Source organism: Eleutherodactylus coqui, chromosome 5, assembly GCF_035609145.1.
Source record: "Eleutherodactylus coqui strain aEleCoq1 chromosome 5, aEleCoq1.hap1, whole genome shotgun sequence".
NCBI classification, from domain to species: Eukaryota; Metazoa; Chordata; class Amphibia; order Anura; family Eleutherodactylidae; genus Eleutherodactylus; species Eleutherodactylus coqui.
In genome coordinates, this window is record NC_089841.1 from 141,912,845 (window position 1) to 142,030,925 (window position 118,081).

General features: G+C 44.0%; 3 protein-coding genes across 3 annotated transcripts; 1 reads left to right on the plus strand and 2 right to left on the minus strand.

The window, feature by feature from the left end:
* Positions 1-1,557: 1,557 nt before the first annotated feature.
* LOC136627855 (uncharacterized) lies at positions 1,558-8,124 on the minus strand. The gene is made up of 2 exons (XM_066603290.1): positions 8,012-8,124; positions 1,558-2,440 (listed from the first exon to the last, which is right to left on the minus strand). Exon 2 carries the CDS (start codon positions 2,427-2,429, stop codon positions 1,707-1,709), a length of 723 nt encoding a protein of 240 aa, XP_066459387.1. The 5' UTR covers positions 2,430-2,440; positions 8,012-8,124; the 3' UTR covers positions 1,558-1,706.
* Positions 8,125-8,406: 282 nt separating this feature from the next.
* On the plus strand, positions 8,407-52,882 carry TMEM120B (transmembrane protein 120B). The gene is made up of 12 exons (XM_066603288.1): positions 8,407-8,553; positions 25,987-26,105; positions 29,523-29,639; positions 31,716-31,775; positions 33,336-33,431; positions 36,129-36,218; positions 37,528-37,593; positions 37,719-37,780; positions 40,701-40,793; positions 41,897-41,961; positions 47,231-47,299; positions 52,239-52,882. Exons 1-12 carry the CDS (start codon positions 8,491-8,493, stop codon positions 52,344-52,346), a joined length of 1,008 nt encoding a protein of 335 aa, XP_066459385.1. The 5' UTR covers positions 8,407-8,490; the 3' UTR covers positions 52,347-52,882.
* Positions 52,883-57,249: 4,367 nt separating this feature from the next.
* Positions 57,250-90,605, minus strand: RHOF (ras homolog family member F, filopodia associated). Its single transcript, XM_066603289.1, has 5 exons — positions 90,388-90,605; positions 74,512-74,599; positions 63,351-63,460; positions 61,214-61,348; positions 57,250-57,840 (listed from the first exon to the last, which is right to left on the minus strand). The coding sequence occupies exons 1-5, from the start codon at positions 90,544-90,546 to the stop codon at positions 57,673-57,675; spliced, it is 660 nt and encodes a 219-aa protein (XP_066459386.1). The 5' UTR covers positions 90,547-90,605; the 3' UTR covers positions 57,250-57,672.
* Between the last annotated feature and the right edge of the window lie 27,476 nt (positions 90,606-118,081).

Consider the following 118,081-nt stretch of genomic DNA (forward strand, 5'->3'; position numbering starts at 1 on the left):
TTCAGGAAGCAGCATCACTGACACTTAAACAAAAATGCATTATTTCTGCGATTTTCTTGCAGCAATATCGCTCATGCCAGTGTGACGAAGCCTTAGGGGGCTTACTCACAGGGGTGTATGAGGGTTGCATACTACACAGTCCTAAAAGGCCATTGACTTACATTGTGCCATTCAGACATGCGTCTTTATTACACGTGACCCCCGCCCCCCCCCCCCCCCCCAAAAAAAGCATGTCCTATTTTGGCGCATGTATTACGTGCACTATAGGCTAAAATACACAGTAAGGCCAGTTTCACGCAGCAATAATAAAAAAATTTAAATAAATCACACGATGCCATAGCGCATGAAAAAGCAAAATTATGAAACCCATGCTTTTCAATGGTTTCCTTCACATTTGCGATGTTTTCATTCATGCAATGCTGCATGACACACAAAAAAAAAAATACAGGATGTCCTATCTTTATGTATTTTACTCTTTTGTAATCACCCCCGTTTCACTATGGAGCCTTTGTTTTATTGCAACGCACGAACATCTGAACGACACCACTGAATGGCTGTGATTGGCTGATCGAGCCATGGCGCTTGTGAGCCAATCACAGCACGTGCTTGCTGGAGGTAGAGTATTCAAAGCCCCGTCACCAGAAGGAGAGTTCTGTGTGAATGCCGAGGACACTGCAGCCTGCCGCATTGTCGCCCGTGATCAGCAGCCCCAGGGACTCAGACGCCGCAGACAAGGTGAGTGTCTTTTGGGGATTAATATAAGCCAGTGTCTTATTTTCAGGAAAACACGGTAGATTCAGTGCAGTGGGAATGCATGCCACATTTTTAAAAAATCTAACACCAGCTTCACACTGACGAGGGCGAGAATACCCTCCCAATCCTTCTGAAAACCCCTGGATGCAAGTTTTCACATAGAAACAGCCTTGCATCCCTGCACCGCTAGAGGAAATTCCCTGCGCAGCTGTCACAGCAGTGCCAGGAGATCGCCCTGTACTCAAGGAGGCTGGCGCTGCTGCCGCCAGCCCCATTGAAAACAATGGGCTAAGTCACCAATTTTATCGGAACATGGCTCAAGTGAAAACATTGCAAATGAGAAAGTAACGACTGGTTTCATAAACATGTGTTTTCACTCACTGTCGCATCATGCGATTTTATCGCCATTGTCAAACCAGCCTAAGGCCGCTTTCACATGACCGTTTTTGTGTTCGTTTTTTTGGGAGCCAAAACCAGGAGTGGGTCCAAAATACGGAAGGACTGCAAATCTTCCCATTATACTTTCTCTCCCTTCCTGATTTTGGCTTACAAAACAACTGAACACAAAAACAGCCGTGTGAAAGCGCCCTAAAGCACAGAAAAAAAATAATTGAAATGTCAATTCTTATCATTGCACCCATAGCATCTTCAAATGCAAATCCACGGCAGAAATGCAAGGCTCAATCCTGAATTTCAGCTGCAAATTAAGAATTGGACCCCTATCAGAATCTCCTAACTCCCCCCCCCCAGAGTCTGACAATGTCAAAGAGGCCTTCTGATAGTGAAAGGCTAATACTGGACAGGTAAGGGATACGGAAAATATGCATTTCATCATTTGGTGTAACAGATTATAGAATTTCTACAAAACTTGAACACAAGGTAACCAATCTGAACAGTTAAGTACACAATAACATAGTCCTTATGTGGCAGTACAAGAGTCTACTAGAGTTCTTCTAAGATGGTCTACCACCGCCATTAATAAAACAGTTTAGTGCCATAATCGGGTTCTGGAGAGTGAGGTATGGTGGATTACACGGATCGATGGCAGGAATGCCTTTCAACAAATCGCTGTCCAGTAAGTAAATGATTGAGTTTTTAAAAGTGAATTCAGTTTGAGTTTCGGCATCCTGATAAGATTTTGCCTTTTCCACTTTGTTGCTAATACTGCAGCTTACGACTGAACTCTCAGTTGATGGAGTGTATAATGGATAATCGTCAAGAACCTCTGATTTAATTGACTTAGGAGATATTTGGGGTGATGGATTTTGTGACGGCGCCACGAAAGGTAAAGTAGCTTCATTTGGTATTTTCTCTTCTCGCTTCCTTTTGAAAGTTTTTCTTAGTGATAAGTTTTCATGTATCTTTTCTGAAGTATGTGATGCATCTTCAAAAATGGTGGGCAGAGCGTTTGGACGTAGCGTTCGACCGCCAGCATTTACAATGAAACTGACATCAGAAAAATGTCGCGAACAAAGGCGAAACTTGTTGGATTTTCTTAGCTTGCTATCGTAAACTTGTTTGGCAATGTTGTCAATGTCATTGAAGGTTTGTCCCAGCTGCAGAAGCCATTCTTTTATTCTTTCCAGTGAATTTGGAAATGAGTGCAGCTTGATTTCATGGCCATTTTGAAACCGTCCTGGGATAAATTTACAGCCATTAATCCAACAGACCGGCATGTTGGTAGAGCCTGAAAAAGAGAGAAATTTAGTTTTTAGATGGAACAAATCAGGAAAAAAAAAAAGTGTACAAATATGCTGCGAGGTTAACAAGCCTAGGACAATTAGCTAACTGCTTATGGGGAATCATTAAGAGCACAGGTGGACTGCTTAATGCCCTGGGCAATCGCTTAAAGGGTTATCCAGAGCATTGTTTTCTAAGCAGGGCACTGGTACCAAAACAGAAAAAAAGCAACTTTTTTGCTTACATGTTGTCTGGATCAGTTATATACATGTTTAAGCTGGTTTCATAAAACTCGCATATATATGAACTCCATTCTTTTGGTTAGAGTCATGCACACAAGCAATGTTTTACGTCACAGCGATGCTGCGAGGAAAAAAGAAAATCATGGTATGTCCTATTTTTTTTGCGTTACTCGGAACCCATCGCCCATTATTTTCAATCGGACCCCTTAAATACATTGCATGGCTCTCGCATGCCATGCAAGTGCAATGCGAGGTTTCCCATTGAAATCAATGGGAAACACGTCTGATCCTCTATTGCGCGCGATACTCACGCGAGAGGATCGGAATTTCACAGAAGTGATGCGGCGCGTTTTTGCCTGGAAAAACAAAATAAATAATTATATATTATAACCTTGTATCCGCAAGTATAAAGCACATTGACTAGCGCGACTTCGGGCTTGAGTTTCTCGGCCCGACATTGTACTCACCTGTGTGCAGTTAGCCTTAGGCTGCTTTTACACGGTATATGGGGTCATATACATGAACTATTTTTTCAGCCATCATTGCATGGCTGGGATTGGCTTAGGACTGTAGCCTCGGCAAATCGCAGCAATTTTTTGCTGGAGGCGGGGTATTCAACATACGTTATCAGAAAGAGAATGTTCTTTCAGCGCTAAGGACGATTAGGAAGACTGACGAAGCGACTGGAGAGCAGCTAAAGGGACCGTGATGGCGCCTGTGAGGCATTTTTTTTTGTCATGTAGTGTAGCGAGGGCTTATTTTTGCGGGAGGGCTTATATTTCAAGCCTCCCTATACGCACACCTCCTCCCCTGAAAAGGGTAGGGCCTATTATCGGGGTAGGTCTTACTTTCAGGGACGCACGGTAATTATGTACAGACAGACTGCATGCCCTTAACTATATTAAACTCAGCCACTATAGATGTATACATCCACTATATGTGAACATTTAGCATCCTAGTCATTCACAGTCCATTAGTGTGTGCATTGGAAGGAAGGGTGGGGAGAGTTAGGAAGATATTTCTACCTTTTTTTCCCACACCAGACCCTGCTCATTTCATACATAGTCTGCAATTCTGTAACCAAGATCAGTTAGGGGGTCCTTCACACTGCAAGAAAACTGCTGCATGCACTGTTTGAGCGTCAGCGATGCTTTTTCTGGAAAAACATTGCGTAACGCTGTTGCCTGCGATTTTCTCGTATGAAAGACAAACGGGTGTTGCAAGTGTTAAAAACGCGTCGCACAAACATCACAAGTTGGTGGTGCGGTAAAACGGAGGCTCCATTTCCAAATAAGGGTGAGAAAAAAAAAATTAAAAATAGCAAAACGCAGAAAGATAGGACATGATGCAATTTCCGAATCTCACAACATGGCATGATAGAAAACATCACAGATGGGAATGAAGTCATTGAAAGGCATGGGTTTCATAATTCTGCGTTTTCTCACACTGCTCAAAAATCATGCGATTTTCTCCTAGTGTGAAGGCGGCCTTAAGCAGATTATTCCAAGAGAAACACTTATCTATCCACAGGTCATAACAAGTATGATCATTAGGGGCCGCACCAATGGGACCACTAGGAGTCCTGTGCCCCGTTCTGGAGAAGCATGAATGCAAAAATTGTTAGTCACACAGCTGCTCCAGTCAAAGGTTACGGGACTAAGAGGGAAATCCAAGTACAGAGCCAAACTCACATATCAGCGGGGCTTTGGTGGCAATATGGCCACACCGTGGCTGCAATTTGTTAACCCAGCCTTAGGCCTCATGTCCACTGGCAGGTCGGATTCCGTGGGCGGGAATGAGGACAATACTTACCAGTCCAGATGCGTTCGGGTCGTCCATCATCTCTGTGTATGTGGGCCGGCACGTCTCCCCCCTCCGCACGTGCGCAGTGGAGATTTTTCCTTTTTTTAAAAAAATCTCCTGCTTTCCCGCAGCACACCCGGAACAACAGTTCTAGGTGTACCGCAGATCGGATTGCTTCCATTGACTTCAATGGAAGTCGTCCCCACGAGATCCGCGGCAAAATGGAGCATGCTGCAATTTGTTTTCCGGACCGCTTTTATAAAGCTGAAGGTGCTCATGATTTTCTATGGGTGGCTTCAACTCTGGATTATCCGCGTGGGTGCCCGACGCAGACTCCGGAATTCAAACCCACCCGTGGACATGAGCCCTTATTGGTTGCGCTGTATGGCTAGTGCCATAGACATTCTTAGTAAATTAGGTTATGCAGAATATATAAACACGAGAAAAACCATACAGCATTCAGTCTTTTTGGGTAGGTATCTCAGCGGGGCACATCTTGACTTGGCAATCTTTGCCCACAGTTCCTTGCAGAAGTACTCCAAATATGTCAGATTGTGAGGCATCCTGTGTGTAGCGCCCGCTTCAGGTCACCCACAGATCCTCAATAGGATTCAGGTCTGGGTCATTCCAAAATATTTATCTTCTTTTGGCAGATTTGCAGATATGCTTTGGATCGTTGTCATGCTAAACAGGGAGAGTCATCTTCATCTTTTTAGCAGAGGCCTGAAGGTTTTGTGCCAAAATGGGCTGATATTTGAAACAGTTCATAATTCCCTCCACCTTGACTAAAGCCCCAGTTCCAGCAGCAGAAAAACAGCCCCAAAGCCTAATGCTGCCTCCACCATCTTCACTGTGTGTATGGTGGTCTTTTGGTGATGCACGGTCTTAGCTTTGCACCAAACATACCTTTTGGAATTATGGCCAAAAAGTCCAACCTTGATCTCATCAGGCCATAACACGTTCTCCCACATACTTCTGGCAGACTTGATGTAGGTTGTGGCAAAACGTAGCCGGGTTTGAACGTTTATCTTAGTTAGAAAAGGCTTCGGTCTTGCCACTCTACCCAACAGCCCAGACATATGAAGAATACGGGAGATGGTTGTCACATGCGCTACACAACTAGTACTTGCCAGAAATTCCTGCAGCTGCTTTAATGTTGCTGTAGGCCTCTTGGCCGCCTCCGGGACCAATTTTCTTCTGGTCTTTTCATCCATTTTTGAGGGACGTCCAGTTCTTGGTAATGTCACTGTTGTGAAAAATTTAATCCACTTCCTGATGACAGTCTTCCATGTGTTCCATGGTATATGTAACAACTTGGAAATGTGTTGGTCCCCTTCTCCTGACTGATACAACACATCAAAGGGATCTGATTCGCGGAAGGTGGGCACTTTATGGCTTTTGCTGAAAACTGCAACTAAGAAAACGTCAGAAAAGTCCAACTAGAAGAGCTGAACTTTATATGGGGTCAATCAGAATCCCTGCAAATAATGGCAGCCGTATACCGACTACTATTTACCATGAGTTTATATGTGATTGGCTACTTCTAAACACACCCACATCCCTAAATATAAGGGGGCGCTCACACTTATGCAGCCATATTATATGAGTTTTGTTATTTTTCCACCATAAATGATTGCAGTTAGTTTTCCAGTGGAATTGTACAGATAACGGGGGACATAAGGTGGAAATAAATCTGAAGTTCTTAATCTCTGTTGGCTTTAACATGACCAACACCTGGCATTTTAACAGGGGTGTAGACTTTATATCTGCTGTGTTTGTAGAACTCCATTGGAAACAATGTGGTTCTGCATAAATTGCTCGTTTACAGTAATTTTGCACAAATCATCGTAAATATGTTAAGATACGCAGCGGGTGTCTTCTCATTAATCTGCTGCCCCCTGCAGGCAGGGGAGAACGCCATCTGAGTCGAACAGCTCAACTCTTCTCATGGACAATGTACCCCAGCAAGTGCCGGACGGGCACCGGTGGGAAAAGAGCAACTGAGGATAGGGAGAGATCAGTAAAGATAGTTAGGCCGGCTGCACACAGGTGGATCAGATCCCGCATGCGGAATCCAACTCTGTGCCCGGCCAGCGACCCCTGCATACCTGTCCGGTATCTTCTACTCTGCGGATGTGCCGGCTGCATGCCAGCAGACAAGGGTGGTGTACAATAGGCCGCGCCATTGCTTGGCGATGATGCGGATCTTGCGACCTTTCCACAATGAGAATTGCAGAAGGGCCGTGGGACAGACGGCTTCCATTGACTTCAATTTGCTTCCTGTCTTTTCTCGGCCTCCAAAGGAGCAGGAAAAAAAAAATGCAATTGATTTCCGCTTGTGGACATGAAATTGCGTATTGCAACAGCATGCTTTGGGCGGTATTTGCTGTGGAATGCTGAGGCGGATGCCCGGTCTGGATTCCGCAATGCAAATCTGCCCGTGTGCAGCCGGCCTTAGGCCTCATGTCCACGGGGAAAATCAGATCCGCTGCAGATTCTCCATGGAGAATCTGCAGCGGGTCCCTCCTGCCCCGCGGACATGAGCGCTGAAAATAGTAATTTAAAAGCATTTACCTATCCGGTGCGGGCGACGAAGGTCAGCTGTTCCTCACGGCCGGATCTTCATTTTCGGCCGGCGGATGAATTCCTGACGCCGGCGGCACGTCGCCGGCACGTCGTCGACGTGCCGCGCGCATGCGCCGGGCACATCCGCCGAGCCGAAGCAAGGGAGATGCGGCCGTGAGGAAGAGAAGAGCTTCGCGGTCCGCTGCGGGTGAGTAAATGCTTTAAATTCCTATTTTAGGTCTCCGGACGGCTTCCATAGGCTTCAATAGAAGCCCGCGGGAGCCGTCCCCGCGGGAGACCCGCATGAAAATGGAGCATGGTCCAGATTTTTTCATGCTCCATTTTTTTTAAAATCACTTTTATTGACGATCCGCGGGTATTTATGTACCCGCGGGTGGTCAATGCATCCCTATGGGGTGCGGATCCGCACGCGGGAAATCCGCTGCGGATCCTAAATCCTATTTTCCCCGTGGACATGAGCCCTTAATGTTTTGCCACCATAGTAACCTGCCTTGAAATTTGTTTTTTTTCTCTCCCTAGATAACCCCCGCAATGCCTAGAGGAACCGCGCAGTCCCACCCCCGCAGTGCCCAAAGGGAACCGCGCAGTCCCACCCCCGCAGTGCCCAGAGGAACCGCGCAGTCCCACCCCCGCAGTGCCCAGAGGAACCGCGCAGTCCCACCCCCGCAATGCCCCTAGGAACCACGCAGTCCCACCCCCGCAATGCCCCTAGGAACCACGTAGTCCCACCCCTGCAATGCCCCTAGGAACCACATAGTCCCACCCCTGTGATGCCCCAAGGCACCATGCAATGCCCCGAGGGAATACATATTCCACAGGGAAGCCACTTCCTGCACAATAACAGCATATTGTCTGGGTAACGGCTCTTCCCTACGGTGCGACCGCTTGTCGCCCAACAGGAAGAGAACTGATAGCGCTGCTCCTCGGCAGGCGTTCCCACTAGTCACCTGTACGCAGCGTGGACCGCACAGTCCGCTCCCTCAGGCCCCGGGTCTCTGCTCTGCGGCGGCGATGTGAACACAACGTGATCTCGGGAGCTAATGGAAGTCTCGCGAGATGACGTTCTCAGCGCTGATTGGTTAGAGTGAGACCGGCTCACGTCCACGCCCCTTTTCTTCCCCTATTTGCGTTTCAGATACGAAAATGAATAAGTACGTAGTTCTAGTTGCGTGCGGCCACTGAGCGCGGCACAGAGCTATATGGTATACTCGTGTTTATAGACGTCAGGCAGGACCGGGACAGCGTGAATCCCACACTCCCTGAACATAGTAAATACGGCGGCTCGCTCAGCCTCTCGCGCCTCCCTGTGAGCAGCCGGCGAGGGTCTAGTGCGCATGCGCAGGCTCCGCCTCTCTGTGTAGGCTGCCGAGAGCTGACGTCAGCAGGAGCGTGGCTGTGGAGGCCGGGACGCCGCTCGTCTCCCAACATGTCCTTACACAAGTGCCAGGAAGAATGGGGAGAGCTGGAGAGGGAGTTCAAGCAGCTGCAGGTGAGAGGCGGGGAGGGTGCCGGCAGAGTGGTGGGGGTGCCATTGTCCTGCTGCAGGGGACATGACTGTTCCCTTCTGATGCTGCCCTAATGTCCTCCTCAGCCTGTCGCTCTATTGCGCCCCCTCACTGATGAGACCCCATACTGCTGGACTGCCACTGTTGGAATGGTGGTCGCCATCCCACCTGTCCCAGCAAGTCTTAATGCAATGATTGTAATATCTACTATTTGCCTAGGAATGGCGTGTGGGGCGATGGACCCGCACAATATCTCGCGCAGTGCCGGCAAACGTTTGTCCGTCCATTGTTATATCTAACTATATGTTTCCAAATGAAAAAAAAGGAAGCTTGTCTGTCTAAAACAATAACTGTTGCTCACAGCAGCCAATCACATCGCAGCTATAGCCTTCGCAGTGGAAGCAGCACTCTGATTGGTTGAAGGGGACAGCGAAGACAGATTTTTGTTTAAACTGCTTTGCATAGTCGGCGTCCACCATGATGGTGCCCATTGGTGGCATCACGCCAGCTTTGTAACCTACCCGGACTAAAGTTGGAACGAAACGTTATGACCATTAATGAGGGGCGTTATTTATTTATTTATTTATTTTTGTTCCGCTGATTGCGATAATCTGAGACTGCAGTATGAAGCCGGATTCACGTGGACATATTTGCGCGTGTGATATGCAGAAAATAGAACCCATTGTATTCTCCCCAGGATTTATGCCACGTTTGTCAGCTACTGTGCAGTAAGAGATCAAATCCATCTGTTCGTTCAGCACAAGAGAAAAGAAAGGGCAGGTTAATCCGACCCTGCGCCCGCCTGCCATCCGCACATACCTTTATTTTCTGTACAGTGGATGGTCCGCACGGCTCGCCGTCTTACATGCGCAGTACAGATGTTTTTCTAAACTACTGCTTTTCCCGCAGTCATTGTGGACGGCGCTGTGGGTCGGACGGCTTCCGTTGATTTCCGCTCGTATCATGAAGAATCTTTTTTGCATTGCATGCTATGGGCGGTATGTGCTGCGGAATCCAGAGGCGGTCGCCCGCTCCGGATTCCATAATTCATCTCCCCCGTGTGCAGCCGGCCTTACTTTCACCTATTAGAATAAACCAGTATGACAGACAATAGGTTTTTTTTTTTTTTCTGTTAAAGTGATGGTAAAACCCAAATGTGAGTCAGGGTGATTCTGCGCTGCAGTCTGCAGTGGCCATGGGAGGAATATGTCAGGAGGATTACCCGACAACGGATGCTGCCAGTGTAGGCATAGAGTGGCATCCATCACTAGGGCTCCTGTGGTTAAGATACGTGCACCACGTGGTCTTTGTTTTTACCGGATGTCTCTGCAGCAGACTGTAGTTTCATATAGCAGAAAGAGAGGTATGCCAGTGCAATGGAGGTCACAAGGGCACTTGTTTTGACTTCCACCAAGAAGATGGGGACTGTGCTTTCCTGGCACCTTATGTCAAACAGACAATGCAAACAGTTGTTTCCTGCAAAGCTAGTGCGTGTTCACACGAATGATATTCTCACGCAAGGAAAAACAATTGCAGCATGTCTTATCCCTGGGCGTTCCCTCTGAACGTCTTGGCCATTACTTTCAATAGGACCATCAAAGATATTGCATGGCACTCACATGCCGTGCGATGTGCTTGCAAATGGGATGTTTCCCGTTGAAGTCAATGGGAAACGCCTGCGATGCTTTTACTTGTGTGAGGATCGCAATTTCACAGAGAAAATGTGGTTGTTTTTTTTTTAAATCTGATTTTTTAATTTATTTTTTAAAATCAGAAAATCTTCGCATCGCTGTGAAATCTAAGGTTGGCAAGTGTGATATTACCCCAATATTGCCCTAAGCCCATGTGAATATAGCATTACAAAAAGAGAAATCCACTGGCCGCTGCTGTGTCGTACAGCATGTATATACTGCTTATCGGCTCCTTGTAGTTCACAGCTCTCTGCTAAGGCTACTTTTAGATGGAACGAGCAAAAGTGAATCGTTTGGTCTAAACGTAAGCCAACGACTGAACAAGAATTGTTCGCTTTTCGCTTGCCGTTCAGTTTAGGTAGGCATGAAAATCATCGTTGGCTCGTTCAGTTTAGGCAACATTCGTTCAGACTTTCACATTCGTTCAAAGGAACAATGCCAACAATGTATCTGCCTAAACGGGCTCACGAGAGAGGGAGCGGTGACGGTACTCGCTCGGTCAAACGAGAATCAGCTCATCTAAAGAGACTCTAAACTACCAGTCCTTTGGGAGATCAGCCCCTGCTGTAATGGGACTGGAACAGGCAGGGTCTATGCCTCCTGACCGGTGGGCCAGAAGTGGAGGCTCTGACCCCAGAGGCTCAGGTAAGCATTTCTCCTCCCATGCCCTGGCTAGAAGTGCTCTTGTGCATATTTAAGTATCAGTGTTGCAGCAACCACATCTCTTCTTTTGTTTTCAACCCTGTTCTAGAAGAAAGACCGCTGGACTTTGCTGCAAAACCGGCTCTTTTTCTGCGGTCTTCAGTAAAGTTGCTGAACCAGGAAATACCAGAAACTGGACAACTCCATTGCCTCCTGTAGGGCATAGATCAAAATTCGGCTAAGTCATAGGATATGCAGCCCTTTTTGCTTTAGAGTATAACTTTTATTAAATACTATAAATATAAAATACCAAGAAATGTATGAAATGACCACAAACCAAAGGAGAGCAAGTACAGAAATGACCTATTCTGTCCCTAATCCTCACTCTAAAAAGTCCCTTGTTTATACAGGTCATCCTGCTTTCTGATAAGGGTGACTTTGGCCACCAACCTTGCCCTAGGAACCCATATATAAGTATTGTAAACAAGAAAGGTAATGGGCATGGATTTGGCATGAGTTGGTAAGTAGCTATCAGTAAAAACAACCTGATTACCAAACGAGATTAGGATTCATTATTGCAATGGAGCACAACTCTTGATGTGATCCGTGTGTGCTCCAGGTCTATTTAACAAAGTATTTCGAGAAAAGCACAATATTGCTGATTAATGGCAAAATTAAATAAAGGCAGTTTTTATAATCTAGATTTCTAACCTCAGTGTACAAGAGGATCTCTTAGGTTCATCAAGAGAATAATAACACTGTAGTAAGGTTTCATTTCCACAGCACTTTTCCCAATTCTGTGGGATTCCATCTGGAGCTTCTGTCACAAGTGCTGAAAATGGCATTTAGAAGGAACCCCTGAATGGGAACCATTCACTGTGGTGTCTTTTTGACTAATGACAATTAATGGTTTCATTCGGGGGTTCTATCTCAACGCAATTTCCAACACTTGTGACGGAACTCTTAGACTGAATCCCACGGCATGGGCAAAAAACGCTGTGAAAACAAAACCTGATTCCGCAATAAATACACTCAAAACATCAGACGGAAAACTTAGCAATAGACTAGTGAGTAGAAAGCATCAGATGGATATTGCCTGCTCCATTATATCAATGAAAAAGGGAAGCAGCGGTTCAAAATCAAATCCACATTAGCGGAAGCATGCCTAGGTGGGGACAATGGGCTATATGTGTATGAGGGTGGATAGGGTTTTTTTCCCCTCCCCTAATTCAGCTCCATATCTACCATGCAATGCAACCAGCATCTCAAATTCTATTAATAAGAGTGTGACATAATTAATGTCATTTACCATGATTCAAGAGGTTAAAATAAATGTGTGGAATGGGTGCTGGCGGGGTATAGGAGATAAAACTAAAAGATGTGCTGTTTTTTCATCTATTCAGCAATTTCAACCAGCTGTCTGTCTGTTTACTAGAAACTCATTTAACAAAAGATACTGTTGACTTGCTCCAGCATTCCTTATGGGCAAATTCCTTTCCTTCTTTGTACTTGAGCTAATTGCGTGGAATAAATGTACCGATTCATAAAAACATCCCTTTCAGATGTGATGTCATCCGTTACAGATTCAAAGGGGAGATTTATTTGTCTCAGATGTACTATTGCTCAGAAGAATTATATTTTAGTGGGGAATGTATTAGGAAGGTGATGGAATTTATGGCTAGATCTCCTGCTGCTCCCACATTGATGGTGGGCGATTTTAATAACTGCTTGGATCCCTGTATGGACTGATTTAATAAAGGCCCTATAGTGGCTTCTCCTTCCCCAAACTGCTTTCGCACATTTATTAATTGGACTAAGTTTATGTGATCTTTGGAGGCTGAGAAACTCAGAAGTTTGACAATACTCTTGCTATTCCAGTTCACATAATACCCTTTCTAGAATAGATCTTCCGATGGGTACTCCATCTATGCTTTCTCAAGTTCATAAAGTGGAATATCTGCCAGAAAATGTGTCTGAGCACTCTCCACTTTTTGTTGACAACAAATAGGGGATTTGCTTTGGAGAGAATTTGGAACTTCCATTTTAGGATTTAGAAATCCCTTCTGGTTACATTTGCTTAGTGGTAATGCTAGAACGGAGGAGGCTCTATTGGAATTCCTTCAGGAGACTATTGGTTCCTCGGTGTCCGTCGTGTGGGATGCTATGAAGGCATTTATATGGAGTTGTTATATACAGGAGATTAGTTTACATAGGTCTAACTCCCAGGATTCTGTTATGGCCCTTCAGCGATGAGCTTTAGAAGCACTGCAGGTGTATATACATTCTCCCACTAATCAAACGGAAATTAATGGGAAAGAGGAACAGGCGTGCCTTGCAGATCGTGTGAGAGGTATTGCAAGAGTAGATGTCTTTTTATGAAGCGGAAGACTTTGGAGGGGGAAGCAGTGGGTTGTTTTTTGGCCTCTATAACTAACAGGGATTATCATCTTATGTGGCAGCATTGAGAAGGCCTAATAGTTCTCTGGTTGTAGGGAGGATGACGTTTTGGAGACGTTTTCCCTCCCTTTTAAAAGTTTGTATGCGGAGTGTAGATTGTGAAGATCTTTATGAATATTTAGCTCGAGTGCAACTACCACTTGTCTGATGATCAAAGAGTAATATTAGAGGCTCCTTTTGACATTAAATGAATTAACCCCTTTCTTGCCACAAGGCATAACTGTATATCCTGGCTCCCTGGTACTTAACGCAACAGGACGTACAGTTATGCCCTGTGGATAGCGTGAGCTCACAAGAGATCTTGTGCTATCTGGCACCGATAGCCGGCCTCTCGCTGCATCGGGACAGCTGTTAACCTCTTCCCTGCTGCGATCTATGTGACTTTATCGGACCCCCGCGTTGTAATCGTGGGGGGGCATCCTGCATTGCCAGTGATCGCCAATACAAGCGATAAGGCATTGCAGGACAAAATATATATTTTGTTGATCTTGGTTTTAATCCCAGATTATGTATACTAGGATAGATTTAGGGATATACAGTGTTTTGAGAATTCAGAAAACTTTATATCCAGCGCAGGATCTGATTACTGCTGGATGGATGCAGCCCCCCAACCCCACCCCCTTCCCCCACCAATGGGAGATTTGGTTGCAAAGCTAAGAGAAGAGATTAAGTTTGAGGAAACTTGGGAAGAGATGGTCTTATATAAATGGATAGCTAATACTGAAGGCTGGTTGCACAGAGAGACTGTAGTAAAGTTTATGGGATGTAGAGTGGGCTAGGGGGAGAGGCGAAAAGTTGGAGACGTTTAGTACTTAGGCTGGGTTCCCACAGCTCGTATTCTCAGCGGAAATCTCGCAATTTTGCCGCAGTGAAAAACTGCAAGAATGCCGCTGGGAAAGTGCAGCTTCAAAATCCACAGCACTTAGCTGCGGGTTTTGGAGCGGCTTCGCCGTATGCTTTTTAGTTGCGCCCGGCTCTCCCATAGAGAAGAGCGAGGTCGCAGAAAAAAAAAAAAGGGATAGACGTGCCGCAACGGATTCGCAGCCAATTTGGATGAGTTTTTGGAGAAATCTCGTCCACATGGCTGGTATATCTCGGGATTAGTGGCTGCAGGAGGACTTCTGCACAGAAAATCCCTGGCAAATCTGCCCCGTGTGAACCCAGCCTTAAGGCCGGCGGCACACGGCCGTGACGGGCTCTGCCGCGGAATTCCACGGTGGAGCCCGTCACGGCGCCCCCCAGAGAGCCCAATACTTACCTGCGGATCCAGCATCCTACGTCTCGCATGACGCTTCGGCGTGACGCAGCGTCATGTGACACACCGCCACGTCACATGACACGCCCACAGCATCGCATGACGCGGTAGGCGGGGAAGCTGTTTCACGCTATCTTCCGCTGTGCTACAGCGGAAGATAGTGTGATGGACGGCTTACATTGACTGCAATGGAAGCCGTCCGCGCGTACACCCGCGGCAAATAGAGCATGCCACGGGTGAGGACGGGAGAATTCAAGGTGCGGTATTCCGCAGTGGAATTCCGCATCGTGAGCATTGAGCTATTAGGTTACGCGGCGGAAATCTGTCTGTGGGAAGGAGCCCTAATGCTGTTTTGTTTTATATATTCCCTCGCCCCCCCCCCCCCCCCTCCCTCTCCCCCTTTATTTTAGTAGGTTTTGTTGAGGACTGGGAAGGGTATGATCTGTTTTAAATATAATTGCTTCAATGCACTGTTTGGGTGGAGTAATGATATGCCTTTTGTATATATTAATACATATAAATTACGTAGTACTGTATTACAATTATAACTTCAATAAAAAAGGTCTGATTAAAAAAAAAATCTAATTAAGATCACCACATAAAATTATGAATCATTGGGCACCGCTTCCTGAAATTGCAGATGTGACCGGGACTTATTAAATTGATGCTGGGATGTCTAACATTGCAGACTGGTTCATGAGTACAGTGAGCCCTCGTCTATCGCGGGGGTTGCGCTCCAGAGACCCCCGCGATACGTGAAAATCTGCAAAGTAGCAGCGTTATATTTACACAAATCAATCTCCAGGGTCAATTGCCAAACAATCACAAAAGTATCGCACGCTTTTTAGCGACTGCAGTTTACACACAACGTACAAACGAGCAGCATGCTACGATCAGTGAGCCAATCAGCACCCAGGATACAGAACACATTCCATCAGCCAATAGTGTGCCCTGTACAATCCTGCGTTGGCAAGTGCTAGTGGCGTACTGTATATCCTGTATGTACCGCAAAACTCTGTGATATAGCAAAAAAATCAGCTAAAACAGAATTATATATGGTCTATCTTAAATTTGCAATGCACTGAAGCTGCAATCATTGAACCGCGATATAGCGAGGGATCCCTGTATATGTGGTCCTCTATAGTCTATGATTTGATATAGAACTACTACTTTCCATTTCTCTGTGATATAAAGCTGCAGGTTATTGTCACAATTGGGTTCGGAGTCCGGTGGCTGTAGTCAGCAGTCGAGGTATGGTACGCTGATAAGCAGCACTAGATTGTAGCATAAGGCAGGGACATGGTCAAAAGCAATCCAAGTTTGGTACACAGATAAGCAGCAGTAGATTGTAGTGTAAAGGTCCCGTACTTGGCAATTTCTGACACTTCCCTTGAAATGAATGGGAATGGCTGTGCACTAGCTTGACCTCTGCTCCATGTATGCGAGTATCTTCTGGACCCCTAATCTTGGGATCGATGGGGGTCCCAACAGGCAGATCTTCACTGATCATAAAGTTGTTCCATATCCTGTGGATAGGGAAAAACTTTATAATTTAGCACAGCGCCCCTCTCCCAAATAAAACTAAGAACAGGTCCTCCTGAAAAGGCAGAGCAATTGGTAACATTACAAACAGTTTAGAGAATGCAGATCATGGTATGCTCCTCCATTCCTCGAGCAAAAGGATGCCGCACCTCTGAAGGCGAGTTGCCCTAGAACTTGGCCCCAAATATTCCAATGTGAGGTTACCATACAACTCTAAAGGCTCATTTAGACGCAACAATGATCGCTCAAACATCAGTTTGAGTGACAGTTTTGAGCGATTATTTTGCATAAACTCTTAAGTGGCTACTCAGCTACTTAAGAGTGTATTAGCATGCAAATGAAGCCTTTTGCTGAATGCAGATAACAGCTGGAGGTCTGTTATCTGCATTCAGCTCCTTTGTTCTGGAGGGGGATAGCAGCTAAAAAGAATACTATCAGCGCTATCCCGCTAAGAACTCTGCGTGTGATCCTGATAAGACACATCGCTGACTTCAAGCTGGCTTGAAGTTAGCAATGAACGAAAAGTGCACTATGGTTACGCATTTAGATGCAGCGATAATCACTCAAAAGTTGGCTTTTGAGCAATAATCTCTGTGTCTAAATGAGCTGCGGGGGGGGGGGGGGAGTGAGAGAGATCTCTTTCCCTCTTCCTAATCTCTAGGTGCAGGGGGGAAAAAAAAGTATACATCACCTTAGAAGCGCTGTCAGCACGGGCTCATCTTCTCCCCGGGTCCGCGGCATCATTCTCCTTCATCTCTTCTGGCCAGGGACTAAAAAATCCCCGCTTCCTGAAAGTGCTGCCTCTGGTTGCCTGACGCTTAGCCAATCTCAGCCAGTGCTCAATGAACCAATCACAGCCATTCATCGAGCGTTGGCACTGATTGGCTGACGCTCAGCCAATCATAGCCAGCGCTTCCAGGAGACACGGACTCTTCAATCCCTGGGCAGAAGAGATGAAGACAACCAGTTCCAGGGACCAGGAAGAAGCTGCAGTGGAGCCCTGGACAGCGCTTCTAAGGTAAAGTATACTTTTTTCCCCCCTGCAGTTAGGGCTTATTTTCAGGGTAGGGCTTATATTTCACCCCCCCCCTTTATAGCGCTACAAAATCACAATATTGCTGTGAGAAGACGCAGCGATATTGCACGGATCAGCGATGCGATATCGCAGCAATTTTCTTGCGGCGATGCCATGTCACCCATGTTAGAGGCCTTATTGTCAATATTGCGTTTTTCAGGTATTTACTGTTTTTTCGCTAAATTGACCTGAGGAATACACCGGTCATACCAAGAGGTGTGATCCATTGCTGTATTAATTACTAATCTTTCTTGTTCAGTATTTAGGATGTTGTTGTTGGACTATAGTGGATGTGTCCTTTATATTTGGACATGCAGTATAGCCCATTTTGACTGATCGCTGCTTACTGAAAAAACTCAATTAAACCGCCATCCTTAGGCCTGCATTTCTGCGGACTTTTTGATCGCTTTTTATTCCTTTTTTTTTCTGGGAGACTTGGTAACTGAAAAAAATGCACTTTTTGGAATTCTTTTTTTTTTTTTTTTTTTTTTTTTTTATTCGGGCGGCATTCACCGTGTGGGATAAATATTAGCTACATTGATAGATCAGACTTTTATGGACGCGGCAATACCAAATATATATTTTTGTTTTATGAGGTTTTTTTTTATTATAGATATGGCAAAAAGTGGGTGATTTTAAACTTTTTTACATTTACTAAAACTTTATTGATCTCATTTTTAACTTTTTTTTAAAATTTATCTTAGTCCACCTTACACAAAAAAATATTGCTTTATTTTAGGCCAATAGTTGCCCAAGTAGTCACTTAAAAGAGCGATTTATAGGCGACTGTTGTCTCATGTAAACATGAGACACTACAGGGCAAGTGAGCAAGAATCGCTCGCTTGTCGGAGTCTTTTGGTTTTTTAGCGCACCTAATAACCAAGTGACTATATGGGCCCATACAAACAGTCATTCGTCTATGAACAACTGCCTGTTCATTTTGAATGGAGGTGAGCTGCTGGAAGACCTCTTCAGTGCGTCGTGCCTCTATTAATTGAACAACTGTATCTCCTGACATTCATCCCATTTAAAGATGGTTTTAAGGTGGCTTCACACAGGCTGATAGTTGCTCCTTTCAGCGATTCGGGCATTTTTGGGTGACTATCAGCCTGTGTACACACAGCCCTTGACAGGTCACTGAACGAGAGGTCGCTCAGTTGTTGCTGGTCGTTCCGTTTCAGGGAGCTCAAACGGAACGACTGCTGAGCGGCTTCTCACCCGGTGTATACAGGAGTCACTCGGTCTATGAGCGACTTCCTGTATACTGTGAGAGGAGGTGGCTAGGCTGGTATGTCAGGTGCTTGCATGGGATAGCGGATTGTGTGTTTTCATCTCCCATAGAGATTAATAGAGCCACATCCGCGTGGGTTTCATAATAAAAGGAGCATGCTGCGATTTTTAGATCTGCGCAGGGCATCCGCACAGAACCTACAAAGTCAAATCTGCAGGGTTTAATTCAGTTGCGAACGCCCCATTGTTTCTTATGGGCGGCTTGAGCTGCGGATTTCCCGTGCGGATTTAATAAATCAAATCCACATGTGGACCTAATGGAAATAAATCGGTCACATATCTGTAAGCCATTGTTTAGAGCTGCATGTGGGAGGAAAAGCGCTGTTTACTTGCAACTGAATAACTCCGCTAGGAAAGATCAAGGTTACTGATAATGGGCTGCTGTATGCTGTGCGGCTCAGGCTTACATGTCTGTCTCAATTGAAACCTGGAAGGCAGAATGGTTTGGAATATAGGGACACATTTATAAACCGTTTTACGCCAGTCCCTGGCGTAAGAAAGTTGCAATTTTTTGCATAAGTGGGTATTTACACGACAAGTTGCACATTCTTATCTTTCTATGCCAGCCCTGACGTTATTTTTTTTTAATGGGCGGGGCTTGACGAGAGGGGGCATGACCGCCCCAGACCGACAGATTTATGTATAATTTTCACCAGAAACTGGTGTAAATTATACCAGAAATGTACCCCAGGGGGATGCGCCTAATACATAAGGTGTGTGCCTTTTCATGTATTAAGCGCGCTGTACGCTGGGGAAGCTGTAGTAAGTCTGATATTGGGAATCCCCGGTCTTTAATAAATTTTCCTCTTAGGCCGTGCCTAAGCTTAGTATTTAGTGCCTAGAACAGGATCACAAAATGCATCCGCAATATGACTGTGTACTATATATAGTAAGTTGTATAACTTTTTTATTTTTTTTCAAAATTCTTTACTTTTTTAGTCTCTTGCATTTATTCTTAAAACTTTAAAATTCTGCTCTAACTGGGTTTCTGGGGGCAAAGGTTTTTTTCAAAGCTGCTGACCAGGCTGCACAAACATAAAAGCATTTTTTATCTCACCTAATTACCCCATCCACCCCAACGCTCCTGTTCTGCTGGTGCTGAATCCCTCTCTTTTACTTAACACTTCTTGCAGCAGTACTGATGTCACTGATACCAGGGACATGTGACCGCTGCAGCCAATCACCTGCACCCCTTCAGCTTTGGTTATTAGCTGTATCCGTCACATGTCCCTGTGGCAGGATGTCATTAACGCTACAACAGAAAGTAGAGTAGTGGGGGAACAAACACTGGCAAAATGAGAGCGATTGGGAGATTAGAGGAGCATGGCTTCTTTTATGTTTATGTAGCATTGTATGCAAGGCTGAGAAAAGACAAATGTCCATCCAGTTTTGCGTGTTTCCATCCCCCTGTGTTGATCCAGAAGAAGGCAAAAAAAATAAACGCCCAATGAGGCAGAAGCCAATTTAACACATTTGGGGACAAAATTCCTTCCTGACTCCATAATGGCAATCAGAATAATCCCTGGATCAACATTTGAAAGCTCCTGCCTGACTCCAAGACCTGGATCAACAACCCCGCTGGTCACCTAATGTCATATCCTGCATTGTTGTAGCTCTCCAAAAAGGTGTCTAGTTCCCTTTTAAACTCCTCCATTGATTTTTGCCATCACCACGGCCACAGGCAGAGAGTTCCACAGTCTCACTGCTCTTACAGTAAAGAACCCCTTTCTGTGTTGGTGATGAAACCTTCTTTCCTCTAAACGTAGCGGATGCCCTCCTGTTACCGTCGCAGTCCTGGGTATAAACAGATCATGGGAGAGATCCTTGTGTAGCATTCCCACTTTTTTTTATAAGAGTAAATTGAGTAAACATCTGTCTTCATCACTTTAATAGCCCTCTTACACGGGACGATTATTATCGTTCAGAATTGTTCCAGTTTCCTCGCTTCTGCTGGAATTTGAACAATATTCATCCCGTGTAAACGCATTAAATGACTGAACGACAAGCCGCTGAGTTTAAATAGCAGTCGTTCACTCCTGAACGACTGTCTGGTTTCAGTGAATGGAACGCTTCCCGTCCCGCTCCGCCTCCATTTCGGCAGCGCTGTGAGAGATGCCAGTGATACTCTCTTGTGTAACAGCACAGGAGTAAAGGCCTATTTACACACAAAGATAATCGTTCAAAATATAGGTTTTAAGTGATTGTCTTACATAAACTGCTAATGCACACTAATTTCCATTAGCAGCTTATTACCTTCATTTGCATGTAAATGAGCCCCCAGGAGCTGTATGTAGAGAACAGCAGGTGGTCTGTTCTCTGCTTTCAGATCCTTTGTTCTACCAAGGGCTTTCAATGTAATACAATTACAATGTATAAGAATGCAATGTAATCAGCAGCTGCCATAGAGAACTCGGCACCATGGACAGCAATCACACCGTTTGGTCTGTGTTGTCTTTCCAACTGAACGATGCATTTTATGCTCACCTAAAAATCATTGCTCAGACGAAGAGTGAAAGATAGCATTTACAAACAACGATTATCGCTCATATTATGGCTGTTGAGCGAATTCAGAGCGATAATCGTTGCGTGTAAGTGGGCCTTCAGTTTTGTTGAAACAAGCTACCGTGTGTCATTTGCCTGACAGCTCGCACCGTGTAAAAGGACATTAAGATTAGAGATGAGCGAGTATACTCGCTAAGGCTAACTACTCGAGCGAGTAGTGCCTTAGCCGAGTATCCTCCCACTCGTCTGTAAAGATTCGGCTGCCGGCGCGGGTGACAGATGAGTTGCGGTGGTGAGCAGGGGGGAGAGATCTTCCCTACGTTGCTCCCCGCCCGCCGCCGGCCCCGAATCTTTAGAGACGAGCGGGAGGATACTCTGCTAAGGCACTACTCGCTCGAGTAGTTAGCCTTAGCGAGTATACTCGCTCATCTCTAATTAAAATGTTTTCTTCTAATCTACTGTATTGTTATATTCAGGCCAGTTTAAAGGGCCACTGCTGTGATTGTTTTTTTTTTTTTTTCCTCCCCATGAGCTTGTAGACCTATTTACACGGAGCGATGATCGCTCAAATTTTGCTCAAGTAACCGTTTTGAATGACAGTTTTAAGCGATCATCTTTGCATAACTTTAAGGTAGCTAATTAGCTACTTAAGAGTTATGCAGGCGGAGCGGGACACCGCTGTGATAGCTTGGAGTTTGCGTGAAGTTTCTAGTCAACTACTCAGTGTATATATTGCTGTTGCATGAATCACATGGTTATCACAATTACTGATGAGGATCACACAGCTCCTGTTGCATAGTCATAACAGAGGAGATCACAGCTCATCCTCCTAATATTAATGGTCTGTAGTCGATTTAGGTGAATAAACAGAGCCCTCAAGCCAAAATAGTGGCCGTCCCTAGCTTTACCCATCTGCAGCATGAAGAATGACCGCTCTGTCCCGGCTTATGTGACTGACAAGGAGAGACCTGACAGTTAACTCTTTGCAATCCAATTTTGGATTCAGGGTTTCCTAGGGGGCTTTCTCTTTCTGCCATTATACAATGGTGCCATCTGCTGGCTAGAGCCAGTGCTGTGGTATGGGATATGCTGGAGAGGCCTCCAACAACAGAGCGGCCAGTAATCTACAGTAAGAATACCCTGCCGGACGTCTTCCGACATCAGAGCTGTACGGCCTTCAATCAGAATGTCTTCAGACGTCAGACAGTGGATTGGAAAGGGTTAAAAGTTTTGTTTTCTGTTGTAGTATTCCTTTTAAGTGCTAACCAATCATATCCATGTCTGTTTCTTGTCATAAGTTTGTATAAGTATGCATGCCTCTTCAGATCTATTCCATTTTAGCCTGACGAAGAGCCCGAGAGGTTCGCAAGCTCGCTATTATTACATCATGTATTTTTGTTAGCCATTAAAAGGTATCACATCTACAAGATTACGTGGTTTCTCTTGCTGGGAACAATCACCTGTTAACATGCTGCCGGCGGGGAGAGCCTGGCACGGCTCGCTTCTTTTGGCTCAAGAACTCCATTCCGGAGTGAAGCAGGCGAACTTCAAAGCGTATCCAAAGTGTATTTTACTCTCTAAAAATCCCAACAATTCTGTTAAAAATTAACTTTTTATTCATTGCGTCATAAAAATCCTGGTAGTGGGATCATAACAGCTCCTACGCAACTCCAGCGTTACCGCTCTTAATCGCGGCATACAAGTGAAGGAAAAGTTCAGTTTTAAAAGCAGTACTACTTCACGGTGTGTTCATCTGGAAACGCCACGGTGTTGCAGAACAGCACTTACATGGGGGCGCTGTGCAGCTCTGTCCTGGTTCATGCTGCCGGGAGGTTGGGTAGTATGAACCCAGTGACACGTTCCCTCTAATTACTCTACTTTGCTCTGATCATTGGTAACTAGATCCTCCAAGGCTGCTCTCGCACAGCCCGCTTTTTACAGCATTCAGCGTGGCGTTTCAAACTCCATTGATTGCAACGTGGGCTCATCAAACTAGCAGCATTTTTCGAGTGCTGTCTGTTCTATTTTTGGGTGTTTTAAGAGTTTTTAAATGCAATGCGTTGCCCATTGATGTCAATGGAAGCATTTTCAATGCTGTCAAAAACACGATAGAATGCTGTGTACCACGTTTTTACCGCAGCGTTCTGTGTTACTGATGGGCGGGAGGTGAGGCGTGAATAGGGTGACCTCATTGGCTTGCTTTGCCTGCGTTGTTAGGCTGCCTGTCCACGGGCGTTGCGGTATCCCGCGGCGGAGATCCGCCACCCGGGAGCAGGAGCCAGCAGACGGATCTCCGCTATCAGCCGACCGTGGAGAATCACAGCAATTTGCAGCCGTCCGCGAGTGGAGAATCGCAATGATTCTCTGCTCCAGGGGGGCAGCACTTTCCATAGCAATGCTATAGAAAGTGGGCATTTTGTTCCCCGCGGCTGGAATATCGCCGCGGGGAACACAATTCAATAACGCCCGTGGACAGGCAGCTTAAAGCACAGTAACAATGTGGGCTAGCGCTCGCCTTAAACTCTGTACAAAGCAGCTCTGCAGTAGTTACATCGCTGCGTTTTCACTAAAGCCTGTGTGAGAGTGGTGTTCACACATACCAGATTTATTGTAGAAATGTTTTCAATTATTTCATACAGCTGAGTGGAGTTTGCAGAGGTCCTTGCACATGATGCAGAAACAATCCCATTAACATGTATAGAGCAGATTTTTAGTTGCAGTAATGTTCTGTAACACATCTACAATGTATGATCAGGTCCTTAGGCCACTTGTACACGGCACGCGTGGATTTTTCATGCGGATTTCCGCAGCAGATGCACTGTGAGTCATCAATAAATTGATATTTTTATTTTTTTTTGCTTGCAGGATATCACGGATTGCGGTTTTCTTCTGTACGGATGTACTGTGGATCATCCATATGGAAAAAATCCGCTACCCCACCTCCCAGCCTTTTCTCACCTCCCTAATTGATTTGAACCTTCAAATCCGCAGTGAATTTGCAAATAGATCATAAGCTCCCATATAGATGAATGGAGCACATCCGTGCGTGATCCGCAGTAAAATTGAGCGTGCTGCGGTTTATTATTCGTATGTGGCATTCGCATATCACATAAAAAATAATCTTTAATAATCTTTATATAGTGCCAACATATTTCGCAGCACTTAGAAAACAGGGGAGAACAGATGCAAAAAACAAAGATGCAAAAACCACTGTTACATGTAGTGATCAATTGATAGAACCAGTAGGGGTGAGGGTCCTGCTCCAACGAGCTTACATACTACAAGTAATGGGGTGATACAGAAGGTAAAGGGGCTGGAGATGTGCACTGTATGGCGAGGTGGAGAGTGAGGGATGCTATGCACATAGACAATGGTCAGATTGAGCAGTGTAGTGGCTGAATCGGTAAGGCTGCAGGGAGCGGTTGATGGCAGATAGGGGTTGCTGCTGAGGTAGGCGTGTAGGACGTCGCGGTGCTATTAACAGATTTATGGATGAAGTTAGTGAGTTTAAATTGTATTCCATATTTGACGGGCAGCCAGTGCAGTGACTGGCACAGGGCAGAGGCGTCCGAGTAACAGCTGGACAGGAATATGAGCCTAGCTGCTGCATTCAGGATGGATTGGAGAGGGTAGAGTCTGGTGCAGGGGAGGCCGATCAGCAACGAGTTGCAATAATCGAGCCGAGAGTGGATGAGGGAGCGTTTTTAGCGTATCCACTGTGAGGAAAGGGGCGGATTCTTGTGATGTTCTTGAGTTACAGCTGACATGTTTGGGCTACAGATTGGATGTAGGGGGTAAAGGAGAAATCAGAGTAGAATATAACCCCAAGGCAGCGGGCATGTTGGGTGGGAATTATGGTGGCGCCACACACTGAGATGGAGATGTCAGGAGGAGGTCGGTTAGTAGAGGGTGGAAACACCAGTAGGTCAGTTTTTGAGAGGTTTAGTTTTAGGAAGAGAGAAGACCCAGTGTTAGAGACAGCGGACAGACAGTCTGTGACGTTTTGGAAGAATGTTGCTGTGATGTCCCAGGAGGAGGTGTATAACAGGGTGTCGTCAGCATGGAGATGGTACTGAAAGCTAAAACTCCTGATGGTTTGGCCCATAGGGGCAGGTGTTAAATGAAGTGTGGACGCCTAATGTTTCCCTATGGGCGGCTTGATTTGCCGCTCTCATGCACGGGTGCCACGCACGGATTTTGCAAATCAAATCCGCCTGTGGACATTGGGCATTAGGGTATGTTCAAATGTTGCAGAAATGGTGTTCCATATTTCTACAGTGGAATTGGGTGTAAAAAATCTGGAGCATTGTACAGTTCAGGCAATGTGGATGTGACTTCAAGAAATCTCATCCATATGTTGCAGAGAAAACATGGGGTAAAATGCAAATTTCGACGTAGATCCGAAAGTAGCCGAACTGTGCTCTTAAGTGGTTGCCACCCAAATTCTGCATTTTTGTATGGATTATCGGGGTTTTAAAAACTGGTGGCCTTTCTTGAAGATTCTGCTACACAGAACCCTGCAGATCAGGTGATGAACAATCGCAGCGCATTCCGGTCGGTTCAATATTTACTTCTACAAAGGTCCAGCATTCTGTCCAAGATGATTCAAGCAAATGATTAGAACACAAGAGGCCACACATCTTTCCAGCTTACACTGCTCTTCCCTACTGACTCTAATGGAGAGCAAGTCAACTTGTCTGACCACTTCACCAGTGAGAGAGCCTCCCCTGTACTTGGGATTCTGGGGTTCACCACAGCTGGATCCCCATCGATCAGCCTTCTAGAATATATTGTGTATCTACATCATAAGTCTTTGTTTGGAAAACCAGTGTGTACCTATAACCTTTTTTAGCTCTAGTTACTTCTTTTACATACAGTGGATGTCATTGACTGTTGATCTGTTTGTTGTCATAAGGAAACTGTATTTACTGTAAGACATAAATGTAACCCTTTTATTTATTAGGAGACGCACAAAATATACAAACAGAAGTTGGAAGAACTGAACACTCTTCAGGGTGTGTGCAGCAGCTACATAAGCAAGCATAAGCGGCGCCTGGCAGACTTGAAAAGCAGCCTGAAAAAGTAAGATTTTCTGAACTTGATTTTTTTTTTTTATATTTTTTTTAAACGGTAACAATTTTGAAATGAATAATTTATGTTGAGTCAAATTTTTGGTTAGTGGAGCTTATGTAACATAAATCTAAAAGATTTAAGGGGTTATCTGGGGACAATAGATCATCGATGGGAATCACTAATAGATAAAATAGAACTTTTAATGTATTTGATTAAAAAATGCGCGATCAAAACAACTAAAATTCGTGCCTCTTTTTTTGAAAGGACAGCACTGATATATTTTCTACCTAAAGTTTAGATCATTGTGTCCTCATCAAATCTTACACATTGGGAGTGGTACCACTACACTAGAGTCTTATATAGAGCGCTATATTCCCCACTAAAACATAGATGTCCAATGTATTGTTCATTTACTCCATAGCGGACATATAGACTGAACTAATCCATACAGGACACTAGAAACACACTATATATATGCTTGAGCGCAGCCCCAGACATTTGAGTGTCCGGATTGAGTGTCCAATAACTTGATACCTGACTTGGGAGACCCAATTTGGCGTTTGATTGCAGTTTATATCGTACTGCAAATAATTGTCTATTGATCAAACGAAACCAACATTTATTTAGTGGTGTGATTTGGTGTCCGTAATTGAGATCACCTATTAAATTTCAATTCACACCAAACGCTGGATGATCCGTGTTGAGGACTCTAGTGTAGTGGTACCACTCCCAATGTGTAAGGTTTGATCAGGACACAATGATCTAAACTTTAGGTAGAAAATAGATCAGTGCTGTCCTTTCAAAAAAAGAGGCACGAATTTTAGTTGTTTTGATCGTGCATTTTTTAATCAAATACATTAAAAGTTCTATTTTATCTATCGGTGATCTATTGGTTCGATTTATTGGGATATTCGCCTGTCACGGTGACATTGTTATCTGGGGACAAGAAAAAGTTTTCAAAGCTGCTCAGCCTACTCTCCTTAGGCCTCCCTCACACAGGCGTTGGGCAAAGCGCTGCGATTTTACTTGCACTTTCATTGATGAGGTGCGCTAAACGTCAAAAATGGAACAGACTCCGCTCAAAAATTGCGGCTGCCTATTGAAAACGATGGCAGCAGTATACCACAATTAGCGCAGTGCTGAAGACACCGCACTAATCATAATAAAAAGCACATGTGTGAGAGAGGCCTTACTCTATTAGCGCTCTGGTCCCACTAGTGGATGCTTCCCCACTGGTCTTTACTTCCTATGGCAGTGAGCTAAATATATGTAATTTGCTAATCAATAAAGGCCCATTGTGATGTAATCTCATGGCAAACCTAGAATAAATGACCGATGCCTTCAGTCTGAATAACAGATATGACGGTGAGCCTGAAATACAATGGGGTAAGGCTACATGTATGATCCACCATTCTGTAAAAGTGTGGATGCCATGTGGCTTATAAAACACATTGGTATGTGCTGTTACCACACAGACACAAGCACTGGAAAACCATCCAATTTTCAGTACAACCATATGCCAGCGTGTCTTACAGGTGCTGCATGTGGCCTTACCTTAATGGTTGAATGGTGATGAAGTAAAATGCATTTCAAGGTATAAAAGTCATCGCGTAAAGGTTTTTTTTTTTTGCAGATTTTGTCATCCATGATTGTTTAGTACAATGCAGATCTATCTGGGCAAAGCCGAGTAGTTACCCACATCAGCCAATTAGTTTGCATTTTTCATTTTCCAAAAGGACTCTTAACAAATGAAATAAGTAATCCAGTTGCTGTGGGCAACGCCTCACTGTTACTGCGCACCAGTTGTGATCACTCCTCATTCCTAATACATTCTTTGTATAAAAAAAAAAAAAAAAGGTACAGCTAACGGGTCACATTGAAAGTGGAAATAAATTGGAAATCTGAAATGATTCATCTTTGTCGGGTTTTTTAACATGAGAAAAACATGGCATTTTCACAGGGGTGTGTAGATGTTTAATATACACTGTATATCCGTTACAGTCAAAAGTATAAAGTTTCATTTGATTTTGACAACTTCTAGGTGCGTGATTATTTTCTCACAATGACTGTATTAAACGTTACCATGTCTCTTCGGTTCTAGTTTACTGGTGGTGATTACTACATCCGTATTCTATGTGCCTCATAGCGGTGTAGAACGCTCTTTACATTTTGAATTCCGATATTTAGCTGATAGTGTAATTAACATCTATGACGTTCAGTTACTTCTTCTGTTTGCATCCGTACTATTCATGTTGGTACTTGTAGAATGAATCCTCCTGAGATATACAAGTACATTCCTGATATGTACAGCTGCTTCTATCTGATGGCTGCTGATAACAGTTTTTTTTTTATAGAATTAGTATTTTGGGCACCACTGTCACCAGGACAACCTCCTTTTTAATTGGGGTGTCTTTACGGTTGGGTTTACACTTGATTATCCATGGCTTCACAGGAATAGAATAGCATAATCGACTATAAGACACTGCCAAAAACTTTAACAAGCCTAGCGACTTGACTAAAGATTTAACCCTTTCCAATCCATTGTCTGATGTCTAAAGACATTCTGATTTGAAGGCTGTACAGCTCTGATGTCGGAAGACGTCTGGCAGGGTATTTTTACTGTAGATTACTGGCTGCTCTGTTGTCAGGGGCCTCTCCAGCGTGTCCGATACCACAGTACTGGCTCTAGCCAGCAGATGGCGCCATTGTATAATGGCAGAAAGAGAAAGCCCCCTAGGAAACCCCGAATCCAAAATTAGATTGCAAAGGGTTAAGACAACTGGAATCTTCTCCATAAGGACTCTCTCTCACATGTGTCTGTAAAAATGTTGCTTTTTACAGTGTTGATAGCAGCGGTTTACAGCGTTTTGTGAGTGTTTGCCTGCGTTTTTACAGAATATTTCGTGCAGCAACAACGCAGGCAAAGTAATCTGATGACGTCACCATTCACCCCTCTGATGGCAGAGTAAGCAGAGTTAAAGAGGCTGCACACAGCGTCTGACAGCATTGTTAAAGCTCCCCATTCATAGCATCAGAAACACGCTGAAAATAGAACATACAGCGCTCAATTTAGCACGCGTTACAAAGGCTGCGCCAACGCGTTCGTCTGAGAGCCCCTATTGAAATGAATGGCGGCTTAGTACAGCGTTTAAACTGCGCCTTAAAAACCACCTGTGTGAGTGGCCCCATCTGCAGATAGACTTGTTTCAGGGTTTTTGCTCTTCGCTGGTGTAGAGCAGGATACCGCTTGGTTGGGTGAGAGGGTGACGTGGGTCTGGGGAAAAGGTTTCACTTTTAAAAATTTTTTTTTTTTATTGCTGTGCAGCAAGTTTCAGCAAAATTAATAATCTAATGTTTTATGTGTTCTATTAACTTAATATGGATTTCTATTTTAACTTCCCATACTGTTTTATTTTCTCTTTCCAGACATAAACAGTCAGCAAGCTTAGGAGAGACTGATCTCATCCAACAAATAGATGGCACCATTAAAGAGAGACACAACATGTTTTTTGACATGGAGGCCTATTTGCCAAAGAAAAATGGGTAAGTTTGGAAATGCATTTTCGTATTTAATCATTCTGAGAGCAAATTTAAAACAAGACTTTCCTCATCAGGCATGTTCATGGCATATAACTACCATACAATTGTGATCAGTGGGCTTCCGCTGTTACCCTCTCTGAATCCTTGCCCACTTGGGATCATATATATCATTGTACTTATTAGAAGGGGTTTAGAAAACCAGTATTAACATACTTTATTGGAGAGACCTGGGTTCATAAATAACAAGGCATTGTATAATCAGTACTTTTCTAATGTAGTGGGGGAACTAACACTGGTGGAGCTTCACTTAAAGGGGTTGTCTCGCGAAAGCAAGTGGGGTTATACACTTCTGTATGGCCATATTAATGCACTTTGTAATGTACATCGTGCATTAAATATGAGCCATACAGAAGTTATTCACTTACCTGCTCCGTTGCTGGCGTCCACGTCTCCATGGCTTTGTCTAATTTCGCTGGCTTCTTGATTTTTTTAGACACGTTTGCGCTGTGCGGTCTTCTGCCTGGTGAATGGGGCCGCTCGTGCCGGAGAGCTGGTCACCGCGTCGTCATCGTAGCTCCGCCCCGTCACGTGTGCCGATTCCAGCCAATCAGGAGGCTGGAATCGGCAATGGAACGCACAGAGCCCATGGTGCACCATGGGAGAAGACCCGCGGTGCACCATGGGAGAAAACCGCAGTGCATCCCTGGGAAAGGATCGGCGGCCATCTTAGGGAGAAGATTTTTTAAACTCCTTATTTCGTCGGATTGGTGAGTAGCAAGCGGTTTAAAACCCGCTTTAATTTGCTATTTTATGCCGGGGGTGGGGGGTGACAGGGGGAATGGGGTAATTTAAAATTTTGATGCTTGCCGCAAGACAACCCCTTTAAGCACTTAGCTTAGATGTTGTTCTTGCATTGACAACATAGCAGTCATATATAAGGGGGTTTTCTCGTAGTTTAAAAAAATCATCCTTGGGGCTTATTCTAACGTACGTATATTGGCGTATAATCACATTTCCTACAGTTAGGCTAATTTTTTTTAAACTCATGGATAAGGAAATCTGTCTATGCTGTCCATCTGCTCAGATTGACTGTATTCTCAATATGCGCTTTATTAGCGAGAAAACTGACAATCATCGTCAGGCTTGGCCCTGGTTTATTCATGAGACACCTCTATCTCTTGCTGGGTGCTGCATGATGACCATGTAAGTGCTTGAAGAAACCAAAACCTTGTTCCATCTGTGACAGACCACTGGGGTCAGGGTGTGTATCTCTGCTTTATGCTGCCAGCTATGCAGTGAAATCTTAATGTCGGATGAGGTCCGACACTGCTTTTTGTTTCAATTTTCATTTTAACCCTTTTCAATCCAAACATGAACACAGTACTGAATTAAGTATGGAAATGATTATAGGCAAAGCCATCCATATTTTAAGTGTTTTTAATATTGTCGTGTACATACAGCTGTGCTGTTGACCTCTGTACCTCATGTCCTTCATAGGACCGAATCTGCAGTGAACAGAACTTGAATGCCTTTATTTAGGCATTTGTATTATGGTTCCTTGTGGGAGCTGTATATGTAACAGTAAAAACTAGATGAGATCCTGTTACTGATGCAGAACATACAGGGCCAAGACTGGGTTGTAACTAGAGATGAGCGAGCGTACTCGGAAAAGCACTACTCGCTCGAGTAATGTGCTTTATCCGAGTATCGCTGTGCTCGGGTCTGAAGATTCGGGTGCCGCTGCGGCTGACAGGTGAGTCGCAGCGGAGAGCGGGCGGGAGAGCGGGCGAGAAAGATCTCCCCTCCGTTCCTCCCCGCTCTCCCCTGCAGCTCCCCGCTCCGTGCCGGCACCCGAATCTTCAGGGACGAGCACAGCGATACTCGGATAAAGCAAATTACTCGAGCGAGTAGTGCTTTTCCGAGTACGCTCGCTCATCTCTAGTTGTAACCAATCTCTACTGCAGCATTACACATTGTAGCCTTGTGTCTAATAAATATAAGGTATAAGTGCCTACATGATGAAGGAAATACCTTGTCTGTATATAATGTCTGACTGGCCAATTTTGACTTCTCTTCTAGTTTATATCTAAACCTCGTACTTGGAAATGTGAACGTCACTCTTCTTAGTAATCAAGCAAAGTAAGTTTACATTCACATTTTAATTCAGAATAAGTATGTGTACTCTGACCGATTCAATGGATTTCACATTGTTTAACTCCTTCCCACCCATAACATGCAACTTAAGTTACACTATTTTTGTAGTACTGCGTAATCCATGTACAAGTCCTGCATCTATTATTTGTGGGGAAAACATTAAAAACAAAGTGTGTTTGCTTTTGGTGTCCTAGATTACATGTTGTATACCTTATTTGATATTGTGATGCAGGAGAAAATTAGAGGATTAATTTTTGGGGTAAATATTCATTGAGAAAACAGATAACAGTCCACATACCAATGTTCATGAGGGACCAGATACTGAACCCCACCAACACTCTACAAAAAAACACAACACAAATGTATACACTCCTTTAAGATAACCTGTACCTGGAGAGAACCGGGCACTTCCTAAAATGGGAAAAAGTCCTAGTGAGCCAGTTCTCTATTAGGGATTGGCAAATCGCTATAAACTGGGCTGTTAAATCCATGCCATGCGCTTCCCACCACGATCCATATTTTAAGTTACTAGTAGGGTGGTACTACGCCCCGGACAGACTTGCATATATCTTTACTGACACCTTGCCTTTATGCTGGAGAGGCTGTGGGCGTAGGGGCACACTTTTACATATCGCCTTGAGCTGCCCACTTATTTCTAGTCTGTGGGGTTCGATGTTCCGTCTCTTGAATTTACTCTCCCCTTTACCCCAAATTAAAAGTAGTCCGGGCCTGGACCTTTTGCTGCTTGGCATTGACATCCTCCCATTAAATTTTAGAAATATCACATGCCATGTTCTTCATGCTTCCTGTCTTACGCTAGCACTAAACTGGAAAAGCAATAGAATATCTTTCATAGAAGATATACTGATTAGTTTCAAACAACTGCTTATACAAAAACTAGCAGTCCAAAGTGGGAAACTAGACGCCATCTACAACAAATGGAACATATGGCTCAACCATTATCCTCCTAAAAACTCAATCCCTCCCCTTATACTCCCAGCCGTCAATACCCCAAGACTCAGTACCTATCAAAATGGTACACACGGGTTAAGTGTTATTTCTTGTTTCAAATGTTAACAATGTTATTTAATAAAATAACCTGAACATTACAGGCTGCAGTCAAACGTATGTACAATATCTGCATGCTCAGACCATATGCTGTATGAGAATGTATAGTCTATCCTTTGTAATTAATACTGATGTCCGCAACCATAATTACACCGGTATGTTATGTTATTGAAAATACCAACAAAAATCATTGGGAAGAAGAATGAGAACAGAATATATATTTTTCTGCCACTTTCCGTTAAATAAGACCTACAAAATGTAATTGACATCTGCTCCAATTTTCAATAACACGAAAGTTCTCTTTGTCCCCCCAAAAATCTGACAGAATGGTGCCAGGGAATCCAGTGGAAGAAAAGGAACGATGTGGATTATGTATATTGGGAATTACCTCTCAAAGTGCTTGTGGATCACTTTTACTACCATAGTCCGTGAAATCACTGTTTGTCATTGTGATGACCTGCATCTCTTCTTCTTCAGGTTTGCTTACAAGGATGAATATGAAAAATTCAAGCTTTACTTGACAATTATTTTGTTACTTGGAGCCATAGCTTGTAGTTTTGTGCTTCATTACAGGTAAGAAACCTCTTATTGGTGTACTAATATTCTTCTAAAACACTAGTCTCTTCTCAGGTTCTAGAATCCCGTCAGCTTTTTCTTGGAAAATGTATTCTGTTCTTAGTGTGAGATCATGTATTTATTAAATTAATATACAGTAGAGTAGATCAAGGGTATTTCACAATGGAAGGCGTCAGCATATGGTGTCACTTGTTATAAATGTAGAAGCAGGTGAACACAAATCTGCCAGAAAGGCAATGTAGCATATTAACCCCTTCCCGCTCCAGGACGTACATTTACGTCCTGGAGCGTCGGGGTATGTATGCAGAGAGGTCATGGGGCGACCTCTCTGCATACAGCGTGGGCATCAGCTGTTTACTACAGTTGACACCCGCGGGCAATAGCCGCGATCGGCTGATCACGGCAATTAACCCTTTAAATGCCGCTGACAATTCTGACAGCGGCATTTAAAGCCCCCGAACTTCTGAAAGGCCCCAGGGCTGCCTTGAGAGACTGCCTATCAAGCCATCCCCGTGTGGTGGCTTGATAGGCTGCCTGTCAGAATGCAGTATGACGTAATGCTATAGCATTACGTCATACTGCAGGAGCGATCAAAGTATCGCATATTGTAGTCCCCCAGGGGGACTTAAAAGTAAAGTGAAAAAAGAGCAATAACGTTTTTTTTTAATTGTAAAGAAAAACAAAAAAAAGTAATAAAAGTTTAAATCACCCCCCTTTTGCCATATCTATAATTAAAAAGTCTAAATCGTAAAATAAAAATACATATTTGGTATCGCCGCATCCGTAAAAGTTCGATATATCAAAGTAGCGCATTATTTACCCCGCATGGTGAACGGCGTCCAAAAAAAAAAAAAAAGAACCCCAGAAAGGCACTTTTTCAGTCACCCTGTCTCCCAGAAAAAACGCAATAAAAAGCGATCAAAAAGTCGTACGTATTCCGAATTAGTACTAACAAACTACAGGACATCCCGCAAAAAATTAGCCATCGCTGAACTACGTCGACGGAAAAATAAACTTATTGCGCGCACAAGATGACGGCAGAAAATAATTATATGGTACAATAAATGGCACCATTGAAAAATACAACTCGTCCTGCAAAAAACAAGCCCTCATACAGCGACGTCGATAGATAAATAAAGGAGTTATGATTTTTTTAAGGGGGGTAGGGAAAAACGAAAATGGGGAAAAAAAGGGCCGCGTCATGAAGGGGTTAAAGATCTTTTTATACAGCTCTAGAGTACAACCACCTTCCACGATTTTATATAGGTCAAACAGGCAAACAAGTTGAATCGCAGAGAGAATAGTAAGAACTAACAAAAAGAAAATCTTGCATACACAGCGCGACCGTTAAGATGAGGAGCATAAGCTCCCAATAGTGGAAGATGCCTAATATAGTAAATAGGACTATTCACTCAGTGGCCCTACACCTAATCAAATTTAGCAGGACGTCTGCAAGCCATATATGTCATCTTATACGTGGGAACTACACATTTAACTTCACTTTTAAGCACCCTGCTAGGTTTCCTTGGGTGTTTACAATTGACTTCAATGGAATCCGTCCGTGCGGCATCCGCAGCAAAATGGAGCATGCTGCTATTGGTTTTCCAAAACAAATGCGCATGCTTTAATGCATTTATGGACACCCATGCATCACTATCGGCGGCTTGATTTGCGGATCATCCTGCACGAATTCCGCGAACCAAACCCACACATGGACATTGGGCCTTACAAAGTAGAATTCTTTTTTAACTTGTAAGGCAGATTTGATTGTTTTTACAGTCCAGAAATCTGAAGAAATAAATTGCAATCCCCCGATGGCTGAAGTCTTTCTTTGATTGAATTAACATAGAAACAGATTTTAGATTATGTCTACACTTTTACTGTTTGCCAACATGACAAACAACCGTTGTACTAAGTGAAGATCACTGCAGAAATCTGGCACACTCAGATGACTTAGAAAATGGGCACGAGACTGGTGCCTGACATGAATGCCAGGCTGTAGAGAGGCCACTATTTAAAGGAAAAGTTGTATTAATAAGTCTTATTACTACTTCTTACAATAATTACTACTGTTGGCAGAATTTGTAGTATGATTTAGTAATGTATTGTCAGAGTAGACAATAATACATGAAGTTCGCTAAATTTAGATAGATTGTCTCATGCATGTTAAGAACAATCATTCCCTCCTAAGTGGATCGTCCACTTTAATTGCAGTAAGGGTAGTTTCACCCGCAGTTTTGTAGTGCAGTCTGTTTTATGTCCCCTTCCAGAAGTGAGGAGGGAATGAGAAATCTTAAGAACTAATTGGGGCCCTTTTACACTGAACTACTAGCACTCAGTTTATCACTAGATTGCATGAAGCTGAGTGATAATTATTCCGTTTAAACCCTGCCAGCGACTAAACGAAAAACGAGAATTTATTTGCTTATTATTTGTCGGTTGCTTTAGGCAGGTATAAACAGGCAGTCGTTCATCCATAAACGACTGGTTGTACGCTCTTAATGAAGGTAGGTAGCCGGAAGCAATCTCCAGCCCGTTCCACTTTCTTGTGGCTTTTGGCATTTTGAAAGGATTTGTGTCAATTTCTGGATCTTGTTATTTCTACCCATGTTGTACCATTGTAGCAGGTGATCCAGACAGCACCTCTTCAGAACACCTCGAATCCTCACATACTGCTCTCATTGTTCCTTCTAGAGTAACAGATGAAGTGTTCAACTTCTTACTGGTGTGGTACTACTGCACACTAACTATACGAGAAAGTATCCTCATAAGCAATGGATCAAGGTGAGGTGATTTTACAGCATCGATCTACATATGTCTATCCCATAAGAAGGGCTCCTGCGGCTTATTTGTTGAAATCTCTGTATTGTTCAGACAGTTGCAGATGAGTCATTCCATGTCAAGTGGTCTAAAACAAGAAAAAGTCCCCACCTTCATATCTCAGATGCTGTTGAAAATTTGTGTATTACACGCCCATGGTATCAGAAGAAATTTCCCAAAGTTTTAGGTTCCTACAGCTAAGGGTTCCTGAGTTGGCCACCCCCTCCTCTTTAGTGGAAGGATGGGGGGGGGGGGCAACTGCTAAATTTGGAACTACATGATCATGTATATGTACCCAAAGATAGTAAAAATACACTTTGCCCCACAAAAAAGCCCTCATATGGCTATGTGAAAAGGAAAAATTAAAAAGTTATGGCTCTAGGAATGAGACGATGAATAAAGGTGCAAAACGGGCTTCGTCACTAAGGGGATTTTAAGCCTTGCACATGCATAAAATCCCCCATACTTTTACAGAAATTATAACCACACTGTAGGTTGCATTGCAAAATGAAAACTTGCTGATCTAATAAAGAAAAAAAAATCTTTCACATTGCATCAGTAAGAAAAACAAATTAAGCTGGGTTTTTTTGTTTTTAATAAGCAAGCTTGAAAAGTAGTAACTTTTTAATAATTTTTGTAAACCATGACCTATTTGATAGATTGCTGCGAAGTGTCTGTAGGTCTTCAGGAGCTGACAATTCACCAGAATAGTGACTACCACTAGTATAATACATGGTAAAAATCTCAGGTTTGTATCAGCTTTTGGGTTGATGCTACAGTGGCCCAAACCCTGGCCCAAATTTCTTTCCGCGGAGAATGACAGATTTTGAGGCACCCTTCGAGCAAAGGTTTAAAGCTAGCTTTGGAACCACAAATGTTCATCATTATACCATTAAACTTGGCATAAAAAGTTGTGCGGACCACCAATTTTTAGCTTTTATGATCATGTAGTTACAAATTAATAGCTGAAAAAATTCAATTTCACTCATTGTTGTGTGCGCACATTCAGATCCCCCCCCCCCCCCCAAACGGGGGTCTAACTCAGGAACCATTAGCTGTAGGAACCCAAGACTTTAGGAAATTTCTTTTGATACCATGATACCATGGGTATGTAATACACAAAGTTTGAACAAGATATGAAGAGCATTAGACCACTTGACATGGAATGACTCAGATCCTAAAACCAGAATGAAAGCCTCACTATTACATTTCCTGACAGTTGCTGTTTTATCCCATCACACTTTCTTACTGTTCATGTATGCTTCCTTCACAGAATAAAAGGCTGGTGGGTTTCTCACCATTATGTATCCACATTTCTTTCTGGGGTGATGCTGACATGGTAAGTCCAGTAAGCTGTAGCGCACACCAACATACTGATCACTATTTTTGTTGTTTGCAGTATTTTGCGTTTTACAAGTAGAAATGCATGTAGTTTTATATTATGTTTCTGTTTTGTCTGTACAGGCCTGATGGACTCATGTATCAGATGTTCCGCAATCAGTTTCTTGCATTTTCAATATATCAAAGTAAGGGACAATACTGGTGCATATCTGGGTGTATACACCGCTAAATATAATTGTACTGTAATAAATCAGATTTTTTATTTTTTTTAAAAAAAGGACCGGTCTGTTCTCCTGACATACATAGTAACCCAGTATGTTAGGCTGAAGGGAGACTACATCCATCTAGGTCAGCCTGTTTCCACCTCTACCTTGTTGATCCAGAGGAAGGCAAAAGTAAACCAATGAGGCAGAAGCTAATTAGCCCCCTTTTGGGGGAAAAAAATCCTTCCCGACTCCATAATGGCAGCCAGAATAATCCTTGGATCAACGTTTGAAAATTCCTACTTGACTCCAAGACCGGAAGAAACAACCCCGCAGAAAGAGAATAGGAAAATCCAATGGCTGGATGTTCTTAAGGACAGAAATGTCCAAGAAGGTTGGGAAATATTGCAAAATGAGATTCTCAAAGCACAATCGGTAACAATCTCTAAAAAAAAAAAAAGTAAGAATGGGAAGCATTTAAAGAGACCAGGGTGGATAAACACAGAACTTGTACACATCTTAAAAATGAAGAAAAATGTGTTTATCAAATGGAAAGAGGGGGGAATATCTAAAGAAGAATATAATGCGGTCTGCAGAAACTGTAGGGCAAGTGTTAGGAAAGCTAATAATGAATTGAGACTTGCAACAGAGGCTAAAAGCAATAAAAAAGGATTTTGGGGGTATGTCAAAAGAAAAGTCAAGGATACTATTGGATGCTTACAGGATGAAAATGGTGAATTGGTTAAGAATAATGTTGAGAAGGCCGAACTTTTAAATTACTATTTTGTATCTGTTTTATCTCAGAAAGTAGATGAAACATCAACTGATCTTCCCTGTGCTATTGGGAGAATAAAAGAATGCAGGCTATCTATAAGCAGAGAATGGCGAGGGAACACATAGCTAACTTAAATGAATTCAAGTCTCAAGGTCCAGATGAATTACATCCTAGGATACTAAAGGAAGCAGCAGAGGTAATTGCTGAACCACTTGCTATAATCTTTGAAAATTCCTGGACAACAGGAGAAGTCCCACAAAATTGGAAAAGGGCAAATGTTGCCCCTATCTTTAAAAAAGGGATGAAGGTGGATCCAGGTAACTACAGACCTGTGCGCCTGACTTCTATACCGGGAAAGATTATTGAACAAATTATTAAACAGCATATATGCAAGTACAGCATGTATGCAAGTAAAAATGGAGTAATTAACCAGAGCCAGCATGGGTTTGTAACAAACTAGATTCGTCTGGCATAACTAATTTCCTTCTATGACAGAATCACCGACTGTTTTGATCAGGGAAATGGGGTGGATATAGTATATCTTAACTTTTTAGTAAAGCATTTGGCAAAGTATCTCATAGCATACTTATTGAAAAAATGACTAAATATGAGGTTGACAAGGCAACTGTTAGGTGGATTCACAACTGGCTGAGTGATCGGACTCAAAGAATGGTCATAAATGGCTGCACATCCAAGTGGAAGAATGTGTCAAGTGGGGAACCACAAGGCTCTGTCCTAGGCCCAGTGTTCAACATTTTTAGAAATGATCTGGAGGAGGAAATTTAGGTGAAACTGATCAAATTTGCCGATGACCCAAAGCTAGGAGGGATAGCTAACACTGGGGAAGAGAGACAGAGTATTCAAAAAGCTCTAGAAAAGCTTGAACAGTGGGCTGCAACTAACAGAATGCTTTTTAACAAGGAGAAATGCAAAGTCCTACATCTGGGCAAGAAAAACTTAAAAAGTACATAAAGAATGGGAGGAATTGGGCTAAGCAGCAGCACATGTGAAAAAGACTTGGGTATACTAATAGATCATAGACTGAACATGAGTCAACAATGTGATGCAGCAGCCAAAAAGGCAAACACAATTCTGGGATGTATTAAGAGAAGCATAGAGTCTAGATCACGTGAGGTCATTATCCCCCTCTACTCTTCCTTAGTCAGACCTTATCTGGAATACTGTGTCCAGTTCTGGGCAGCTCACTTTAAAAAAGACATAGGCAAACTGGAGCAAGTTCAGAGAAGAGTTACCAAGATGGTGAGCGGTCTGCAAATCATATCCTATGAGGAACGGTTAAACGATCTGGGAATGTTTAGCTTGCAAAAAAGAAGGCTGAGAGGAGACGTAATGGCTGTCGACAAATATCTGATGGGCTGTCACACTGCAGAGGAATCAGCCCTATTCTCATTTGCACAAGGAAACACTAGAAGCAATGGGATGAAACTGAAAGGGAGGAGACACAGATTAGATATTAGAAAAAACTTTCTGACAGTGAGGGTGATCAATGAGTGGAGCAGGTTACCACGGGAGGTGGTGAGATCTCTTTCAATGGAAGTGTTCGAACAAAGGCTGGACAAATATCTGTCTGGGATGATTTAGTGAATCCTGCACTGAGCAGGGGGTTGGACCCGATGACCCTGGAGGTCCCTTCCAACTCTACCATTCTATGGTTATTTTATGTCTATATGTCTTGCTACATAATTGTATTTCTCATTAAATAATTCTGCAGCTTTTCTTTTTACAAAAGCATTGTGTTTCTTTTATTCCTACTGGAAACGTGAAATGCATTGGCAGCTGGGTGTGACTAGGAGTTGTGTCTCTGCGGACTGACGCTGGCATGTCAGACCTTACGGAGTTGTACAACGCTGGGACACAATGTCTAGTCACACTCAGCTGTCAGTTTGCTCATATGTTTCTAGTAGGAATAACAGAGCCATAGAAAAGATATCCCGGAATAGGATTTCATGGGGAATGAAGATGGACATGTCCAGAGAGTTGACCAGTCCTTCTTTGCCTGTCTTTTGAGAACATTTTGCCGTTTGTGTTTTTGGAATTAAATTGGCTACGATTGATGGGAATTATGACTTCTAGTCACAGACACATTGTTTTCTATGTTCTCTGTAGGTTGTGTACAGTTTCTTCAATATTATTATCAAAGTGGGTGTCTATACAGATTACGTGCATTAGGAGAGCGAAACCATTTAGACCTTACAGTAGGTAAGTGAATGGAAGAGCAGTTTTGGATTGTTCTATGTACTGACATGTAATTGTAGTTATGTTTGTATGTTTTACTAACCTTTCAGCAATTTTTCGTTTTCAACTTTTTTTTCCCTTCATTTCCACCTTCCAAGAGTCACAACTTTTCTTTATTTCTCTGACGACTTAACCATATGAGGGCTTGCCTTTTGCAGGACAAGTTACATTTTTAATGCCACAATTTCATGTAACACTTAATGTATTTATTTGTGGGATGGAATGGGAGTGCGAAAAAAAAAACTCTGCCATGAATTTTTGGGTTTCACTTTAACGGCCTGTTAACTTTATTCTACAGGTCAGTGTGATTTACAGGGATCCCTAATTCAAGTTTTAATACTTTTTAAAAATGTTAAAAATCAAAGACAAAAAAAAAAATTCGCTTTGTCACCATAATCTAATATCTGTAACTCTTTATTTTATTCTTTCATCAGCGGGGGTGTGTTGTGAGGTTATTTTTTTTTTCTTTCTTGTGGGGCGAGTTGTAGATTTTTTTTTATATCATTTTGGGTAAGCTAAAACTTTGATCACTTTTTGTTCCAATTTTTGAGTGGAGGCGAGGTGACTAAAAATGCCTCCATGCCTGCCCATATCACATCTTGCATCCAAACTAGAGGCGGCCCAAAAGAGTCCTAGAGGCTCCCAATCACTTACTTATATTAACGTTACAATCACACATAGAAAGTTTCATCTGTTCTGAAGGACACGGCCTGCACAAGTAGGAAAAGAGGTCACAACACACAAGTAGCCTCTGAGAGCCTTTTTATAGGCCAAGTGGAACCACTATTAGGGTCTCAGGTGGCAAGACCGTTCATCTAGTCACACCACAACTATTTCTTCTGGGATAATCCCTTTTTAAACCTTTTTCTTTATAATGCCTGTGCAGTGGGGGCTCAAAAGGAGTACTAAGATGGCAGACCTGGAGGCCTTCATGAGGCCTAGGGCTGCCATAACAACCACTACATCTCACAATTACGTGCCAGAAGGAACAATATTGATGAAGGACTTAGAAATCTTTGAATTCAATAACCTATTAATGTTTTATAATTTCTCCTTTAATATTCCAGAAGGGTTTCAGTCGTGGATGTGGAGAGGACTCACATTTCTACTTCCTTTCCTCTTTTTTGGCCATGTAAGTTGTTTTTCCTATTTTTGTACGGTACTTTAGAGGGGTTTGACAACAGTAGTATTACATGGCATTTAAATTTTGTGATTGTTTAACTTGTCAAAGTTAAGCTACTGAAGCCCAACCCTCAAATGAAAAAAGAGATAAATGGCTACAGATAGGTAGAGAGTATCTGACACACTTGAAAGAGAAGGCTCAGAGGAGACTATTCTTCACCCGCCAGTCCTTTTTTGAGCTAGGTAATCAGTCCAGTAAACTGCTAGCATATATGGCCCGGCAAGAAACTACCTCCCCGCCTATATTGAGGATCAAATCGGCCGAGGGTACGGTGCTCACAGACCCCCAAGATATACTAGAAAGATTTCAACAATTCTACCAAGACCTATATCAGTCCCAGATTAACTATACCTCAGCAGAGCTAGAGAACTACCTAACTAACATAACATTCCCAGTAATACAAGAAGCACATAGATCCCTACTAGATGGCCCTATCACAATAGAAGAAATACAGGAGGCAATGGAGGGCATGGCAAAAAATAAGACCCCGGGTACAGATGGCATACCAGTAGAAGTCTATCTTCAGTACAGAGAGGAAATAACACCACAACTACTCTCACTATATGAGGATATATTTGAGAAAAGACGCCTTCCAGAGTCGATGTTGGAGGCTAATATAGTCCTTATACTAAAGCCTGAAAAGAACCCGGAGGAGTGTGGGTCGTACAGACCTATCTCCCTCCTAAATACAGACTACAAAATCCTCGCCAAGGTGCTGGCCTTCAGGCTGAACCAAGCAATCAAGGATATCATACATCCGGACCAATCCGGATTTATTCCGGGAATGTCCACATCCGATAACATCCGAAGGACCCAGGTAATTACGCAGGTGGGACGGAGGTGGAAGGAAAGCTGGGCACTGGCCTCATTGGATGCCGCCAAGGCATTTGACTCAGTGGAGTGGCCATACCTGATGGAGGTTCTGCGGAAATTCGGGTTCGGGGAGCCGTTCATCAGGTGGGTCTCCATCTTATATACAGCCCCGACGGCAAGAGTAGTGGCAAATGGCCTGATCTCCGCCTCTGTCCCACTTCACAGGGGAACCCGACAGGGCTGCCCACTTTCTCCCCTCCTATTCGCGATTGCTATAGAACCCCTAGCACTAAAAATTCGACAACACGCACTATATAGGGGGATCCGGATTGGTCCCAGAGAAGACAAGATAGGATTGTATGCGGACGATATAATACTCTACATGTCAGAACCCCAGAGCACTTTGCCCTTAGCCGTCTCCCAGGTAGACAAATTCGGGAATTTTTCAGGCCTACGTATCAACTGGCAGAAGTCTACCTTTATGCCACTGAAAGAGGAGGAATGGAGGGTGGGGGAGGTATACCACAACCTGCAAATCGTCCCCCAATTTAAATACTTGGGAGTCTACATCACCAGGGACCATACTCAAAGTTTCAATTTAAACATCGCACCTCTATTAGCGACTCTGCAATTAAAACTAAAAGCCTGGAGCTCCCTGCCACTATCTGTGGCAGGAAGAATAAACCTTATTAAAATGATAATTCTCCCCAAATTCCTGTACCGGCTAGAACACGCAGAAATAACTGTAGCACAAAAATTCTTTAAAACAACTAATTCATTAATAACATCATTCGTATGGGGAAAGGCCAGAGCCAAACTCCGTATGGAAACTCTACAGAAGCCTAAAGAGCTAGCGGGGATGGCGCTGCCGGACTTTAAAATATACTACCTGGCAGGGCAAGTCAGATATATACGTCACTGGCTGTCGGGCGCTCCTCTCCCGAACTCCGAGCACCACCTGATGTACTTCCTTTCGGAGGCATCCCTCTGGATAATCCTGGAAAAACCAGGGCTGTTGACGAAACCAATGCTGCCCATTCACAGACTCGCAGTAAGTGTCTGGAAGGCATGTAGGAAACTGACGGGACAAGAGGACACCCCTCTGGAAACCCCCTTATGGAACAACAGAGCGCTGCCGCATTTATTGAATCTCCCAGACAGACAATTTTGGCTAAATCTGGGAATTACCGCACTGGAACACCTATACATTGACGGGACACTAGTCACCTTCGAGCAATTGCAACAAATGTACGGGGTACCTAGAACAGGATTTTTTAGATACCTGCAACTCAGACACGCATTAACAGCGCAATTCCCAGATCCCAGAAGACCCTTCTCCACGTACCCATTAATAGGTATACTGCGCACACAGGGCCCTAGGGGCCTAATCTCCAAGCTATATACCCACTTGTTATACTCTAAGATCCCCAATACACAAATGGTGGTATTGGAGAAATGGAGGGAGCTGATCCCAACACTGACCGATGAAGACTGGGAGACCGCAATGGCCACCTACACCAGGGTCTCACCAGCCGCGAACAATAAGCTGACCCAGTTATATATCCTACACCAATGTTATCTAACACCAACTAGACTGCATAAAATGAACAGATCAGTAACCAACCAGTGCCACCGATGCCACGCAGCAAACGCAAACTTTAATCATCTAATATGAGGGTGCCCGATGGTATACACATATTGGGAAGAGGTCACAGAATTCCTGACCCAACTGGTGGGAATACCAGTACCACTGGACCCAGCAATGTGCTTACTGGGGATTATAGACGAGGAACAATGGCAACATTATGATAAAATATTCCTCACTAAAGTATTATTCTATGCCCGCAAAGTTATAGCGCTAAGATGGATGGACAGACGCCCTCCGACAATTACAAAATGGCAGAGTATTATCAATACCATCCTACCGTACGAGAAAATAGTCTACAAAAACAGGAAATACCCTGAAAAGTTCGACAAGGTGTGGGGGATTTGGTGCGGGACAACAAGCACAAACTTCACGCAAGAAATGTTCCAAAATTTATTAAGACAGAACACACCCAGACTTGGCAGGTAAAACGAGCAACAAAGCTACGAATATTACAGATGTATATGCCGAGATATTTTGAATAAACATAGAGAAAATGTAATGCACTTGTGCACTGAATGCCGTTAACAGAGAATTTTCTGATGTATGCAAGGTTTAACCATTTGTTAGTGTATGTAAATACACACGGTTTGAGAAATTGTTTATCCATGTAATGTATAATACATGCTGTTTAATAAAACGAGTTTAAAAAAAGTTAAGCTACTGAGGTGCGGGAGGAGGTGCATGACTGCAAGTACAGATGCACATTGTAAGCAATACTTCTCTCCTTAGCCAAGGTCACTGGCAAGATATTCCTGAAGTTTTACCATTACATGTGCTCACACTTTTTGAAGCAATTTATCGTAACTTTGAAACTCATTTTTTAATAAATTATCTGCTTAGTGGTAAGTTTTTAAAACAAGATCCATACCCTCCAACATTACACATACTACCCTGCCTCTGCAGTGCTGCACATTTTACATGTCCCAGTACCTCAATGTGAGCCCGCCAGTGCTGTCCATACCTGTACCAGAGTCCCCTTAACAGCGGCAACAGTATCTTACTATCTTCTATGCTGTCTTACAGTCTGACATGTTTACACCTGAAGCTCGGAGCTTGGCTTGTACCACTTTGGGCTCATTCTCATGGCAGTGCACAACGGGTGTACAGCTTCCTTGTATGGCCTGTGTGCTGCTGTACAAGATCTGTCAGGTGCCAAATGTATGCAGATAGTTTCTGGAGCAATGCTTTTAGGGGAGAACACCTCTGTACATATGGCATCCATGAAATTGGAGGAACAGAGACCTCATGCACTGTTACGGCTCATTACAAGAGACAGTTAATTCTGTAGTGTAAAGCTAAGTGGGTCAGCAGAGGTCCTCTTCTAAACGAGAACTATAAATATTGATTTGATATTTAGTAAATATCCATAAGTGAATACACATTGCACATACCAGCAGTTGGACATTTATGTCCAATTCAATGGATAGGGGATAAATGTCTTAAAGGGGTTGTCCCGTGAAAGCAAGTGGGGTTAAGCACTTCTGTATGGCCATATAAATGCACTTTGTAATATACATCGTGCATTAAATATTGGCCATACAGAAGTTATACACTTACCCCCTCCAGTGTTGGCCTGGATTAGACGCGCTTGCGCAGTCTGCTGCTTCTGTCCCGCTGAAGGGGCCGCTCCGGCGTGCTCGCGCCACACAGGTCTTCTGCGCATGCGCAGAAGACCTCTGCGGCGCGAGCGTGCTGGAGCGGGACAGAAGAGGGCAGACTGCGCAAGCGCGTCTAATCTAGGCAGAAGAAGGCTTCGGTCGGCGCCATGGAGACGGGGACGCCAACACCGGAGGGGGTAAGTATATAACTTCTGTATGGCCAATATTTAATGCACGATGTGCTTAACCCCACTTGCTTTCGCGGGACAACCCCTTTAAAGGGGTTGTCCCGCGCCGAAACGGGTTTTTTTTTTTTTTCAACAGCCCCCCTGTTCGGCGCGAGACAACCCCGATGCAGGGGTTAAACAAGAACACCGGACAGCGCTTACCTGAATCCCCGCGCTCCGGTGACTTCTTACTTACCTGCTGAAGATGGCCGCCGGGATCTTCTCCCTCGGTCCATTGCCGATTCCAGCCTCCTGATTGGCTGGAATCGGCACGTGACGGGGCGGAGCTACACGGAGGCACTCTCCGGCACGAGCGGCCCCATTGAGAAAAGAAGAAGACCCGGACTGCGCAAGCGCGTCTAATCTGGCGATTAGACGCTGAAAATTAGACGGCTCCATGGAAACGAGGACGCCAGCAACGGAACAGGTAAGTGAAAAATTTCTGATAACTTCTGTATGGCTCATAATTAATGCACAATGTACATTACAAAGTGCATTAATATGGCCATACAGAAGTGTATAGACCCACTTTGTTTCGCGGGACAACCCCTTTAAGTGCGAAAAGAACTTTAAGGTGGGCATACAAGTTAGATTAATGTCAGCTGAACACAATGACTTTGGTAGGACCTGTTGATCATCCAATATGTGAATGGGTATATACCGACTCTCCTCTGACAGGGATAGCTGTTGACAACTATCTAAAGTGTATGGCCCCCTTTAATTGACTAATAGATAACGAATATAGGATTTACCCACCTGTAAATGTGACAGGTATGCGTTTATTGCAACCACAATGCATTTATTCAGTTTTTATATCAGGACAGCAGGGTGCAGCACTGAGTCGCAGACCAGGCGTTTTTCATGGGCTGCGATTATTGTATGGTTTGCATGTAGTTGGCTTGTAATTACAATTATTGGTATTTTTTCTCTAGTTTTGGCAGCTGTATAATTCGGTCACGCTGTTTGAGCTGTCTAGACATGATGCATGCAAAGAGTGGCAGGTAATGTATAAATCTTTACGTTCTGCACGTCAATTAACTATTTTTCCATACATGATTGTACCGTATTGTGAACTGTTACAGGGGAATGCTTTTATTTCAGGGAAGTTTTACTTCCGGTGTCTGTGGGTGAAGCTGCATGTGATATCAGGAAGGATGACAGCCTGTGCCTGTCAGTGCGTGTACAGCTTATAGTGACCGGATAGGGGAAAATACAGGCACTTTAATTCATGTTATCCTTCTTACCAATCAGGGAGTAAATGTGCTCCCCAATTATGTTTCACCACATTTTTTGGGGGGGAGGTTTCTAATAATTTCCTGTTTTTTATCTGGACACAATTCAACTGCGCGACTCATATTTTTATTAGCATCTTAATCACAGGCATATTTTTTCTTCTGTTCAGTTCTGGTTTGATGATATACGCCTGTAGACAGGAGCAAAAGTGGCATGTATGAACTCTGCACATCTAGTGCTTTCTGTTTTCAAGGAGGTACTGTGAATCTTGGGCTGGGCTTACATTGAGGTTTTTGTTTACCTTTAGCATGTACAACACTAAGGCCCAATGTCCACGGGCGTATTTGATATGCGAAATCCGCACGGGGCACCCTCAAATCAAGCCACCCATAGGGAAGCATGGGCATCTGCAAATTAATTAAAGCACGCAGATTTCTTTTGCAGACTTTTTGATCTGGAAAACAAATCGCTGCGTGCTCCATTTTTGTGTGGTTCCCACACAGATGGCTTCCATTGAAGTCAATGGAAGCTGTCCGATCCGCAGCACAGCTGCCACTGAGGACATGCCGCAGATCCTGCGGGAAAGCAGATTTAAACAGAAGGAAAACTGTACTGCGCATGTCTGACGGCAGTCCGTAAGGACTATGCACAGTACTGCGAACCTGGAAGTGGAGAAGTCCGTGTGGACGCCACTGCCGGGGAAATACAGGTATGCAGGGCTCACTGGCCGCGGGCAGGGCTGGATTCCGACCCGTCCGTGGACATTGGGCCTAAGGCTGCTCTCACACAGCCCACTTTTTACCCCGATTTAGTGTGGCATTTTTTAAACACTGCGTTACAACGCCTCCATTGATTTTAATAGGGCTTTGCAGACTACCGCCCGAACGCGGTGTTAGATTTTTGAGCGCTGTCTGCTCTATTTTATGCAATTTTAGCGCTTGTTAATGCACCTCATCGCACATCACAATGATGAGCTACGTTAAATACTGCCAAACTGCTGGAAACATCGTTTTGTGAACACATGTGAGTGGCCTAAGGGAACAGTCCAATACCTCAGCATACAGCCACAGAAAAAGAGTGTGGAATAGGGTAGCCGCCTGTGCTATTCAATCCACTGCAGTCCAGAAAAAGCAGTGTGGCACAGGCATCCATTAAATCAGGAAAGCACAACCTTTTTTGGGGTGAGAGACATATTTTCCAGGTAAGGGCTGCAGTAAAATTTAAGTTACTAAAACTACTAATGCTGCAGTCGTATTCTGTTTAGTAGACCTATGTCTCCTCCATCAGAGTCTTCCCCATCAGAGATCCTGCTCCTCCATCCCAGCACATTGTTCACTGGGCTCTGAAGGAAAGTTCTCATGTCACACAGCCATAGCATTGTACGGGTGCCTTCACACCTGTGATTTTCACATGAGACGAGAGTGAGTGAAAACGCAGAATTATGAAACCAATGATTTTCAATAGTTTCATTCCCATTTGTGATGTGGAGTGAAAAAAAATCAGTGTATCCTCTTTCTGCGTTTGTTTCCCTATGGAGCCTTTTTATGACATCACATCGCACGACCCTGCGATTTTTATGCAATGCGTTTTTAACATTAGACTCTCCCATTGACTTTTGCGTGATAAATAGATGTTGTTTGAGACGATGGGTGGTGAATGCCACTGTTGGGCAGCTGTCACTGTTGCTGTTTAATGTGCATGTCAGTAGTGTTACACAGGAGCCAAAACCACAATGTGAATATAGCCTTCAGCTCAGACACGTAGCCACAAACGTGAGTTATGCTTTGTAACATGTTTATGGGAGTTACAGAAAGTGCTGAGAAAGCAATATTCGCCACACACTACAATGGAGAGGGCTGTGCACAAGCACAATCCACTTTGTAATATACATCCTGTTATTGAGTGTGTCCAATGTTAGTCCCCAGCAGCACTATAGTACCGGTGTGGCCAGGGTAAGAGAATTTCTGAGACAGAATGTATGTAGCTTCATGATTTGAGGATGGAGCCGCTTTCAGCTGGAAATGCACTTGTGGAAGTAAAGGGGAAACAAATGTCAGTATTGCACATGCAGAAAGATGTGATCACCCACCACATGAGCCTTTTTGGTTTATTGCCAGCGCCTTCACATGAGCAGGTGATCGGAAAATGAACTTTTTTCCCTGATTGTCTGCCCGTCTAAGAGGGTCTTTGGACAGGAAAAAGCAGTGGCTAAAATGAGTGTATAATTTAATAGAGCTATAATGTTGAGATTTTTATTATTGCAGGGTTAATTTGCAGTTGTTTTTATATATTCTACTTTAAAGAGACCTACTAATAACCCTATTAACCCTATAAGCTAAGCTTACTGCCTGAAAGTAGGTGACCCGCAGAGTTCGGGAGGTAAGTGTTATACTTACCTGCCCTGTCGTTCCCCCGGTGTCAGTGCTGAAAGCATCCGCTCAGTGCGTTAAGTGGCGCTGCGAAGTATTTCAACCATTATAGAATTAGGACGGACGACTACTTGGCAGCTTCACTCAATGCATTGACTGGCGACTTTCTGTGCTCTCTCCAGGGGAAGGAGTATAACATGGGTAAAATTGGCTTCTACCTCATTGGGGGTTTTTGCCTTCCTGTGGATGAACATCAGGGTGAAATAGGTTTAACTGGATGGATATAAGCTGAAAACCACCCTAACATACTCTGTTACTTACATCACCGGACTCAGCGAGTCACCAATTTTCAGCCAATGAGATTATCTTATAGGGCTAAAAGTAGGCGACAGGTTCCCTTTAAGTAAATTGTGATTCACTGTTTGTCATAAAAAGCTCCAGTGAACACAAAGGGAGTCCATTGATTATCAAGGGCGAGAGGTTTGAGGACTTTGATTTATCCCACTTCATAAAGTTCATGGAGCCGCTCATGGTACCAAGCAGCATGAATCACTGCTAGCGGGTTGTCCTGCTAGAAGTCTGGCAAGGGTGGAGCTAGTAGGGGCTCCAGATTGGGAGTCCTTGGGGCACACCTAGCTAGTACAAACACTCAGGATGATACGGCTCTTACAGCTGCAGTGAGTGAAACCTACAATCAGGAAAGCATTGCATCATTGTACATGGATAGTTAGGCCGCTCTCGCACACAATGCTTTTTTTCAGCGTTTACTGTAGTGTTTCAAACGCCACACTAAACGCCGTAGAACGACTCCATTGATTTCAATGGCACTTTGCTGACTAGCATTTTAACACAACTTATCACCCTTTGTAATGATGGTGTGTTCAATGCTTTCGAACGTGATCAAAACACGTTAACACGCCACAATTCAATCACAGCGTTTTAACAGACTCCTGTGTGAGAGTGGCCTAACCGTACAGATCGGGTATTTATTAGAAATAGATTACATGTTTAATTCGATTGAGGGGTGTTTTGTACACTAACAACTATTCCACATATAGACAACCGTGCTTGTAATAGACTATTGCAACTTGCTTAGTATTTAATCCACTGTTCAATATTTAGCAAGATGGATCTTTGTAGAACTTATTGGGGATTTTCGGTACAAAGTCTTACGTAAATACACAGTGCAATCCATCTCTTGGCACGCTGTCTCTCACGTAACATAAGGGCATACAAATGTTCAATTCATCTCATTTCTTCATTTTTGCTGACAAATGCAAAAAAATGGTTTAGTTGGGGCCAGAAACTTTTCTTAGGCTTCATCCACACATTTCTTTGTGGCATGAGGATAGGGCTGGTTAAGGATAAAAAAAAAGGTGGTGGTGGTTACACGCAAAATGCTTTTAAAAAGCTATATCTACAGCTTGCTTCACTGTAAAAGTAAAGCCACTGACCCAAAAAATGTGTAAATTTAATTTAAAAAAAAGGTATCAAAAAGAAACCCCACTGCAGGGTTTAATATTTCTCTGACTTACAGGTGACATCTAGACTAAGGCCAGCTCACATGAGCCTTTTCCACCACAAAATAGCAAAACTTTTTTCCCGTGTGCAAATATGCAGGGCACGTGCGCGCAACAATTGCAGTAAAATATGCAGACATGTGCAAAAGCACTTGTGCCTTTGTGAAACTGGTCTATAGGTCTGTGTGAATGCACCCTAAGAGTATTTCTGTCTGCGAATATGCAGTAAATTCCCAGGCTGACAGGTACTGGTGCATTGTGTCTTTCTGCCTGCATAAATCAGAAACAAAGTAAGATAGATTTTGTATGTTAATACGCAGGTTTCCTGCATAGTTACACACTGCCATCGATTTCATTGGACTTCTACAATGCATAATATGCCCCAATAGAGGACATGCCATGTATTCGTATTTGTATCACGTGATGTGCAAGTGAGCAAACCCATTGAAATTAATAGATACTATTCACTGCGTAACCCGCTGCGCACATGCTCTCAGTTCACATATGCATTCTCTCTGCTTTGCCCAGGACTGGCACCTAACTTCCATCACTGCTTTTGGCCCCTATATGAATTGGACAGCAGTCGGGTCTGTTAGGTGAGAAGATTCTCATCCCTGAACAGCAGTGATATCATTTAGGGCGTCACCCTGGCCAATGATTGCCGTCATTTACAAAAGACCAATGTTTAATCCTTGAACTTAGGTGCTAATGTTACTTGAGTGGCATTCATAGCAGAACATAATCTGCACTAGCTGTTTAGTAATTTGGTACATTTCACTAATCCTGAGTTACAGCTTCTATTTCTCTCAATTCTATAGGTTTTTGTACTGGCTCTCACTTTTCTGGTACTTTTCTTGGGTAACTTCTTGACAACTTTAAAAGTGGTCCATGCTAAGTTTCAGAAGAACAAGGAGAAGAAACCTTGATGATTATGAGAACCGGGACTTATTGACTGTTACTTAACCAATGAAATACACTACAAATGAAAAAGACCTGTGGGTTAGCCATCTCTTCCAGCTTCCACCTGAGTAATCCTCTCACGCTGCTTCCTGGTAGAGACGCCAGCATTTCAAAAGTATAAGATACCTTAAGCTTTTCCTGTGGCGTGAGAACTCCTAATGTGCCATCAGGGACGGCAAGACCCACTCATAAGCTGCCTGCAGCATTTACTGCACACAACTGACGATACTTGGAAAATCTAGAATACCGGGATATGCATACAAGTCCAACTACTTCTTGTGATCAGCCATGCAGAGACGGACTCTTCTGCTTTGTGGTTTAATTTGTTTCTTCAATTAGGGAAATTTACACTTTGAATACTTGACAACTGAATTTATGTGAAAAGGGAGATGGCCTTCAGCGAGGCTGTGTGTGCGGTGGTGATGTTTACAGAAGCATTCAGTACATGTTGGAAATATATTGGTCATGACTGGGAAATGGGAAATAAAAATGCTAAATATTAGACTTTTCTGAGTGCATTAATAGACAAGATGCCTGGAACATTTACTGGCGCTCCATGTGCGGCTTAGGGCTAATGCCCACGGACGGATTTCTGCCGCAGCCCCTGCAGTGGAATAACGCAGCTATTAGTTTCTATTGAGCCTAATAGCTTTCCTGCCGGTCGGTGCTCACGTGTGTGATTCTGCCACGGATTTCTGCTGCAGGAAATAAATCGCGGCCTGTTCTGTTTCACTGTTTTTCCGCAGTGGAGGTCTTCTGTAATATAGTATTAATGAAGACCGCAGAAAGACACGCGTTTTTCTGCAATCACCAGTAGGGTGTTTTTGTTTACCACCGTGGTACTCCTGCTGTGTAAATCCATGTGCATACCGCGTTCTGTCCGTGGGCATGAGCCCTTAGGCGACTTATCAAAGATGCTATTGCCCGCTGCTGCACTCTACAATTGCAAGTCAGATTCTTGTTTGAAAAGACGTATGAAAAATGAAACCAATCGCTTCACTTTTATTTTGCAGCAGGTTTGAGATTTTCGCCAAAACCTCTGGAATAGAAACTGAATCTTCCCACCATATCACAAGGCTTGTATGACTTTCCCAGGCTCTGAACAGGTGAATTCCAGCTATTTGAATTAGGCAGTTCACATGATCCAAGAAGCGTGGTGCGTGTTTTCCAGCTCCCATAGGAGTCTATGGAAGGCATGCACCAATCGTAGGTCAGGTCCTGTCTTTTCTAGCAGCACAGACCTTAGATGTGAGTTTGCAGTCACATGTCCTATTTTTGATAGGCACGCAAAAAGCTTGCGCCTAAAATTCCTTCCATTGGTTCTAATAGAAGCAGTTTCTGTTCGCACCTCTACTGCCTTTTCCATGCACTAAAATAACCAATAAGTATATACTTCTCTCCCTGCACCTGTTCTGTATGGATGCTTGGTCCTCTGTGCCCGTTTACAGGACCTCACACGTACTGCAGCCAATAACACAGCGATCAAGTGCTGCAGCGCCTGTGATGTACTGTAAACGTGGCGGGAGCAGGCCCACGGGACACAGGACTAGGTGAGTATATGGCTTTGTTTTAGTTCATGGCAAAGGCTTTTTACCTTTAAGCTATCCCTGACAACCCCTTACCTTTTCTTAGCCTTTGGGTGGGGAATTAACATCTGACAGGCTGCTTTTATTTTCTTTTCCAGTCTGGCATTTTGAAACTTGTAACTTCTCATTTCCCAACAGTGTAGGAGTATGTAGGCTTGCATATTTTTTTTGGACAGTGAAGAATTTTTTTTTCAGTTGGGATTGGGTAGAGAGAACCCACCTCCGCTATTGGTTGTATACAGGTTTGCGTTTACTAGAAGTATGCTGCCAACACAATAGTTGAAATGCTGTTTTTGGTACTGGCAGTGATAAATACCAGCACTAATGCACATCTAATGTAGGCCACCTGCAGACGGCCAGTCAGATCCCACTGCAAGAATTCTTGCAATGGGATGCGGGCCTGTGCCCCTGCAGCTCACCCACTCCCAGCATCTCCTCTTCTGTGATGTGCCAGCTGCCATGTCTGACATTTCTGTGTGGGCCTCTGTGCGAACATGCTGCGATTTGTTTTCACACGGACAAATCGCGGCTGTGTGCATAGGATTGATTGCATGCGTGCAATCTTATAGCAGTGGGCATGGGCAGAAATTCTGCAGGAAATCCTGCTGCGGAATTTCCACCTGTGTACATGGAGCTGTACTGAAGAGTACTCTCCCCTGCCTTTCTAGTGGATGAGCAACAGCCAGTTCTTTATATGTACATACACAACCAGGTCTAGTTCCCAACTGCAGCAACCAAGGGGTTGACGCCAATCCTAGCTCTTACAGCACCTGAACTTAATTATAATTAACCATTTTACGTTCTAGGCCTGCGATTCGTTTCATTACCGGGCGAAGAGGACATTTTTCCACTGTAGAAATGGATATGCACTTGGGGGTGAGGAGTGTCATTTATTGCTAGGAAAGGGTGAGGTAAGGAGACTTGTCAGACACTTTATACTCCTAAGGCCACCCACACACAGGCCGTTTTTACCACAGTGCTTCCAGTACCACACTAAATTACAGTACAACGCTCCCATTAATTTCAATGCAACCGCTCAGACAGCCAGTCGATCGCAGCGATTTTCAAGTAGGGTCTGTTCTATTTTTGAGCCTTTAGCGCTTCTCATTGATGAGCACTAAAAGCCAGCCAAAAACTAAAGTAAATCGCAGCACTTACCACAATGCTTGTGGGAGGGAGGACCAACTAATCTCTACGTGCTGATGGTGACTGCTGCTGTATGTAACTATAAGCCAGGTCAGCCTGCTGTGTACAGTGAAAGAAGGGGCCCCGATGGATGCAGGCCAAGTGAAGGGAAGAAATCTGATGGGGCATCACTGGCAGCCAGCTCCCCTCTTCACAGTACAGAACTGGCTGAAACCACTTATTACATACAGCTGTAATAACCCCTGGCCCTTTAAGGCAGTGATCCCCAACTCCAGTCCTCAGGGACCGCCAACAGGTCATGTTTTCAGGATTTCCTCAGTGGTGCACAGGTGATGTAATTATTGTCAGTGCCTCAGACATTGCCACAGGGGTTCTTACTATAGGGGATCCTAGAGACATGACCTGTTGGTGGTCCCTGAGGACTGGAGGACCCCTGCTTTAAGGTATAAAAGCATGAATTAGATAGCCAACCATCTCCTTTTCCCACCCTCCTTGTGTAGCAATAAATAACACACCTTCCCCATAGCATGATTTCTACACTCTAACTCATTGTATAAGAATGTCTTTCAGCTATTGCTGTAATGGGATACATGGCTTAAAAAAAAAAAAAATCTGCATGTGTTGGTTATAGTCCTTAATTGTATCTCACACCAGATATACCACCCTCAGATATTGAAGTGCACACAGTTCCAAGGTGTTCATTCTACTATCAAACATCACAGGAATTAAGACTAGTGCCTTTTCATATGGCAGTCTTAAAAGGAATGTGTAAGTCACTTTGTATTTTTTTAAATAGAGATTGTAGCAAAAAAAAACAAACCTAAAAATCATGCATGTTTTTCATTTGGAGCAGAACCTGATATTAGGCTGTCATCCTGATCTATAGAGAAAGCTTTGCAGCAGTGATCTCACTATCACAGGCAGGATTACACTGAAAGGTGGTAAACACCTACATGTAGATAGCACAGGATCCACAATACTACTCCCCCACCTTACAAAATGACCTCTGCACGGGGCACAGAACAGTGTGCCTTCCTGTCCATTGTATGAATGGCCCATGGGGTTGCTGTAAAGCATCTCACAAAATGCTGTTAAATGTAGCCCAGCCCCCATAATCTACAGCCAACACAAAAACATTGAAAAAAATTAAAGCTGTTTAGTTTTAATGGGAAAAAAAACAACTTTAGTGATCTAGTCACTTTAAGTTGGAATAAGATGCACCCAATGGAAGATGTACATGCCTCATAATAAATTGTGCATCTTTAGTTAATGTGCAATAAATTAAATAAGCCAGCTATAACAGTCACTGTCTGCTGTAAGTTATAGTATATTTGTTGGGCCATGGGTGACCCTGCTTTTTCACTAAAACCCATAACCATTTCCATGTCAAAAATAGCATAAAATTGAAAATCAAAAGTTTAATACCGCCTGCACACGGAAGAGCCGGAGCCCACGGCAGCATCCACACGTATCTATATTTTAGCTTCATCTGTACTGCGGATGAACCCAGTGGCTCACTGTCGGACATACACGGGCCAGCTTTTTTCTTTGCAGATACACACAGTCGCTAGACGGTTACACGGACTCTGTGCTAAAATGAAGTATGCTGCAGTTTTCCCTCCGTTTTCGGAAACCGCAATTTGTTTCCGCAAGTGTGCTGGAAAAAAGCATTTTTCCACAGCATGCTATGGCTGGTATTTGCTGCAGATCCCTTCCACAAAAATCTGCCTGTGTGCAGATGACCTCAGACTGCGCTCATATGGGTGTAAAAGCATTTCAGACACAGAAATACACACTGTTTGTGCAATTGAAGTGTGTGTACAAATGCACCGCATGTTTACACACCTACAAAATGACATTGTGTTTATATACGCAGGGTTTTCTGCAAATCAGGTTTGCATTTGTGCCAGCCCACTGACTTCAATGGGCTCTCGCAGTGCACAACATAAAAGTCACGTCATGTATTTTTTTTTCATGTGATCGCACATCACATGAAAACTATGCTCATGTGAAAGAGCCCATTGAAATCAACTGGTTCTATTCACTGCATATTGAACGCACAATAAGCTTGTGTAAACGAACACACACAAAAAAAAATTGTGCACCAAAATTTGCAACCTTTTCCTGCCAGAAAGCCTTGGATCTTTTGTAATTTATTCTTTAACAGACTGAAGCAGTCATTAATGCAAACCATAGTTACTAAGAGTTGTGCTGCACTTACCCAATCATTAAAATCCGTGTCCTAAGGCAAGCTCCAGGAGAACAGAATTCATAGTTCTCCAGCATGATGGCAGTCCTATCTCCCTTTTTTTTCTTGCGCATTAGTATGCAAGTTACACAGAGAGCCCCGGCCCTGGTTACACTTTGTGCAGCCACTTCCCACCCCCAAACTTGGCAATCTTTAAAACCTTTTAAATCTGCGGCACAGCGAGTCAAGGGACATATGGTACCATAGTACAAATAAAATGGAATCTATTTACAATAAAAACTCCAGATAAATTATAGTCCAAGGAAGAGGCAGGCAGTTTAGCATTAGATTAGTTCACTGTGAAACAAAAGCTTAGAGAAGTAGGCAATTCCTTTTTTTCCTCCTCATCCTCTGTTCCTTTTTCATGCCGTTGAGGGCAATCAATGTGGCTTCTCTAAAAACATTATCTACATTTTCCTGAAACTTTGCTGAGCATTCGAGGTACTCTTCAGCGTGTATACTTTTACATGTTGCTTCACCCTGGTAGGGAACAAAAAATACAAATAAACATATATCCATACATTTCAATGTGTCTGTCAGAACCATTCCCAGGCGCTTGGCCGAAGGACATTTGTACTCGCGGTGCCCATTACATGTACTGCCTTTAACATCCAGTTACCTCTGGCCGCAGTGGTGTTGTGAACAACAAAATTTGACTGCTATGCAGTAAAACCGGGCTGTCGTCAGCAACAAATCCAAGTTTAATTTGAGTGGTGACAATAGTTGTTTGTGTCTGGAGACCTAGGGATGAGCACCTCAATCCTGCCTTAGTGGGGGCCCATCACATACAACAGTCGTCAGCCCTAGTACTGGTTCTAGGCACAAGGACTGCTCAGATAATCCTCAGCCGCACACAGTAAGCATGTCACAACATTGTCACACTTCCATGGCCTGCCCAATCACCAGATTTATCGCCAATAGAACATATGGGATCATCTGGGATGCCAACTTTGACAACCTACGAGTCTGCATGCCTCCATGCCCGCCCGCAATACATCTTACATCCAAGCTACAGGTGGTCCAACAGGGTGCTAGAGGCCTACCTTTGGCCAAATGCCCATGGCCGGATTATCGCTGCGGAAAGCACAGTCAGACACCCACCGTGATTTCCGCAGCAATGTCAGTCCATAGACATGTTGTGTAAAACTACTCTCCTCCGGCCAAAAGCGGAAATCAGCTGTAATTTTCCGCTCTCGGGGGGGAGAATCGCAGCATGTTCTAATTTGTGCGGAAAAACGTTGACCGCAATGGAAGCCGTCCGTCCCACGATACTCCGCGCCGTGGGCACAGTGGAAATATCGCGGGAATCAATGTCATGCACTGCACTGAGCATGCGCACCGGTTTGCCAACCAACACTCTCATGGCGGATCCAGACAGTTGAGTATGGGGTCTTTGAGGGGAATGGCGGATCAGATTTTGCAGGGGGAATCCGACCCGGCCATGAGCATGAAGCCTTCAAGGGGTGAGTTTTCCTTATAATATCATTTTGCTCTTATATTGTAATCACTTATTATAATCACATGTATAAAGTTCCATTGATTCCGACGCCTCCTTCTAGGGGGTTTGATTTTTGAGCACATGTTCCCATCAGTGCAGGGATTGTGATTACACTTTGCTAGTGAACCCCTCACCTACAAGCCCCTTTTTTTTTTTTTTATTACTTCCAGACCAAGACTCTGAATTCAACACAAAGCTTGATGATGATGATTAAGGCCTCCTGTCCACGGGGGATATGTCACTGTTATCAGCGCCGATAATCCGGCCACGGGGACCACAGTGACCACTTTCCATAGACCAACTATGAAAAGCGCCGCCCATAAGCAGACAATCATAGCAATTCTCCGCCCTCAGGATTAAAATCGTGGCATGCTAGCGATATTCCGTCCCAGCTGTGGACAGGCAGCCTAAAGGAACAGTTACACTGTGCAATGATCTCATATTTGTGCTCAGGCACTGCTCTGTAGAAACCATTGTATCACAATGGTTTGTTGGCGGCACAGCTCCCCTGTGGAAACAAGGGGGTGTACTGCCAGCAATACTGCAAATGTACAAGGATGTTCTGATCATAAGGAAACTTGCAATGATTGATAATCCATTTAGGTGTAATTAAATGGAGCACCACTTGGACTATTTACTACTCACAGAAAGTTTAAAGAAAAGTTAGGAAATGTTCAGTTTACATGCCATGGATCATCCACATGAAAAATTTACAATACAAGCCATGTGGATTAAGTTTTAACAAAGCTCAATAGGGTTTGGGGGAAAAAAAACACCACATCACCGGCCCCCAGAATCAATATGCTGTGTGGATTTTAGGCTGGATTCACACGAACGTATATCGGCTCGGTTTCTACGCCAAGCCGATATACGTCGTACTCATCTGCGGGGGGGGGGGGGGGCGGGAATGGAAGAGCCAGGAGCAGGAACTGAGCTACCGCCCCCTCTCTGCCTCCTCTCCACCCCCTCTGCACTATTTGCAATGAAAGGAGGTGGGATGGGGCGGGGCTAAGTTCTGATAGTTAGCCCCACCCCCATCCCGCCTCTCCCCATTGCAAATAGTGCAGAGGGGCGGAGAGGGGGCGGGAGCTCAGTTCCTGCTCCTGGCTCTTCTACCCCCCCCCCCCCTCCTGCAGATGAGGACGACGTATATCGGCTCGGCGTGAAAACCAAGCCGATATAAGTTCATGTGAATCCAGCCTTAATGTCAGTTTATGCTGCAGACTTCAGTCTGAATTTCAACTTTTCAAATCTACATCAAAAGCCACATATAACTATAACACGGATCCACAGCATATAATGCAGCAGAAATTCTGTGCAGTGTGAACATAACCTACACTTATCACAGTGATGGTCTCTCCAATGTTTTCAGGGGGAGTGCACCATAGATCTCTCCTGGCCACGCGCCTCCATGGACTGCCCATTTACACAAATAGTCATTTGACTTTTATGCCTGCACAAGCTGAACGATGAATAGGTGAACTAATTATTTTTTGTTGTTGAGCCACTGGCAGGAATTACACTGAATGATAGTTCAGATTCACACAATTCAACAAGAGAGTCTACACAATCGTTTTGTTTAAAAAAAAAAAAAAAGCCCAAAATCATGACCCCGTGCCTACTTTAAAGGGGTCATCACATGACTTTAAATTGCTTCACAACCACTCTGACTGCAACGGTCACAAGTCCTGGTCAGAAGCAACCGCAAAGGACATAGTGGTTATACAGCAAATTAAAAAGTCATGTGAAAACCCCTTTAATGAAAAGGTTAGCTCTTTATATTAGCTGGATCCTTCAGGCCGATGATACAGTTCTGTTTTATATTCTGTATCAACTTTGCAATGGTCTCTTCTGAATCATAGCAGTCACATTAGGCCAGGCTCACATGGGGTATATGATTACCGCGTATTACGTGGGCACTGAATGCCCGTGTGATACACGGTTGAGATATTTTTATATTGACTTAGGCAGTTCCGATCACATTAGCATGTCGGAATTGCGTAATACTCGAGCGCTAAAAAGAATGCTGCATGTTCCATTTTGCTGCATGTATACGCGAGATAGAGCCCATTGTTCTCTATGGTCACGTATATATGTGCACCCATATGCAATTACATTGTGTATGGGCCACGTGTATTCGTGCTGTCGCTTCATGACGGCAAAGGAAATTAAAAAGAAAAAGTAACAGATGCCCGTTGGGTCCATTGTGCCACACTATGTTTATACCATCAGCATTTTCCAAGAACATATTCCTATCTGCCCCAGTGGACCTTAATCTATTTAATCTATATTCACATTTGCACTTTCCCCAACAGAACGGTAAAGGTGAGAACGCCATAGAGGATACTGTATTACCTGGAAGTATGTGATTGGTTCCTGCTGTGAAGACTTCAGCTTGCGCAGTCGCTCCTTATCCATACGCAGATCTGTTTTACATCCAATCAGGACAATGGGCACGCCTCGGCAGAAGTGATGCACTTCAGGATACCACTAAGAGAGAGCACAACCAGGGATACACATTAAGATTTCACCACCCACTAGAAGGGGGCGTTCACACGTAGCGGAATTGGGGCAGATTGTCTGCAGTGGAAAATACTCAGCAAATTCTGCAGCAAAAAACAAAGTCAAAATCTGCACGAATCCGCAGCACGCTTCATCCCTTCAATTGAAAGTGTGTAATCTGCTACGGATCCGCACCGAAATCCACTACGTGTGAATATACCCCAATGTAAACTTTATTATAGTAGACATAGCACCCTCTGCAGCTCAGTAACAACGAAACCCATTAGACTAAACAAAAGAATAGCCATCTGCACAAGCAGAACAGCCGGCAGCCTGCAGTATATTCCCCTGACAAGATCAGAGCCAAGAATTTAAGATTTGGCATCTAGAGGGCTAAGGAGAATCTGAAGCTATATGCACATAACTGGAGAAAAGGCTCATGATCAGCCATCCACTGACCACACTAGAAGGACCATAGCATGTTATGTAGCAAGAACAGATTGTATACTAATCCACTTCCCTAAAAGTAAGCCCTAGCACGATTCTTGGGGGGGTTTCGGGGAGGCTTCAAATATAGGCCCTACCCCCAAAATAAGCCCTAGCTGCATTACATTAACAAAAAAAAAAAAGGAACACTATCTTGCAGGCTTGGTCTGGGTCCTCTCTACTCTCCGGAGCACTGACGCACTTCTTGCAGCCCTCGGCCACCCACAGAAGATCAATTCCTGGTTACAGGATTCATAAATCCCACCTCCAGAAATCAATGGCTCAGATTGGTTTTTGAGTGCTGCTCAGGAATAGAACCAGGAAGCGATCTTCTGTGTGCAGATGAGGGACCTGGCCAGGCCCACTAAGTATAATAAGACATCCCCTAAAATAAGACTTAGCACCTCTTTTGGGGCAAAAAATAATATAAGACAGGGTATTTTCAGGGAAACACAGCATACATGACAAACCCTAGACAGCTTTACCTTCATTGTGGCAATCTGCATAACATACCCAAGTCTCGGCACACCCCAGATTCATCCTGCTACTTGCCAGTACATTGATAAGCAGAACAAGTAATTGATATAAAACATCCTGGAACTCTTACTTCTGTAATGTATCTAGAAGTGAACAAACCCTTCCTAAGGAAGGCAGCTATATACCATCAGAATATATATTCCTCCTCACTTCCTATTTGTCAAGAGCACTTCTGCTAGAAGGCGGCAGAAACAACCCCTAGTCTAGGCTGAGCTGCAACAAAGTAAAGCCTATGGCCAAAAGTGGCGCCATTCCTGGAAGATGCCGCTTATCTCTAAGCCTTTTAAGGTATATTACAAAGTAAAGTTTCATGCACGTGTGAGATCGGTCCAGGTAACTCAGGCAGATACAGCACTTGTAATTTCACATGAAACTTACATGTGCACGTGATGCCATTTTTGTTTGTCTTCATAGCAGTTCCCATACCGAGGAATGGGAGAAATCGCCCAAAAATTGCACATGTAGAGAGGTGTGGGGTAAAAAATAAATAAATAAATAATTAAAAAATTGCACGTGTACCCCGTTTCCCCGAAAATAATTTTTGCTCCAAAATATTTCTTTACATATACAGCTGCCTGGACTCTATTTAAAAACCATGCTAGGGCTTATTTTCAGGGAAACATGGTATATGCACCCATTTAAAAAAAAAAAAAAGGGGTTACTTGTGTAACGCCAACTTATTCACAAGTAATTTATTACCCGCCACCAAGCTGGGTACTTCGTTTACAGACTTCTGAAGGATGGAAGGCTGAGTCGACCTTGACTTGGCTAACCTGAACCTAGCAGGGATTAAACTTGCAACCTTCAGGTCGTGAGCGAGAGCGTAGGACTGCATTTCTGCTGCCTTAACACTCTGCGCCACACAATGGGTTTTTCTGCATGCATCACCCATGTAACCCACCCTGCAGACGACCAGCCATAGCAGGTATACGCGGCACAAATAGATAGCGGTGCTCAAGAACCTCACCTTTATTAAAACATTGTCAAAACTTGTAGGACTTGTAACATCAAAGCAGATTAAAACCAAATTTACATCTTGATAAGATAGAGGGCGCAATCTGTCATAGTCTTCCTGTCCTGCAATAGAAGAGAACATAGGTCATAGAACACGGCATGTATAACTGGATACAGGAGCAGATACCCCCGGTACGGCTACAGAACAGATGCAGGTTTTATTTCAATTTTAGAGGATTTCATTATGCACAATTATTTGATTTGTAAACCATTATCATCCTACAGTTGCAGCCTGGTCTCACACATACCACATCTGCCTATCGCTCGTTTGGCCATCAGCTCTCACAAACACCCCCCCCCCCCCCCCCCCATACATGTCACCCCTTCCCCACTGAACTATAAAACTTAATGCCAGACAATCCTGGCTGTTCCCCGATCTTGCCAAAGTGCCTACAACAAGCGCAGCAGGTCTCTTCTTGGTTGAGATGGAACTGACTGTCCAGCTGTTGTGTGGAGGTAACCAAAGCCAGGGCTACACAGTAAGCCGCAGTTCACCATCTTTGATGGCAATCATAACCGCCGCAGTGCCATTATCAGGCAAAGAGGAAGGCGGGCATCATGAGTGAGGGACTGTATCATCTTCATACTTTCGGCTCTTTGTTTGGATGGTTAGAGTGAGGGAGCTCATCCCTTTTATGATATATAAATGTAGATATCTGTCCTGACTCAGGGTTACTTCCCAACTCCAAGACAGGTGCATATGTCATGGTAATCCGAGTACTGCCACAACTGTTTAACCCCTTAAATGCCACGATTAACAGTGACTGCAACCTCTAAGTGGGGGTGCGCCCCTGTCAGTTTTTACCAATACATACATATTTTCTAAAAACACAAATTAAGTCAAATGAAGCCTATATATAATTTTACTTCTAACAACTTTTTTGTAGGAATGGGTTTCTAACTTTTGGTATGGGACCCTCATGATTTCACTGTATACCCCTGGCTGGGTGGTCATATTCTCATTAGATATAGATCCAAGAATATAAGGCATGTCTGACCCTGTGTTTTACAACACACTACAGGAAGCGTGATGGAGGTTATGCAACTTTCACATGTAGAGACTGCTATCATCCTGTAAGTAGTAGGCAATACAGACCTAGTCAGACATGCCAAGGCTTTGAATTAAAAAAAAAAAAAAAGTTTATAGTGCAAGAGGGTGTCCAATAATATTTAGAAAAACTAAACTTCTATAGCAGATTCTGCTTCTAAGTATGGTTGTAACAGACTGTGCTGCAAGCTGCTTAGATCTGTGCACTAAAGGACAGAGCGCCCTGTGCCATCTCCTAGCCTCCCAAATCTACAGTGCTGTAGAGTGCCGCCTCCCCTACTTGGTACGGGAGCCTAGGAGCTGGCACAGGATGCCACTTCTAGTATGTAGATATAATCAGCCTGCAGCACCATCTCTGCTAGTATTTAGAAGCAAAGTCTACCCCCATCAGTTATTCAAAAAACTTACTGTGTGTGCTCGGCGCCATCATTGTTTTACTATATAACTGGAGGTACATGTTAAACCTAACATTTCTGGCATATGAAGTACTGAATCACAATACGATACACTACAGAACACTGTCTTTACAGGCGGTATCCTTTATAACTACGTGGACCCACAAGGGCCGACATAGTTTACTGCTAATAGCAGGTTACAGATTCTCCCACCCTGACCGGGCTTGCGTAATTATCATTCCAGTGCACAATGTCCTTCAAGGTTCTTGCTTCACAGATGTGGCGGAATTTTAAGAGCTACTTATACCAAATCACTTAGTCTGAATGGGTTACTGAAGGTTTGGAAAAAAATGGCAGATTGTGCTCCGATGCATCAACTATTGCATAAGTCTCCCAAAGTATGCAAACTGCCATGTAGAAAACTGTTCAGCGAGGACATTTCTACATCCATGAGATATCTGCATGCAGACATTTAAGAAAGTGGGTTTTTTCCCCCTTGATACTTTTCAAATTCAACATCTGCCCAAGTGAGGGTATTTTTTTTCTTGACCTCTACTAGAGAGCATCACAGGTTAATGTTACCGTCAGCCAACGATGACCTGGAATGTGAATTGCCACGTCTACACAATAGACTAATCCATATAATCTACTGCAGATTCTAATTGTGTCCAATTGTTTCAACCATGCCAAGGCCCATTCACACAGGACGAATGTCGGGCAAACGATGCCCAACACTTGTCCCTGCGTCTCCGTGCTCCTGCATAGGAGTTAGAACAGCTGGCTGGATGACGGAGCTGCCAACAGGAGATTTCTCTCCTCTCGCTCACCAGCCCCTCTCCATTGAGATAACACAGCGCCGTTCACTACTGAACAGCCGCTGTTTAAACTGGACGATGAGCTCATTGTTAATCTTTTATGCCACGGGAAGGGTGGGGGGGGTGGAGCACAAAAGGTCTCTGTGATGTGCCTTATATTAATGATAGGCTCACCGCAATCACAGCATGCCGTGACTTTAATCCCGCGAGCGGAAAATTGCTATGATTTTCCACTTGTGTGCAGTAGGCTGCGCTTTCCTATGGAAAGCATGTCATGCGAGCTCCATGTGCGATTTATCGATGATACCTCGCCAATAGACAGCCTTAGGTCGGCGACCCTGCGTACACGCTTGAACTGTATTGTGCATGACCGCGGCTTCCCGAGTAGACTTAGAGCAAAAGGTCAGGATTCAATAAATACAGTTCTTGGCACTAAATATACAAGTACTTCCAATCAAGTCAACTAATTTTACAATTATAAGTTGTACCCTTTTATACGAAACGGACTACTCCCGATACAATGGAGTCCCAATATGGTACACTGCTGGTTCACATCCACCACATGTAGGGACGATATTCCAGCTTTGTGTATTAATTCTGGACTGTGCAGGTTGGGTCAATAATTTACAGATCTAAGAGAAAGAACAAGTACACAGCTAATCCGGACCTCTGCACAGAATAGCTGCAGCCGGAGAGAACACATAATATGGGCATTAGAGGGTTTATTTAGACAAGCAGATTCTCATTTGCACAAGCGAGTGAGGTCACTGCTACCCTTGTTCGCAGCCCGCATAGACAGATGCATTGTAGGCTCATCCACAAGGGAATCCTTCAGTCTGTATAAGTGAACGAGAGGGACTGAACAACTGGTGTTTAAACCAAACAAGCCAACTATGGTTTTTATGCCAAAATAAAATGGCTGAGCGAAAAGTGAACGAGTCTCAGTAGTCGTTCAGTCTAAATGCAAATGACTCAATTATTGTTCACTTTTGCTTGTTTTAACAATGGTTAGATACGGCTTTGCATGCAGCTTGTGTAGCTCAGGCTTAGAGATGCATCAATTGTTCATGGTGTCATGTAACCATATGTGAGCGACACAATCACACAAAATTCACATGTGTTGGAATTGGGTGGCATGTTACCCCCCAATATGCCCTCAGCATAAGGTAGCTCCTGTAACCCCGATTACACCGATATGTCTGCGGTGTAAATCTGTACAGGAGTTTTGGAAAAAATGGCATTACTAGCAGGCAAAGAACTAGTCTTACGTATTCATTAGCTGCAGGATAGCCACACCCACTCAGCCCTCCAGCCAATGATTGGCAGCTCTCGCTCTATAGTAAGAGGTAAACGGCTGTCAATCATTGGAGGATAGGGTGGATGTGGCTAGCCTGCAGCTCATGAATATCCAGGACTACAAGTAATCCTCTGTGTATGTGCTGCTACTGATAAAATGCAAGTTTCTCCAAAATACTGCACAGATCCACACAGCAGACACATCACTGTAATCAGCGTCTGGCACTACCCTGTGCTGCCCTCAGATGGTAACAGTCACTTTAATGCTTCTACTTTTAACCAAATATGTGAACGTCACTATGTTAGAGATGGCAAACATACATATCAAAAATTTCAGAAGCCAGATAATAAACCACCTCTATAAAAGGGTGGAGAAAAGTAAATCCCTTAGAAGTACGAATTTGCAAGTGTATAGTCTGAAAATACCCAGCTGAGACCGAATAGGTTATTGCCTAGTAATGAGCGCATGAGAAGTGGGTACCAGTCTCAAGTAGATGCACACAGTGGACGTACCCCCAGCACATCTGCTTCACTGCTTTCTCCTATGGCCTCGGAGAAAGGAGATTAAAGACATAATAGTCATGCCTTCTTGTGGCTGGGACTTTACTAAGACTTTGTAGTTGTGTTTGAGCATCAGCTGCAGTCCAACAAAGTCTTAGCTGCCAGCAACAGATTGCACTCCCAGGTTCTGGAAAGTCACACTGGTCCTACCCATGAAGAACTGCTGGATTTCAGGCATGTTATAATCAGAATCTTAAGTATTAAGGTCCTAAAAAATTGCTACAAAATATTAACAGCCTGCCCTTAGGGCTCCTGCACATGGGCGGATTTGATTTGCAGAATCCGGGGCCGGCAGCTGCCCACGGATTCTGCAGCAAATACCGCTCATAGCCTCCTATGGAGACCCGCTGATACCTGCACATGAGCGGAAGTTTCTGCTCATGGCAGAAAAATTGCAGCGTGCTTCATTCAGAATCCGCACTGATGGCTTCCACTGAAGTCAATGGAAGCAGTCCGTCCCACGGCTATTCTGCAGTGATCCTAGCGACGGCGCAGCTTTATCTGTACTGCACGTGCGCCGGCACAACGGCTGGTGCTCCCGCAGTACAGCTAAAGAAGAATCCGGACAGGTAGTGGTGTCACCGACGGGGCACAGGGTCAGATCCCGCATGATACTCGGGCTGATAGCTGCCCGAGTAAATTGCTTAAAATGCAATTCTAGGCGACTGTCATCATACGTAAACACAGGACCAGACCGGGCAAGTGAGCGAGAACCACTCATTTGTTGGAGTCTTTTGGTTTTAAGCTCACCTAAAAACCAAGCAACTGTCGGCCCATTTAAAGAGCTCTGAACCACCAACTGTTTACTCCTATTGGAAGCCTCATGCTGCCAGCGCTCCCCAACTTTCGATTTCCAGCGGCCTGGTCAGGTGTGACGCCGCTGGTCAGGTGATGTGAGGCCACTACAGGCCGCTGGGAACCGGAACCGGAGAGTGCTGACTGCAGGAAGCCCAAGGAGGGAGGTGAGGGGGAGTGCCACACAGTATGAAGTTAGCTGCGGATACGCAGCTGATTTCCAGTCAAAATCCACACCAATGGTACTGAATTTGACTGTTTGTTTGGATGCGGAAATGCTGTAGAATTTGCTCCGTCTTTTTTGAAACAGCCCTATACTTTTTATAACGGAGGTAAAAATCGTACGCAGTCATAAGCCCCACCCATAACCACACCCCTCTGCCCCACTTTGACCCTGGGAAAATCTGGTCACCTTAGATATAATATATATTACATACACGGTTTAACCTTTTAAGTGAAAAAAGATAAAGAGTACAGTTACTCTAAGGATTACATCCAGCTGTCCAGTTGTCAATATTCATCTGGCCATACTTGTCTGATACAGTAGAAGCAACTATCCAGATAATTAGCATAAAAAAAGAATCTTCATTATTAACGTGACCTTGCAGAGCTGCAAAAAGCATTAGTAAGAACTTGCCACACTCGTCACGCTGACCATATACTTCCTGTCGCAGAAGGAAGCATAAGCAATGTTGGTCTGTGTGTCGGCGACCTCAGAGGCATTACTCATATGAGCTGTGTGCAGATATCACTTCTGTATTATGGCCATTTTAAATAGACTACCCCACACAACGCAACATCTGAACCAGATATGGCTATTGGTTAGGCCGTCTTATGTACTTAGTAATGCATTAGAACCACCAACAAGTATGGTGGTCAACATGTTAGGTTGCTTGGAACACAAAAGTTCACATAACCGTGCAGCTCTGTGGATTAGAAAATCATTTGCTTATATGCATAGAGGCCTCTTTCACCTCCACCGTTCAAAGCAGATTTGGGATGGTCGACATTATCTGGCACCTACAAGGAAAGCCATCACCAACTTAAAGGGGTCGTCTCATCAAAACAACTCTTTTCCATACACCCCATTAAGGCATATGGATGTCACAGAGGACATGCATGGTTGAAGCGTCTTCGAGCAGGAACAGCCAACTGTCAGGAGTTCCTGAAGCCAGGCATGCAATCATCAGCAGATCCCCAGGTCAGCATCTGAAAGAGGGGCATCCTTACAAGGGTTGTCGCAACTTAAAGCTGTTTTGCTGCAGATCCATACATTGTTCAGTGGTCTGGTTAGTACTGCAGGCAAAGTCTCACTCACTTCAATAGGACTCAACATGCAGTACCAATCCTGGCCATGGCACAATGTACGGAGCTGCAGCAAAAACAGCTCAAAGTGAGACAACCTCTTTAAGGTTAGTTCCATGAGCAGAGTTTACTCGCTGTATTCTAATATTACTTTAAAGTCAATAAAATATTGAAGATTTCAAATTTGGCTGGTTTCATGGACTTCTTTGCAAAAACTGCCCTTTGCGAGGTCCTTGCTTGTCTTCTGCATCCAGCTGTTCTCCGCTCGGAGCGCCCGGCTGTTCTACAGCAGAGGGCTCCAAGCGGAGGATGAAGACAAGCGGGGTATCCCTGCATGTCTTCTGCATCCAGTTGTTCTCTGCTCGGAGCGCCCGGCTGTTATACAGCTTAGTGCTCCGAGTGGGGTATGGAGAACACAGCCGGACCGCTCTGTTCTTCATACCCAGCCGGACCGCTCTGTTCTTCATGAAGGTAATAACGTGCAGGCATTCAGGTCATTCTCTGGACATCCAAACCCGTAAAAGTTACTCTGGGTGAGTTTTAGTTCACAGTTATGTCCCTGGTGAGAACTGTGACTTGTACAGGATAGGTGGGTTCTGGTCTCCATTCAAGATAAACTGAGAAGTTTAAAACGGAGTAAAAGCAGAAAATAAAGTCCATGAAGCAGGAACCTCCGTCTGGTCTCTGTAGGAAACTATGTATGTAGGCTTTAACACTGAGGATTATGGGCAGGACTGTAGACGTCAAACCATAATCATCTAGTAAGGCTCCTCCACATCGTTATGTGCTAGTTACAGTCCATATGTTAAACCCTGTAATTCGAGAAAATGTCTTGGCAGGAGTAATGGAACTGGACAAGTGAGGTCTAAAATTATAGATCAGCTAAGGCTAGGAATATAACACCGATGTCTTCATGTTGCAGAGATATATTGCTGCAGAATATTGAAGGTTAACATTACTTGGACAAGGAAATGCAGAAATAAACGTCTGACGAAAAATATTGCAACCAGTGGCAAAACTATGAATATGCATCCTGGTTATAGGCTGAAGGGGAACGCGTCTATGCTGAACATCTACTTAGAGGGAGTGACCACATAAACCTGGCCCTAATACCCAATTTCTTATCTCAGCAGTATATAGCTTTAAATAAAAAGAATGACTTGCACCTGATTGGTTTGTTGAGTGGTATGAGTTCAATGTCCATCCTTCAATTACCATTTCAGTTCTTAAGGAGGTTTTCAAGGAGTTGGATATTGATAACCTATCTTTAGCAAAGATCATCTATATCAGAGTGGTGAGAATTAGGTGCCCGAGATCCCTGCCAAGCAGCTGCTTGAAGAGGCCTCTTCACTACATACTAGGCACAGTGCCATACCTTCAACAGAGGCTGTGCCTGGTATAGCAGCTCAATTCCATCACTTGAGACTAAACTGTCGAAAGCCGATGCAACAAATGAATGTAAGGTCACAGGCCTGAGAAGAGGACATGGCGTTTGGGTCTCTTCAAATAGCTGGAGCTTCCAGAATGCAGACCCCCTGAATGAATATTGATGACTTATGAGGATAGTTCATCAATATCCAACTCAGGAAGAACCCTTAAAATGCAGCCCATTTAACAAAAACAAACAAAAAAACACTATTGCAAGCAAGACCCAACAAATCAAATGGATGTCAAAAGAAATTTTGTATCCCTTTACAAACAGTTGTTTTCATATTGATTACCCGATTCCTAAACTTGCCTTTCTGGTGTAGTACTTTTATGGCAGATTGATCCAACACTTACAGTACGATTATATGAAGGAGAATACCATGTGGATTTTCCTGTTTTACAATCCGCAGCATATTGCAGTAGCAGCAAAGGGAATGAGATTTTAATGTTACATTTATTTTACTGATTTGCACAGTGTAGCGAGGTGGAGAATGTGGGATGCTATACACAATGGTCAGACTTAAGCCGTGTGGTGACTGAATCGGTATGACTAAAGGCAGTGGTTGATTGCGGCTGGCAGGGATTGCAGTCCATAGGACAGGGAGCATGTTATCAGGCAAAGTATAGATGGGTTTGGTTTAGGAGATGGTATGCCTCCCTGAAGAGGTGCGTTTTTAGATCACGCCTGAAGTTTTGAGTGTTGGGGATTGGCCTTAAAGTTTGGGGTAGTGCGTTTCAGAGGACTGGTGCTGCTCTGGAGAAGTCTTGGAGGCGGGAATGAGAGGTTCAAATTAGAAAGACACTTAATCTGATTTTGTCACTAAGGGATTAAACACCATCCGGGTGTAATAGGAAATTGCAGTAAATCACTGACCCCAATTTAACGCCTTCAGTTAAGAATTATGTAAGTCAACTTTCAAGAGGACACATTTTTATGAGTCTTTAAATGCTGATGCAGAGTCCTGTCCACCAACATTGCAGCATATTCTATTTGCATAGTAGGGTTAATTTTAGCATTTGTTTAGTTGAACGTTGTTTACATTCCTCTCATACATAAGAGGCGTCACTTCACAAGTGAAGAGAGAATGCTTACATAGTGCATCATTGGACAATTTGTAAAAATATTATGTAGCATCATCCATGGTATATAGAAAGTCGTTTCAGACAACCATGGGACAGTTCTTCTCTTATCCATCAACTCTGGAGATGATGGATAAATGAACAAGGCTCCCCCCAGATTGTTGACTGCGTAGCCTACATGCCGAGTAGAATAAGAATTTGCTTTCCTGTATCTTGACATACTATTTGTATATCCTGTTTGTATACTTTGATCCCTTTAGGTCTCTTTTGATACGTTTTACATCTCCATTCGATGATCTCTTGTATGTGTATCTACTTTTTATCACTTTTAAAAGTAAACTTTATTAGTACTTCGCCTTCATGTGTGAATTTATAGATTCTCGCATCTTAGAACTCAATGTAAAACATTATTAAAAAAAACAAAAAAAAACAAAAAAAAAAAAACAACACAGTCTGAGATGGCAGACTCCCTTAGGTCACCATTCCTGACATAGTCAAGCTTCAAACAAAAAGAAGAATTTGCCTTTTAACCCCTTACTGATGGCCCCAAAGGGTTTTTACATCCTGCCATTGCAGGACATGTATGTAGGGAGATAGCGCCACTATCTCCATCCATACAGCACGGGCGTCAGCTGTTTATTACAGCTGACAACTGCAGGCAATAGCTGCAATCGGCCGATCACGGCTATTAGGCCTTTAAATGCCCCGACCGAAGTTTGGGGGTCCTGTACGGCCCCCTCCGCGCGCGGTGAGATCGGGGGAGCCGTGCAGGTGTCATGGCAGCTGGGGGCCTTCTGAAAGGATGGATGATCAGCTGATGCATAGGGGTCTTAACAGGCTGACTCTCAGCCATTAGCTACTGATGACCGGAATAGCCCTTTAAACGAATAGAACAAGTAGCAGATTTTACCTCAATACATGGTCCAGAACATCCATTGTATTGTATAAAAGTTTTAGATAGGTGTAGAAAAATTGCTGCAAAGTAAGAATTCTCTTTCAAAAATAGGAGTCTCACCCCAAAATTTATTCTGCAGCAGCACAAGCACCCCAGACATACAGCCAATGAAGTGGTATCTACAGCGACAAGAACAAGAATGATATGGCTCCCATAGAGCCCTGATCTCAACATCAAGTCCGTCTACAATTATATGGAGACAGAAGCATTTCAACAAGGCTACATGCACAGACAATCTGTGCTTAGTTCTCCAAGATGTTTGAAAAAAAACCTCTGCAGAATTCCTTCAAAAACTGTGTGCAAGTGAACCTAGAAGAATTATTGATTTTTTGAAGGCAAATGGTGATCACACCAAACATTGATTTGATTTCCATTTTTATTTTGCATTTTGTTAATTGATCAAAAAACTACCACCACTTCGGGTTTTTGTTTTGTAAAGCATCCTTAGGCCTAATTCCGACGTGCGTATTATCGTCGCGTATCACACGGCGGAAATCCGAGGCCTTGCCCGGCAGCCATTAGGTTCCATTGAACCTAATAGGGCAATGCTCACGGTGCGGAATTCCACCCCATGAAATCACCCCTAATCACCCGCGGCATGTTCTATTTGCCGTGGGCGTATGCGCGAACGGCTTCCATTGCAGTCAATAGAAGCGGTGCATCACGCTATCTTCTGCTGTAGCACAGCCGTAGATAGCGTGAAAGCGCTTCCCCGCCCACCAACGACCGCGTCACGCACTGTACTGCGCATGCGCGCCGGCATGGGATGCGGGACATCGGGCAGCAGATCCGGAGGAGAGTATGGGGTCTCTGGGGGGGCACCATGACGGACTCTGCAGCGGAAATCCGCTTGCGGAGCCCGTCACGGCCGTGGGCACTAGACCTTACTCTGCAGTATTTTTCCCCACACCTGCCTAAATGCTTACTCAGTACTACAAATGGTGGTTTACTGCTTCCCTTCAAAAGGCAGTAGCCTGAAAATATTCCTCTTCCTAGTAACCCTGATAGAGACATCGCAGCAATGCTCTGATTGTTGAACTTCATAAGGCTGGATTCTTATCAGCAATTTGCTTTCAGTTTTGCTGTTAAAGGAAAAGAAAGATAAAAAGTTGGGTTTTGGCATACGATAAACAATGCCGGATGGACCCCAATGATTATAAGCGGGTCTGTCCAGCATCTGTTATGCCCTTGAGCATCATCACTGACAAAATAGCGCAGCACAGGACAACATGTCACCTGGGATTCTCAGAGGGGCTGCCAGGAGGCTTTCAATAAAGCCTTCGACCTACATGTGAATGCAGCATAATGTGGATCTTCCCTACCAGGTGTACTCATAAGTGCTGTCAACTCTGGATATTAGACACGCATTTCATCATATTTATCATTATGTTACAAACATTTTCACAATAAAGTAATAAAATAAGTATCCCAATCACCTGCTGTGTCATACAAGTGCAGACAGACTTCCTTATGTCCAATTGTGATGCTTGTAGTATATTTTTCAAAGACAGATGGGGCGTATTGCTGTGAAGAGAAAAATACAATATCCAAATCTTTAATCTATGCGAATCATAAACATATAAAAGCAGTAAGTTTCAATATAAAAAGGCTCAAACAACTGGAATTTGCTCTATACTAACAAAGCACACATGAAAAGAAAGACCGATATTGTAGCATCACTAGCATTGTGCACGGAAACCCACAAATGCAAACAGTTTATTACGGCAAGTGGGGTCTTCTTTGCACCTAAATACTTAAAAACAAGAAAGCTCCCCAAAAGGGATGGAGAACCCATTGCACTCATAGCCAGCAGACAAAGGCCTATTACATAATTAATTCTTTTATGACTACACTGAGGCTTCTCATTCAGCCTTAGGGCTAATGCCCACAGATGAATTATCACTGCAGAATTCATGGCCAGACACCCGCCGCAATAACCGCTCAGACATGCTGTGGTAATCGATTCTCCCATGCCCACAAGCGGAAATCAACTGCGATTTTCCGCTCACAGGAGAAAATCGCAGCATGTTCTAATCCGTGTGTAAAAACGCATGGATGGCTTCCATTGCGGGAAATCGCATCACAGGCGTGTCATGCACTGCACTTGCACACCTGCTCTCCAGCCGATACTCTCACCGCGAATCTGGAGAGGCGAGTATAGGGTCTCTGGGAGGCGTGGGTCCGATTCCACTGAGATATTTCGCAGTCGCAACCCGGTCGTGGGCATGAGGCCTTATAGCCTTGACGGCAATGGAAGCCGTATGCGTGTTTTTCCGCACAAATTAGAACATGCAGCGATTCTCACCCGTGAGCGGAAAAGCTCAGTTGATTTCCGCTCATGGGTAGGGGAGAATCATTTACCACAGCATGTCTATGGACGGTTATTGCTGCGGAATTCGCAGCAGGCGTCTGAATTCCGCAGCGATAATCCATCCGTGGGCATTAGACCTTAACAACTATTGTAGTCATAAAACCTTCTGCAGAGTCAAAACTTGACTTTGCTTAGAGAATAGCAGCATTTGTCTCCCTTCTGTACGCGCTAATGTGATCAGTGTGTTTCTAGGTCAAACAAGTTTTTGTTTTTTAAAGTAAACAAACACAATGGGGCACATTTATAAAGTGTTTTTACATCAGTTTCTGGCGTAAAAAGTCACATGTTTTTACGCAAGCGGGTATCTCTGCAATAATATGCGACTTTTCCCCGTTTTGCGCCAACCCTACCATTTTTGCTAAAAGTGGACAGTGCTTGTTGGGAGGGGGTATGGCTGCCCCAGACCAACAGATTTATGTATAATTTACACCAAAACCGGTCATAAATTATACCAGAAAAAAAGAAAGCTATGAATGGTATGCTGCAATACTGGAGGGCTGCCAAAGGTGCAGGATACTGCAGTGTCCACCAGGTCTCACACTGAATTGTGGGCCAGCAGTTGGCAAAAGCAGACTGTTTATGGGACTATACACGAACATCCCCAGAAAACGAGTCGTTAGAGGACAGTTACAAAAGAAAAAGAAAATCAGAAAAAAATAATCCCTGTTCAGCCTAGTGTCTAGTTTTCAGAATGCAATGATCAAAAACAGTCTTTTCAGTCTTGCTGTGGCGGTCAGATGAGTGCGCAACAATGAAATCTCCATGCAAAAGTCAGTATTACTAAATGTGATGTGAAACAAATGCAAACAAACCCTCACAGATTGGAATTGCAGAAAGTTGTATGCCACTAATCAGGAATCCATTCTACATCGCCTACCTCCAAAGCCAACATGCAATACTGGAATTGTCAAGACTGGCATCCAACCCAGTCTCCAAATCAGAAAATTGCATAGATCAGAAGACGGATTATAGTGAGGCAATTTACAACAAAGCCCACGTGAAAACAAGACACGCCAATGCTGACTACACAAAGCATCCCATTCCCATAGAAAGCTTGTTTTGTTCTTCTATAAGCAAACAGACTTGGAACACACTTCAGTTTACTTTGGACTGAAGAAGGTTTTCTTCAAGTGTGTTCAAGTCCTTTCAAAGATAGCTCAATCCCAAGCACAGCACCTCCCACACCAGAGGCAGATAATGAACCATTTCACGAACATTTAATGTAGGAGGGAAAATATAAAAGTGCTCGGCATTGAAAAACAAAAGAACGGTAGCTTTTGTACAAGCTGGCTCTTTGGTAGATAAAGAGAAGGAAGGTTAATTAAACTAAGAAAACGAGAAGTCAAGAAAATCAGGGGAAAAAAACAAAACTTTTTCCTCCTAAATTTAGAGGAACAAAGTTTTGAATCCCCAACTGTCATTTCTTCCGCAAAGCGTTCTGTACACGATTGCAGTTCCTTTGAATCATGGAGAGCCTACATCAGGTACAAGGTGCAATCAATATCAGAATAAGACAAAGACTTCGAGCCTGTCTTTTGGATATGGAAACTACAGCAGAGACTGATGTTTGAGGGCAGGTACGAGGCAGGAGGACTCTGTTGGGGCCCGTGGGCAGCAGCACTGAGGTCCACATACAACTCTTCTGGTCACTTGCTCTAGATCACACAGTCTATCAATCAGTAGTGTTGGTATAACCTGGGTGTACAGTGAGTAAAGGTGGGTTTAAGGTGCTCGAGTTGACACTGGTGGAGCAGTTTATTTTCAGTACACCACCAGGGACACAGAGAAGTCTCCATACCAGGGAACATTCAGCGGAACAAACAGGCAACAGTGATGGAAACAAGTCTATTTCCATAACACCGTACCGATAAATGCACAGAAGGTACATAAACACCATCACCAAGAGATTCCCTTTAACATTTGCAGTCTTGTACAATAAGCCATTTCTACTGAAGAAAGAAAAAACACCTCCAAGGGTCACAAGCACTTCCGTTGCTGAAGGAGACAAAATAAGCTTTGTGTGAAAAACAGCCATTCAACTTAGAAATTTGTTGGTTTCATTTCCATTTCAACAAGCAAGTGCTAGCAATTAGGTCAAACCCAGAGTCATTGAAAAAGGATTCAGAGAGCTGGAAACCCGGGGACGGAAGCAACAGGAGAAGGAAAATATAGCTTTTACGTCTCGAGAAGAGGTCAATTAGAAGATGCCAACTGATGAGGGGAGAACAACTGATAGGATATGGTGTTAGGTTTCCTTACTGACATTTCTGGTTATTCAACAAATACTGTCTAGGGCGAGGGAAGCGGTCTACGTATGAGCATCGCTGTACACATCAGGGTATGAGGAGACAACGTCTGTGGTCACAGAAACCGACAGTCACAGGAAGCTCTTTTAGCTTTGTGCCGTTTCAGCTGAAGGTCTTCTGCTTGATCACTTTTGGCAACTAAACTATGTAAAGTTTCTTTGCGGGTGAAACTTGAAGTCCTAGATATATTTTAATGTGAGCTTGGTGAACAGAATTAAACATTCCTCTGTGTGATAAAATGTTTCTAGCTAGAACGCTGCATAACAGACCCTTTGGTATCTGGTACGTCATGGCCAATGCCTAATTACAGGGGAAGGAACAACTCTTATGAAAACAGCTTGTGTTCCTTGTCTAAAATGCTGCATTATTATGACGGACAAACGTTGGTGACTGTTACATGCGGTAACTGTTCTCACCATAAAGCTTTATTACCATAGATAGCAGTAATAGAATCACAGGTTATCAAGCAATGCCTATACATCCAATATATAATTAGTCAACAATCGTTGGAAGTTAACTAATCAGTAGAGGAATTTGTATGCCAAGAAGCAAAATCAAAATGTCAAATACAAGATTCCACCTTATTAGATGCTTTTTTTATATTAAAAAAAAAAGCACAGGTACAAAAAGAAGAGGGTTTAGAGAGAGAAAGGGTGCAGGACTCCTGTAGACACCCGTGAAGACCGTAGTGCTTCAAAGTCAACGATATATTGAGGATGGTGTGTTACGAAAGCTGCTGCCAACTGGGGGATAGTAGTAATAAAAAGCAAGAGACAAAACTGGCGCACAATAGAATCAATTCAGCAAGGGGAGACAAAAAGTCAGTCTGGTAAATTCTGCACTCCCATAACATCTCAGTCAATGGTGAGGTTATTGAGACACTGGTGGAGCAGACATCAATGGGATATAGACCTCGGAAGTTTATAGGATGGGACCACCCCACATTTTGTTACATTGTCTGTTCTCATCTACACCACGGACCAAGTTTCAAATTGGATGCAGCATCCATACAAGAACTGTTCTAGTGCAGCTGTACCAACTGAGCTTACGTGGCGCAAACTCAATTGTCCGAGACCATGTGCAATGCCAACACCACACAGTCACAGATTGAGTGGAAACATGTCTACTGTAGTGATGAATCACACTTCATTATCTGGTGGTCTGAAGGACAAATTTGACCTTGGTCCATACAAAGAAAATGCTTAGTGCAAAGTTTATTAGGTGAGGGGTAAGTCTTTTCACTAGGCTGTGACATTATAAGTTTACATGGATAAGGCGACAGCCATACACTGGTCAACACTTTAAAGGGGTATTGTCATCCTAACTTCTCATATCCATAGGATATGTAATGAAAGTAAGAGATACAGGTCTGATCTCTGCTACCCACATTTATCTCCAGAGCAGGGGTTGGCCAATCTGGTGTAGTGGCTACTGGTCAAGAATAAAGAGATGGTCAAAAATGTGACCGGCTCCCCATTCACATCTTTTGGAGTCACAGGCAAGCCCTGTTCTGAAATTAAGTGCAGCTCCCAGATGTGAGACCCCCATCCCTCAATTATTTATGGCATATAAAGTAGATATGTCAAAGATGGGAAATCCCTTAAAGGGTTTGTTCACATGTACCAAAGACACTGCGGATTCTCTACTTCAGAACTGCGTGTGAAAAATCTGCAACGTATGACACGGCCAACAAGTTAGTTGAGATTTTAACAAATCTCATCCATATGCTGAAGACATCTGCAGTGTAAATTAACCTATAAAGAGTATTTATATGCGCTCCTCAGATGCCTCAAAGATGTAGTCATGTAGATGGAGGTGGCCTCTCCCTGTTTCCACAGTAGAAGTTGACAGATCATTGCTGTTCACATTTTTCCTAGCATCCAAAAACAAGGGAACAACAGAGTAGTTCAGCCAACACACCAGGATCCATGAAAATTACTCTAACAAAAGGTGATCAACAAACAAGCACACAGAATGAACAACTCCCGATGTTCTGCGTGGCAGAATAACCACCCAACTCAAGTTTCGTCCGTCTGCTTCATCTGCCCCAACTGTAGCCTCAGCCACTTGACTTGACCCTTTCCAATCCACTGTCTGACCTCTGAAGACATAATGATTTAAGGCTGTACAGCTCCGATGTTGGAAGACATCCGTCAGGGTTCTCTTATTGTATATTGCCAGCCTCTCTGCTGTCAGAGCCTATCCAACGTGTCACCTCATGCAGTACTGGCTTTAGCCAGCATATAGCGCCATTGTATAACGGCAGAAAAAGAGTAAGCCCCCTAGGAAAACCAGGATACAAATTGGATTGGAAAGGGTTAAAACATGAAGTTGGTAGGTTTGGATGACTTGTGTACAGCCATGTTTAGAACCACTCACTGTAAAGCCCCTTTTAGCGATGAATCGCTGATTACATCTTTCATGCAGATCATAAAACAATCGCTGGTCATCTGCTGCTGAATCGGCCGATGTAAACAGGCAGTCATTCCTCTTTAAACAACTGCCTATTCATGGTAAATGGAGGTGGGTGGCCAGAACGATCCCCGGGCCACTCCGCCTCTATTCACCAAGAGATCATTGCTGCTGTGTAAAAGCACAGGACCGATCATCGCTGGGATAGCTGTCAAGTGCCCAACAATCATCCCATGTAACACAACCTTAAGCCAGGCATCAATTCCCAAGATCTGTACTTATATTAACAGTAAATCACTGACAGTATAATGAAAAATCTATGGAAAACATTCCAGAAAGGAAAAGGGGTTATAGAGCTGCATAAGTGTCCAGAGGTTGGATATTGGATATTTAACCACCACACATGGGTGTCCATATACAGTATTTTCGATATGTAACACTGCATGTTACACAGAGACAAGGGTGTACCTACCACAGACGCAGACCATGCGACTGCTACAGGGCCCAAGCTCTGATTGCACTGTGGTAGAGAATAGTCTCAAGGATGGTTCTTAAGGCCAGGAGACGCACACAAGGCCCTTCTGTCCCGGGTGGCATTTGTAGTCTCCTGACATAAATGTTCACTTGTCACCCAAACCTGCTACACAAGTTCCCTCGAGCACGCAGAACGTACACTCCCCGTGTCAGAGGCATCACCGACTGCTTCCGGAATCTCAGGCCTTGCAGTAAAATGCCAATTATGTGTAGAAGTGAAATGACTAGAACAGGCAATAAAGGACAGTGAGAAGTCAAATATGTGTCCTTATTTGTATAGCAGATACCGGGAGCTCCAGCACTTCTGTGATTCTTATCACAGCCTGAAGCCATTGATTTATCAACCTTGAACTTTGCTTCTTACCAGTCTCAGTAATCTAATACAAATAGGTCAGGCTCCAATATATTGTTCTCTTACAATACGCCTGCATGTTCCAATACCTGGCATAACCAGAACATTACTCGACTCATTCAATGGCGGTTTTTCAGTTGCAACACCCAGATCCTAATGGTCCTTTTACACGGGGCGAACTATCGGGCAAACGATGCCCAACACCTGTCCCAGCGATGCTCGCTCGTGCTGTTACACAGGTGCGAGTATCACTGGCATCGCTGAAAGCACTGCCGGATTGGGAGGTGGAGCGGCCGGGGAGTGCTCTCTCCTCGCTCTCCCCCCGCCATCTCCACTAACTGTAAGCAGTCGTTCAATTCTGAACACCACATTGTTCAATCCTCTGCGGGACGATAGTTGTTCAGAATCGCGCGGGAATTTGAATGATAACTGTGCCATGTAAAAGGCCATTGGTGGTTCGACTTATGTACCTGCATTTAGTATTTTTAATCCAGCACCTCATGGTCCACAACCCTGCACAGGTATTATGCAATACAAATAGTCTGGATTAACAGGAACCTACCGCAGACATGCAACAAGATGCCTATGGCAACTTTGTTTACATCTCTCAGCGCCCCAACAGCTGGTACACCGAGCGGCCACCTTACTAGAGGCGCCCATCTAGTAGTGCATTGGGTCTTCTATGGACACCACAACAAAATGCTGCAGTTTTGAAGGCAATTCACATGTATCCGAGGGCCCAGGGTGCGCTAACAAAACATTCCCCACACCATTATTCTACCAGCCTGGACTGTTCACATCAAACAGGAAGGGGTCATCCATTCATGCTACTTCCACCAAATTATAATCTTTATTTGTATGGCGTCAACTTATTCTGACCCTCCCATCAGCATGGTGCAACAGAAATCTGGACTCATCCGACCAGATGACATTTTTTTCTAACACTCAATGGTCCGATGTTTACACTCTTTTCCCCACAAGAGTCCCGGCTTTTTGTGTTTCTCTGAGACAGCAGCTGGTTATCTGCAGTTATAGCCCATCTGTGCTAAGGGATGACAAGTTGTGCATTAGGACACATTATTCAGAACTCCATCCATGGTGAACAGTGAAATTGCAACCAACCACACCTGTTTATCAGAACAATTCTTGACATCCTCCTCTGACCCCTGTCATCGATAACTTGTTTATATCCACAGGATATCCTTTCTATGGATGCTTTTCCTCAATCATACCATCTGTACACTCTTGACTCTATACCACAAGTCCCAAAAGCTGGCAGTTTTTGAAATCCTGGCCCCGGCTAGTCTAGCACCGATGACCAAGCATCATTTCGATCCCTTGATTTTCCCACTGATGTGGATTCCCACTGAAACTAATCCACTGAAAACTTGCTCACTTGATTTTATGCTGCACTTTGGGATCATGTGTCTAATTTCCAATTGGGAAAGGGCTGATGTCCCCATTAAAGCAGCCAGTGTATGTAAGGGTGTAAGCTCCTGGATTAAAGAGGCTGTGGTTCTCGGATGAACGCTGTGGCCTCTTCTCAGGCCTCTAATATCACGTTTATTGGTCACATAGGCCGAAGAGCAGCTCAAATGGAGCTGTAATACCAGGCACAACCATTATATAACATGGTGTTGTGCCTGGTATGGACTGAAGCCACAGCGGCAGTCAGCCGAATGCCGCTGTTACTTTAATCAGCTGATCGGAGGCGATCCTGAGCGACGGATACCTCCCAGTCAACCCTTGATGGCCTATCCTGAGTGTAAGTCATCAGTACTGTAGTGCTGGAAAACTCCGTTAATAGAACATAGGAAGCCACGAAGAGTCGTAATAGAGCAGGCATGTAGATGATCACAAACTTTATTTTTGGACTGTTCCCACTACTGCAAAGAAAGCAATATATTATGCAATTCCCTGATGTATTAACATATGTTCACAAAAGATTAACCTACCTATACCGTATATAACAAAACATGGCCGATCCAAAGCAAGGAGCTCTGCTGTTCTAGCTGCCAAAAAAGGAAGCTACAATTACCTGTCATGCTGGGAAACATGAAAGAGAAAGCCCTCGCCTTGCACAAAGCATGCTACGTGTCATAACTGTACAGAACTGACACCCCCTTCTTACAATGTGGGGCTTTCTGGAAGCAGAGCCCCAGCTGTTCACTCTGTACAAGTGCCTTTATGCATCACAAAGCTCCCAACGCCCTTCAGTGCGACACGTAGAGAACCGAGCGCAACGCTAAACCTACATGGCTGCAGATGTGAACACATTCCTGTGGAAGGGGAAGGCGGCAGATACATCGCAGGCTCTCCGAATACCAGCAATTCTCCAGGTGTTAGGCTGTGCCTTGCACTTATCAAAGAGCCGTGCCTTGTTTAACCCTTTCTAGGTCACATAATGGAATACCGCTCTACCAAAAGGAGGCAGGACTCATGTGAAGCTATACTATGTAAGGTTATGGTTTGCACAAGTCCAAATACAAGGCATGGTGTGCGCACCATATAGGATAATCCTCTAAGTCTACATGCGTCACGGGATGCCCAAATATGAACTCCATCCTTAGAAATGTAGTTATTCATATGAACAATCCTGTAAGATTGGGGGGGGGGGGGGGGGGGGGTTGCTGCATGTCCTATTTTATGGTGTTCCCTTGGAACACCTCGCCCCTTGTTTTCAGTGGGACCTTTAAAGACATCACATGACACGTGCAATGTGATGTTTCCCACCGAAAACAATGGGAAACACCTATGATCCTCTGACACGTGTGAAACACATGTTTTAGGATGGCAATTTCACAGAAGTGAGCCGTTCTTAAACGAAAGACACCTCGCGTCCGCAAGCATGATATGGGGCCGACTTTCAAGGTCTTTGTGAATGTAGCCTTAACCCTTTCTAATCCACTGTCTGACGTCTTCCTACATTCTGATTGAAGCTTATATAGCTCCCATGTAAGAAGATGTCCGACAGGGTATTCTTACCGTCTATTGCCAGCCCCTCTGCTGTCGGAGCCTCTCTTGTGCGCACACACTTGCTTTAACCAGCAGATGGCAGCCTTGTATAACAGCAAAAAGAGAAAGCCTTTCAGGAAACCCTGAATCCACAATTGGATTGGAAAGGGTTAAGGTACCTTTACGCAGGAGACTGCAGGGTGAATACTCACTCAAGAGCAAATTCAGACAATGGTTGTTCAGTGTAAACATGAACACGACCGGGCGATGAGTGATAAGTCGACAGTCGTTTCATTTCAGCTTACAAAAACAAATTAGCGGCTGGTTGATTGAAAGGGGCCGGGGTGCAGTCACAGGCGTTTGGACAACTGATGGATGAATTAGCATGGAGATCCCCTCTGAGTGATGTGTCGGCAAACAACTAATGAGCAATCAGCTCTCCGTGTAAAAGCAAACAAATGACTGTTCACACGCTGCAGTGACATTTCTGGGCGCTGGATGCTGCATGTAGAGGTACCTGTAGTGACTATAGGCCAAAAAGCAAAATCCCTAAGTGTGAATGCCCATAAAACAAATTGTACCAACAGACCTGAGGGTGTCGGCACACATGGCGCTATTTTTAGTGATTATTTTTGCTGCAATTTGTGTAAAAATGAGAAACCTAATGTAAAAAAATAAGGCCAACCTCTCCTGGAGTCACCGCAGGGTGCGCTTACACAGACTATAACTCCACAGCATTTACGCTAATTGACAAGTAGGCGTTACCATTCTGTTTGTCAAAGAGGTGCGTCTATACAAAACGATACTGGCAGCAGCAATTGGACAGTGCCAGACTGTAAGGACTTGCAACACCTACTTCAACTGGCAACACCCACTTGTCAATTTATTAATAAATGTCCAGGTAGGGGGAAAAAAGGAATGGCTCAATGTAGAGTTATAAAGAAAGCTTCTGCAGAATTATGATTTTATGGGAGATACAAGTAAGCACATGACATGGAGGTGACAAATTTTGCGTGTGATCACACATGCCTCATCTGGTGAACCGCAAGAGGCCATTGAAATCAATAGGTTTGCGCAAATGCGCATGACAGACAAAAAACCTGATTATCTGCTGCGTGTATACGCACACAAAAAAAATATATACACACAATTTTTTGTGTGCGCAACCAAACATCACACTTGTGCACACAAATACATACGGAATGGGCAAAATACACGGGCAGAAGTGCATTTCTGTCATGCAAACACGTGGAATATTTGAGAGGGAACCGTGGGCTCCATTAGAGATGTGTCAACAGCACCTTTCATGGGAGTCGGCAAATACCATTACTCATATGCTGTATTTTTAGTGACAGCAAACAGTGACTCAGTGACTTTCTCCCCTGTTCAGGGGGAACCGAGACATGCCAGATAAGAAGTACAGGGAACCTGTATTAATGGCATTGTTTAAATCACGCCATTACTCATCGCTTATCTGGCCAACATTACAAACAGAGTTTTGGTTGAAAATAAAGGCCCATTTAGACAACGATTCTCACTGAAAAGACATCTTTTGAGCGTTAATCGTTGGGTGCATTTAGACGGCAAGATAATCGCACAAAATTCGCTCAAACGGCAGTTTGAGTGAAAGTTTTGAGCGTTCACTTTGCGTAAGTGTGTAAATGAAGGCTCATGCTGTATGCAGGAGACAAGCGGGAGCGCTGTTTTTTGCATACAGCTGTTGTCTTCACAGAGCGTTCAGCTGGTATACAGCTGAACACTCCGAGCGGGGTATGCAGAAGACAGCTGGAGCGCTGTCTTCTGCATACTCCTGCTGCGTTCACGTGGGACACTCAGCCGGTATACAGCTGAGCGCTCTGAGCAGAGTATACAGAAGACAGCTGGCCCATTGTCTTCCGTATACTCCAGCTGTGTTCACGGAGCGCTTAGCTAGTATACAGCTGAGCACTCGGAGCGTGGTATGCAGAACACAGCTGGAGCGCTGTCTTCTGCATACTCCTGCTGAGTTCACAGAGCGCTCAGCTGGTATACAGCTGAGTGGGGTATACAGAAGACACCTGGGCCGCTTGTCTTCTTCATACTCCGGCTGTGTTCTCTGAGCGGGATACCAACGGAAACAATAGTATTAGTGGCATCCAGCTGAGAACTCAGTGCGCGGCACTGATCAGGTTCATCGCTCTTTCAGCTTGCTGAAAGACAACAATGAGCGAATAGTTAACGAAAACTGTACGATGTCTGCGGTTAGACCCAACGATTCTCACTCAAGACACGGCTTTGAGCGAATTTTGAGCAAGAATCATTGGGTCTAAATGGGCCTTAACTGACTACAACTGGCAACTTATCAGGATTGGGGCTCACTCACACGAGTGAGTGCTAAAACTACACTGATTCACATTGGGCCATATCAAAATCTGCAGTTTGCTACCATGGCTTTTGGCGCAGGTCTGCACACCGAATGTCAATAGACAAAATCTGCGTGCGGAATTCAGACGTGGAAATTAACATTCCAAGAAGTGACCGAAATTGCATACACCCATGTGAATGAGCCCTTACAGCTTCTGTCCATCGATTAACAATGGATGATTATCACCCAAATTCTCACAACAGCAAATTTGCGCAATATTCATCGACTGTACAAGCAACCACCAACAGGGCGCTGAGTTAGAAATCGCTCACCTGTCCGAGTTGCTTGGTTTTACGCATACGGTCGTGTGCATGAGCCCTAAAGCCCAGTAGCCACAGTCCAGAAGAACCCGTGGGACAGCCGGCGGGTACTTATGCACCCAACCGTTATCCTGTGGAAAGGTACCTTATACAGAGTAGAACATTAATAATAGTTGGGCTGGCTTCACACGACCGGATTTCTATAACAGAATCCGCGCTCAGCCTGCGTGGAGGATTCGCAGCAAATTGCATGCATTCAAAAATGTATGTAATTTCGCTTTTTCATTCGCAGATACGAATTGCATATTCCATGATCAGAAAAAAAAATTGCAGCATGTCCCATTTTGCTGCAGACTTCGCATGGGCAACCTCCATTGAAATCCGTCCGACCCGCAGCCCATACGCAATTGACATTGCGGATGGGCTGTGTGCACCCACATCATCGCCTGTCGACGGCGTAGGAAGAATATATATATATTTTTTTTTGTTGTTTTTCTCCTGTACTGCGCATGACTGCCTGTGAGTCTCTACGATCATCCGCATTACAGATTTTGCAGATACGTCGGGTCGCGGGCCAGGGTCACAGACGGATTACGCTGCGCAATCCCACATACACAATCCGACTCGGTTGTGTCCAGCCGGCTTTAATACAATGGGTATATATATATATATTCTACTGAGGACTGACAATGTTATCACACAGATTTTATCTTCTGGACACAATCCACAGGTTTCAGTGATAAAACCCGCAGTATCCAGTCAATCAGTGTATTATGGTGTCAATGCCACCATTGTAGCGAGTACCCACAGTCAGATAGGGACATACTGGATGACCTCTCCGCTACCAGTGATAAACTTGTAGCAAACACGAAGTCCGGTAAAGAAGCTAAAGAGTAATGAAATGGATAATTATAAATAACTTTTTCCTTAGGTTGCATTCACACATGGCGTTTTTATTGTAGTTATAGCAGTTCTGCTTTTAACCCTTTGCAATCCAATTTTTGATTCAGTGTTTCCTAGGGGGCTTTCTTTTTCTGCCATTATACAATGACTCCATCTGCTGGCTAGAGCCAGTACTGCAGTATGTGACATGCTGGAGAGGCCCCCGACAACAGAGCGGCCAGTAAACTACAGTAAGAATACCCTGCCGGACGTCTTCCGACATCGGAACTGTACAGCCTTCAATCAGAATGTCTTTACACGTCAGACAGTGGATTGGAAAGGGTTAAAAAAAAAGTAACAAAATATCACATACAGTTTTTAAATAGCAGAAGAACTGTAGTTTAAAACCACAAAAAAATAAATAAATATCGCCATTTGTGAATGCAGCCTTGAAATGAATGTAGGGAGGCACAGAAGACGGCAATTGACTGATAAAATGATCTGCCCTAGCTACCCCATGAGCCACGCAGAATGCGGGGAAATAACAAGTAGCGGGTATCTATGATGCCCCCCGCCTGCAGGGGAAACACGCTGTCCGAATCTCATCTATTTCTGAATGGAAACAATGGAGAGTAGTCAGACATATTGCCGCACAGATTACATAACTGGAGGAATCCAAAGAAATTCATATATAGTGAAATCTTCCAAACAAATATTCAAAATTACATTGAAGCGTTGTCTTACAGTGGCGGGGTCTTCAGAAAGATGGTGACAAATGTGTCATACATGGTAGAACTTAAATCGGTCACAGAAAGCCCGTCAGGATAAGACAGGGGTCTACTGGAGAGGATTTACTGCAGTATAGTCAATGTACAAGAGATGTTGCAAAGTTAGACCCTACAAGTTGGAGGAGATTCGGTCACTAGAATGATTTTTGCATGGTGCCAGTCTCCCGATGCCAGGTAGCCAAGATGCCTTGGCAGGGGTAGTTCAGTGGATGCATTGGCATCTAATAGCAGGATCTTAAAGGGGTTGTCCCGCGAAAGCAAGTGGGGTTATACACTTCTGCATGGCCATATTAATGCACTTTGTAATGTACATCGCGCATTAATTATGAGCCATACAGAAGTTATTCACTTACCTGTTCCGTTGCTGGCGTCCTCGTCTCCATGGTGCCGTCTAATTTCAGCGTCTAATCGCCCGATTAGACACGCTTGCCCAGTCCGGTCTTCTTTCTTCTGAATGGGGCCGCTCGTGCCGGAGAGCGGCTCCTCGTAGCTCCGCCCCATCACGTGTGCCGATTCCAGCCAATCAGGAGGCTGGAATCGGCAATGGACCGCACAGAAGACCTGCGGTCCACTGAGGGTGAAGATCCCGGCGGCCATCTTAGCAAGGTAAGTACGAAGTCGCAGCAGCGCCGGGATTCGGGTAAGTACCGGACGTTTTTTTTTTTTTTACCCCTGCATCGGGTTTGTCTCGCGCCGAACGGGGGGGCTATTGAAAAAAAAAACAAACCCGTTTCGGCGCGGGACAACCCCTTTAATTAGATGCCTTAGTTTAAAGACAGCGGCCTGCTGACAGACTCCCTTAATAACCGACACTGTTGATCTGTGTGCTAGGTTCTTCAGAATGATGCAAAGTATTAGGGATTAAGGTAGGAACGGACAAGACGTCATACGTTATAGCAATACGCCACTAATACCCATGCTTTGTATACACACACACACACACACACACACACACACACACACTATAGGGGAAAGTGAGAAAGGGGTTTACAACAGAATTCTGCTGTTTAAAAAGTTGCAAGTTTTTGTGCAAGTTCCACTTATGCAACAACATGTTCTACACGTTTACACCACTTTTGTTAAAATAAAACAGGTGGGTCTGAGTGGGGGGGGGGGGTCAGGGCTGCCCACAACGCATCAAATTCATACAATTCACACCAGAATCAGGTAGAAATTATAGCGCAAATTCTGCAGCTTTCAGCAGGTTTACCTGAACGGCCCAAGATGTGACAAATCTAATAGGAGGCTTGTGTCTCTTATTATATTTGGGGCATCTTACTCCATCATCACTAACGGAAAACCAGTTTATAAAACACCGCTCTTAGATAAATGTACCCCGTGGACCACAAGCGCATTGAGCATCGATTTCCTTTAAGGGGTATTCCCCTCTTGGAAAATCCGTTCTCTGTGTGCCGGTCACCTGGCGCAGCGCTGTTTTCTGTAGCTCCCACTGAAGCGAACGGACGCTACGGAAACAGTGCTAAGCACTCTCTAAGCCCCAGCTAGGTGGCCATAGCAGTGGGTTCCCATCTTGGCTATGGTCGCTATGGTCTCCATGGTTACAGATCACAATGACATCATGTAATCTATTTTTTTCAATCACACATGGACTTGAATGGGCGATTCTTGTCCAGAAATAAGACTGAAGCAGAACATTTAAAAAAATTATTTTTCGAAGTTCGGACTGTTTGCCCAAGTTATAAAACACCCGGGGGGGGGGGGGGGGGTGTTATCCCTAATCAAATCCATACAATATGGAGAGACTCGAAGGGAAGTTTGTGACCCTCCAAAAGTCCTAGAAGAGACGCCAAAGTTACCAAAGGGTTGTAAGGAAAGGAGCCCATCAGCAGGTGCCAATCATGCCTGCAGCCTCCTGCCGGACTGCAGGGACACATACCTGCAGGCTAGACTCACCCCGCACATACTAGACGAGCCCGGCTGGCAGGACTATACAGCGGTCCTCCACTCCGGCTACACTGTATATACAGGCAGTGACAGCTCCCCTCCTCTACGGACATGTGCGCCGGGCAGTGCCGGCTGGGACTCACCTCCGGGAAGGAGCCCTTGGCATACACCATGAGCAGGGACGTCTTCCCGCAGCCTCCATCTCCCACTATGACTATCTTGACCTCCTTCTTGCCCTTCTCCCGGCTCTTGCTCGGCTCCCTGCTGCCGTTGCTGACGGCCCCGTTGGGTGGTTGTGTCATGGTGTGGCGCTCAGTCCATGAGCCGCAGCTCACAAGTCCACAGCCGGCGAGCACTGAGAACTCACCGCTCTTTCCAAGCTACAGCGGAGGAAGCGCTACAGCCGCCGCTCATTGGCTGGAAGTAGTACACGTGACTTTATGAACCACGCCCACCTGCTAAAATTGCATGCACTTTCCTAGGGTTCGTAGCGCGTTACATGCAGCGCGGAGGTGGCTGACGTCACGTGTACTGTACGGGGTGTGGCGGGAGTGAAGGACCTGCGAGCACATCACAGTCACATGACCATAGCAGGTCCTTCTTCATGTAATTCATCAGTCTGCAGCATCACATACACATTTGAGGGGAGAGAGGAGTGCAAGGGGCATGTTGTCAGTAGAGCAGGGACTAAAAATGCTCCTGCTAGTGGGGGGAGAGTAGGTGATAAAGGTCTGATAGTGGGGTCGCACTGCTGAGACTCCACAGAACCTAAGAACAGGGGCCCAACAATGCTCTCTTCTCACTGCTGTAGGCTCACTGCACCCAGGTTGAATGGAGTGGTGGTCATGGCTGCCGCTTCATTCATTTCAATGGTGCTGACAGAAACAGCTTGTACTCTTCTCCAGCAGTCTCACTGAAAATGAATGTAGTGGTGCTGCTAGGGTTGCCACCTTTGAGAAAGACTATAGCAGTCGAAACGTTGCCTGTTTTTATCATGGAACAATAAAGATTTACTACTTTATTTAAACACTGCTGATGCTGCCACGTTTTGCTATTGTGTGGACATTGGAGGGGATTGGAGGTCCATGATCCCTGGAACGTGGCTCTGCATGATATTAAAACACACATCTGCTGGAAACTGCATACCGACTGAGTGCTGCGGGACTTGTGGACTATAAACCTAGGGTTGCCACCTTTGTCACGAAAAAATACCGGCCATTTTTTTAAAGGGGCGTGGTTTATTAAGCATATTATTTGATCTCCAGGCATCTAGAGGCCTCTAGTGATCGCAGCCTGGCTGCATCACTTGACACAGTGGTCCCAGTTGAAATGGCGATCTCCACAGTGGCCCCAGTAGAAATAGCGACACGCCACAGTAATATTAACCCTGCATAAATATTAAACCACCTCAGTAATAATGTTAACCCCACAATAATAGTAACCCCCTCAGCAATATTAATCCCCCCTCAGCAATATTGCCGGCTTCTAATTGGCTGACGCTGGCGCTGGCTAGGCAATCAGAGCATTACCTTTGCTGAAGGCGGGGAATTCAAGCTTCCAGAAAGAAATGCTCTGCTGGCATGGAGGACATCGCAGCAGTCGGCAGCAGCGAGGGGGATCCGCAAGAGCATCGGAACGCCGACAGTTGCTGAGTATTAGACACCCCCCCAGTGTGATTAAAATCAGGTAGCTGCGGCACCCCGGTTGGGAATCACTGAGAATACCACCCTTAGTGTCAGGTGGGCGGTTGGGGCTGGTATTCAAAAATACCGGCCTGTAATATACCCGGTAAAAAAAAACACCTGCCTGGCGAGCAAAATACTGGCCAAGCAGGTGAATTACCGTCCGGGTGGCAACCCTAGGTGCTAAGCATACATGTACTGCTGCTCCATTCAGTCTCCTCCTCACTGCAGGGGGTGTAGTGATCCTACAGTGAGGAGGAGAGGGGACCCCTGCTGTTGAATCAGTGGGGGTTTCAGCGGTGAGACCTTCATGATCAGACTTTTATCACTTATCCTATGGATAGTCAATTCTGGTACATCCCTTTAAGGCCAGGCTCACATGATCATACACATAAAACCCTGCATGAGTCACGTATGGCTTTACTGCTGTGGAGCTTGCGGTGAGCTAGCGTATCGCCACATATGGCAGCAATATTGTACTGCACATGATTATCTCACGCACGCTATCGTGCACAGTCTTCCTGATTTTTTTTGTTTAAATTTCCTGCGCTGTAACTTCGGATCGGCGCATATATACATGGGCCGAACTGTCAATACTCTGAGAGAAGGAATACATAATCACAGATCTACTATTATGAATGGATACGAAGAGCACACGGTGTCTAGACATGATTTAATACCTCATAAAAGACCCTACTTATATGTCAGTCACCCCAATTGCACAAAGTCCATTGGAAAAGTTTCAGAGGTTACGTAAAAAAGAGAAAAAAAGATGTTCTGGATCTACTATTTGAATACAGTAACTCCATATGATTTCAATGAGGCCCTTGAACATGTTTAGTCTCCCAATCACTCGCATTGGGTTGTTTTAACCATTTAATCAATGCTTTTAGTTTCATCTTTTATCAGCCCAGACCTTAATGATGCTTGTATTGGCTACATACAATATAGCTATTTATTTCATTCATTAGAGAGAAAAAAAGAGAATAGCCTATATGTTTAAAAATATAACTAAATCAATCACACCCTAGTTTACACTATCTGTATATTGGAGGCTTATCTCCCCGAGCGCCCTCTCCTGTTTTCTTTCCTGTGTTTGAAACTTCGAGTTTTCAGGCCCTTGGTGACTGGTTATCTGGGATTAACGCACTCCGCATGGATGTCCTGGTTGGACGGGGAGCCCTCACATCATCTGGTTATTAATACTGTTGTGGTGGCTTTGTGGTGGGGTGGTTTGCCCTATCACAGGGGTAGTAACACCACACCAGGACAGTTTGCCTTCAGCTTGTTTCCTGCTGCTGTTACTAAAGCGTTGTCCTACTTCTTGAGTTGTTTTTGTCCTAAAGATAGGTGATCCATAGAAAAAAAAATCATAAAAGTCCTGGATAACCCCTTTAATACTGCAATAGGTGACTAGACACCTGCTTATTTGTATACAGAAATTGTATGACTTTTCTAAATGTGTGTGTATATAAACACAGAGTACAAGTATGGCCGGCTGCACATGACCGGATTTGCATTGCGGAATCCTGAGTGGGCGTCCACCTCCAGATTCCGCAGCAAATACCTTCCAGAGCATGCATTGGAAAAGTGCTTTTTTCTGCACATGAGCGGAAATCAATTGCAATTTCCGCTCATGAAGAAAAGAATCGTATAATATTCTTTATTATTGGGTGGATTCCACACGGACGTCTTCCATTGAGATCAATGGAAGCCATCCGACCCACGGCCCCTCCGCAATTGACATTGCAGAAAGGTCGCGGATTCTGCGTCAATCGCTAAGCGATGGCGCAGGAAAAGCAGGGATTTTTAAAAAATCTGTAGTGTGTATGTCCGATGGCGAGCCGTCCAGACCATACGCAGCACAGAAAAAGAAGAAAGAAGGCAGGAACGCGGGGTCGCTGGCCTGGCACAGGGTCGGATTCTGGTCCGGGATCCCGCATCTTGAATCTGACCCGCCCGTGTGCAGCCGGCCTATACCATATATAAATGTATAAATAAATAGAACTATTATATCACTGCTGCTGCTCTACCAATCAATAGGGTTCTTGTTCCGGACAAGAGAGGGGCGGGAGAAGATCGTTTCTGTCTCGCTCCATCTCTGACAGCAGCTTTCAGCGCCACGGACCCACTTCCTACATATCGCCTGATAATCAGATGGAAGGCAGGAGTCCGATACAGGCAAAATAAAGGTTCTAAAAGTAAAACAAAAAATCCCTGGCTGCTTGGGGCCATTCACTAACAAATAGACACCCTAGGCACAGGACCTAGTGTCTAGTGGGGAATACAGCAAGGCATGTATCCCCTATATGTCTCTCTGAACATATCTAGCTACATTCCTATATACCTCCCAATGAATGCAAATCTGCTGTCTGTCATGAGTACAATTTTATTTACAGAGATGTATATGTGTGCATATATACTGCTACAGCACTATATGGTCTATGCCATGTCTGTGTGTGTGTATGGCACACAATGTTGCAGTACATCATTCATCCCAAACATATTCAATAGGATTGAGGATGGGACTCTGTGCGGGCCATATTCTCAGACCAACGTAAAACAGCATTGGATTTGTTACAAGGCACCTTGTCTTGTTGGAAGTATTGCTGACCATTCCCAGAGTATTGCCACGTTGTCGGCAGCACATTGTCGTCTAGAATGTCAAGGTTCACCTCTGTGTTCATATATCTTGACACTAAATCAATGGATCGAGAGCATAGCACATAAAAGATCCCCTGTCTAACCTCCGCTGTACTTAGCTGTTGACACAACACACTCAGGCAAAAGCCATTCCCCAGGCCTCCTCTACACCCAGGCACATCCATCTGAAGATGGAGTAGTGCAACTTGTCACTCCATAGAACCTTCTTCCATTTCCCAACTGTCCAATGAGGACGCTCCCTGCACCTTTAGGGCTCCTACCCACTAGCGTTTTTTTTTACGCTGCGATATCGCTGCGTTTTTTAATGCGATTGTCGATGGGACTTTCTAATGTTAGAAAAAAGCATTGCACAAAAGTCGCAAAGCACAAACTTGCGATGCATTTTTAACATTAGAAAGTCCCATAGACACTTGCGGTAAAAAAACGCAGCGATATCGCAGCGTTAAAAAAACGCTAGTGGGTAGGAGCCCTTATGGATAGTCTTTGAGAGAACTCGCTAGATGTTTACGGGATGAATGGAGTGCAATACAAGCTGAGTATATATGACGTCAGTAAAAAGTATACCACAGAAAGTATCCAATGTCATTAGGGCCTTTGGATTTTTGTTCATTTAGGATATAAATTTTGTATATAATCATTTCCAAAATGAGGGTTTATTATGATGTTTTATGTATTGTATTTTATTGTGTTTCATGTGAATTTTAATTGGTTAATCATGTGAGTCAGCTCCACCTACTTATTATTTATACAACCGAGTGATTTAAGAAAACCATGTGTCCCTGACTGAGACCCTAGAAGACCTGAAACGCGTTGTACTGTGTAGCGTTTAATACTGAATACATGATGTAGGACATCATCCTCAGCAATGTAAGATTCCAGTTATCCAGCAGCACCAGTAGTGTGGTTTCTTTTGTTTGGATCTGTTTATGGACTGGGTTGAAATGGATAGGAGTGACTCTAAGAGTCCTTGGAACCAATCTGTTGACATCAAACAGGTAATTTTCATGCAGCACACACAACAAACTCTACAACAAAAGTGGATTTTTGTGCTAAATGACAGCAGCAATTTTCACAAGAACATTTCCCTAAAGCAGTCAGCATGTGTTGTAGCATCGTGGCTGATTTTTAATACTGAAGAAACTGAGGACTGGTTCCCATTAAACGGACACTAACTTTTCACACAACGCATCTAACAGCCCATGTGTGTATGATCAGTCCTGTAATATACAACAGAAGTAAGATTGTATATACCAATTTTTTTTGTATTATGGCTGAAAATCAAGTTTGAAGTGGTTGCCACTAAGGGTCTCCCTCCCAGCAGCTTTGCAATCCACTGCCTGTCTTTAGGCATTTGGCTTCTCTAGTAACAGGGACCTGCAGATACTGATAGTTACTACATGAAACAGAGGGGTGGACATTCTGCCTTGTAGCTGATTGGAACAGGGGTGTGCAAGGCAGCATGGGAAGTGGGGGAGAGGAAATTTGACCAGTACAGCACCCATAGAATAGCTTGCTTAGTACACATCTGCTACCTGTAATTGGATTGCAGACAGCAGCCAATAAGAACCTGGACTGCTTTTGAGAATTTTTTGAAATCTCAGGTACGCTTTAATTCTTCTCACCTCTGCTTCTACCATGATACCCATTGAAAAAAATAGCGTGGAGACCAGCAATTATTGCTAATATTCCCAAGATCACATTGTAATTATCTGTAGAAATAAGGGCTGCTTGTCCATCTTCTTCTTTAAACATTTTGCCACCAGCCTCCTCATTGCTTAGGGACAGCTACTCTAAACTTTGCTGATGTCTAGAGATAGATATTTTCTCCCAACCATGAAGATAATCTAAAAACATTAACATAAAAAAAAGTTAATCTCTTTTTCAAAGAGATCTTACATATTTTATCTGGATCTTCATGGTGTATAAAAAAACTTAGTTAAAATTCACTGTGACCATTAGTGGAGCTCACTGCATAAGGATTATTGCAATCAATGGGAACTGAATATGAATCCATGTGCAGTGAGCTCCCCTAGTGGTGGCTGTGGGCATTATGAGTAACAGCAGAGCTTTTCATAACCTTGAGGTTTGCTTATTGGAGGCCAAAATGCCATTATTTTTCTGCTAGCGACTGATAATTTTAGTCATTTCTCTAACTGCGTCCCCTTCTTGTTGGTTGATATCTCACTGGGCTTGTGATGTCAGCGCTGAAGTCCTGTGCATGCTCCGTTTAGCCCCCTTCATTTGTATATTCTGGGCTTTTTTGTACTTGCTGGATATTGTGGAACAATGCGACTCGTATCAGAGGATATGTCAGTTGTACATCACATCTGTGGGATTTCTGCACTGCTAGCACGACATCACAAGCCCAGTGAGATGTCACTCAACAAGGCCTCACTATGAGACTCTTCAATCACTCCTAGTTCCAGCATAGGGGACCACCTCTGGTCATGCCACCGGAATGCTATAGGGTTTAAAATGTACCTTTAATCCAAGTTTTGTTATAATCTCTGGTTTTATGAGCATAGTTTGTCCCGCTTTTTGGACAAACAACTGTTTAGCCTATTTGTACTTCAGACAGAGATTCGGTTATGTTTACCTCTGGTATTGACTGACTGGGAATAACGGAGCCCATTCTACAGCCATTGCGGGCCGGTTCTTTCAGGGTTTTGAAATGCCTGTTGCACTCTACCTTCCCCTACCCTGGTACTGGGCAGGTCTTAGCAATTCTTCAGAAGTAGAATAGTGCTCCACCAGGTCAACCAGCTTGTCTGTGGCTCTGGGGTCTCTGTGGCTTACCCACTTGCTTAGTTCCGGGGGCAAGGCTGTCAGGTACTTGTCCAAGACAACTCGATGTACTATCTCAGATACTGACAATTCCTCAGGTGGTAGCCATTACAGGGTCAGATGTATGAGGTGAAGCATTTGAGAACATAGCGGTTGACCTATTTGTTATGTCCACTGGTGTACTCTTTGGGCTCTCACAGCTTGAGTCTCCCTGGAACGAGACAGAATCTCAACTTTCAGTTTGTCAAAGTCCAAAGATGTGACTGTAACAAGGGGGCATCCTCTACGTCTAGAGCAAAGAAGGTTTCTACACCGACATAGAAGGGGGTTCTTTACTGTAAGAGCAGTGAGACTATGGAACTCTCTGCTTGAGGACCTGGTGATGGCAAATTCGATAAAAGAGGGGCCTGGATGCCTTTCTTGATCAATACAATATGATATAATCATTAATAACTTCAAAAGGGTTGTTGATCCAGGGATTATTCCGATTGTCAGATTAGAGTCAGGAAATAGTTTTTTCCCTTAAATGGGGAAAATCAGATTCTACCTCATTGGGGTTTTTTCAGCTTTCCTCTGGATGAACATTGGGGGGTAATAGACTGACATGTCTTTTTTCTGCCTTACATATTATGTTACTCTGTAAAGTCCAGGGTTGCCTCCAGATCCAGTTCAAAGTATGCTTTTCGTGCTTCACCGGTAAGGAATAGATCAACCAGGCCTGCCCACCGTCTTTCGGACATGCTTTTCGCAGCACGGTCCTTTCAGATGTAGCAAGGAAAACTTCAACATCATCCTCCAGTATCATCTTTTGCAAGTAGTGACTCTCATGTATCATTTGCTGGTCAGATGCTGTTTGAGCAGCAGGGAGGTTTGTTATGCGTTGCACCACTTGCTGCAGAATCTGGCCTCTGTTAACAATCAGTAATTGGTTTACCTCTTGCAGACCTGAAATTGTAGCCTGCTGAGTGGCGTTTGTATCTCGCTGCACTGCTGTAGTGTTCAAAGCCTTTACTAGGTCATACATTTTAAATACTTTGACATGTTGCCCAGAATCGAAACACCAATTGTGAGGTGATTAGGTCACTCTTGCTGGGGTCAAAGGATACATCTCTTTCAGCAAACACTGAGTCAGCAGCTAGAAGTAGATTTTAGACTGACACTTCGCCTGTTTTATTAGCATGGTTGCAATAAAAATATGACAGAACATAAAAGAAATACCTTGCCTAACCCAGCACTAATACATAGTAGTACCCTATCTACCAGTTTTACAAAACCAACAGGTTTAGCAACCTTACAGTCTACAACAGTAGCTCACACAGACCTGCTTTCTGTGTTCCCCAGACATGGCACCTTCTGGTCTGATAGCTGCGGTTTAAATATCAACCTACTGGCTTACTTAAAGCGACTCTCTAGGCCTGGAAAAACAAGGTCACACCAGCTTCTCCAACTATCTGATGCATACTGTATATTAGTACACATCATTAGTGTAAGGCCCCCTGTCCACGGGTGAGGGGAATATTGCTAGCAATATTCCGCCGCCCGGGAGCAGGGGAGAGAACTGTTAGTTCTCTGCAGTCAGCCTATCTGACAGATAGGCTCACCACGGAGAATTGCACCAAATCACAGCATGCTGCGATTTGAGTCCCACGAGCGGAGAATCACTATGATTCTCCGCTCATGGACAGGGGGATGCACTATGGAAAGCATGCACTGCGTTACTCGCGGTCGGATTATTGCCACGAGTAACGCAATGCAAGATCGTCCGTGGACAGGATCCCTAAGGCACTACACCTGCTTTGATTAAACAGTGCTGCCCACATGAACAATGCTGGCTGGTCAGAGCAGCATTAGCCCTTAAGCTCCTTTTACACGCAATGATTATCACTCAAAATTTGTCCAAATGGCAAAAAATGAGCGATAATCGCTACATGTAAATGCGGGCATCTTGCAGTTTTTGTTTGAACAATGTCAGTTTGTTTAAAAACCATTGTTGAGCCGCCGAAACACTGAGCAGATACATTCCATTTGAATGTATTTCACTCATCTTTCAATAGACTGCAGGATGTTCTCCCCATGGCATGCTTACACCAGCTATGAGGGGAACAATGCAATCTGTCAGCAGCAGTGAGGAGAACAATGTAGCTGTTTGCACAGCTGGGTGTGTATTTAAACATACCCTGGGCTCTGCAAACAACTCCTAGAGGTCCTTTTACATGTAAATGAAGATGATAAAGTGTTAATGGACATTAATGGCCATTTACACTTTATGCAAATAGATCACTAAATCCTTCAATCTTTCAGTCATTTGAAAGATTATTTTTGCGTGCAAAAGGGCCTTTAGAATACCTATGCATACTAATGCACAGTGTGCATCGGGTAGTCAGAGAAGGGGTTCAGCTATCTTTTTTTCTCCAGGCCCAGAGGGTTGCTTTAATCAGCCAGCAGGTGCACTCTCCATGATACTTCACATGGGAGATGAATCTGGGAGAAGCATAACTCCCTTCTACCACCACACATACCTTCCTGTCACATACTGTAATATATATAAAATCTCAACCAATATGAATGTCTCATTACTGTTATTATTCTGCTCCCATTCATTATTCAGTAAGCTCCCTCTAGTGGTGGCTAGATGCAGCTAGAATTTCTTCTGAAACATAACTGAACCTTTAAAAAAATTGACATGTCATAATGACACAACAGAAGTTTTGATCGGTAGGGGCCGAGGTGCTAAGACCCCCACCAAATGCTAAACTGAAGAGGCAGAAGTATTTAGCCGAGTGATGTGCCTCTTCGGCTATGATTAATGAGCAGTGTATGGACTCATAGACGTATTAGGTTCATACACTGCTCTCAGGAGAGATGAAAGGAGGTTAAATTAGGCACAGCACTCAGATGAGTACATCTGCCACTTTATTTTAGCAATCAGTTGGGGTCTCAGCACCCGGACCCTTGCTGATCAAAACTTCTGACTTCACTATGACATATTAGAAAGTTTTTTGAAGGCTTAGTAAAACTTTAAAATTTGTTATCATACCTACTAAAATTGGGCTAGTGTCGCCAGATCATCTATAAGGCATGCTATTTTTTGTCAGAAATCTCTCACTGGAATTTAAGGTCTTTTTTACATGGCCCGACGATCGGGTATGAATATTTGCCCAATCGTCGGCATGATAATGAGTGCCAGCGATCTGTCGATAAATAAGAAAATGCACGTTTTTCAGCTGATTGACTCATTTAAGTGAGCATAAAAATGCTCGTTGGTTGCACATCCCACATGTGAACAGAGCAAACAATTGTAGTAATGATGACATGTGCCCATACTGCAGATCACCCTTCCATGTACACATAATGAGCGAGTTCTGGCTGCATGTTCATCACTCAGAGCTCACTGCATGGGCAGATGATTTGACTATGTAGAAGGCCCTTTACACATAGTCATCCTCGGTGCAGCTACTTTCCGTCTGTGTTGATGCCATATGACAGTTATCGCCACACTCAAATGTCTTCATGTATTAAAGAAATGTATACATATTACGTTTGCAGATTGACATTAATGTGAGCTAAAACTAGGAACAGTTCCTGACTAAATCATATTTGCTGCTAAAAAAGCAATGAATGCTATTGGTCAAACCAATTCGGAATAAGTCATTAAAGTGATACAAAACTGATAAACTATTATCAGATTGTTGTGGTTATGACTCTTGGCATCCTGCTAATCAGCTGATTGAAGGAGCTGCAGTGTTTTAGCAAATATGAAGTCCTCTTTATAGTTTGCTACCATGTTTTCCCCAAAATAAGCCCTACCCTGATAATAGGACCTACCCTAATTTTTGGGGGGGGGGGGGGGCAGCACCATACTTTTAATAGTGGCTGAACCTGGTAGTGCAGTTCAGTCCAATTCAAATGAATGAGACTGAGCTGCAATATCTGAAATAGCCACTGTAAAATATACACCGGACACCAAGATCCCCTCCATCAGCTTTTTGGTAGGGGTGTCGAGAGTAAAACGCTGCTGATCTGAAATTGATGGCCATCAATTTTGTACAGCTGGGACCGTTTAAAAAGTTGCCTTATACTCATTTGTTTAGTTGAGGTCCCCTAAAGACTTGTCGTGTTGTTCATCGTGATCAGCCGGGCAATAAAATTGAACCAATTTCCGCTAAATCGGAGTCCAACTAGATTTTTGGCAAAAATCACATTTCCCAAAATGCCTGGTACATAGATCACAGTGCAGCCAATCAGCAGCCAGGATTCCTTGGATATTACTAGAAGTGATCTTTATCTTGCATGTGGGCAGCACTTTCTTTGGACACATGCATCACATGACCTAGCCATATATAACATAGGCACAGTGTAAGTAGCGGACATTTTACAGCTGAGCACAGGACAGAGAAGCTACAATATATTGAGAGAATCATAGAAGCTGCATGTTTATATGCTTATAAAAAACATGCTCTGAATTTAGGGAGAGATATTCTGCAGAGAATATATTGCTGCTGGTGTGAAAAATTATATACCAGCAGAGAAGATAAAGTGGGTTAGGGACGCCCGAACAATAACTGATGCGTAGTGTGACCTGTGGCGCTGTGGTTAGTATTATTATAAGCCCACACTACATTTTGTATGTGATCAGGCCAGCTGTCATTGATATTCTTCACCAATGTTCTGATAAGATTCATCAAGATCCGCTTTAACCTCTGTTCCCTTGAGGATTACAGGGGGAAGTTCTAGATTTCCAAATTCCATGGAATATCTTGAATCAACTGCATGTTGTGCTCCTGAGACCTGTAGTTCTGTGGGTTTCCAGGAGCACACTGCCATAAGTGTGGGATGAATGAGTTGGCTGGGTGTGGAGTTCTCCAGCCCGGCAATCACCACTGGTCTGCTGTATATAAATACCAGCACCTCTCTCTAGAGGGCTTTGGTCATTTATTCTGTATGCTATTTTCCTCTTTCCCTCTCAGAACCCTGTTTTTTGGAGTCATGCATATTCTGCTGTGGGGTTGCTTGCTTGCATGAGGTTCAGGGTGGGAATACCTGTTGTTGGTGTGAACAGCAATGGTGTGATCAGTTCCCTGTTCTAGGTGCATGTTTCTTGTCTGTTGGTGTGAACTGTGTCCTATTCAGCGTATATGTTGTATACCATCTAGAATGAGCTAGGCCCCTAGGTTCCAGCATGGGACCGTCCCTTTTAGGAAAATCACCTTGCTTGTAAGCAAGACTCATAGGGCTAAGTTGTCTTGTTAGAGTAGGGACTCACGAGACAACAAGTACCCTTGTCGTGAGCATGTGAGCTTAAGTATCTTGTCCAAAATATAAACCAGTACCAAACCTTACCCCGTTTGAGGAACTATGCAGCAGAGGGGAGGCGCCCAAGCATACCGTGTCAATATTATATAGCCAGCTACTGGAGGAGAAGCTGGGTGGTCACACCCCCAGGTGGGTTGCCGCATGGGAGGAGGTCCTGGGTAGATCCTTTCCCGGAGAGCTCTGGAGCAAAGCCTTCCAGCACACCCATAAGATGTCGGTGGCAAGTAGGCTGCAGGAGCTGAACTTTAAGATTTTGTCAAGATGGTACATGACACCAGAGAGGCTCCACGCCCTATTCCCATCGGCTTCAAATATGTGCTGGCGATGCCACGGGGAAGTGGGCTCGATGCTACATATATGGTGGGAGTGCCCCATGATCAGAACCCATCTGGCGAGACATGGGAAAATTATACGAGAGGGTGTGCAGGGAATCACTGACCCTGACACCTGAGGTGGCACTTCTATCCTTCCCTCCACTAGGCGCCCACTCACTCAAAAAAGGCCTGCTGAAATTTTTCATTATGGCCACGAGGCAAGTAATACCCAGATTCTGGAAAAAGGACACAGAAATCCCTAGATGCGCATGGGTTGGGGCTTTAGACGAGATCGAACGATTAGAGAGAATAAGATCACAGGAAGATACAACCGGAGCCGAGAATTTCTACCGCACCTGGGCAGTCTGGATAGACGCACGTAATTCTCCTCTAATCACCAGGTGGCTACAAGACGGTAACTGTGAGTAGCCAACTCATACCTCGAGTAGTGGGACAACCAAAAGGCACTAACCTGGATCCCCCCCCTCGACACCCCCCCCTTCCCCGCCCTCCCCGTATATCATACCTCCCCACCTCCCCTTGTCTGTCAACTATCAGAAGATAACGCACACATTATCATATTGGTTTTCATAATGTTTTTCTTGTCTTTTCTTTATTAGTTGCAACATTAAGCCGGTGATGTGAATATCACACCACTTTCATAATATGTTAAAGTAATGTTATATATGCAACATAAAACCAATAAAATATGTTGAAATAAAAATATAAACCAGTACCTCGTACGTACTTTAATTACTCCATCTGTAGTGGACTAGTACATCTATTCCTGGCCCCCTCCATAAATGTCATATATGTCATGTCTTGTGTTGGTACGATGTGCAAAAGTGTTTGGTCATTCTGTTATATGTATTGCACAGCTGCAGGATGTGATGGGTTAAGTTTTAGCAAAAGCTTGAAGCTTGCCCGTAAATGTATCAATTTATGTCCTGTCACATGGTATGTATGAGGCGATAAATGTGAGTGTGTGGGAGCGGGAAAAGGGAGTCCATTCTTCAGAGTAAGGGAGTCCATTTCTTCTGGGTTCCTGAGGCTTCAGAGTGCCAGCCGCATGGGGGTACCTTCAACCCTCATGTGGTGAAGAATGGAAGAGGAAGAGCGATTCCCTAGCGTGCATGTATCTGTGATGGGAAAAGAGTGAGCCCCAAGAGAGAGAGCGTGAGCCAGAAGTAAGTGCAATTTCGAAGGCATAGTGCAGAGGTACTTTCTGACCTCTTTTCCTACACGGCTGTCTGCAGTTAATGGATCACCACGTAGAGGTGCTCTTCTTCATTTCTCACACGCAGCTGTCCTGAAGTCTGAGATCACCAGGTGGAGGTACTATTACTCAAGTCTGTTTAATACCTGCACTTCAAGAACTGTCAATTGTGCCTTGTGTTATTCTGAAGTTATTCAAATAAAGTTCTTCCAGGCCCTGACCATTCCCAGGGAACTGAGGTACACCAATAATGTCTGCGGCTCCATTTATTAACCGCCAAGGGTCATACCGGTGAGTAACAGAACGGTGGCGTCACCTGTGACATCAGCAATCCCTGTTCTCCAGTTTATTGGGCATACGAATCCTAGGGGTGTCGGGTAGAGGCCCAGCGCTGCCGTGGCTGATGTTACGTGCATCCCTCTGGGAGGGAGCATGGTAAGTGCCGCCGTGTAAAAGCCAGCATCTTGCCCTCCCAGCTCCTAAATGTACACCCTGTGTCCGGGGTCACCCTTCGGGACGCTACATATCTGCTTATGCATGTTGATATTCCAGGTAAGTGATTTGGTGTTTGTCAGTCGTTGTTGAATGTCTGCTCACAAGTCCCATTTGTAGTTTAGTTTGTTATGGTGTTCAGCATGTATGTATGTTCCCCTATCTCAATCCTTTCCCTCTAGTCCTTGTTTGTGTTGCATCTGTGTAGGTTGTCATTTCCACGGCCGGCACAGACGTAATAAACTATGACTCAAAATTTGGGGCCTGACGCGATGTTGAGAGAACAAAAAATTGTGGCATGTCCCATCTTTCTGTGATATGCGTCCTTTTTTTAAATTTTTTTAAATCTCCCGTGTTTCCCTATGGAGCCGCCTTTATATCGCAACGCAAACTTGATAACATCTTAACATTAGAAGTCCTATTGACGTTCACAAAAAAAAAAAAGTGGCAAAAATCACACTATAAAAACACGTGAGAAAATTGCAAGCAACAGGGATGATTTTGCAAGAAATAACAGCGCTGATGCTTAAAAATCACAGGAAAAAAGATGAGATTTTCTTGCGGCTAAATTGCGAACGCCCGTGTAGAACTAGCCTTACATTTAGATAAATAACAAACATAGATGTGCAGTCCAAATAGTATAAAATATCAACATAGGATTGAAACTGGACTATATTATGCTGACTGGCTGAACAACAAAGGCATCCTCCTCTATTAGATCTATAGCTGTCTGGAATTAGAATACTGAATCTATTTGATATATTTCTAGCCCTAGCTAGCTAATTTATAAATCCCGCCTCCACAATGTGATCACTGTTGATTGGTCCTTCGAGCACCAATCAATGCAGTGCTGGATAAACCGATGCGATGGTTGTTATAGATTTATTGAGCACTGCATTGATTGGCTGAGAGCAACGCTCGAAAACCAATCACAGCCTTCGTTTCCTGGAGATGGGATTTATGAATCCGGTCACCAGGAAGTGATGATATCCGAGCAGCTAGGACTGAAGAACAGCGCGGACTTCCAGAGAGCAGCGTGATAGCCGTGGACCGAGCCTGCCAGGTAAGTAAAATAAGACTTCCCGAAAATAAGACCTAGCGCTCTTTTTTGGGGCAAAAATTGACAGGGTCAGAGTCTTATTTTTGAGGAAACACGGTACATATACAAGATAGCCACAAATTTCAGTATTAGTCATAAGCCTGATGCATAGTAGTGATCTGGTGACATCTAGTGGAAAGATAAATTAATTGCAAGTCATTTAATTCACATGGGACCTATGAAGAGACATTTTTAATGAGATTTAGTCTGGCTGCACACGAACGGCGATCCCGTGTACCTTCTCTTTCTGTATTGCAGATGCTCGCCATCTGTCATGCGCAGTACAGTTTTTTAAAATATTTGTTTTTCCTGTGCTGTTGCTAGGCGAGGACACAGGTACCCGCAGCAATGTCAGTAGCGGATGAGCTGCGGGTTGGACAGCTTCCATTGACTTCAAGAGTGTTTGTACTAAATGTTGCTATCTTGATGCTCTGCTTTCAGCTTTTTGATGGAGTACAGCCAGCACAATCCAAGTATGCTTTGTGGTGTGTGCTCCAGTAAGAATGAACAGCTAAAGAAGTCGTCAAGAGATGCTCCTGGCATTGATGAAGAGCCAGAGCACGTGTTTTGCACTCTGAGCATATTCAAAGTGTAAAATTGAATATAGCTTTGTTTTTAGACCATTTTCATAATTAGGCCTCTTTCACACGGCCTACAAGATCTCGCTACAAAATAACTACAAAATGTATGCGTGTAAAGCCCATGGTTTCCAAAGGGGTTCTTTCAGGCTACAAAACATCGCTCATGTGAAAGAACCCATTGGAAACCATGGGCTTCACATTGTAACAATGTTTTGTAGCTAGATTTTGTAGCCCGTGTGAAAGAGGCCTAAGAGTGTGGTGCCGGGTTACTTTTCTTTGACCCACCTATAGATGCTATGGTGATAATGAGTGAGTGTGAGGCATAGCGTGTAGCTACATAATGCATACACATGAGGGCAGTGTTGTTTCAATAAGAAACCACACTGTATCAGGCTAAAATGTGTATATATACACAAACCCCTAGCTTCCGGTGGCATCAAGGTACAACAGTACCCACGGTGGCTCTACCGTCTCCCACTCGGAGGGTAACCGGTGACATGTCCAAGGGCCCGAGGGCAGGCTATTAAACAGGGGAACCCAATGATGGTTTACCATAGTGCTTTGTGCACGCATGACGCCACCATTCGATCCTCTGGGGTGAATCTAGTTGTTGGTAATAAAGAGTTCACACACAGGGATTTAACTTTCTGAGCCAAACCGGGAACGGTCGGTGAAGCTTGTTTACTTGAAGCAACTTGATTACAATTAGAAATGAGCGAGCACGCTCGGATAAAGCAGTTACTCGAGCGAGCATCGCTCCTCTCAAGTAACTGCTTACTGGTCCGAGCTGGCTTGGGGGGGGGGCGGCAGGGGGTAGCGGGGTGGAGAGAGATAGATCTCTCTCACTCTCCCCCCCGAACCTCAGCCTGGACCGGCTGGTGAGTGAAAGTGCAGCAGCGGGGAGCGCAGCCTCACCAAGGAGCGAGCAGCATGTGGGAGCTCAGCGCCGGAGACCAAACTGCCGAAGTGGGGATTACTCTGCCGGGCACCAAAGTGCTGCTGTGGGGAGGTGTTTGAGAAACCCGAACTGCACTGCACATGCTGCGCGGGGGAACAGTATTCACTGGCGGGAAACAGCCGCGGGGACCACTATTGACACCAGGGGAGCGGGGTGCGGAGAGCAGCATTACCAGCTGGTGAGCCGGAAGGGGAGAACAGCAGGGGAGATTACACACTTGGGGATTACAAAGCAGGAGCATTCAGCAGGATACACAGGGGACGGGATCATTTAATTTAGCGCTGGAATCTGATGCCGAGCCTTCTCTGCAGCCAATCAGCTTGTGGGGGCGTTACTACGCAGTGTGTCTTGCCTCCACCAGGACTTCCTGGTGGCGTCAAGATACACTAATACGGACATCTCACATACCAGACAGCTAACTCTTTCAGTGCTGCAGCTATGCAATACACATCAATCATGTAACACAGAAGACACTGACATTACAGTGGACAAATCCATACACACTATTATGGAGGGGCCCCATTGTTCTGGGCCACTACAGAAATATATATCTTATCAAAAATTTCTATATTATGTTTGCACACATTTCAGATATTACAGTTGAAAATGTGGAAAAATGACAATTTTTTTTTCAAAATATTCTCAACTTTAACACTTTTAATAAATATACGCAAATTCTATTGGTCTATTTTTACCACCTAAATTAAGTACAACATGTGTTGAAAAAACAATGTCAGAGTCACTTGGATATGCAAAACCTTTAGGCCCCCTGTCCAAGGGCGTTGCAAAGTCCGGCGGCAGCTCTCCACTGCCGGAGCTGCCGCTCAGAATTAGGAGCTGCACACGAATCTCCGTCGGTCAGCCTAATCTGATAGATAGGCTGACCGCGGAGAATCGGGGCAATTCGCAGCATGCTGCAAATTGCCAGCCTCGAGTGGACAATCACAATGATTCTCTGCTCATGGACACGGGGCCGGCGCTTTCCATAAGAATAAGGTTCATATTTGTGTGAGATTTGTGCATCTCTCAATGTACAAATCTCACACGATTTTCTCAGCCGTGTGAGAACGGCCTAAGTGCGATTTAAAAAAAAACATTAAAGATGCCAAAATGTCTTTCTCATTTCTCTTGCACATAAAAAACTGTGAAAAAGTTGCAGTTACTCCAAAATGACACCAATGAAAACTACAACTCATTTTGCAAAAATCAATACCTTACATAGCTCTATTAATGAAATATGTTATAGATCTTGAAATATAGCAATTGAAATACAACTTTTTAAATGTGTTTTTATTTAAAAAAAAAAATAGTAACACATAAATGATATATATTTGGCATTGCTGTAATCATATTGCATAAAACAAGTCCCCTTTAGACACAACAATTATCGCTCAAAATGAGCTCAAAAGCCTTCTTTTAAGCGATAATCGTTGTGTGTAACTGCACTGACATCGTGCAGTTTTCGTTATGCCGTCGCTCATCGTTGTCTTTCAGCGTGTTGAAAGACAACGATCAGCCTTATCAGGAATTCACAGCGGGATACAGCTGATACTATTGTTTCAGCTGTATCCTGCTCCCTGAACACATCTTTTGAGTGATAATCGTTGTGTCTAAATGGGCCTATAAACTTTTCATTTATACCGTACACTGAGCTCTTTAAAAGAAAACCTAAAAAACAATGGCAAAACGTCTGGGTGGTTTTTTCCATCCTCTACAAAAAAAAGTTCTAAAAGTAAAGCAATACTGTTACGATCGTGTGGGCAGGCAAAGCACACGGGTATCACCAGGGTCACACGGGACTCACACCGGTTTCAGGCAACTGACCCTGTGCTACAAGCAGGAATGAGAGTGGCCCTACCTGAGCGGGGACATTGCCCCAATAAGGGCAGCCCAGCGGACTTCGGATCTGGGCCCTAGCTGATCCTAGGAGCCACACACCAGAACAGGATGCATTCACATGCCACATGACAGACCCAGAATACACTGCATACAACATGCAACCACTAGTAACAGATTGGAAGCTGAATATAAATACCAGGTATTGGTTGACATTTTGTACAAGATGTTGTAAGCTAGCAGGCCACTTCACGCCTCCTGGTTATACTGCTAGTCCCTACATTATCCAGGAGTCCAGCAGAACCGGACACCGTTCACACTGCACGCTGCAACAGGACATTACACAGATTGCAGGACACACAGCAAGCTAACACAAAACTGACAGAATTTAAACGTACAAACGGACATGAACCAAGTCACACTGCAAACTTCACCAGACAAGCATTCATGACTACTCACCTGAGGGGCCATACAGACTTACCAGGAGCTGGGTTTATATGTGAGCACAGATCCAGGGGATTGGCTAGCAGGAAGTACCACACCCAGCCAGCTCAATCATTAACCCTGAGAGTGCTGGGCTGCTGGAATCACAATAGTACAACATGTCTCAGCAGCACACGTAACAAATACATTATCTGTTCCCCAAACTTGTGCCATTAGAAAATACAACTTGTCCTGCAAAAAACAAGCTTTCAAATGGCTTTGTCATTGGATAAATAAAAAAAAGTTATAGCTCCTAACATCAGAGGGCACCATATAGTTACAACTAGAGATGAGCGAGCGTACTCGGAAAAGCACTACTCGCTCGAGTAATGTGCTTTATCCGAGTATCGCTGTGCTCGGGTCTGAAGATTCGGGTGCCGCTGCAGCTGACAGGTGAGTCGCAGCGGGGAGAGCGGGCGGGAGAGAGGGAGAGAAAGATCTTACCTCCGTTCCTCCCCGCTCTCCCCTGCAGCTCCCCGCTCCGTGTCGGCACCCGAATCTTTAGACCCGAGCACAGCGATACTCGGATAAAGCAAATTAGTCGAGCGAGTAGTGCTTTTCCGAGTACGCTCGCTCATCTCTAGTTACAACTGATTACACAATCAGCTCAGGGCACACAATGAGAGTACACAAAAGGTTGCTTAACTGGAATATATCTCGGACCGCAAGGCAAAATTTTCAGTATTATTTTGAATTTATATGACTGCTTTATTTCTATTTTTTGTCGTTTTTTTATATTGTTTTCTCTTTTTTGTTTCTTACAGGCTATCCCCCTTGTTCTCTTAAACGATCTCCTTTATAACATAATCATTCATAAATTAATGTATTATAACGCAGTGAAGTAAGAAAATTTGAGCATGTGTCCAAAACAAGAGCTGGAGTTGTCATTTTATACTATGTATGATATATACTAATATCTATGTATTCAATGAACAATATTTTGTTAATGTTTCTAATCTTAAACATTAATAAAACGTTATAGCTCCTGGAACAACGAACAAAATGAAAAGAAAAAACAATTGCGGTAGTTAAATGGTTAAATCACAGCATTAGAGTTTATAGGACGCTGTTAAAACGACATTGTGAAACTTCTTTCTCTTTTGTTCTGTGACTTTCACTTGTTTTTCAGAGAGCTGTTGAACATTTTGTTTGCAAGCCAACGAAGGGAACTCGCTGCTTCCTGTCTTGCATCAGATGTAGCTTGATCTTTCCTCTTGGTCATGTTAAATTCATACTTGGCTTTAAATACAGCACTGGCAGCTTCCAAGGCAAATAGCTATAATGCTTTCTTAGCAGTTTATTTTGCTCCCTTAAACTTGGCAGCACTATATGACTTGAATTTACATACCAGAATACATGCAATTCCATTATGCAATTTGTACACATTCAATTTACAAAGTACAGAATAACTACATATGATAACATGAATAGGGGTTAGGCCTTATGCACACCAACTGGTTTTATACAGGGGTACACAACAATTTTTGCCCATAAATACCATGTTTGCCTGAGAATAAGACCCTGTCATATTAATTTTTGCCCCAAAAGAGACTCTATGTCTTATTTTCAGGGAATGTCTTATTTTACTTACTTAGCCGACGCAGGTCTGGGTCCCTCCTGCTGGTCTCAGAAGTTCTGTAGCTCTGCTACAAGTCCTTCACTGCTTGGCCACCGACAGAACATCACTTCCTGGTTGCGGGGTTTATAAATCCCAACTTTAGGAAGCGATGGCTCTGATTGGTTTAGGGAGTGCTGCTTCCAGCCGATCATCATTCAGCTCCAGCAGGTCTCAACCTGGAAGCAGCATTTTTCACTCCTCTAACCCAGCGCCACAAGGCCGTGGAAGATCCTGGAGTACAGAGCAGGTAGGTAAGCATACCTGGTGGAGACATGCCTCTGCCCTCTGCTCAGGATGGGGTTTGGACATTGGCGAGCCCTCCATCTCCTTCTCCACCGCAATCAAATAGCCCTCTCCCGCAGCAGCAGAATAGAGGCACTAGGTCATCTTCTGCTTCCCCGCCGTGAGTGCTGATCTGCAGCACATGGCTCCCCCAATCCAATCCCTCTCTACATTTTTTCCATAGGTTAGTGATTTAGATTGAGACTGGCAATGGGAAGCAGCAGACGTCTCTGCTCCGACCCGTGTGTAGTGCTTGTATGTGCAAGCGCGCCTCTCATTGATATCAAACTTCCTCTCAGACCCCTGTCAGCAGGCGCACAATCAGCTGATTGGTCAGGGTCTCTGGAGGTTAAATGACATGTCTACAGACCAGGTCAATTTCTCTACTACACTTTCTGGCCTAACTACTCAGTTTGATATCCATGATCAACATATTAAACAGCTTTATCGTCTCCATACCGACTCCGAAAATCAGAAGAAGGAACAACATAAGAATATGGGGTCCTCCAAAGCGACAATGTATTGTTTTTGTGTCTACACTGTAAGGTTCATTTAGTATGCTTTTGGGCCCATCACAGAGGAGCTAGAAATAGAACCTGTAGGGCCCTCAGCCCACTCAACCCCGATGTTAATAAACCCAGGGCAGTGATCTGCTGTTTCTACTATTATATTCCCTTCCAGTTAGTTGAACACAAAGATGGGAAGAGTCATGAGCGAAGAGAACCTACTGATCTGGCCAAAGTTACTAAAGCCCTCGGTTTGCCAGCATTGTTCTAATTGGAACCTAGTTCCTCCTCTACAGCCAAGTCCGCCACTTGGCACCCTGTAGGCCTCCAAGTGGGGTGACAGTGAGACATTAAGACTCTGTGAGCAGGTGACAAGGTGAAGCTCTTCAGACCTGTGCTGTCAGGGTCTTACATTAATCTATGTCTTATGATCTAAATATATATGGAGTATTAATGGTTGATAAGTTCCAACCTGATTTCACATTACTGGTTGCTAGTAGCAGATAAGATTTCTAATATTCATTCTTTTCAGTTTACATATTTTGGCTGTAGGCTCAGAAGCTCTATCCCTAAAAGGATACAAGGAGTATTAAAAGCTTCCTTAGCCTAGAGCTAAGTTTCAGATAGACTTTACTAATGGAGTATGTTTTATACTGATGCTGCATTTGTAGCAGTCTCTGTGTTACTGCTGTTTAAAGACTGCTCCCGTTTAGGGTTGCACCAAGAGGTGCTGTTTTCTCTTCTCAGGGGTAAAATTTATACCTATATAGGTTAGTTGCTGTACAGTTACTTTTTTTTTCTTTCTCTCCCTTTCTCAAACCCTTCTTATTTTTCTGTTGTTTGTGTTTGTGCCATTCAACCACAATGCCAGGCACTTTAATTAGGTTAGCTTCTCTTGGTGTACAGAGTTTCAATGTGCCACAAAAACTATCACAAATGCTTTATGGGCTGCACAGGGGGAAGGCACAAATACTGTTGCTTCAGGGGACTCACTGTAAGATCGCTACACGTGTCTGCCACCCTCATGCAGTTTGTGGACAGTTGCAAGCATCCCTCTGCTCTCCCTGTCTGCTTTTGTCCAGCACTGAGAGGTTTAACCAGCTCTCTGGCTCTCAGCTCACCTGTGGGGTGAATTAAGCTTTACTTCTCTATTTCGCTGAGCTGTGGCACTTCCCCTTGGCCTCAGAATTGGTGTGTATTAGGTTCTGACACTCAGCTTTCTTTGGTCACTCTGCTCTGTCTGATCTGTTTCTTGTCAGCCTCCCTGTGTTGGGTCTGCTTCAGGCCTTCTGTTCTGTCTGAGGCTTCTTGCATATCTGATCTGTCTATAGGTTTGTTCTCTGTCAGTTTATTGTCAGTTCCCATTCCTGTCTATGATTTGCCCTTGCTCTGTCCTGCATCTGTGTGCTCCTTCGTCTGCTGCCAGGTCCTATGTTTGCTACCCCATCAGAGATAGTCAGACCCGAGGTTCCAGCGCAGGGCCACCCTTATCAGGATGATCGCTTTGCTTTAAGTAGGGGTCTTCCATTCCCTCTGCAGCCAATTGTCATTCTCCTTTTTCCTGGCAACAGTGCCTCTATTTGAGGAGTCAGCTGCCAACCACAGCAGGACAGGTCTCAGCCTGGTTGGTCCAGTGGATTCACAATCCATAATCCGTAACACCTACTTTTGAGCCAGGCAAATCCCTAGGTTGCGCTCTCGATACTACAATACCTGGGTGAATAATCTGAATTCAGATTCGAAATCCAGGGGGCATGTGTATTGCATTTCACAGGTTTTTGCCACATAATATCATTGATACATTAGTCTGTCTGAAGGGTAGATTCACATTTCTAAAGTTGAATATTCATGCCAAAATTTAAACTGCGGGCAACATCTATCTATCAAATGCTGATCAAGGTACAACGTTAAAAGATATTCTTTTGTGGAAGGGGTCCTACTAATTGCGGGGAGTTTCAACATGACTTTAGATCCCACCCTAGATACCTTTCAGACAGATCCTCCTTACAACGACTGATAGTCTCCACAGCTAAAACTGCCTTACTGAATCATCATCTGGTGGATATATTGCGGATTCTGCAGCTGCACAAGAAAGATTACACGTATTTTCACCAGTGCATGGCAGATATAGCAGAATAGACATGTTTTTCAAATAACAATATGCCTTAACGTTTCATCCACAATAAGCACAGCCCCGCGGTCAGATCATTCCCTGGTTCTTCTTCAGTTGGATCTGCCGGGGATTACACCTAGGGAATTTTCACAGTGACAGGGGACGAACTAGATTCCCCCTTTACAGAAGAGGAAATAGGCAAAATTATCTCATCCCTCAAAGGGGGAAAGAGTCCAGGACTGGATGGCTTCATGGCCTCCTTTTTAAAAACTTTTTAAAGGAAAACTTCTGCCAATTTAAACTTAGCTCTTTAATAGTATATCATCTACCTGGATCTTTTCAAAAGAGGGGCTAGAGGCGCATATGGTGGTCCTGCCCAAGCCGAATAAAAAACCTACAATTTTTGACTGATTTCACTAATAAATTGCAACATCAAAATTTGCTCAAAATTATTAGCTTTAGTCGAATTATCCCAAAGCTAATTGTCCATAGAGAACAAGTGGGATTTGTGAGGGCTAGGGAGGCTAGGGACAAACCCTACGTACTATCTCATTAATTTCCTATGCCCAGATAAATAACATACCCTTGTGTCTTCTGTCGGTAGATGCCGAGGAGGCTTTTGAGGAGCTTTCTCATAGCTTCACTGTGGCAAGTTGGTTCAAGGTACATGGTTTATAGAGCAGGTATTGGCCCTATACACCCAGCCGAAAGCCAGGTTACAGGTAAATGGCCTCATGTTAGAGATATTTGCTATACATAATGGTACACGCCAAGGATGCCCCCCCTCCTCTCTCTCTTATATATTTTAATAATGGAACACTTGGCAATTGCCCTTTATCAGAATGCTAGCATCACAGGTCTGCAGGTTGTACAGGATCACAAGAAGTTGGTATTGCACACAGCCTTTTTTTTTATACACTGCTCTTCACACATCTCACTTCGCCTTATTCTACATGACTTTGATCGACTGTAATTTTGAAGGCCTTATTCACATAAGCGTTTTTACATGGCTATTTAGCTGCGTTTGTACATCGGCCATTTTCCCTCCTGTCTACCATCAAGACAGGAGCTGCTGTTCTCACTCTTTTCTTCCAACTTTTTGCTCTGTCTCCTACCGGATTAGGGTTTACCTTTGTGTTAGAAGCTTTCGCCACATATCGTGGGGTTGCTGGTTTTCTGTGGATATTGTTCCCAGTTTGTCTTTTCTATCCCAAAACTCCCCTTTTTTAGGGGTTTAATCAATTTTTGGGTTATTTGGGACGCGTTATCTTCTATTTTAGTGTCCCGTTTTAATCTGGTTAGGTTTATCTAGAGGAGCGAATTCCTCCTTTTCTCATCTAGGAGGACTTAACTACTTAGGGAAGTTCAGGGTTTCATATTCATTGCCTGATAACAGCATTATTTTCAGTGTATGGCACCTTTGTATCATAGATTAGAGAAACGTTATAACTACCAAGGACAATTTCGTGTTTGATGACACCATCATAGATTACGGTTCCTGATGAGTCTGTGTATGACAGAAACGCGTTGAACCAGTACGAACCATTTCTGCATTAATAATTCTCTCAGAAGGTTTTTCTGAATCTCGTCCTGAATGGTCATTGAAGCTATATTCTGCATGAGAACGCATCAGTACCTTAATGGTGGTTCTCTGGTTATTTCTAGCAGAATTTGATTCTTCATTGATTGATAACCTGTGGTTGATAATCTATCAGCCACTTGTGTATTTTTTCTCGGGGGGCATCAGCAGAAGCTTTGCTTGTGGTTTGTCCATTCTAAACGAAACTATATACAGTTCTTTTTTCATCACGGACAAGGACCTATCATAGGCTGCTGCTGGTGTCCTACTGTTTCAGCATCTTTAGCCTGGTGCTATTATCCAGATAGGGCAGTTACCTGGTCAAGAACCAGATTTTATCTCTTATTTAAGAGGGTTTGTGTACTAAGAAGACATAGGCCTGGTGGCCTCTTGTCATTTCACCTCTAATAATTCTGATCCTTGTTGATGAGACACAATAGGAGCCCGAATGTACGTCACCACTGGAGGTGTCCCGTAAACCACTTACCTTGATGGAACGATCATCCTTCTTTTATCTTTTTGTGAAGGACGCATCCTAATATGGTCCTCTAATCTTTATTGGGTGACATCCATCCCCAATGGTGACTGAAAAAGAGTGCATTAGAGTGTCTCACGTTGCAGGATACTTCTGCATTGTAATAGAGGTGTCAATTGCATGTATTTTCTCTGGTCCTTTTCCAGGGTTTAAAATTCTTGCTCTGTGTTTGTTAGTTCCAGTTTGTCTGTTTTTTGTGAGGCCCAATCATTTTATATTTATTGATTAATAAAAGTTATATTTTAAGGGATATACCCAGTGAATATTTTGAGAAAGCCTTTCTTCTATATCCCTCTGCCTCTGTGAATTATAGAGCAGGTATTGGCCCTATACACCCAGCCGAAAGCCAGGTTACAGGTAAATGGCCTCATGTTAGAGATATTTGCTATACATAATGGTACACGCCAAGGATGCCCCCCCTCCTCTCTCTCTTATATATTTTAATAATGGAACACTTGGCAATTGCCCTTTATCAGAATGCTAGCATCACAGGTCTGCAGGTTGTACAGGATCACAAGAAGTTGGTATTGCACACAGCCTTTTTTTTTATACACTGCTCTTCACACATCTCACTTCGCCTTATTCTACATGACTTTGATCGACTGTAATTTTGAAGGCCTTATTCACATAAGCGTTTTTACATGGCTATTTAGCTGCGTTTGTACATCGGCCAAAAATCGCGACCATCTGAAGCATTGGTTTCCAATGTATTCATTCAGATAAGCAATTTTTAGCCGTGAAAAAAAATTGTGCCAGAAAAAATAGGACATATGCGACCGAACCGGATTTATAGGCTGCCGGAAAAGATAGGTCTTGTCCTATCTTTCGACCAATATATGTTGGGGGGTCAAATACACTCCTATGGAAGCTGCAAAAAAAGAAAGGGGGAGGAAGGTTAGCTGTGTCCAATGCAGGGAAAAGCTTACAAGTGCCTCTATTTGGGCATTAGAAGTAATTCCGAGGATTTATGCCGACCGAGGGATTTCCGGGCTTCAGTGTATTTTTTCATTAATATGTCGCACCTGGCTGTGTAAATGGACGAGAAAACGATAATTAAGCTTGGGACTTGATAGCAGCTATTTCCTTTTCACGCGCTTTTTGAACTCGATGTGGCCAGCATGGGGGTGCGTGAGCTTGTATGAAGGAGGCCTAAGGCAAATTTATTCAAGACTGAGGCATTAAATATCTCACTAGTGGATATAGGGGTTCAAGGCCTCCAAACTAATTTTGTATTTATTTATTTTTTTACATTCTTTTTACTTGTTTTTTAAACTTACAATACAGTTTAACAAGCTAGAGATAAAACCTTTTGTGAATTTGTTGTACAACAGAATGCTACATGAATTAATAACATAAACACACAACAGGTGATCTTCCACATTGCAATAAGTTTTTTGGCTTGGTGTGAGTTTCTTGACTATAAAGCGAGGGCCTGGGCAGGGCCAAACTGTGAAGAGTGGTAAGGGGTAGGAGATAAATTAAAAAGGAAAAGGAGGGGAGGAGGGAGGTTGGTGTCTGGAGGGGGTACAAGGTATCTTAATAGTACTCTAGGGGACTCATTATGAAGAGATTAAAGGGGTTGTCCCGCGGCAGCAAGTGGGTCTATACACTTCTGTATGGCCATAATAATGCACTTTGTAATGTACATTGTGCATTAATTATGAGCCATACAGAAGTTATAAAAAGTTTTATACTTACCTGCTCCGTTGCTGGCGTCCTCGTTCCCATGGAGCTGACTAATTTTCGCCCTCCGATGGCCAAATTAGCCGCGCTTGCGCAGTC

What these genes read in the sequence shown, in the direction of transcription:
- LOC136627855 (XM_066603290.1), bottom strand. Translation starts at nt 2,429, where the DNA reads ATGCCGGTCTGTTGGATTAATGGCTGTAAATTTATCCCAGGACGGTTT.
- TMEM120B (XM_066603288.1), top strand. Translation starts at nt 8,491, where the DNA reads ATGTCCTTACACAAGTGCCAGGAAGAATGGGGAGAGCTGGAGAGGGAG. An exon ending in TTGAAAAGCAGCCTGAAAAA is followed by an intron (nt 26,106 to 29,522) that starts GTAAGATTTTCT and finishes TTCTCTTTCCAG; the next exon opens with ACATAAACAGTCAGCAAGCT. An exon ending in CTTTCCTCTTTTTTGGCCAT is followed by an intron (nt 41,962 to 47,230) that starts GTAAGTTGTTTT and finishes TTTTTTCTCTAG; the next exon opens with TTTTGGCAGCTGTATAATTC.
- RHOF (XM_066603289.1), bottom strand. Translation starts at nt 90,546, where the DNA reads ATGACACAACCACCCAACGGGGCCGTCAGCAACGGCAGCAGGGAGCCG. An exon ending in GCACTTGTATGACACAGCAG is followed by an intron (nt 63,461 to 74,511) that starts GTGATTGGGATA and finishes CTTCTATTGCAG; the next exon opens with GACAGGAAGACTATGACAGA. An exon ending in TTGACAATGTTTTAATAAAG is followed by an intron (nt 61,349 to 63,350) that starts GTGAGGTTCTTG and finishes GCTCTCTCTTAG; the next exon opens with TGGTATCCTGAAGTGCATCA.